Here is a 141,611-nt window from a genome sequence, read left to right on the forward strand (position 1 = left end):
AGAAAGAAAGAAAGAAAGAAAGAAAGAAAGAAAGAAAGAAAGAAAGAAAGAAAGAAAGAAAAAGAATGAATAAGATGTTTCCTTTCCATTTCACAGAGAAGCAAAACAAAACAAAAAGGAAAGAGAGTGGGAAGGGACGGAAGACGTCCTCAGCTAGAAAGGATGGCCATGCTTCAATGTTAAGAGCCTGGGTGGGCTCACAGGGCCTCCTGAGAGCTGTTCCTGGAGAGCTGGTTCAGCAAGGAGGAGCCTCGCTGGGTCTTGAGCTGGGGTGCGAGCTGGCCCCGGGGAGACCTGCCAAGAGCCCTCACTTAGGTCCAGCATTCCCTTCCCTGACCTCCTAGGCCCACAGCCCTGGGCTCCCCATTTTGACCCCTGTTCTCGTTACCCAGGGCCCAGGGAGGAACCGTCTGCTGAGGTTGGGAGAGGGACCCAACCACAGCCTGCAGAGAGGCTGTCGGAAAACCACTCCCCTCCTGAGTTCAGGCCGCCTTCCTGGCAGAGGGGGTATGGGAACATACTGGTCACCAGGGGCTTTGGGTCAGTCACTGGCCCCTGTTTTCTCTCCTTGTCTGCTCTGTGCACATCTGGACCCACTTCACAGTGCCTGCCTGCTCTCAACTCCTTCTGAGGACGGCTCCCCTGACATAGCCCCTGAGCAGAGGGCACCATGTTATCCCACCAGGGACCCCTCTTTACTGGGCACAGTCTCACTGTTTTTCACAACAACCCTTGGGGTATTGTCCCGGCTTAGGTTAGAGAGGTGAACTCGCTTGCCAGAGCAAACTCAGCTGGCAAATAACAGAGCCAGGATGTGAACCCAAATGTGTCTGACCTCAAACTCCCCCTCCTTCCCTTGCTGGTTGCTCCTAGAGGTTATGAGTCCGCAGGCAGGGGGGCGAGGGCAAGGTGGGGACCCATGTGATCCGCGCGCTAGGCTCCTCACTGGCACCGACAGTCCCCAGTGTTCTCTAGGCTCATCTGGAATGCTTGGGAGGTGGTCATCTTCCCATGGGGACAGGGGGCAGTGGGCATGAACTGGGCACGACACAGAGGGCTGGGCTGCCCTGTTCCAGGGCTGCCTGGGAGCACCGAGGTTGGGGTATAGAGCCCCAGGTGGTCAGAAGACCTGAGACCCTGACCTCTCTGGTCACTTCACCAGCCTGGCCCAAGCTGTGGGCTCCAAGGAGCCCGTGGTCTGTGGGGCCTGCAGGGGGGTTCCTTAGCTAAGTCAAAGACCCTCACAGATCTAGGCCGTACTCTGTCCGTAGGGGCTTCTCAGGTCAGCTTTGGCTAGTAGAAATGCATCGCACTCCTTGCTTGTGCTTGGCTCAGGCTGAAATGAAATTACCGTGTTTCCTGCAGCACATAGGAGTTAGAATTGCAGAGATTGGCCTGGGCTGGGGAGGAACCCCTGCCAGTCATTTTGCTCACTATTTCTCAACCCTTTTAAACTCCCGCCTCCTTTGATAAATACGAGGACCTTCAGTGATAGTGATGTTTCTAAGTGGAGTCCATGCCGTGGTTGGGGGAGGCCGAGCAGTAGCCCCCTCAGAACACCAGCCAGTGTTATTTTATTTGGGAAAAGGGTCTTTGTAGATATGACTAAGTTAAGTTAGCAGGGAGATACCCTGGATTGTCTGGGTGGACGCGAAATGCCACCATGTATCCTTAGAAGAGGGAGATGTGACACACCCAGTGGGAGGGTGGTGTGACCATGGAGGAAGAGATGGGGGTGACATGGCCACAAGCCACGGAACGTGGCCGCCACCAGAATTTGGCAGAGGCAAGGAGTGGATTCTGTCCTAGAATCTCTGGAGGGAGTGAGGCTCTGCCAAAATCCTTGATTTCAGCCCTGTATTTCTGATTCCTGACGCCTGGCTTTCAGAACTCTGACAGAATAAACGTCTTTGGTTTTAAGCCCTCCAGTCCATGTGAACTTGTTATGGCAAGTAACTCATACGATGATTTCAAACAAGTGAGAGCCACAGTGAACTAGACAAATTGTAAACTTCCTGAGCCATCCTTGAGGTTTTGATGGTCCCTCAGGCTGAGAGTTTGATATTATCTAATGCACCCAATTTACAGAGAAGAAAGCTGAGGGCCAGAGAAGGGCAAGGGCTGACTCAATGTCATGAAAGTACTTAGTGGCAGAGACAGGACCAGAGCTGAAGAAACTCAACTCTCAGTCCTCTTGGGGCTCCAGGCTGCTGTCTTCTATCCTTTATTCCTGGATCTGGAGGGAAACGGGTCTAGAAAGGTCTGGTGAATCAGGAAAGTGAGATTGGGGCCAGGCTGAGTAAAGCCTTGAGCAGCACACCCCAGTGTTAGAAGCTTGTCCAAGAGGTAAGGTGCAGCTGTTCTAATATTTTTTTTACTAAAGAGTGTCTTCCAGAGACGGTGAGAGGCATCAAGTCTGGTTTATAAGGCCTTAAGGACAAGGCTGCACTTGTAAATGGTATTCTTTATAACCTGGGACGGAAATCACAGGTTGGTATTGGTCAGTCAAGAGAGGTGTCTGGTGGAGAAATACTGCAGAAGGGAAAGGCAGTGGGTGGGCCCAGCGAAACGAGTTGGGGGGCCAACTTCCTCTCAGCCATGCTGAAGACCAGCCCTTGCCATGAGCAGATGTGGCAAATATAACGAAGCCCTAGCATGTAACCACGCTGTGTGCACACATGTGCTCAGAAGTACACACGGGACTCGGGCACACACGGGACTCAGGCGCACACAAACACATGCCCGCGTGCGCGCGCGCGCGCGCGCGCGCACACACACACGTGGACGCGAGCAAGGGCTGAAGCCAAGCCTGGGCAGCCAGGGAGAGATCCTCATAATTCGTCAGTCGCCCTTTGGGTTACACTTTAAGTCCAAAAGCCAAATGGAGCGTGTTGCCACGATTTGTTCTGCTGGCATCACCGCTCTTGAACGAGCCTCAATCCCCAGCATGAGATGCAGTGTGGCGGAATCACACAGCTTCCTCTGTCTGCTGCCGAGCCTGCTGATGACATCCTCGCTCCTGGGGCCTGACCCCCTCTCCCCTGCCTTACATCACTCTGCTTGAGCCCCAGACTGAACACAACAGGCCCAAATCCCCACCAAGGCTCAATTGCTCCAGGATTTAAGAAACGATTATTTTTCTGACTATTTTTCAGGGAAGGGAGAAATTTTGAGTGTAGAGGGATGAGAGAGGGCCTGGGGTAGCATCGGACCTGGGAAACGGAGCTACTTAGGCCTGGGCCTCCTGTCATGTCGCCTCAGTCTATGTCTCAGAAAGACCACTGTCCAGGGAGCAAGAGGTGTATACCCAGGGACACCAGTCAGACAACCTGGCCCAAAATGGTACACAGCAGAAGGGGAGGACATGCCCGGACAACTGGCTAACAAGGCAACCTAGCCCTCTGGGATATGGGGACTGGCGGGCAGCTTGTAGGACACATAAGGAACCCCAGGAACCTTCTAGAACCCTGAGGAAGGACTAGCACCAGAGAAAGGAGTGATGGTTACAATGATTTTGTGTTAAGGATTTGTTGTGCTGTTGCTACCTCCCAAGAACCCAAGTAGTCTGGAGGCAGGCCCTGCTGGTGGGCTGGTGGCCAGGGCTGGTGGTCAACACCAGGGGAAGATGGGGAAGCAGTCTCTGTTAGCACATCCACTCAGAGACAGACCAGGCTCTCTCCCAGGTACAGACTTGGTGAAAGCCAGCCAGGCCAGGGGGATGCTGGGCCTCTGGGACTAGTCTTTCTCTCCTCTTTTAAAGTGTGTATAGAGACAGCTTGGGGTCAGAGCATAGGGCTTGGCTCTGGCTCCTGTTTTGGAGAGTGACACCTCCACACAGTCCAGTCTCTATTCTGCTGTGTTGACCCTGACCCCTACATTGCCCAGGCCAGACCTGGACACAGAGCATACCCAGTGAGCTCCCATCTTGGGAGAAGTAAGGGGATGCCCATCAGGGGTCCCCGAGTTCTACATGGAGACTTTACTAGAAACTCCCAAAGGTCCCTTCCCCTCCAGAGTCTGGGAGGTACTACCCTTTGAGGCCCTCCTGGTGACAAATGATAGAAATGATAGAAACCCAATTTGAGCCAATTAGGCATAAAGGGGTATTACCGAACCGTGAAATCAAACATTGGAGAAGGCCAGCGGAGCAGCAAGCCTCAGGAAGACTAGGTGTGAGACCCCCTATGCCACAAGGCCTCCTCACAGTGTCTCCTCCTGCTGGCCAAGGCCGTCAGCCTCCTATTTTCACGCCCGCCTTCTTGATAGACTGGAACCTTGCACGTGGGCTCCAGCATTCCCTCTGCCAAGAGCTCTCTGCAGGGAAGAAAGGGCCCTCTTTCTGGGGTTCTAAGTGTTCAAATCCCAGGGAAAGATGCTGGTTGGCCAGGCTTGGGTCATGGACCGGTCGTTGTGGGTAGGGACCCGAAAGACAGGGTAAAGGCCTTCTGCAATTGGCAGGTTCCCGGGGGAGCAGGGAGAGGGTTGGGCAGCAAAGGGATGGGGATCTTAGGTCAATGAGGGCATTCCCTCCTCCTCTGAGCAGGCAGGAGCAGAGTGTGGGGGAGGGGTATAGCGACATGCAGGGGCTGTCCCTCTTCCTACTGCCCTGCCACAGATTGGCTGTCAGGGCCTCTCTTTGACATTTAAGTCCCTTTACAGCTCTTCCCCCACATCCTTACCACTCCGGTTCCTCCGGCCCCAAACCCTCCTTCCACCCGCATGCAAAAACAAGCAGAGTGGCTACAGGTGTGGTCTCTGGAGCTGTCTGAGTTCAAATCCCAGCCTTGCTACATACTAGCTGTGTGACCTTGGGCAAGTTACTTGACTTCTCTGTGGCTCAGTTATTATAAGGCTGAAATGAGCTAAGCCATGCAAAATCACCTCGAACAATGCCCTCAGGAAGATGCTAGCTCTTATCCTGGTTTCTAAGGCTTGGTTTACACCGACCCCCCACCAAGGATGCCCCAAATCCTTGTCGTCTTAAAGGTCCTCTGACCATTGTGCCGCCACAGACAAGCCTCATTTCGGAATCCGTGTGGCATTCAGGCTTGGGCACCTTTGGGAATGACTCATCTCCTGGACTGGTCCAGGCTCCCTTCTTTTGATGTCTTCTGTCCCTGGGGCACCGTGGCAGGTCTAGGCACACAGGGGTGTCAGGAACTGCATGAGCATACCCCACAGCCCTCATAGGACCGGTGGGCACTGGAGAGAGGTGCTAAGAGTCACCCCAGAGCCCAGCACTGATGAAGCCATTAGAACATCGTACATATGGCCCCTTCTGCCAGCTGCCACCCTGCCAGGAGCCAGGAAGGCCCCGTACCTGTGACATCACACCCTCACCCACAAAAATAACCGGCACGTCTTAGCAGCTGGGAGCGGCCTGCTTTGTGACAGATGATGCGTGCAAGTCGCAACTGCTGGAACGGTGACGCCCCTCCTCTTTGTCCCGGGAGCAGGGGAGAGGCGCACCCGCTTGAAGAGATGTCTGAGACTACAAGAGACAGGGAGAAAGCCGTAGGCCGAGTCCAGACTTTCCAGATTTAATTCTGGAAACTATAGCCTGTCAGGGTCCTTGGGTCCAATGTGGCATCTTGCTCTGGCTCTGGCATTGGGTCTCCGCCCCTGCTCCTGCCTTCATTCCTCCTTTTCCTGAGTCTTTCTGGGCTGAGGGGATGCCCAGGGCTGGGGGTGGTGTGACCGGGGTTTAAGGAAGATAAACCTACATTAGTCAAGGACTGTCAGACCCGATTATCTCTCCACAGGGCCTGGCAGCAACATTGTTTAAGTCTCTGGGCCCCTTCAGACCAGACACAGTAGACTCCACTTCTACCATTGGGTGTCCCCAGGGCTCTGGCCACAGAAGGTATGTGGCTGTCCCACCCAGCTCTCTGAGTGATCCCAGGATCACGTGGTGTCCGCCAGTCCCTCTGGGCTCAGAGAATTGCCCAGGATGCTTGGGGGCTTCCGTGTGCCCTTCCCGCCGTGGGGTGATACAGAGTGATGACCAGCAGCCTGCGGTCCCCCAGGCTTCCCATCCCCCAGCATCTAGGAGTTTAGCAGAGGCAGCAGTGGCCTGGAGGAACACCCTGAGCAGGCCTGCACGTGCGTGTGTACGCCAAAGCTGTGCGCGTAACCACGGTTTGGGAGCCCGCCTTTGCTCAGAGGTACGTGTGTGACTGAGCCCAGAGGGGAGTGCTCAGAGGCAAACGTAGCATCACCAGTGATAGTACATGGTGGGAGGGTGTCTATGTGTGTGTGCCAAGGAGGAGGAAAGCTAGGGGGGCTTCCTGGAGGCAGAAACCGAGAAGAAGACTCCCCATATGCTTACCTGGGCTAATCCCCTTCATCCTCCTATCGTTCCTGGCAAAGAGTGGGACCAGAGAATTCCAAACACCCAGTCTATTTAACTTGGGGCCTCATTACGGAATTATTTTTTTCCATCAGAAAATTTGCTGAAGCAAAATGGTGTTTGGCTTCAGCAAACATTAAGCAGTTTGCTTTCCCAGAGCTCACACTGGCAGGAGGGCGGTGAGGAGCCCGGGGCCGTGGGAAGCCAAGTGGGGACCCTTAATTGGCTGGGAGAACCCTCTGGTGGCTGCCCAGTGAGCAGCCTCACGTCTAGAAGGGTCTCACAGCTCTCTCTGCCTCGGCCTGAGCCTGGAGAGTTCTTCCTTCACTCCATGCACCTGATGCCCAGTTGTTCTGCCTTCAGGGGTTAGTGCAGTTTGCCAGAAGCCCACTGATTCCCTTCCCCTTGTCTTGCCCCCACACCCATGTCTTGCGCTGAGTTGTCCTGATTCCTCTGAAACATGCATCTGTACCTCTCCCCCACCAACCTGGGGTCTCTTTCCAACAAGGGTTTTTGTTCGTTCTCTAAGCACAAGGTCTAAGGCATGGGAGTGACTTTTTAAAAAAAGTTAATGCATATTGGCCACCTACTATGTGCCAGGCACCTTATAAGGAGCATCTTCTTACTCTGCGAACGACCTAGGAGCTCTGTTCCCCACTTAGCATTCTCCTTTTATAAAGGCATTTGAAACCCATCCTGTCCAGGAAAGGCGGCAGGCATCGAAGCATGTCTTTCTGACATCAGAGCCCAAGGTCTTCACTGCAGTGTTATGCCGCCTCCCACAGAGGCAGAAGCTCAGGTTCCCGGGGCTTGAGGTCCCTGCTGGCGTATCACCTAGCTCTTTGAGGTCTCGGCTTCTCCCTCTCTAAAATGCAAAGGGAGGTGCTTCTAGCTTTAAAGGTCAATGACAGTAGCAGGAAAGGCAATAAATGTACCTTTGAGTTGACATCTTGTTTTCAAGATTATTCTCTCTGCTTTGTTGGTTTAATTATGGCCTTTTGCCCATGGCCTCTGGAAGCCTGGCGAAGCGAGGCAGGCACGTTTTCTCCTGGCAGTCTGGAGAGGAGACAGTGCCCGAAGCTGGGGTCTCAGACCCTGGGGTTCAGTTGCCACTCTGCCCAGGCAGTCCTTTGTTGTCTGCACTCCCAGCCCCTGGTCTGATAGGAGCCAGCTGAGCCGGATCGGAGCTGGCCTCCAGGACTATGGGCCAGAAGGCATGGACTGCAGAGAGCCCCTCTTCTCCCCTCTCGGAGGAACCTATTATTCTGAGGGTCCCTAAAGCTCAGGCTGAATCCTGCACAGATCTTCCCCAACCCCTCCAGGAGAGCCAGAATCCCAAGTCCCCAGCTGGTCAGCAGGACTGTGGGAGGTAGTGCCCAGGGCACTGGCTGCCGGAATGCCTAGCTGTGCCCACATCTCCCCTGGGCACTGCCAGACATGCCCGCCCATGCCCCCTGGGGCCCTGGACAAAGAAGCCCTGGGAGAAGGAAATCAATGGACCCCATTGTGAATGCTTCCCATAGGGTGCACATCTCTCTGCTCCCCTCCCCTCCCTCTCTTGGCTCCGCCCCCCCACCCCCAGTCTCTTTTCCTTTCCTCTCTTTCCATACAGCTGCCTCTAAGAACTCCAGAGGAGACTTCACAGCCTTGAAGCTGAGGAAGGCCCAGGGTCACAGGGTGCCGTTTGTTCTCAGTTAGAGAAAATCCTCACTGGAGACAATCAGCCCTTTTCAGGGTACCTGAGCCCAGATCTGCAGAGATCTTGACCTGCTCACTGGCCTCTAACCTCTGATTAAAGTCTCAAACAGGGGCGCCTGGGTGGCTCAGTGGATTGGGCTTCTGCCTTCGGCCTAGGTCGTGGTCTCGGGGTCCTGGGATCGAGCCCCACACTGGGCTCTCTGCTCTTGGCTAGGCAGGGAGCCTGCTTCCCCCTCTCTCTGCCTGCCCCTTTGCCTACCTGTGATCTCTCTCTGTCAAATAAATAAATAAAATCTTTTAAAATAAAGTCTCAAACATAGCTGGGAGTGTTTTGACTTGTTAAGTCACTCAGTACACACACATACACACACACACACGCACACATGCGTGTGCAAGCTCTCACACACGTGCACACCCCACATCCTGCCTGATTAGCCCAGAGACCAAGTGGAGGGCTGTTTGGATGTTCCCGAGATCAAAAGGTGGGTGCCACCATGGGTGGACGAAGGAGGCTAGCTTGTGCAAAGGAAGGGACGATGGATGGAGGCTGGGGAGGCAGGGGGAAGGGTGAACGGTTGGTGAAGAGAAAGACGAAAGCTAGTGCTGGGGGCCAGGCGGACAACGTCCCCACGCAGTGTGACGGCGTGCCAAGGTGCGTGTAGGAAACAAGAGATCGCCTGAAAATTTGTCACCAGTCCCCTTGGGCAGCTTCCATGATCCGGATGATCTCCGAAATCCTCATCAACAGGGCTGGAGGGGGCAAGGAAAGAGAAAAAGGGCATAGGAGAGCGAGGACGGGCCGAGGACAGCAGCGTGTGGGGCCAGATCGGAGATAGGCCTTACAGGTGCACCATCTCTGTTGTAACCTCTCAGCTCTGTGCTTCTGACACAGACACGGGCCCAGATAACAGGAAGAGACTGATGGGCTATGTGCCATTACAACTTTAGTCGGGCTGCTGAAATTTGAATTTCATGTCATTTTCACATGTCACAAAATATTCTTCTTTTGTTTCTGTCTCAATCTTTTAGAAATGAAAAAACCATTCTCAGATCACAGGCTGTACCCAAACCCTCAGGGGGCTGGTTTTAGGCCCATGGGCCATAGTTTGCCCTCTCTGGGGTAGAGGGGGCTTGACAGATCAGATTCCCGAGTGGGGGAGTTGCACCAGGCCAAGCTCCCCGCACCCCCGCCCCACCTCTCTAATTCAGAATCACCCAGGGGTCTTCCGATGATGACCTTCTCTTTTCACCTGCTTTTAGGGGGAGAAGACAGACTGGGGGTATGCAAGTACCCAGTCCCCGCAGAAGTTCTGTATCTCATGGCGAATCACTAACCCAGCACTTCTGATGATAATTTGACTTCCCGTGTAGCTTGCCTCCTGGGAGAGACTCCATTCTGCCAAGGCAAACATCCGCTCCACTGAGTACTATTTCTTATTATAAATTAATACATTGGCATCAGGATGTGTCTATGAATATCAGTCCCTGTGAGCTTGGTAAATGTGAGTCTGTCACGGATTGATGAATCCCCTTGTATCCAGGTTACCAAAGCACATTCCTGCTTTGGCCCCCAGGCTGGCGGCTGGGTTCTTCATACCTTCCCAAGGTAATGCCGCCAGCCCGCCAGACAGGATGCCGGCGAGGACCCTCGGTGCTATGCTCCACCAACCGCCTTTATTATAGGGTAGCTGGCTGCGTGGGTGGCTGGTTGCGGGAGGATGGGTGGACGGAGGGTGGTGAGGTGTGGGGGTAGATGGGTCGAGTGGTGGAGTGAAGAGGCGAATGATGGTTGGGACACTTGGGGGTGGGCGGACGGGTGGCGGGGTGGATGCGATCCAGATTTGCACCCACCAGAACGAGCGGTCCTGGTGGGCACAGGGCGGGACAAGACAGCCATATATGTCCTATCTGGTAAAGGGAGAGCCAAGTACTAAGCTGTGTGGGGCACCTCCCCCACCGCAGCACTGAGCACAGGGCTGGTTCCCTTTCCCCTTCCCCCTCTGCCTCTTCTCTGCACTCTCAGGACCTGGTATGCCCGACCTTGCCCTTGCCCTTCCTGTTTCCGTTGCTGATGAAGACACGATCAGTTCCCTTCTGTGGCAGCGGCTTCCTGGAGTTAGGGTCTCCTCCCACACCCTCTCCTCAGCTCCAGCCCTGGCTTCTTTGCCATAGATACAAATGTTGTTTTTTGTTTATGTTTTTGTTCTTTCAAATTTTACTTGCCAGGGTGGAGTCTGTCTCAAGAGAGATTATGGAACAATTTAGGCTTCCAAAATGGGTCCCCAGTGCACTCACTGGCTTTCTCTACTGTTCACAGCAGCCCTGCATCCATTTCTACATTTGGCCTGTTATGGGTCAGAGTCAGACTCTCCCCCACCCTCCCCATTCTGATATCCAAAGAGCCTTTCCTCCAGGAAGTCCTCCCAGATTGCTCCCAAGTGAGGCCAGTCTCCTCCAGGGTGTTTCAGCTCTGCACCTCAAGATGGAGCAGCCTATGGTTTCCGCGTGCCTGTGGGTGTGTGCGTTGGGAGGCAAGCTCTCAGGCTTCCCCAGCTCCTCTCCCCTTGGAGCGAAGCTGGGATGAGCCCCCATAGGTGCTGAGTAGCAACCAGCACAGACTAATTGCTCCATCTTAAATAAGGAGCCGTTTAATTTTCCCAGTGAAGCTTCCCTCAGTGGACGCGCAAAGGGAGCATGGCAGGCCCACGGAGGAGGGAGCCGCCAGAAAATAAACACTGAGCCTAGCTATTATTACTTTTTGTTGTTGTTAATTTGTCCCCTGCTTGGCTTCTGATAGGCTCCAAGATGACGAAATCAACCCAGGAATTGACTCCCCGCTCCCCAAAACTTGATCTGCAGCAAGGGAGAGCTCAGGCTATGGCATAAATTAGCAGAAGCTGGAGTGTAAAAATATGATTCTGTGAACAAACAAAAGCATCCAGTCATGAGACCAGCAGCGGCTGAGCTGTTCCCACTGCCGTCAGCTCTGTTTCCAAGCAATTAAAAAGCAGAGGGGAAGAGACAGCAGGGGGGCAGCAGGGAGGCGGGCAGCCGGCCAGCCCCCCTGCACAGGCCTGCTCCAACCCTTGAGAACCCCCGGAGCTGGTATCTGGTTGACCCCGTGGGCCCGAGTACTGGTCCGTCTTGCCCCAAGCTGTGCAGGACCTCGTGGTATGGTTTTTGTCTCTTGGCCTCCGTGACTTCACCTTTAAAATGAGCATCATAGCTCCTGAGGGCTTTCTTACGAATCTGTCACGAGGACCAGACAAGTTACAAGGTGAGAAAGGGTGGAAGGAAAAGTAGAGGTACCTCCAAGTGGCTGCCGGGAGGGTATGTCTGGCCTAAGGCCTCTCTTCCTAGTCACGATCTCCAACCCACATCCATTGTACAAATGTCGAAAGTGAGGCCCAGTGGGGTTGGGTCTGGGCCATGGTCACCTTCCAGAAATCACGCTATGACTGCCCCGGGCAGAGCCTAAAGCAACCATTCTCTGGTGGCTTGCAGGAAGATTCTGGCCACTTCAGATCCCAAGAAGGTCCATTATGAACAAGGGCACTGAAGACCCTGGGATGGCAAGACGTGGTCTCTGTCCCCAAAGGGGTCCCAGACTCATGGGCAACCCTCATGATAGGATGTTCCATAGTGGTAAGTGCAATGGAGAAAAATACAGCAGGACAGTCGCGGGGGGATGGGTTGGTTTTAAATCAGGTGATCTCATTTAATCCTTAAAATACTCCTCATTTGGCAGCTGAAGAAACTGAGACTCTGAAAGGTTAAAGCACTTGCCCAGGGTCAGACAGTGAAGAAGGGAGGAGTTAGGATCTGAACCAGAATGTTTTGATCGGGGAGCTCTGTTCCAAACTACCAGGCAACCATGACTCCAAATGACCCCACAGCACACAGAAAGCCATACGGACAGAGGTTCCAGCAAGGAAACTAAGTGATCAAGTTTTCTGTTTATTCTGCGCAATTGGGAAGCCTTCATGTAGGAGGTGGCAGCAGTTTCTGTGTCTGGCTGACAGGGGAGAGGTCCCTATGGCCCCCATCAGAGGCTGCACTGGGACTGGTAGAGGCTGCCTCTGTTTCCCTGCTGGCCAACCTTCCCTCTGCCTGGCAGACTGCCACGTTCTGTCAGCCAACCCCTGCCTTCTGGAGCCGACTTGGCTTGGGAGGCGAGCAGAGAGGAGAGGTTCCTTCCTGTGCCAGTCTTCGGCCCGGCCCACAGCCAGCTTCAGGCTGCGGTCCTCCTGGTTGCTGTACGCAGCAGGGGACCTCCAGCCCTGAGCTCTGGGCATCAGCTTGCTGGCCCAGCCGAAAGCCTGCCAGGCGGAAGTTTGGCCAAAAAAAATGTAGAGCAAGAGAATTGATTTTTTTTTTTTCCAGCTACAGAGTCGTAAATACAAACTAGAAGATACATATCTTCCTTCGTGGGAGACAATCAAAAATCCAGTACAAGTTTATGGAGGGAATGTGTCTTTCTTACATGGGATATTTTCCCCCAAATACTTGACAGGTGAAACCACTCCATTCCAGAGATAAGTGGTCAAGTGGAAGCGGGAGGGCAAACCCTGGGTTTTATGAGTCAGAGGCCCTAGTCAGTTGGGAAGGGGAGGCTCTGCCTTCATTTCTCGCTCCCCTGAAGGCCCAGCGCTCTCCGAGATGAGCCCAGGGCGCCGCAGCCCAGAGCAGATGCTGTGACCCCGGCACTCTGGGCAGAGTCTCGGGTCCAGACCCTGTGTGGAAACCGAGGACAGGCAGATCAGACGTGGTCCTCGGCCTCGAGAAGCCAGCCAGCCTGCAGGACCGGAGAACCTTTAGGCAACTCCGGCTGACCACAGCCAAGTGAATCAGGCGTACGTAGATGTCCTCTCTTCCCTCCTGCTGTCTTTTCTTCTCTCTCCATGCACTCGGGGCAGCCTCCTAGGCATCTGCCAGGAGCTGTGTGATAAACCTTGCCCTCAGGCTGCTGAGCAGGGCCTTGTGAGGTGCCCAGAACAGAACGCAGGTAAGCCCCTCTGGCAGAAGCCCCTTCTGGCTCAGCTGCTCTTCACAGGGAAGGTTCTAGACAAACTTAACATCCACCTTGAGCACCTGCTGCCAGTCTTCTCGCTTTTTTTCTGATGCCACCAGTGCCCATATGGCTTTTGATCCAGGAGGGCAGAGGGGTGAACACCCTGCCAGGACGGCCCCGACCAAGAGGGATTGGAGCCAGTGGGTAACTGTTTCAGCCTTCCATCCTACAGGCCAATGGTTCCAGAGGACCTGGGAAAATAGAGCCCACCCACCCCCAACTCGGCTTCTCTGCTGCTGCTCCTTCATACCACTCCCTCACCCACCCCACTCCCTCCTTAAATCCACCGCCATCACCCAAGTCCTGGTCTCTTGTTTCACTTTCAAGGGAACCCAAACTAAGAAAGTCTCTCCAGTTCCTGGTTGGCCACAGAGAGCGGGGGTTGGGGGCCGATGGACTTGGGGTCGGGCTCAGCTTTACCAGCACCACCACGGGACCTTGGACAAGCATATCCCCTCTGAGAGCCGTGCTCTCCTGACTGCAGAGTGAGGAGAACACTGCCTTGCTGAAGCAGGGGAAAGCTAAATGAGGGCTCGTGTGGAAGCAGAAGCACGATCCAGGCTGAAAACGTGAACCACTGTTTGTATGAATCTCGTCTCCCTAAACAGACTGCCGATTCCTTGAAGGCGAGGGCCTTCTTTCTTTTTTCCCCATCTCCCCACAGCACCAGCATGGAGCTCCCATTGGAAATTCCCTGGGCCACATGGGGCCGGGGCCGGGGCCCTGGGCTCCTCTCAGGCCAGCAGTGGTGAGGGGCTGGATGAGGGGAGGCTGACCCTGACCATGCCCTGGACTGTCTGGGGCCAGCCTGACCCCCTGCCTGGTGCCAGCACAAGGACAAGTGGCCTTCCCCAGCTAGGAGTGGAGCGTGGGTGGGCAGGAACCCCAAAGAAGGGGTGCTAACGGAAGGCAGCCAACCCTCCCCTCCCCAAAATTTGGGATGACACTGTTGGGGGCTTTCATCAGCCCTGAGCTCTCTTTGAGTAAAGGGAAAAAATTGGCTTCCACTCTGAGCCCAACTGCATCCGACATCTGGCAGCTCAAAGTGAAGTGACTCATGCAATCCTTAGATACAAGGAAGTGGGGGGAGGAGAGGGAGGAGGAGGAGAAGAAAATCCGTGCAAGGGAGGGAGGGCGGGCGGGCGGGTGGGCAGGCAGGCAAAGCCACCCCAGACAAAAGAGCCAGCAGCCAGAGTGGAGAAAAGAGGCCGGTCCCAGGGCCAGGTGGCTGACGATGTGTTGCCCAGCCTTTGTGCTGCTCACCCAGCCTCGGGTGTGGTGTGAGGACCTCTGGACCCAGGCACTGCTGACCACAAAAAAAAAAAAAAAAAAGACAAATTCTGATCAGGGCAGGCAGGATATAAAGTGATGCTACAGGGAGTAAGCTGCCTGTCACTGAAGGCATGCAAGAGATGCTGGATGAGCCCGGGGAGGAGTGTGTCAGAGGCTCATATGACCCTGAGATGATCCCCTAAGGGCTTGGGAGAGGACTGGCCTTGAGGTGGGTTGGGGATGGGGGAATGAAGTCATGGGGACAGAGAGGCACATAATTTCATACCTAAAGCCTGGTCATCTGACTCCAGGGGCAGAAGCTGTCTCTCTGTCCATACAGGTGACAAGGGCAGGCAGGTTGGGGGCGGAGGGGCCCTCCTGAGGCTTTTCCTATAGACCAGGCCTTGGTGGCCTTCTCTTTTGTAGGCTGATTGCTCTGGAATTGGACCCATTCCCTTGAGGAGATCAGAGCATGGCAGGGGGATGGGCAGCGGGCCCTTGGAAGGAGGGAGGGAGAAACCCCGCTTTCACACAATGCCATTAATTTCATCAGAATGGACAGGCCAAGAGCCTCTCGAGAAAGCAAGAGGTCAGCAGGTGTGGCAGACCTCTAGAGAATTCTTAGAGGAAGTAGAGCCCGGACCTAGTCCCTCCCAGATGCTTGGAAACCTCAGACAGGTTTTCCTGCCTGCCACTCCCCTGGGAGGGCCAGATACCAGCAGAGGAAAGTGAAGAGGCCAGGAGCTGCCCTCTCCTCCCAGGAGCTGCCCTCCGATCTCTGGACCTGCCATCTCCCACCTACACAGGGCAGACTGGTCCACCCCCTCTGTGAAGGCCGTTCTAGCCCAACTATTCCCAGACTCTCAGGCTCATGGGCCACAGTCAGTCCAAAGCAGAGGTCACCTTTTGGCCAATTTAGTGGCTTAAGAGCCAGCATCTCCCCTTTGCCTCAGCTGGACCAGCTCGATGAGACAGTCCACGGGCTGTAGGTCCTCAGCACCCCTCCCCCTCCAGGTCAGGAACTCTGTTCCTTCTCAGAGAAGGCCCTGCCCTTAGTCCTCACTTCCAGGCCTTCCCCCATGCAGCTCCGTTTCCTGACCACATCCTTGCCCTTCATTTCTGAGCAAAGCACGAGGTCCTCCCCACACTCTGCCTTCACTTGGCCTTCTGCAGAAGTGGAGGCCGTGCTCATGACCTGGCCCTGCTCTGCCCTGCTTGCCTCTCAGAAGGGCCCACCGGGGGCCTTGGGAGCATGGGTTCAGCAGTGAGACCCCGGGTTTATGTGCAAGCTTCCCACCCATAGTTGGATGATCGTGGGCAAGTTAAGGAATCTCCCCCACACCTCAATGTTCCCATCTGTAAAATGGAAATATGATAGTATCTACTCCCTAGCGTTCTTATGAATGGTCAATGAGCAATCTGTGTAAAATGCTAACCATAGCACTCCACATATCACAGGGGTTCCACGTTACTCGGGTTTAATGTTCAGATGTTCCTGTTGTGAGAAACCAGGCCCCTCTCTCTCCTTCTCCTCAGGCTCCTCAAACATGAGGCCTTTAGAGGGACCTGAAGGTACAGAAAGTGTATTGAGGTCACATCATGAATGTACATTCCCTTGTGTTAAGAATCTCTTGAGCCCATGGCCTCCCAGGGACAGCATGCAGGGAAGGGGCGAGGACAGGTAATGGTATGGTGTGTGGAGCCCTGGGGGGAATCTGGGGGGTGGGGCTAGACCTGAGCAGCTTTGGCCATACCGGGACTTGTTCAGTGCCAAGGAGATTGGAAGGAATGACATCAAGCGCAGGCAAACCCTGTCTTTCTCCTCAGGCTCCAAAGTTCCTGGGTCCCTTGGCTGGGTCAGGCCCTCAGGCCGCTGCCTCAGCCTTGCTGTGGACCTAGACTAGAGAAGGAGAAGTTGGGGCGCTCTAGGGAGGGGGCCTGGCCGGGGGGGCGGGGTCTGGGAACCATGCTACAGGGGAGAATTTTACTTGGAGAAGCTCTGAGGACAGGTCTTCTGGCTTTGATCTGTTTCCTTCCTCAGACACCCCCTCTCCCAGGGACCAGAACAGGATCTGTAGGCTGCGTCTGCTCAGGAGGCCTCTGTTGCATGAAGGAGGGAGTGAATGAATGAATGAGGGAGTGAATGGGAGCCAGAGTTGGGTTACCAGGCAGGATGTGCCCAAATTTGCCCTCCCCCAAATTCCCAGAAACACCCATATTCTCAGACTCTTCCCACCCGCCAAGCCCCTGCCCCACTGCAGCCAGCATCTGCCCCCTCAATCCTGCCCAGCTCCCACTCCTGTGGGCAGCCCCAGGCCTCCTCTGGCAGGCTCGCCTGTCAGCCCAGGAAGGGAAGCCAACTGGCTGACTGGCCAGCTCTCTGCTGTCATTAGCTGTCAGGTGTCAGGTAGTGGCTCCCATGGAGAGCCAGCTGCCTTCCCTGAAGAGCTTGTAAATGCAGCCCAGGAGGGACAGGGGGACACCTCCTTGCTCTGTGGCCCCCACAACAGGCTTGCGGATCTCCCCCATGTTCTGAGGTCTCCTGCAGGACGGGCTGCCAGAGCCTCAGTCCAGGCCTGGCCCCTCCCAGTCACCATTCCTGGGCAAAGAGGAAGGTAGATGGGGAAACTGAGGCTCAGAACAGACACATGCCTTCTGCCAGGCTGAATATCCAACTGCCTGATATGTGGGTGGTGTGTGTTTGGCCAGGAAGAAGGCACGAGTGTGTAGCTAAGGATATGAGTGGCACCAACAGAACCAGTAGGTCACAGGGTGGGCCCCTAAAAGTCAAGGAGCTGGAGGTGGGAGGAGAGGGAGCCCCTCCCTCCTGTAGTTGGCCGGTCCCACCATCCAGCAGGAGCCTGGAGGTAGCTCTTCACTCTCCAAAGCTATTTGTGTCAAAGGAGCTAATTGCTTCCACGCAGTGTGACTAACTACCCCCCCCAACCCCACGGGCAGGAGACTGTCCCTGTTTTAGCATCAAAAGTCCCATGTACCAGGAAACCCGTGGGTCTCAAACAAACCAGGAGAGCGGGTTATCCCACTTCCAACTTGCCCTGCCTTCAACCCCCCAAGTGAGGACAGCCTGGGCTCTGATCTCAAGGGCTTAGCGGTACCCTGGGCGGTACCCAGGGCGGGTTCCCTGGGAACCTCCCGAGGTCTGCCACCACAGGAAACTGCTTCTGTTTCTGGGCCCCGCTCCAGTAGAAGCCTCTCACAGGCCAAGCGGAGCCTGCCACACTATCCTGTCAGGACCCTCTGTGGCCATAACGAGACACTGACAAATGTCAGGTAGCCCTCCCCAGAGGGCTGAAGTGCAGGCCTCAGCGGGCAGCCCCAAGGCCTGAGGTGTAACCACCTTGCCCTAGCCTTCTGGGGTGACTAGCCAGAGCATCCCACCCAGCTCAGGCTGCCCCATGGCCCCCTCCTGTGCTGGCTCTGTGCCCAGCCCGGCAGGGGCCGGTATCTCTAACTGGGTCACCCCCACCTTTACTGTCACCCTTCTGCCCGCAAGAGCATTCCAGCCGCAATTAAGAATTTCAAGTTGCAATTAAAAATTAATTGGTAACCGTGGGTTGTTTATGTCTCTCTGACCCCTGTCACCCAGGGGCTGGAGGGGTGAGGGCATGAAGAGGGAAGGCGGAGGAGGGGAGGAGGGCTTTGCAGAGCAGTTAGCCCCAGGAGGAGGGGCCCTCTGAGCTGGTCTAAGTTGTACGGAAGCAGGTTTCTCCTGGAGGCCAAAAAGAATGAAGCAACAGTTGGCCTTGAATGCCAGAGTCCCTGAATTCTGGATTCTCGGAGAGCCCCGGGGCAGGGGCCTCTGGGGGTGGAAGACATGTGTGTAAAGGCCCCGGTGGCAGAGCCAGGCCTGGAGGTGAAGGTCAGAGGGCCCGGATCATGGTTGCTTCCTCAGGTCCCGGCTACCCCTTCCCAGAGGCACTGACAGCCAGCGGTGGGTGAAGAATTGGGATGGGGTCAGTCCATTTTCTTAGAGCCCATAGAGAGGCCCTGGGTGCAGGGTGGGAAGTAGGGAGACTCTCAGTATCCACCCTCTGGAATGGCCCACATGCTCTCCAGGCCCAGGTCCCACCAGCCAGGCCCAAGGGCAGAGATTCTCCCCGATGCTCAGAAGCAGAGAGATTGTGAACTCACACTCCTCGGTCTTCTTCCAGCACCTGGTCTGACCTTGACCTCTGTACTTTCAGGTGAGGACCTTCCTCCAGCTCAGTTCCCTGCAGTCCTAGAGGTCAAATTCCCCGTGGCACTAAGTGTTACTTAGCATCTGCCTTTGAGGGGCCTCTCTCCCCCTTTGTATTTCTTCTTCTCAAGGCTTGCTGTGCATTTGGCCTCTCCAGCTCCAGGGTTTCCTCTTCCTCCAAGAAACCATCTCTAATTCATAGAGGCCACCACCTCCTCTGAGATCCAGAGCATCTCTGGATGATGGCCTTCTGGGGACCCAGATTTTCTCTTGTCTGTATTGGTAATAAACCATCCTGTGTAAGTCATATTTCCTCTAGGACTTGGCGAGGGTGGGTCCTAGGTTCTCTTCTCCTCAGTGATGCAGAAGTTTGATCTAACAGCACTAGAAGCAAAAAGGCTGTCAATAATGCAAATTCTAGATGCCAGACCATGGGTTTGCACCCAAAGGCCCCGGAAACAGTGAACCACAGTAAAGTCTGAGGTGGTGGTGTGTGAAAAATAGTGCAAAACCACACAGAATATCCAGGTAAATATGCCTATAGAAGGGGGTACCATCTTTTGTCACATTCTCAAAGGGGTCAGTGCATTAGTTAGGATTTGCATCCAGCCGCTGGTAACAGAAACAATGGCTTCACCAATTTAGACATTAATCTCTCTCAAAAAAAGTTGGATTTAAGCAGATCAAGTGAGTATGGCAGCTTCACAATTACCAGGGATCTGGGTTCCATCTATATTTTGACCCACCATCCATAGCATACAGCATTGCTCCTCAAGGGGCCAAAATGGCTGCTTGCCCTCCAACCATCATATCCATATTCCAGGCAAGAAGCAGAAATCAGGGAAACAGGGTAAAAGAGCTATGTGTCCTCTATCTTCCTCTTAAGGAATATTCTTGAAAGTCCACCGTACAATTTCTGTTCATATATCACTGGTGACCTCTAGCTGCAAGAGAGGCTGGAAAGTCTTTTAGCTGGGTATCTTGCTACCTGGAATAAAACCGAGGTTCTATTACTGAGGGGGGAAAGGGGGAGAATGGCTACAGGAGTGCAAGAAGTGAGCCATGTCACAGCCAACAACTCTAACAAGATGAATGAGCCCCAGACCTTGAGTTTGGCTGGTCTGGGCCAAGAGGTTATCTCTTCCAGGAAGGACAGAGGCTCCCCACAGTCCCAGACCCACCCCTGAGCCACCACCTCCCTGCCCACAGAGGGTGGGAGGCCAGAAGTCACTGGAGCAGGCACTAACTGAGCTGTCTCTTAGCCGGAGTTTATGGCTATGCTGGAGGGAACTGGCAGGGGAAGGAGCGACCAGGTGAGACCTGGGCCTGAGCTGAGGAGACAGATCAGGGACCTGTTATTTTATTCTTCCATCACTGTTCCATTGTGTGTCTAAATTGCTGGCCTCCAAATAAATCCTCCAGGAGATGGTGGGCACCATGACCATCCCCCTTCCCCAGCTCTTTTCTAATGAAACACCTTTGCCTGCCTCTAGCTCCTGCCAGGAGAAGAACAGGATACTGCCCAGAGCCTACAATCCACCCTGCTGTTTTAATTAGGAAAGAGGCATCTTCCGAGGATGTCCACAGTGAGGCTGATAATTAGAAGCAAACTAACTGCCTGCTCTTTCAAAACGGATTTGGATACCTTGGAAGAGGCTGTCTTGGCCAGTGCTGTTTGGAGCCTCATTAACAAACTTGTTTGGAGCACTTGGGATGTATCAGGCGGGGGCTAGGTGATGGGGAGGAGAGGCACCCCCCTACTGGGCACACACAAGTAATTATCAGTGTGATAGGGGTTGCGAAAGAGAACGCAGGATGGAAGGGAGCCAGCCATTAACTTGATGAGTTGACCAGTGGGGGAGATGGAGGAGGAACCCTTAGCCCCTCTCCTGGGGGTCTAGGCTGGGGAGAGACAGGGCTCAGCCTCACAGGACAGTCATAGAGACACATTCATTCAGCTAATGTTTACTGGGCCCCCGCCATGTGTTAGGCTCAGTTCTAAATCTGCAGGTGCCTCCATGAACAAAGCAAAGTCCTACTCTTCCAGAGCTTATGATCTCGCTGGCAGAGATGGACAGTTAATGAGGGAGCAATTAAGTACCAGCGCTATGGAAACATAAAGCAACCTAAGCAAATAGGGAGTCATGGGGGTTAGGGAGGTGGCCGCTTTCTCCTGGCCGGTGAGGAAAGGTAGCATTCAAGAAAGCAGTTATGGATCGAGTCTGCAGCATCGTCCAGGCCCAAGGGCTGTAACAAGCAGGAGGAACAGCAAGTTCAAAGGCACAGAGGTGGGGGTGTGCCCAGCATTTGTCAAGAAGCAGCAAGGAGGCCGGTGTGGCTGGGACGGAATGAGGGGAAAGGAGCGAGCCAGGAAGGGTGGTAGGTGGGTGAGGAGAGAGAGGTCTCCGGGGGCCGTAGAGGCCATAGTGAGGGCAGTGGCGAGCAGGCTAGGGCAGGCAGGGGTGGAATCAGGGAGAGCAGCTGGGAGCATGTTACAAGGATCACAGGTGGTAGTGAATATTTTGGTCAAAACTGTCGGGTACATTTGATTTAAAAAACAAAAACAGGGGCGCCTGGGTGGCTCAGTTGGTGAAACGTCCTCCTTCAGCTTAGGTCATGATCCCAAGGTCCTGGGATCGAGCCCTGCATCGGGTTCCCTGCTCAGCATGGGGACTGCTTCTCTCTCTTCCTTTGCCCCTCCACCCCCACTTGTGTGCTCTCTCTCTTTCTCTCAAATAAATAAATGAATAAATAAGTAAAATCATATAAAAATAAATAAAATAAAAAGAAAATGAAAAACTTACAAAGTTCTAAGCATGGGAAAAAAGAATTTAACAGCTCACATAAAGGAATACGTTTCAGGGATAGTTGAATCAGGGGCTCACCTGAGTCTTTGGGAGTCCATCTGCTTTTCTCTGTGCCATCTCCCTTGTAGTGGCAAGTCGTCCTCCACAGTCCCCGGTTTACATTCCATTAGCTTAGCAATTGCAGTGGACAACCCCTCTATTTCAATGAATGTTCCAGCAAACGTCCCAGGGCAGGATCTCATTGACCTGATATGGATCACATGACCAGCACTGGGGCTCTGATTGGCTAGGCCCGGGTGATGTGTCCATTCTCAGAACCATGGGGGTGAGTGAGGTCAACCCCACCCAGACTCATACACTGAAAGAAGGGAAGTTTCAGAAAAGGAAAGGATGGTGTGGTTTCCAGAGGAAGGGGGAGCAAAAACAACAAGCGAGCTTTGCCTGGCATACACGGAACAGAGTTGGGCTGGACGCACAGCCGTTATCTGATGGCAGAAACAGAGGAAAAGAGGAAAGGAGGGAGACAGAGTCAAACCTAAAAGGACTTGTTCTGAGGGGAGATTTAAGAGGAAAAAGACCAAGAGGGAGGGCTTCCTGGAAGAGCGGGCCTGTTCAGGGGCAGAAGAGGACAGGTGCCCTTGGGCAGGGAAGGGGCACACTGAGCCATTGTCCTGGACAGGCACAGAGCCTGGTGGGTTTGCTGCAACAGGAAGACACTGAGTAAGTAGCAAGGGTGAGTCTGCACGTGCCTACCCAGTGCCTTTGGACTACATCCCACCAACTGCCTCCCTGGCCACCTTTGTCTTTGTGAAGCAGTCATCAGGCCCCATGTTAGACACGGCTGCTGTTCCAAATGGATTATTGCAAATGATTTAATCACCCACATTAGCACTCTCTGCCTCTCACGTGGAGCCCCAGAGCTTCTCCTCTCATGTCGGCCTGGCACCAGCTTCTCCGAAGGGGCTGCTGCCCAGATCCGTACAATTTACGCAGGCTCCTAGTGCATGAAGTGGTCTCCAAAGTACAGTGCCTGCCCCCTGTGGGGTGCAAAAGAAGCCATTGGCATGTGAGAAGAAAGTATTAGAGCTTCTACTTACATTTGGCTTTCTAACTGATCCTCTTAAAATTACGGTTTTGTATGTTTTATAATATACAGAGTATATTAGCACAGGAACATATGCATGTAATTTAAAAGTGAATTAATATAGCTATATATTAGAGGAGTCCTTACATTTTTTTTTACTGATAAGAGTGAGCTGTCAAAAATGTTTAGGGCTGGGGCACCTGGGTGGTTCAGTTGGTGAGACATCTGCCTTCGTCTCAGGTCATGATCTTAGGGTCCTAGGATCGAGCCCCCAAGTCTCAGGCTCTGGGCTCAGCGGGGAGCCTACTTCTTCCTCTCCCTCTGCCCCCCCACTCCATCTCATGTGTGCGCGCTCTCTCTTTCTCAAATAAATAAATAAAATCTTTTAAAAAAATTGTCTAACAGGGCTCCTGGGTGGCTCAGTGGGTTAAGCTGCTGCCTTCGGCTCAGGTCATGATCTCAGAGTCCTGGGATCGAGTCCCGCATCGGGCTCTCTGCTCAGCAGGGAGCCTGCTTCCTCCTCTCTCTCTCTGCCTGCCTCTCTGCCTACTTGTGATCTCTCTCTGTCAAATAAATAAATAAAATAAAATAAATAAAAATAAAAAATTGTCTGGGGTCTACTAGTGTGGATAGTAACAGCTTACAATAATGCAGAATCTGCCATGTTCTACATCCTGCACCCAGCGCTCATTTATTCCTGGCAACAGCCCACTTTATAGATCAGGCAACTAGAGCACAGGGAGGTTAAGTAACTTGCTGAAGGCCACTCAGCCTGGAAGGTAGAGCACCAGCTAAAATTGCTCCCCAGGAGTCTGGATTGAAATCCATGATGCCTCCCTGATAAGAGAGGGTCCTGGGACAGAAAGTGGGGGGATCCAATGTTCCTGAGTTTATCTTTTGTTTCTGGCAGGATGGCTCCTTTCTGACCACGGTCCCAAAGGAATGGCCCAGCCCCAGCCCATTCCTGCCTCTCACAGTCCTCCGTTGCCATCTGTCTCATCCTTACCACCCCCATTGCCATTCGGCGCACTTGTCTCCTTTTCCCCTCTTGGAAAATGGAGAACAGATGATCAGCTTTGTTGGACGGGGCAGGGAAGGCTGGCTGGTGATTGGAATTTTGTCCTCTTCGAAGACATCCAAATGGAGGAGAGGGGAGGAAAGAGGAAGCCAAAGGGAATCAAAGACTCCTGGAGCGTTGTACAGAGGAGCTGGGAAGTGGGGCATGGACATTCAGTGAGAGAGAAGGAAGGAAGCAGAATAGGACAGGGGAGCAAGCTCAGCAAACCGCCATCTGGAGGACTGGGGTCCTCACCTCAACACTGGGACTGAAGGGCCAGGATGGCAGGGCTGATCTGTCCTCTAGAAAGCACAGGCAGCAGCCACATAGAGTGTCAGAGACCTCTGAGAAAAGTCACGGGTTGTCAAAGGGCTGAGACTCCTGTCCCCAAACCTTTTCTACCCCACACCCTCCTACCTCTTGCTAAATCCCCGGGACCCAGGGGCTCTCTTGGCCATGAAGGAGCAGGGAAGCTGGTCCCTTTGTCCCTCTGAGCCTTCTCTGAATCAGGAGGGCAGTGCTGGGGCCAGCTATAAAGCGGCGAGCCCCAGAGTCTGCAGAAACCTGAGGACGCGTAGGTGCAGGCATGTGTGTAACAGAGGCTAATGTCTCCTGACACTCATCGTGTGTCAGCCTCAGAGCCCACCGCTTGTCATCTCATTCAGCCTTCCCAGCCCACGAGGCACAGATGTCAAACTCGCTGAAAGAGTCAGTGCAGATTGAGGGGTTCAGGACATTCCCCAGGGTGAGAATTGGCAGGTGGGGAGCAGGATCCGCAGGTAGGGAGCAGGATCTAGACTCTGCAGGCCCTTCTTAAGAATGACCTTCCACTGCTCCCAGCAGGCTGTGCCCGAGTCTCTGGAACCTTGCTTCAAGGAAAGTTCCTGGACACATGCACTTCTGACAGCAGCCCCAGGCTGAATTCTGAACATGGTCGTGCAATGAGCCCTGACCCTGGTCACAGACTCACCGCAGACCGAGTTGTGCATTAGGGCCCTAATGGGGGCTCATTCACTGTCATTTGTCAAGCAGATTGTCGACGCTGGACTCCTGGGAGCTCTGCTCGGATCATGGCCTCCTCAGTAAGGATCTGGGACCCATAGGTCATGGGAGATGCTGATGAGGGGGTGTTGGGGGTTTGGTTGGAGGCTTGGGATCCAGAAGAGGCTCTTCCAGTGGTCAAGTGGACCTTGGAAGACAGGCCCTAGCAGGCACACCATGCAGACATCCAGCTAGTAGCATGGCTGGGTTGGGTCAGAGCTGCCCAGAGTCCGAGGTTTCAGTGAGGGCAGTGGCATGTCCCTCGATGCCTCAGATCCCCTTAGAGCTCTCTGTCCTCCACTCATTGGCATCAAGGACCCAGAGCTTCTTCAAAATGCCTTCTCTATCCCTCACCATGGGTCTGGACTCCATTCCCCTCCCCTTCATTGTAGAGATCGGGCTCCATCCCCAGCTGGAGGGGATGGGGTTGTGTGACCTTGAGCAAGTGGTTTGCCTGTCTGTGTGGTTGTCTCATGGGAAATTAGAACAACAGTAGTGCTCACCTCACAGGCTTGCTGCAAGAGGTACATCTGGCAGTGCATAGAAAGCAGCTTATATGGGAGTGGCAGCTGGCAAGGATCCTGGTACAGTGCCTGGCCTTACTAGAAGGTCAATTCAGCACACTTCCAGTCCCTACCCTCCGCCTACTACCTTCTCTACACTCCACTTGGTAAGAGGTGGGGTGGGGTGTCCTTGCCTGGCCAAGGGATCTCTAAACTCCAATCCTTTATGCCCCCTGAATCCTCAGGACCCCCCGAGCCTCCACCCCACCAGTTCATTCCAACCATGTTTCCACTCTGCCTCCTCCCACCTCCCCGCCCCCTGCCTTGGCTCCCGTAGTTGTTAGTTTAATGTGCACAATACAATTAAAGCAAAATGGCTTTCCCATCAAATCCCCAACAACTCCCCCCCCCACCCCAGCATCCCTGGGCCCCATTCCCTCCTTCCCTCAGGGACCGTGGAGTTTAATTTCAGGAAATAATTCCCTGAATAACTCTCCTCTATGGAGCTTCTCACACACCCCAGAGATCCTTCGGAAGCTAAGACGGGGTTTTGTTGGACAGGAAGCCTCAGGAATCAGGGTCAGAGCCAGCGAAAGAAGGAGTCTTCTGTCAAGAAATTTCTTCTGTGTAGCTCATTGTCTTCATAAAGGTTTTCTCCAAAACAGAACCTAAGACCAGGACTTGAGAGCAGAAGAACAAGCGGGGAAAGGGGGCCAGCCCACATATGGGGTAGCCTCAAGGTCCCTGTGCCTTGACCTCTGAGAAGCACACAGGATCCAGTTACTTGCGGGCTCCTGTTCCCCATTGGCTGAGTGTTATGGGGTGTTATCTCCTTGTGCTTTTAGCATGCAATTGTTCATGGGCCAAGCAGGCTTCCCTGGCCTTGGACAAGGCCCTGAGCCAGAAGCTACACTGTCTCAGGGGTGGGCTTGAAGAAGGACACTTCCAGGACAAGCTTACCCAGAACCATGCATCGTAGCTCTGGTGGAAACCAGAAACAAGCAGAGAAGAGGTTGTGCTGGTCGTGGACAGATTCCCCGATACCGGGTGTTGCCTGTTTGCTTAGGTTTAAGCAGCTTCATTTTGTTAGAGATGCTCCAAGAATAGAGACACAGGTTTTCTCGATCAGAATCATCCCACGCAATCACTCATTCATTCTATAAACATTTCTGAAGGCATACTGAGTGCCAGGCCCTGTGCGGGCTGCTGGAGTCATGGATGCGAATCAGGCACTGATCCTTCCTGCAGAGGCTTCCCAGGCTAGGGGAGGATGTGGAACTACAGCTAAGAGGCTTAGGAAGTGGGAGCGCAAGGGAGGGAATTACCTTGGAGGAGTCAGGGAGGGCTTCCCAGTGGAGGTGGTATTTAAATTGGGCCTTGAAGGATGAGTAGGAGTTTAGCAAGCTGAGAGGTAGGCAAAGGTTGTCTAAGTCTGGGGCCTGCCCACAGCACCCCTTAAGCAGTCAGCTGATGACTTGACAAAAATCCATGTCAGCTCCTTTAAGAGCTCCTGCCTGATCCTGTCTGCTCCTCTACCCCAGTGTGGCCTGGGCTGGGAACTCAGATTCAGCCCTGGAGGAAGCCACTTGGACCCAAGCCACATCCCTGGGTCCCTCTCAGACACCTGGGTCCCGCCTATGCCTGGAACTCCCAGGACCTCCATCTCGGCCTATGTCAAACCCCACCTCCCTCACCTACCAGGCCTCCCTGGTGCCACCCTATGTCTCACCGGGTCTGTAATGCCACCAGCTCCATGAACTTAGGATGGAGCCTAGGAGCTGGAGACCTGGGGTGCACACACCTGGACTTGGATCCTCATGGCAAGGCTGCAGGGTCTGGGGCAAAATGCCACCCTCTGCGAGCCTCATTTTCACAGGTGGTGTGCTGAAGCTTACAGGAGTACCTTTGGCCCAGGAGGAGTGAGGCAGGTGTTACCATCAAGCAGATTGTTACTTGGGGCGGGGGGAGACTGGGAAGGGGCAGCTATCCAGTTCAATGGACCCTTGGGGCTGTGGACCTACTCAGCCCACCAGGCGACTTACCAGGACTGCTGGATGTGTGGCTGGAACCCAGTGCTGGGTCCTAGGAGGTCATCGTGGTAAGGACCCCAGATACCCTGTCCCTGTCAGCAGGGCCCAGTGTGGGGGTAGATTTCTTACCATGGCAAATTCTTCTCCCAAACTCTCTGTGTGAGCACAAGAACAGACCTGGGATCAGGAGGGTGCAAAGGTATTTGTATTCTAAAGAGCCCTCTCTGTACCCTCAAAGTCATTGCTATAGGAACTGAGAGGCTGGGCTGGGATCCAGAGGCCACTGAGGAGAAGGGGAAAGAGGTGCCTGTCCTCTGTCCCCAGGCCCCTTCCAGGCTGGCCTCTCTCCGCTTGACCAGAGGGCGCCACAAAATCCAGCCCAAACTATTTTTCTCTCTAGCCCCCCACAGTGAGCCTCAGTTGTGTGTACATGGGGCTGGGGGTGCTCTTTGGTTTGAAAAAGCATATTCCATATAATAAGCACTTTGATGTGTTTTTGGCCTTGACTTTGATTTCTTTGACATTTTAATCCTGTACCATTAAAGGGCGGAGTTTGAGGTCTGTATGTTTATCACAAGGGAGCCTGGAACTCTTCAAAGCTGAGAAACACCGCCCAAGGGGATTAATAATAATCACCATAATAATGGCTGACAGTTGGGAGTCTTATGCTAAGCTGCTTACTGTACATTATTTTTTTAAAACCTCATAACAACACTTCACTGTTGCAACCCCCATTTCACAGATGAGACAACTAAAGGCAGAGAAGAGGAAGGCAACTTGCCAAGGATCGTAAAACTAGTCAGTGGCAGAAGGGACCACAGAACCCAAGCAACCCCCACCCCCAACTCTCTGGAAAGGAGTAGCACTAAGAGGGCACTGGGCAGTCGGGCACCAGAAGGGGGGTGGACGCTAGGTCAGGGAACCCGTCAGGCCCCTCTCTGCTGGTCCCGCCCTAGAAGTACCCGCTGCCAGAGAGGACTGTCTGGCATCAGGGTAATGGCGCTCTCAGAGCCTGGTTGCCGGCGCTGGGGCTCAGAGCCCGTGGTTCCGGTCTCCACGCTGGGCTGAGCTTGATGACACTTCCTGGCACAGGGCAGAGGAGTGCCCCCAACTCAAGGGACAACAAGGAAGAATCTTGGGTGCCAGATCTGCCCTGGGAGGAGGTTCTCTATCTGTCTGCCGCTGCTTCTCGCTCTCCCCTGTGTTCCTGCTCAGACATTCTCGGTGCCTCCTCCTCTTCCTCCTCCCTCTGCCCTCCTCCCTGTTGGATGAGAGCCAAGAACACTTGAGTGCCGGCTGGGACCAACAGACAGTGGGACAGTGGAAAGTGGCAGGCCCTTGCCAGGCGCCCTGGGAGGCAGGGCCAGGACCCCCAGCTTCTCTGCGAAAGCTGTGCTTTGCTTCCTTCCCATCCAGGTTCCATCGAGCAAACTGGAAGCCTGCATGTCTGGCATCGTCACTTCCTCATCTGAGGGGTCCCAGGATCCCAGTGTGGTCTAGGAGATCCTGACCACTCCTTCCATATCAGAGAGGAGCTCCCGGGTGATCCCAACAGGAAGTGCTCATGGGGTCTATGCTCCCTACGAGGGCCATGGCTGCCGGGGTCCCGCAGGGTACAAAGTCTTCAACTGAGCCCAGAAAGGCTGAGTTGGGGGTGGGGGCAGGCTGGGTACTGCCGGGGAGGCTGTCTGGGGCAGGAGCAGACTTGCCAGGCTTTTCCTCTGCCAGAAAAGGTAATTAAGTCTTCCTCCCTTCCAAGGCTAAGGGCTGGGTTCATCCCAAGGTGAATCTCACATGGAAGGGTGATAATGAGTGCTCTCAGAAGCCCAGGCAGGGGGTAGGCTCCCGGCACAGTCTGTGCCCCCACCACCATTAACACATTCAGGAGGCCAGTTTGAAGGTCCCCCGTTAGTGCTCAGTGAGTTGCCAGGGAAAACCCAGCTCATCTGATGGCCAAAAGTGGGAGCTGCCTTGTCCTGGGCAAAGGGGAGGTAACAGCAGGTCCTAGGAGTGATGGGGAGCCTCTGAACGTTAAGGAGCAAAAAGTGATGGGAATCCTGTCATGGGGTGGCGGGGGGCAGTGTATGACAATGCTGGGAACCTGGTTTGGTCTTGGACCTCCAAAGCCCACATTCCTGGTAGTTCCTGGAGCCTAGCCCGTGGGTACCTCACCAGGGATGAGGCCTATGTGCCACACCTTTGGCCATGCCACTGTCTACACCACCTGACCTCCGGCAATAAGCTGCCTGACGCTCAGCATGGTACCATAGGAATCGGCCGCACCTCTCTGAGCTTGGGCTGCCCATCTGTGAAATGGAGTAAAGATTGTGCCCACCTCACAGGCTGCAGAGGGTTAAGGGACATCATGTGGGTGTCAGGACAGACCTGTTCAAGGATGCCATAGGCTTCTGCCAGCCATAGAAAGTCCAGAGGGGCTCCCTGCCTTTGAGGGTCTCTCCAATCCTGGGGATAAGCAGACTGAATGGGAAAGTGTGGGGACAACCTCCAACTTCCAAGTAGTAAGCGCCTTGCCCAGAGCAATCACTCAATTACCTTCAGTCTTCTCGATGATACGGAGTTGGGCCAGACATCGCAGAGCTCCAGACCAAGCCCCTAAGCTCCATCTCCTGGCTGTCCAATCCCAGGCCCCCTTCCTACACTCCCCGGGACTGGGGGGGGGGGGGGGGGCGTGGCTAGCACAGGACAGCTTTTCCCTCTTGCCCCAAACTGCCTCCTTGAGCCAGTGGGTCAGCCTGGCGGGCTGCAAGAGAAAATCTTTTGGGCCGCGGAAACCTGGTTTGAAATTCCACCATTAGCACTTGGCTCTGGGCCTGGAAGGACTTCTCAACCTGTCAGTCCCCTCCGGGCTCCCTTATTAGCCAGGAGCAGCTGCCTCTAGGAGCGGTTTTGTTCGATCCCTTCTAACCGGCACATCTCTGGATTGGAATGGGTTTGGAAGGCGGGGATCCCAGCAGAGTGGGGTTGGTTTTATGAAGCGGGAAAGGAAGCTGAGAACATGGAGCGCTGCCCTACCTGGGACGGGCCTCATCTCAAAAGCCATTCACGAGGGTCCTGCCTCACAGGGATCTGGGTTGAATCTGTGGCATTGCAAGTGCTCCAGGAGGAAATTCCTTAGGTGTGTGGCAACACATGTGTGCATGCACGCGTGTGCACACACACACACACACCAAGCAGGGAACCCTGCCTGGCTACTTCTGGGCAAGATCCTGTGCGCATGAGAAAAGAGACAGAGAGGGGGAGCTGAGGCTGGTCACAAAGGCGGTAGCCTCACTCAGCTATGGACTCACTTGCTCTTTCTGGAAAAAGGGGAGATGTGCTGACTTCATGTCCATGGCCCCCACATCCTCCTCCCAGGGCTGATGCAAGTACCACACAGGGGAGAGCACTGAGACCTGCAACTCCAGACTTAGAGGACCGAGCTGGGATGCTGCCCTGGGGAAGTCAGCTCACTTTAGTGGGGCTAAGTCACATGACTGGCAGGGCAGGAGACCAGGAAGGGCTGCGTCAGAGGTGTTGGAAGTCTGCCCTTCTGTTCTGAGGTGAGACAGGCCTATAGGTGCCAGAAGGGACACAGGGGAAGGAAATACAGGGTTTTTTGGTGTTTTTATTTTTTCATCCAAGCACCGTGGTTTCAAGCAGATGCTGCCACAAGGTGTCACTAAAGGCCCAGAGAGGTTGACTGACTTGCCCAAGGTCACACAGGCCTTCTGATGCCCAGTCCTGGGCACTTCTCAGCATCCCCCAAATGGATCTGCTCTCCATCTGAAGGTGGGGTGGGGAGGCCAAGAGGATCTGCCGGCTTTCGCTGCTATAATGTCAGCCCCCCTTCTGGGGGCTCAGGGCTACGAAGGGTAAGGAGTTGTCAGGTAACATCAACGGGAAGAGGAGACCCTAGTCAGGGTGGAAGGGACAGGTCTGGGCTTTCTGGTGCGGTGAGAGGCTGACACGGCTGGGAGATCAGTGACCTCCCTCATGTCACACCCCATTCGTGGGTAACAAGTGCTACCCGCACTTGTCTGCCCGCCTTCTCCCACCTCCAACAGGAACCACTTCGTCAATGGTCAGATGAAGAGGCCAGATCCCCTCTACTGGGATTTTGAGGGTAGTCTCGTATAAACGCCTTTTAGTCAAAGGCAAGACAGGGTTTATACAGGCTCGAGACCTACTGATGTCCAAGGAGCAGGACCTCCCCGCTTCTCCTCCAGCACTCCCTTCCCTCCGGGAAGGGCTCTCTTCCATCTCTTGCCCTCCTTTCTGCCTGGCCTTGGATTGAAGCTTATTCCCCACTGGGCTCCAGGGCTCAGCTGGCCACAGCTGGGGAATCATTAATGTCAGTTGAATGACTGCTTGAAGGAGGCCATTTCTGGCTTGGCTGTGCCCATGTCTGGGGGCTGAGGGCTATGTGTTCAGGTGTGAATGCCCACCTGTAGCAGACACTGCTGGCTGGTTGACCCAAGCCCCTTCATCACTGCTTTCTCCCCACACACCTTCAGTGACTGTGGTGGGGATAGCCTTGTGACCCATCTCTGGTCAAGGAGACACAAGTGAAGTACTGGGTGGGGCTTCAGGGTGCTCTTTTTAAAAGGCACAGAACTGGCATTCCTTTCCATCTTCTTTCTGCCTGGAATGTAGACAGATGTCTGGAGTTGCTGCAGCCATCTTGCTATCATGAGGCAAGAAACATGAAGACATAGGATTTCACACTAAGACGGTGGAGGAAAACCGGGGCCTGGAGCTTTCACACTAGCCACAGACTGCCTACTCCTGAACTGTTTGCTGTATGAAACAGATACACACCCGCCCCCTTTATGTGTTAGGACACTGTTTTGTAGGTTGTCTCTTATAGCCATATGCATCCTTAATTGTTATACCACACACTCCCAGTTAGAAATGCTGAGCCTAGGTGGAAAAGGATTTCCTTCCCCCGACCTTGGTATGTGCAGGGCAGGTCCGGACACCAAACTTTCAATGTGCTGTGAGTTGGGGTCCTCTTGGAGCAGCATATGCCCTGGAAATAAGGCCGAGTATTGAACATTGGTAACTTCACTAACAGACTGAGATCAGAATGCTCACTCCCCTGTGGAGGCAGGAATATTCCCTGTCATCTCTCCCTGCTCTACCAGCCTCCCAGCAGACTCTCAGTTATCCTTCAAGACTCAGTCTATGCCACCTCTTCCAAGAAATCATTGCTTCCCCCTTCCCTGCAATCCTCCAGTGTGGATTAGACCTTCCTCCTTTGTGCCCCCACTTCGAGCACAGTGTTTATAAACCCAAGGTATAATGCCACGTGTGCATGTCAGCCTCCCTCACCAGACTAGGCATTTTACCTTAATGTGCTCGTATGTGTGGTACATGTGCAGTGAATTGATTGATCATTTGCTCATTCATTTGTTGCAAGGATATTGAACTCTTTTGAAAGATCCCAGCGCTATGTGGAGCAGCTCTGCCATGTCTAGGTGTCATGGGGCCTAGAACATCCTTGCATAAAGGATCCCTGGGAACAGTCCCCAAAGGCTGGACTCAGGGACGTATACTCCCAGCCCAGGCCTAGCTCCTTTTAGCCTCATAGGACAGGGAGGGGATATAAGCATGGAGCCAACATAACAAAGTATAATCTCATTCTGGCCATTCAGCCCTGCTATTCAGGGAGAAAGAAGAGTCAAGGCCAAGTGTTGAGGCGAGTCGGATGCAGACCTCACATTGCCTAGGCTCTAGAGCTAGAGGACTAGCCATGGGGTTGTGATTATACACACAGGAGGGCTGGTGATTATAATCACCTCCTCCAGGACTCAGATTTGGAAGGTATGGGTAAAGGCATAGGCAAAGGACATCCCCTCTGACTGCACCCATCTACTCCCGACGTCTTAATGGAGAGGGAAGACCTTAAGGACCCATTGATGGGTCCCCTCCCCCCATCAGTAGGCATTTACCCCACTTCCTCCTCTCAACCAAGAAACATTTCCTCTGCACTGCCCCTGCTCCTGTTCCCTGGTTCCCTTTCTCTCTCTCTCCATAAGCATAACCTGAGTACCAGCTGGGCACTCAGCATTTCAAAACCAGAGCTGCTCGGCCATTGATGTGCAGGTCCTGTGTGCCCTGCTTTCACTGACCCTCCAAGTTGTCTTAGCCTTGGATAGCCCCTCTGGTCTGATGTGCCAACCTTTCAGAGACTTTCTTCCCTGACCCAAGTCTTTCTGGCGTTTGAGAAAAAGCTCAGGCCCCATACCCAAAGATGGAGGCTTGGCTCCCATCTTGGCTTTCCTGCTCTGACAGAGGGTAGGAGGGACATCAGGATGCCCAAATGCAATGTTGGGAGACCTAGTGTGCTCCAGGTCTGAAGTGGGTCTGCCACTCTCTTACAACACACACATAAGTAAGCTCTGTCAGTCTGCCAAGTAACTCTGCCTGGCAGGAATTCTTACTACCCTCATACAGTTACAGCTGCAAAGTTGCCAAAACTGACACAAGAAGAAATAGAAACTCTCAAAAGATTTGAATGCTAAAACTCTCAAAGGGCTTGAATGTATAATCAAAACTCTTTTCATAAAACTCCAGGCCCAGATGATTTTCCTGGTGAATTCTACCTAATATTTAAGAAAAATAAATATACCTTATTACATGAAGTCTTCCCCAAAACAGGAAAAGTTGAATTTCTTTCTAAGTCATTTTTACCAGGTCATTTTACCATGTCAATTTCCACATCTGTCAAGTGGGGACAGGTAGCACCTATCTCAGACATAGGGAGCAGAATTAGGATTAAGGGACTTACACATATAGCTCTTGGCACAATCACTGGTACCTAGCACGTGCTCAATGTATGATAATTATTTCTATAAGGCCAAGCCAAGACTGAAGCCACAGCCTATATCTTACTTGTCCCATGATGAGTCCAGAACAACATCCCTTATACAAAGAAAGGAGATCACTTCACAATGACCATGAACAGGGCCACCATTAAACTTGACCTCATTCAACCCTCACAAAAATGCTTCAAGATAGGTGTATCAATCACATTTTATAGGCAGGACAGCTGAGGCTCAGAGAATCTACGGCACTGTGTGAAGTCAAAGCCAGGCCTGTCTGAAGATAAAGCTCAAGATTCTCTAAGCCTTGCAAGTTAGGCAGGTGTCCTAACCAACCAAACCACAGCACTGGGGTGCTCTGACCTTGGGCTAAGCTGTCTATGAACTTAAGGGTACTCATCCAAAAAATGGGTGAAAGAGCTGCTCTCTTGTTTGTTTGAAAGACAGACAGAGCACATGAATTCTCCTGGCAAACTCCTTCCATGTCCAGCTAAAAAGTTCCTATGGATCAGCGCACTAGAGCCATCAGATTTACCTTCGCCAAACTAGGTCCTTCCTCTGCCCCAAGTCCCTGCTTGTCCCAGCCCTCACATGGCACCACTCATGACGGGGGAGACAAGTCACTGTCTAGGATACAATGTTTTCATTGTGCAAGTAAGACATGAATACTTTCTTCTCATGATAAAGTTAACTAGTTCAGAGATTCATTGCATCATAAGAGAACACAACCCCTCCACCCCATCTCTACTCTACTCTTCTACTCAGGGATGAGTACTGTCCCAGCAACAGGGCAGACCCTCTTCCAGATGTACTCCCAGAGCGCATTTAGGCTCAGATGCATTTCCATATGTACACGTATCGGTTCCGGGTTGGTTTCTGCATGACTGCAATCATCCTGTCTATATTGTTCAGCAACTTGCTTCCCTCACTTCACAATCCCACATGCTATTTATATCTCTTCTGCTTCCCAAAGGATTTGAGGAGGTTTATCAGAGTTCCAGAGGGTGGGGTGCAGAGCGGTGGAGGGAATGTGGGCAGGAGGGTGATGCTGACCTGGATTGATGCCCCGGCTCTGCCACTGCATCTGGGTGACCCGGGGCCATCCTTAAAGTCTCTAATTACAGTAGTTAACCCACAAGATCAGTGCGACTCTGCTATGAGCCCAACAAAGAGGGTGTTCAATTATTTCTGCTCCCCAGCCTCCCCGGCGCTGTGAGAACAAGGATCTGGAGGCCAGAGGTGGGCCAGATGGTCTTTAGAGCCTGGATTCCAGGGCCATGAGTCCTCCCTGTCCCTCCAGATGTCTCGGATGTTCTGGAGGTGGGGGAGGGGAGAAAGCCGCCTGCTTTTCTATATCTTGCGCTTGGGTGGGCGCAGAGCTGTGACACCAGCCTGGCCCTGTTTTCCCTAAGCAGGAAGAGAAGTGGACTGAGCTTAATAAATACCTGGTCATGTTCTTTGAATAATTTCATGATCCGTTCCTTCACCTCTGAAATCTATCAGAACCTTCTTCTTCCTATTTGAGAAATGAGGAAACTAAGGACAGGGAAATTCAGGGCATCTGGGTCTCTAGATATCATCTGGCCCAGCCTCCTCATTGGACACAGAGAAACAGGCCCCGGAAGGAAAAAAATAACTGCCATGTGGACAGTTCTGGAATATGATTAGCACAATAAACGTCTGTAGGCCTGGCACCAGATACGTGCGTTAATTCTCACCGAGCCCCGTGAGGTAGATACTGTGGCTTCCCATTTCATGGGACAGAAAACTCAGGACACCTTCTCAAGGGAACACCAAGAATAGGAGCCAGAGTTAGAGTCTGTGTTAGAGCACACCAGCTCCCGGGGCCGCCATTCTGAGTGGAATGCCCAGTCTGCCTCCTAGCCCACCTCCTGCAGCCTGCTTCATCCTCCTGGCATGTTCCACAGCCCGCAGCTCCTGGAGGAAGTGCTCCCAGCCCGCAGCTGGCTCTGCCCTCCCTGCTGTGGCTCTCCACCCCAGCCTGACCCGATATTGAGTTTGTCTGCTCCTCCCAGAGTGCAGTCCTCAAGGAGAAGGGTCTGATTCCCATTCATCTCTGCACTCCCATGCCCCGCACAGGTCCTGCCCCGAGTCAGCAGATGTGAATGTCTGTGCAAGGAAGAGATGGAGGGAGGACTTCAGAGCTCATGCTTTCACCCATCCCACAGGTTCTTTTGGAAGAGTCAAGGTCAGGAAAAAGGGTTTTATACCAAATATGATCCCCGCCCCCATAGCAACTGCCCCTTCCCCTACTCCCCAGTCTCCCTCTCCCAGTGGCTAGTGTTCCCCATTGCCAAGGACTGCAGGACCTCCCCACCTCTGCTGCCATACGGCCTATAGCTCTCAGCAACTGCCCTGCCAACCTCACTCCCATGAGGGCCCTCAGAAAGGGCTCCCGCACTGGGACACTTGCCTTAAACAGGTGACAAAACCTTGACCACAGATCCACAAATAGGGGGTGGGGAGGGAGAAAGGGAAGAGGGAAGGGGTTGGAGGCTGGCCTTGCCTAGACCTTCAAAGCAACTGAGAAAGTGGCATGTCTTCCATCAAGCCATCCTCTTGATGGCTGGGAGTCCTCCTGACCCTCCCTCCCTCTCCAAAGTGGGTAGGGGGCTGGGGAGACTCCCAGCAATTGTGAGCCTGAGCACTGAGCACTGTAGTCTAGTCGGGGAGGATTGCGTTTCCATGGATACCAGCCATGGGAGCTGCTGGGAGATGGGGCCATGGTGTACACAGACACAGATCCACACAGATCTGTAAGAAAAATAGCAACAGATTTGCTGAGTCATTGGCCCCACATATTTATAGTCTCTGGCAAAGGCAGGCCTGCCTATCAGAGGCTAATAATACTGCAGTGGCGTGTTAATTGCAAAGAGGGAGTCTTCAAGCATCCATTCAGACACCCGAGACCGATCCTTGAATAAAGAGTGGGGCCCTCACAGTGAAAGCCAGCGTGTGTGCGTGTTAAGGACTGTGTGTGTGTGTGTGTGTGTGTGTGTGTGTGTGTGTGTGTGCAGGTATGTGGAACTCAGCTCTGGCAAACTAAGAAAGCTCATATCACATCAACCAGTCTCAATCCACCCCATGGCAGTATTGCAAAGGAGTCTTCAATCACCTAAAGATGTCTAGGACTCAGCTCACATGAAGAGGTGGACAGGAGATGAGGCTGGTGGCCATCTCCCAAGGAAGGGGGACAGAAGGCCAGTTGCTGCCTGGAACATTCATCCCACAGCCCAAGGGGTCCACCATGGTTCTTCCAACTCTGGGTAGTAGGATAGTTAGAAGAGAGGGAGTACATCACCCCTGCCTTCTGGGAGGTGAGCCCAGCGGGCCACTTAACTCACCCGAGATCACACAGAGGCCCTAATGCAGGAAACAGTCAAGGACAATGGCTGCCCAGGAACCTGGGTGCCATCTTGAATAAGCATCAAAGGACCAGGGCGCCTGGTGGCTCCGTCTTGATTTCGGCTCAGGTCATGATCTCAGGGTCCTGAGATAGAGCCCCACATCGGGCTCTGTGCTGAGCCTGGAGCCTGCTTGAGGTTCTCTTCCTCCCTCTGCCCTTCTCCCAGCTCTCGCACTTGCTCACACTCTCTCTTTCAAAAAAAAAATTAAACAAACAAGCAAACAAACACAGAAGGGCCAAACTCCACTCCCAAGGAGAGTCTTTGCACTCTTGCTTCTGGGAGCCAGGAAACCCATCTCGCTCCTAATCAGGCAAATCAGTTGTCTCCCACAAGTCCTCAGAACTCCATGGCTCTACCCCCGAGTGCTCTCTGCCCAGGCTTAGTTACCTTCCTGCCCACCGTCTCTGACAGTCTGGGAACCCCACAGAGACTGGGGCCACATACTCCCAGCACCTGGTGAAGACGGGTGGTCGAGAAAACAAATCCCTCTAATTCCTTGAAAACAGTTCTCAGGTCCCCCTGGGTCTTCTGAACTCCCCTGGCACAGGTTCCAGGCTCTTCCCTGGCTCTGCTCCTCTCTGGACATGCCCCTTCTGACACTGCACCCCCAGTGGATGCAGAAGGCGGAGGATGGGGCCCCAGAATGGACCTTGGCATCACTGATCCCTCATTCCTACTATGGCCCCCATCAGTGCTTAGACTCAATCCACAAAGATTGCTGGTCCACATCTCCCTTTGCTTCTGCTGGAACACAGCCCCCTGGCCTCTGTCCTAGGCTCAGCCTAAGAGCACAGAACCCATACTCTCTTTCCATGGACCCACAGAGGAATAGCCGAGCAAGGCTGTACAGGGAGAAAGGGTAATGGGTTCACTGCTGGGCCTCAATTCCTCCCACTCCAATCCCCCAAACAACACAATCATTTGCCACTGAGTTCCTAGTATTCTAAGGAGAGGAGGCAGGAGGGGAGGGGGGGCAGGGGGAAGAGAAGAGAGGGACATCCTTTCAGTTCCTGTTTCTGTTCAAGAGAAGGTTGACTCAAGAGCTATTATTAATAGTAAATTAAATAGTGTGGTTATTCTGAATAGTAAAGAGCTCTCTTGTTCCAAGTTTTCACTCTCCTCTCTCTAGAGACATACCTGCTGTGGCCTGAGATGTGGCATCCAGTGATGGGCATTTGTAGGGCAAAGCTGATGTTTCATTACGCTCAGCCCAGCCCTAAGGGCTGCAAGGGTGCCTCCCCCTCCCCAGCTGTGAGGGTGGGGCAGGACAGGTTTCGGATGCCCTGGGTACCTCCCGCCCTCAGCCCGGTCTGTGCTCACCTGAGAGTGGGAACGGCTTGAGGGTGTGCCCCTCCCACCTGCTAGCTGGACTGGTCAGTTTCCTCCTCCATAAAATGGGGATAATAATAGCAAAAAGTGAATATACATAAAGGGCTTGAACTCTACAGGGCACTTAGCACAGTGCAAAGGTTTGTTAAATTAGAGAGACCACCAAGATGTTTGTAGCACCGAGGATCCGAGATCGCAGGTGCCAAGACCTTTGTGATGGAAACTGTGGATTCTTGCAAAGATCTCCTCCACAGACACAAGCCCAGGCTGAGGTGTTTGAGCAGCCTGCTGTCCTGCTTCTCTCTGGGCCTCAGTTTCCTCCCCCAACCCCCACCACGGGGGACAAGGCTGTGTGAGGGGACAATTGTGCCGGGCCCGCTTTGACCTGCGAGGTCTAACATTGGCTGACATGAACTGATCTCCTCCTGTGTGTCAGACACGGTGCTGAGCGCTTTGCTGTCAGTCAGCGCTTCATTTTGTCCTCAGCACAGCTCTGTAGGCAGGGACCATTCCACAGATAAAGAGATCGAGGCCCAGAGTTATGTGCCCAAGATCACAGAGCAAACCAGGTGCAAAGCTGGCATTTGAACCCAGGTCGGCCTGACTCCATGGCCTGACTCCAATGCCCTTTAGGCCATGTCACCTGATCTCTCATTAGATGCTTGTCCAGCAATGTGCTATGTAGCTCAGGACTGCTGGGGCGGGGGGCAAAAGAGGGGGGCAGGTGTGAGCTATCCCTACCCTGCCCCAGGCTTAGCAGCCCTCCCTTTGACATCACCTTGTTGTTACCACAGGTGAGAACTCTAACTGACCACCTGGTGGCCCAGGGAGTTGAAAATGGAGCCTCTCCAGAGGGGCTGAGGACACCCCATGGGGAAGCAGGGATGAGCCTGGGGACCCCTGTGGAGAGGAAGAGGCAGGGCTGTTACCCAGATGCAGATCAGTGGCCAGGGCCCTGCAGGGAACCCAGGGGGTGCACAGCCCAACTGAGCCCCTCTTGCCTGCTCCCTCCTGTCTATGCCCAGTCATCCAGTCCCCCATGGGCCCACTTGGCCTCCCCCTCCTTTGTCTCCAACGGCAGCAGCTTGGGAGGAGAACGAGGTCCCGTGGGGCCCTCCAGGGTGCTAAGTTGTTTACGAGGAGGAAACAAGCCTGGCTGCATTTTTAAAAGAGGCTCCAGGGAGCCTCAGTGGCCCCTGAGCCTCTCCCCACAACTGTTGGAGTGAGGACCATGAGCCCTGGGGGGCTTGGGTGGGGTGAGGCGCTCCCGCAGGGCGCCTTCATACGTATGGATACTTGACATTATTCATGAGTGTATCCAGAGTGTGTCTGACCCCGGCCTGGCAGAGCAACACTTGTCATAGGGTGAGCCCTGGGCTGGGACAGGGACACTTGCTTGGCCCCCTGGAGCTCCTGGGGACAAAGGAGAACTCCCTTCTGCCTGGAAAGCACCGAACAGGTAGTGAACACCTTGACCGTGGCACCTGGGAGGGACTCCTGACCCAGCAGGAGTCCCTTGAGCCCTCCCTCAAGAGAACAGCATGTGTAAAGGGCCCAGGGGCCCAGAAGTTGACTCAGGTTTGCCCCCTGCCAGGATTTCCACATGGTTAGAGGGGAGAAGGTGGGGAAATGGCAGGCAGCTGGGGTCATGTTGGACAAAGGCCAGTTATACGAGGCCTGGACAGTGTGCCTAGAAGCTGGGGATTTCTGCTGAAGGCAGTGGGGAACCAGTGAAGGGAGTCCTCTAAACCCACCGGTCTTTAAAAGATCACTCTGGGACCTGATGAAGTCCCAGAACCTAAGTCAGGTTCGGTGGGGTGAGGTTCGGAGCCGACGACTAAAGAAAGAATTCTTAAGACGTCGCTGGTACAAAATGGTGGTTTATTAAAGCACGGGGACAGGACCCGTGGGCAGGAAGAGCTGCTGCCCCGGGTTGTGAGGGTCGGCATGTTATATACCCCACGGTTGGGGGGAGGTGGTGAAGGGATGGGAGGTTTCAAGAGAGTTCTCACATGTCAGGGAGGGCCTACAAGGTGCCGGGGGGAGGCCTTGCCCTTATGGCCTGATCAATGTCGTCTTTAGGTCAGGCACTACATCAAGATAGTTGGGAGATTCTTGGTGGGGTGTTATGATCCTGCTATCATTTACATTCCTTTCTACTCCAGTCTCCTCCAGTTTATGGTGGGAGGGGGACATTAGGGCTTCAGGAATGGAGAGTTATTTGCCTCTGGAAATTTGTGCTATTGATAAGGTAACCTCCCTGTTTAGGTCTCTAGGACATCTGTAGAGCAAGGGAGATTCCTGTTCTGCAGGATTGCGATCCCTGCAAGTGAACTATTTATCGTTTTATGGCAGTCAGGGGTGCCTGAGGGATGCTACACATTTGGAGGGGAGCGGGTGAAGAGGGGGTGCAAGGCACCAGCTTCTGCTCTGTCCTCAGCCAGCCTCCTGCTCCCTCATCAGGACCAACTGACACTCCCTCCAGATCTCGAGAGCCCCCACTCAGATCCCCTAGATACCACAGGATCCTGTCTGAGATTACATCCTGGATTAGGGATTGGGGATGGGGGCAAAGCACATTCACAGCTGTGGGACGCAGAGCATGATGCAGAGCTGCTATTCAACCAGACTCCTCTTGGGCAACAGATCTCCTCCCCATTTCACAGATGGCTATGTTAGAAATGCAGCAGGGTGAGGATGATTACATATCAGAAAATCAGGCTGTGTAATTAATCATGTCAATTACCAGAAAGGGAAAAGTTATGTGACAGTCTTAACAAAAACCAAAAATGCATTCGATGGAACTGAACATCCATTTGGATGAAAACTCTGAGTGAAATAAAAATCAAAGAACATTGCCTCGACATAATAAAAAATACCTATCCGTGACCAACAGCCAACAACATTCTTAGCAATAAAACACCAAGGAGAGGTGTTCATATTTTTGTCAGAGTGGGAACAGAATGCCTGCTATTACCACAATTAGTTTGCCTTGTTCTGGAAGTTGTAGCTAATGCAATAGCACATTAAAAATGCAAATAAAGAGACTCTTAATCTCACAAAACAAACTGAGGGTTGCTGGGGGGGGAGAGGGGGAGGGAGAGGGTGGTGGGGTGATGGACGTTGGGGAGGGTATGTGCTTTGGTGAGTGCTGTGAATTGTGTAAGCCTGAGATTCACAGACCTGTACCCCTGGGGCTAATAATACATTATATGTTAATAAAAAAATTTAAAAATTAAGAAAAATGCAAATAAAAAGAAGCATAACGTTCAGGAAGGAGGAGAAATTGCTATCATTATTTGTTCACGATATGATTGTTTATCTGGAACACTCCGGAGAACAAACTGAAAAACTACGGAGACACTTTGAAGGAGATTGGTGAGATGGTCAGGATCGATCAACACACTAGCAAAATCCACTCAGAAAACGTAAAAGAGAAAAGAAAAAAAAAATTCCCAATATAAGGTGTTTTTTTTTTCATTCGAGTGTAAGTAACATACAGTGTTATTATACTCGTTTCAATATAGTGATTGATGATATGGAGTCAACAGTTCTATGTTACTCAGTGCTCATCAAGTCAAGTGTACTCTTAATCCCCTCCACCTGTCTCACCCCCACCACTCCCACCCAGTATGACTTCTTTAGTGATTCCCCACACCCTGAGCAAATGGAGTGAGAAAGTAGCCCAAGGCCACTCCAAGTTCAAGAACAAGCTCCAAGCACCAGAGCCCCAGTGGGAGAGGAAGGGAAGATGGGGCACAGGTTGGAGCTGGAGAGAGCAGAGAAAGGAGGAGGAAGATGTGTCATACAGTACCCAGCGCTGGCAGCTGTTGGGTCTGGGCTCGAAGCTGCCCTGTTTCGGATGACCTAGGACTTTGGGCCCTATTCCTGACAGCCCTGGGCAGACAGCAACTGGGGACAATGAGACCCAGCTACTTCCCAATGCTGCGGCAAGCCTGGACTCACGGCGGGGCAGGACCTGCCCACTGGGAGATCCAGGCTGCCCCAGATAGAGGGGTTGCGGGGGTGGGGGGGGGGGGACTGCTGTACCGATGGAAAATCTACAGTTCCCACGGGCCCCAGACTCCCTGCAAGTGAGATTCTAGCTGAAAGAGTGTTTCTGAACATTTGATGGGCTGATTACAAATTGTTCTTCAAGATTCATTAAAGCTGACTTCCCAAGAGGACCTGTCAAGGCAAAGAGACATACCCAGCCAACCTCCCAGGTCCACTCTGAGGCCAGAGGCTCACTCCCCAGCTCTCTGCCTCCAGACTCCTAGCAATGGGGCCCTGTCTTGCTTGAGGTGGCATGATTCCACTGGAGGCACCCAGCAGAGCTGCAGGTGCACAGGCCTGGGCCTCTTGCCTCTAGGACCTATTCTTAGAAAGCAAAGCTTATACATTTCTCTTCCACTTCTCATGGTGTGAGTAAGGCATGATATCCATGTATGGCTCCTCTCAGATGTGGGGTAATCTCGGGGTTTTCTATCACTCGCCCTCAGAGAAATCCCACAGCCAAAGGCATGACTGCTGGCCAACATTTCAGGATAGCAAACTCTCTTGTTTGCTTTCTCTTTCTCTCTTGGCCTCATTCACAGGCTCCATCTGCACTTAAAAAAAAGAAAAAAAAAAGAAAAAGAAAATGAAAAAAGCCCACTGTCTCCATCCCCTGAACCACTGCCCTTGTCCAGGGACCAAGAACAAGACAATCACCTCCCAGGTGAGATGTTGCTATTTACAGGGAGGTTTGGTGCAAAGCGGTGGAGCTTCCGTGGTGGAATTTTCGGCACCAGAACAACAGATAGGGGCGTTTTAGTCACTGCACTATGTAGAGATTGAATTATTCAGTGCCTGAAAGCAGCAAATTAACGAGGGGCAATGTGGTGCTTTGAACCCTTCAGGAAGCAGCAGTGGCCCCGTGGTTGGGAGGAAAGAAAGGGCAGGAGAGAGAAAACAAGTGTATATCAAGCACCTGCTAGCGGCTTTAACCGCGATGGCTCATGAAATTTACAACTGTAGAGCATGGCTGTTATTTACAGCTGGATCACTTGGACTCCACATCCGCAGCCAGTGTTCTTAGGCACTGACCCCTGAACTGCTCCTTAGAAAACCAAGCTTTAGATGGCAAGCCCCCAGTTCCTCACCAGGTGCTCCCCTCCTTCTCCTTGCAAACCCTCCCCACACACACACGTTCTGCTCTCTTTCCTACCTCTCTCAAGTCACCTCCCTGCCTTGGTGCCCAGGATTACCTCATGAATGCTTCCTACACTTGGGATCGGAACTGTCTTCCTATGGGTGCTCTGTGACCACCCAGGGCTCTCGCTGTGAGGGGCCACACTCAGCACCAGGCTCTCCAGGAAGGGAGCGGTTGAGGCAGGGGATGAGGGGAGGGGCACAGAAAGGGAAGGAGGACCCAGATTGCTTCCGCAAGCTCTGTCTTTGCACCCCACTCCACCACCACCACATCTTCCGCAATCTCATTGATTATCTACAATCTACTCCTGAAGCCCAGCATCAGGAAGAAGATTCGGGGGGGGGCGGGGGGGTTTGTTTGGCCTAATTCACCACGTCCCCCTGGCTCCTTGGTCTTGTCACCATGGAAACCTTATGAGGTCACCGGTATCATTAAAAGGGGAAGCAAAAAATGTTTCTCTCTCTCCCAAAGAGAGCACCCCGGTGGCTCCAGGGGTTTCTGTGTAGGATTGAGGAAAAGAGCAGGCAGTGTGAGGGGAGAGAATGGACCCCATCCTAGAGGTGGATGAACCACTTGATCCCCGGAATGCTGGCTGCTCAGACACAAGGCTCCTGCCTCCCTGAGATTTTTCAGGTGTCCTTGCCCAGAAAGAAAGAATCCTGCAGCTGGGCACACAGGTCAAAGCAGGCTTCATGCTATGTCTGGAGAAGCGGGAAAGGTCTCTTCCCAGGCAATGCTACTCAGCAAACGCTCCCCCGTCGGACTCAGGGTGAGTGTGGGTAGCTGCTGCGGGAGAAGAGAGGAGCCAGAACCACTGTTCTAGACATTCCTTCCCCTCCCTCCGCCACAGGTGAGTGTGGGGATTGCTGGCCAGGGCTGGCATAGGAGCAGCAGGGTTTGGGGGCCCTTCCCACCTGTGAGTTGGATCTGGTGCCAGGGACCCTTCACCCCTTTCCCCTGCATGCTGCCAGCGGACCCGGGATGCTCACTGGCACTCCGGGGGGGCTCAGTCCAATGCTGTTCCCCTTCGAGGTCAGCAGTGGGGCTGGCAACTCAGTTCTTCGGATTCTCCTCTGGGTCCTGCAGGCAACTCAGGTCTGGCCCATCTTCCTCCCAGGATCCAAAAAGTTTCTCTGCTGCCCTGCTGGGGTCCAAATTTCTCTTGTCCCTTTCAAGAGCCTCCCCAGCACCCAGCACCATGAGATTTCTCCCCATTCTTGCTCTCTAGTTCTCTTTATCCTTCAGGGAATCACTCATTCATTGTCATGTTGTCACCAAAGCATCCCCGGGGGCTCTTTCTGCAGCACATCAGGGCATAACTGAGACAAAGCTAGAACAGTAAGAGGAGGCAGGAAGACAAACTGCTGTTGGGACTGTAGATCAGCACAAACTTTCTGAAGAGCAGTTCGATGCTATGACAAAGCCTTTGGAAAGTGCATTCTCAGAAATTTTTCTTCGAAGAACCTAACCTATGGAAATAATTAGATAAATGTGCAAGCATGATGTGTTATAATAGCAAAAACTGGAAACAGCCTAAATGTATAGGTTAAAAAAGGGGAGGGGGGACCATTTTAAAAAATCACATGACTACTATGTAGCCATTAAAGCAGCAAATATAGATTTATTGATGGGCACATAAAAATGCGGAGCCTGCATTGTTAATGAACAAAAAAGCAGGTTGATATCAGCATTTGTAGAATAGTCTCCTCTTTCTAAAAAATATAAATGGGGCACCTGTTTGGGGTGCCTGTGTGGCTCAGTGGGTTAAGCCTCTGCCTTCGGCTCAGGTCATGATCCCAGGGTCCTGGGATCGAGCCCTGCGTCAGGCTCTCTGCTCAGGGGGGAGCCTGCTTCCCCCTCTCTCTCTGCCTGCCTCTCTGCCTACTTGTGATCCCTCTCTGTCAAATAAATAAATAAAATCTTAAAAAATATATATAAATGTGTTCATGAAACAAGGTGTAGATCTTTTATCTTCCCATTTGGTACCAGAAATTTTTCTTAGGAAATGGTCTTTGTTTAGGGGAAAAAAAAAAAATACCTTGGTCAACTGTTTGGTCATATGACGTTTGCAAACCACTCAGGATGAGACAAGGAGAAGAAGCCTTTTGCTCCTGAGCAGGAGGCAGAGAGAGGCGCCATGATCAGAGACGAGAGGGAGACAGGGAAGTTGGTCTGGAGGAGAGGCCGAGATGGGACGTGGAGGCCAAGAAGACTCTGCAACCATGTGGGGGTAGAGAAAGACGTTGGGATGCTGGGAACCGCCATCTGTGCTTGCACACCTATGGTATGGGCCGTTTCCCCTCATCTCCCACATCCAATATAGAGTCCAGTCTTCCAAGTGATGAGACGTTTCTGAATGAATCCAGTAAGAACAGTTTTCCATTCATTCAGAATGAAACAGCCCTAAGTGGTTGTTTCTGCTGGGGTATATTATGGGCAGTATATGTATCTCAGTTTTGTTTATTTGTCTTTTCCAACTTTCTAAAATAAAGCTTAAAGGGGAAAGGTTAGTTTCAGGCACCGCACCTGGGGAATACACCATAGAGCCAGGAACTAGATCATTTGATGATGAAGTATGGCCTGCCCTCTTCCTCCACAGAACCTGCACGTTGTGGTCATGGTCTCCACGTGCCCCAACCTGGGATCATCCATCCAGATGTTCAGCAGCTTGTAACTTCTTGAGAGAAGACCCAGTCACACAAGACTCTGTCACACAAGAGACAGGAGGGAGCTCTTGCTCCCGTGCCGAAGCTGAGGCTTATTTTCTCGGCCTAGTGTCTGCTCAGAAGACCCACATCTTCCTGTGTAGCGGACAATCGGAATGATTCCCTTTGACAGGGGAGGTCCTGCAACGCACAACAACTTCGGCATTCACAAGATAGTATCTTTTTTTAAAAAAGATTTTTAAAATTTATTTGACACACACACACAGAGCACAAGCAGGGGGAGGAGCAGTGGGAAAGGGAGAAGCAGGCTCCCCACCGATCAGGGAGCCCGAGGCGGGACTCAATCCCGGGACCCCAGGATCATGACCTGAGCCAAAGACAAAGGCTTCACCGACTGAGCCACCCAGGTGCCCCCAGAGGACAGCATCTTAAGATAACAGCACACCAGTTTTAGTAATCACGCAAAGATGCCGACCCAAGGCCCAGGGTGGTTGTGCTTCCATATGTCATCACCAGCATCCTACCTTCACCACCCTCCCCACCATCGCTTCCAGCCTGTTGTTTATACAAGCAGCGTGCCTCCATCCAGTTCTGCCGACATCTGGGGTTAGCTTGAGGAGAGCCTGCAGGGCCACAAAGAAGAGGACCTGGGGGAAGGGTTGTCTTGCCCCCATCTCCTGATAGGTCCCCAATCCGTACAAACCCTGTGCGGTTCATTCACTTGGTATTCAATGGAATAATGTAGCTGGTAATGAATTTGTTTTGCATTCAGTTGGATAACACTGTTAGTTATGAATTTATAATTTGCAGAGGGATAAGGTTTTTTTTTTTCCTTCGAGGCGTCAGAGAAGCTGTTGCTTACAAACTTGTAATTCGCCGCTGCAAATCCATCTGTAAATGACACTATTGCAAACTGAAAATCTCTCAGGCACGAGGGATACAGTCTCCGAATTAAATTGTGTGTTTGACAAGAACCTGATGCTCTGTCCTGCCTGGGCTCCGAAAGCCCGCCCTTCCCCGCCCCTCCCACGCCAGGGGTTCCGGTTCAGCCCTGCCAGCTTGTCTCCATCACTCATCACTTGGGCCCCCAGTGCTCTTACCCCCTGGCAGTCCAGCACCAGCCCCTGCTTTGGGCCCAGGGTATAGAGAACAGCTCAACCAGTGCAGGTGTCATCTGGGTCTAGGGCACAAACCCCAAAACCCCAAACCCCACTCTTCTCTCCCCCGACTCGGTCTGGGCTTTTGTTTCCCCATCCCTGGAGACTCCAATCCCCTTAGAAGTGTTGCCCGCGGATTCATCAGCCAGTGTGTGGAGAGGAAGTGAGTGTGCACCGGGGACTGAGTCCAGACTAGAGGATAAGTGTGGGAGGACTGACCCAAGGACCAAGAGGGCAATGACCCATAGGAGCTCAGCCCACGCAGACTACACAGAGCTGAACATCTTCGCCTTAGCTGCCTCGAGGCTCTTGTGTTTTGTATTTTATATCTTGTGTTTTATATTTGTCTTATTTCCTTTTGCCCTTCTCTCAATGGTTACATGCCAATTCATGATTTTATTTTTTGTTTTTCGTTTTGTTTTGATAAAAGTTTCTGTTGAAGAGTTAACTTAGGATGGAAAGGAAAAGAAGGCTCGACCCATAGTCGAGTGCTGGGGTAGGAAGGCAGCATCAGGAAAGCTCTCTAAAGGCTCATCAATAGGGAGTCAGCCATCAACGGTGTGGCCAGATACCCAGGGAGAGGGCCAGGACACAGGGACGCACACGCAGGACAGCACAGCCTCTGCCTGGCACTCCTGGCTCCGCCACTGGACAGGCAGCTCCGACAAGGTTGGCCACTGTTTGGATACAAAGAAATTGTGTGCTATGGGGTTCCATGGCAGAGGCACCCTAACCAGTCTAAAGGGGGCTAAGAGGAGACCTGCTACTCATCAGCTGTGTGACCTTAAGCAAGTTGCTGAACCACCCTGAACTTCCTCAGTTGTCTGTCAGGATTTGCTGAGCCCTTGCATTGTAGTCACCCAAAGGGATGGCCAGTCTAGCAGGGAATGCAGATGTCTTAATATCACAAACAACTAAGGGGGGAGGCCACTCTGTGAAGGGTTCTAGGAAGGCTTGCCAAGCCTAGATCTCGAGGGTGAATGGAAATTAGCTGGAAGAAGATGGGGGAAGAATGCCCATGGGGCAGAGGGGACAGCAAGTACCACAGTCTAGATGCAAGACACACGTGCATCCCAGGCACTGAAAGAAGGTCAGTGTGGCTGAGGGGCAGGGGGTCACCAATGGGAATTGAGGACAGGGAGCAGCAGGGAGAGCTGCAGTGGACAGATCCCCTGGGGTATCCTGTGAACTTGGGACGTCAGGAAAACGTGAAACACATGACCATTGTAAGCAGGGGAATGATATGTCCACCTCAGAGTTTTCTGAGATCCCTGTGGCTGCTGTGGGGCTAATGCCATGAAAGGACTGGTGAGCACGTGGTAGGGGGTGGATTTCATTGTCTGGTGGAGAGATGATGGTGTCTCAGACACAGGGGGTGGCAGCAGAGAATGGAGACGCGAAACACGCAGGAGGCAGAACGAGCAGAGGTGGATTTGATGCGGGGGGGGGTGGGGGGGGGAGAAGAAGGTATAAAGAAGACTCCCAGAGTTTCTGTGAGAAGATGGGGGTGGGGAGGGCTTGTTTCAGAAATATCCAGAGTTCAGTTTTGAATCTGAGCTCCCCAGGAGGCAGGGGATCCCACGAGTCTGGAACCTGGAGAGAATCTGGGCCGGAGATGCGGTGTGGGGACCAGGAGCCATGTAGGAAGCATCGGTAACCGTGAGACAGGTGGGGGTGAGGGTGGGGGAGGGGATGGAGAGGGAAGAGAGAGGGGTGAGCATGAATAGGACATGGAGCGGAGCCCGGAGTAACTCCCGTGTTCTGACAGTGGAACGCAGGCAGAGGAAGCTGGGAGCCAGTGGTGAATTCTCAGCCCTCAGGACTCCAGGAAGGCTCAGTGCCTGCCGAAGCCGAGGGAAGAGAGGTAGCTGACAAGAGACACGGTTAAATCCCAAATGCAGAGGGACGACAAGTCAGGTCAGGACTTGGGGTGTGGAGCACGTTGGAGGTCACTGATGACTTTATCATTTAACAGTTTGCTAGAGGATTGGTCAGGGCGGGTGCCAGATTGCCAAGGGAAGAGGAATGAATGGGAGCTGGGGAAGAAGAGGCCGGGCGTGAGGACAACTCTTAGGGTAAGTCTGGCTGTGGAGAGAGGAAAGATGAGCCAATTCGTGGAGAGGGATGTGGGATCCTACTTTTAAGACCAGAGAGTTTAGAAAGCAGGTTTAAACACTGATGGAAAGGGACCCGGCAAAGATGTGGTGGGGCGGCGGGGGTGGGGTGGGGTAAGATTTAACCAATAGGAGGGCAGAAAGTGAAGGGTAATGGACAGCCTAAGATTCTCCAGAAGGCAGGAGGGGACGATCACACAGTTTGCCCACGCTGTTGGCAGACTAATGCTGTTGGCGGGGTCTGAGGATCAGAGGTTCACGGGAGGGATGTGATGCTGGGGGAACCCCAGAGCTATGTGCCCTGCTACTTCCCTCCAGCTTTTTCCACCTTAAAGATATTTTGTTTAATCAAGATGTGAGACAAATAGGCATGTTAGAGATTCGATATTCCAAAAATACAGCTTGGGAATTGACTACAGTAGACTCCGGGGGACATCAAGAATATGGAGGTATCTGTTGGCCAGCAGCTCATTGTGAGGGTCAAACTGGTAATGACCGTGTAATGTGATTATTGCCATACTTGCAGAGGACGTGGGAGCTACAGTGGTGCAGAGGAGGGACCTTACACACGGAGAGACTATTTCAGGAAGTCCTGGCGGTTGGTCTCAAGGAAAAGGGAGAGCAGTGGAGCTTTCCAGACAAAGAAGAGAGCAGGTATAAAGCGTATAAAGGGAGTCGTGTATGAGGACCTGCATGGAGCTCCCCCGGCAGAAGGGACAGAAGCAAGAGGCTGCAGAGAGGAGGTTGGCAGAGACAGACAAGGGCAAGCTCCCGAAAAGAGGTGGATGCCAAACTAGGGAGCTGGGGTTTGCCTTGTAAGGATGGGGAGCCATGGAGGGTCATAACAGATAGATCAGAAAACTGATACCAGCAACAGTGGACTCCACTGAATAAGTCTGAAGGTTGGCAGGTCCATTAGTTGGCCATCAGCTAAGGCAGGGGCCATTGGGTCCGAGACAGGGCCTGGTCATCAGTAGAGAGAAGACACTAGTGTACACAGTGTTAAAAGGGTAGAATGAACAGGACTTAGTGCCCAAACGGATGTGGGAAACCCCGAGTCGAGGAGATCACAAGTTTCCAGCTTGCGTGGAGGCTGGAGGGTGGGGACATCCTCTGGGATGGGGATAATAAAAGGGGCTACATTGGGAGGGGAGAAGACAATGGGTCCTGACGCGGGCACTCTGAGTTCGAGGTGACTACATGACATCCTCATGGAAACGTCCAGCAGGCAGGTAGCAATACAGTCTGAAGTTTTGGAACAGTCACTTCTGGAAATAGCAAATTGGAAATCAAGAACCTTTAGGGGATGTGGAAGACTTCTCTTGGGGGAGGTGTATGGAGTGAGAAGAGAGTCCAAGTGAGAATCCCCATGGATCACCAACATCCTGGGGACCAGAAAAAGAATCCTTGAGAAGCAGTACTCAGGTAGGAAGAGAACCAGGAGAAAATTAGCTATACTGTCATATAGCAGGGGACGCACCAACATCTCAGGGTCAGGACCATAAAGTGATCACCTTGGACAGGGGAGAAAAAGTGTCTGCAGGTCATAGCAAGGACACCGTCTTGCTCGGTGAGGGTGATTTCAACAATGTAATGACAGCAGAAACCAGGTTATAAGGTTTGCAGAGTGATAAGAAGTGAGGAAGAAGAGGCAGCCACTGCAGAAAATTCTTTTGAAAACGTTGCCGGAGCTGGGAAGATGACAGGGAGCAGGAAGATGACAGAAATGTTCCAAGACATGGCATCTCCAGTAGAAGCCCCATCACTGTCCAGCTGCAGAAAAACACATCATCTCCTCCTCATTCTGGAATGGACTGTCCTGGGAAATTCAGAGACAGATGGTTTTTTACTTGGGGATTTTCTCATGGAAAGTTTGCTGGTAACATTATCCATTGATCCTACCTTTGTGTTCAGATATTTCCCTAAGCGACAAACATTGATACCAATAGGTAATATTTATGGAACACCTACTAAGCCCTGTGCCCTCAGTCTTACATGGATTGAGTCCTCAAGATATCTATCAAGAAAGTATTGACAAAGAAACTGAGGTTTGGGAAGATTTAGAGAGTCATGTGGTTAGCAGAAAAACCAGCATATGGGCCTTCCAACTCCACTGCCTCAGGGCTAGCTTCTCTGCTATCTCTCTCCTTTCTTCAAACATGTTCTCTCTGGCCCTGGTGCCACTTCCCTGGTACCAGGACCCAGTCCTTCTGGGAATTCAGCTTGCAGATTGAATCCTGGTTCCCTCCTGACCAGCTTGCCTATCTCAGTCCTACACTATTAGCCACAATGGATTGCGTGCTAAGATTGCTACCATTTTTCGAGCTCTTGTCTCCCATGTCCCTTCCTAGGGTACAGGGCTTGGTGCTATGTGTTCTTATTTCATTCCATCCTCAAGGCGACCCTTTGCAGTCTCCATTACTTTGACCATTTTGCAGATAGGGAACTTCAAGTTTAGAGAGGGCACGTAATTTGCGCAAGATCACACAGCTAGTAAATGGCAGAGTTGGGACTGAAACCCAAGTCTGCCTGATGTAATAACTTCCCAAATATCCACTCTCCCTCCTATGGCCACAGGGCAGCTGCTCCCAACCCTCAGGTTTCAGGATCTTTGACACGCCACCCTATCCAGAATTCAATCATTTAGTCAGTCATCTGTTTGTTAATATTCCCTGAGCATATTTGTCATGCTCCCATTGGTTGTATGAGATAGAAACCCAGCCAAAGAAGTTGGAGCAAGAAAGGCATTTATTGGCTCTTCGAGTTGGGTAGGATGTGGTTGCTGCTCCCAGGACTGAAAGAAAGACTTCCAGGCCATAAGAGTCAAGATTGGGTCTCAGTGCCACAAGCATGCCCTCTAAACTCCTCTCCCCTCTGTTGCCCTGATTGGCTTCTCCAATTAGTGGGAGAGCTGACTGTAAGTAACATCTACAGCCCAGTAAGGAGGCTTCCCTCCCTCCAGTGTCCACATATCAATTCCAGGGAAAGATCCAAGTTTTGCTTGGGTAGTGTGCCCACGCCTTGGGCCCGTCACTAGTGCTAGACAAAGGATGACGTTCGATGATATGTGCATTTCAGGTCACTGGCTGGCAACGCGGTAGGATAAGTCAGCACAGCAATGGACAACCCACTAGGTCTCTGTGACAATAGGGGAAGTTTCCCAAAGGAAAGGGATGCCAGAAGTGGGATGATGGAAAACAGACTAAAGAGATAAAAAGTCACTAACTGTCACATTGGTCCATGCAAGAGACAGGGGCAGACACGACACAGACACCATCTTGGGGAGGTCAGAGCCTCACAAAGCCATTAATAAGAGCTGATAGCAACTATCATCCATGGAGCATCTATCAGGTACCAGGCATTGGGCCAAATACTTCCAGATGCATTATTTTATTCCAAGCTCACAATGGCCCTGGAAAGTAGGTACTATTATCATCCTATTTTTCTGAGTCAAAGAGACATTAGAAAATAACTCCCCTCCCCCCTTTTGGCAAGGCAGCCAATATAGGGAAAAATAAAAATGTTTATGGGCTAAGGATAAGGATATCCTGGCTCAGAGAGGTTAAGGGACTTGCCCAAGGTCACACAGCTAACATATTAAATGAACATCCTGGGAAACATTTGGTTAAGGGCCAAAAGACTTCTTCTGTTTCTGTCTGCCAACCAAGGACTAGGGAAGTCTGTCTAGAGGTGAAGAGGGTGGGAATGTGAATCTAAGCAGAGATCTGAAGGGTAGGACATCTGGGCAGTAACCAGGGAGGTCAAAGGGAAGAGACAATGGGTCAGTCTCCAAGAACTAAGGAAGGCAGGCCTGAGGACCGCCCAGAACCTAGTTATTCCCTCTCACCTGTGGTAGCCCTTTGGAGATGTATAATCAGAGATATTTTCTGACAAGCCTCTTCTCCAGTCTGCTCTGATCAGCCTACCCCATCTTCAGAAGACATATAAACCAGTCCCTCTGCTTTTCCATTCTGGATGCCCTCTTGGGTGTCTACCCAGTGGATGTGGGTCCCAGACATTTGATCCACACAGGTAGCAGAAGAAATATCACCTCCCTTTTCCTAAATAACTCACTTCTATGAATGAGACCGCAAATCAAGTAAGTATTAAGCAGTCCCATCTTAGCCTCTGAAACCAAGTTCATTGTCTCCTAACAACTCCCATGTTCAAACACCTCTCCCCCATCCTGCACGTGCATAGATGGTCCCGTGGACCCAAGGATAGAAACTCCTTCAATTTCCTCAGGCTCAGCCCGTTTTTGATGTTGGCTAGCCTTAGCATCAGACCTTCTGTGAAATGGTTGGTGGGACTATAGGAATCCATTTATCTGAAGTGCCTAGAGTAGTGACATTCACGGACACAGTAAACAGAATGATGCTTGCCAAGGGCTAAGGGAGACAAAGAATGGACAGCTATCACCAGCTGGATTCAGAGTTTCAGTTTTTCAAGATGGAGAGAGTTCTGGAAATGGATGGTGTTGGTGATTGCCTGACACTGTGAATGTACTTAATACCACAGAACTGCACACTTAAAAATGGTGAAGAAGGTAAATTTTATGTGCATCTTACCACAGTCTTTAAAAAAATGATGATGGGTGTGGCCTCTGGTTTCACCACATCCCCAGGAGAATATCTCCCCCCACCCGAGGCAACTAGACCCTCACCCGTACAGCTTCTGGAGGACCGGGGGCCTCTGGAAGACCCCTGTACACACCCCTCTGAGAGAGATTGGAGAATTGATGAAGCCATCACTGGCCTCAGCATACCGCTGGCCCCAGAATTCAGTACCCTCCATGGGCCAGGCTCAAAACCACCATTTAGCCCCATCTCTCTTGATCCTTCCTCCGCCTCTAGTTCCAGATCTCTACCTCCCCATCAACTGAATTTTTGATAGTGTCAGTTAGACTTACTTCTATTCCTCACCAACATTCAGCACCCAATGCTCCATGATAAGGCTCCTGCCACCTTCCTTCTCCTTCCTCCCCCAAAAGCCCATCACTTGTGGCCTCCTAAGTCCCAAGGCCAGCGGGCTCCTTGCATTCCATCTTTCCCAGCAGCTCTGCGCAGCCTTTGACATGGCGGAGCATGCCTTCCTTCAAACCCTGTCCTCCTAGGCCCGCAAGACGCCCCGTTCTCTTGGCTCTTCTCCTACCTCCCTGACTATTTCTGCTCCATCTCACTCATGGACTCTTTTCCAAAATTCCAGCCTCGACTTCCCGCTTTGGGTGCTAGTCTACACAATCATCCTGCTTAATCTCATCCTCCCGAAAGACAATTCAATTTAAAACACAACACAACACCCCTCTCAAGGCCAGCCATAGAACCGTATAATCAGTTGTCCTCAGGGTACCTCCCCTGTCCCAAACTGGACCCCTCATCTTCACCCCAGACCCCAGACCCATGGTTCTCCAGCAAAACTGTGCGCACAGCCATGCGCCCAGCCTCCCAAGCTATAAGCCATAAGCTCAAAGAGGCATCCTGGACTCTCCCACTCTCTCAAAGTTCAGCCCTAAATCCTGTCCTATTTTCCTAAATTTTTTCTTAAAGCTTCCCCTCCTCTCTGTCTCTGCTCCCACTCCAGCCTCCCCCTCTCTCAGCCGGATTCTTACAACAGCCTCCTAACTGGTCTCCTCCCTGTGGCCTAGCCCTCAGCTCCACAAGGCCACAGGGGAATCTCCTGAGAAGGCAAGCAAGTCCAAGTTCCCCTCTGACATCATCCCACCCCTCTTGCCTCAGGAGAAAATCCTAGCACCTAACTGTGGCCTCCAAGCCCCTCGGGGATCTGGTCTCCCTCTAATCCACTTTCCACAGAGCTGTCAAATAGCGGAGAGTTTTAAAATGCACAGTTGTTTTTTTTTTTTTTTAAAGATTTTATTTATTTGATAGAGAGAGAGAGATCACAAGCAGACAGAGAGATGAGCAGAGAGCCCCATGCGGGGCTCGATCCCAGGACCATGAGACCCTGGGACCCTGGGACCCTGGGACCATGACCTGAGCCAAAGGCAGAGGCCCAACCCACTGAGCCACCCAGGCTCCCCTAAAACGCATAGTTTTAAAGCGCACAGTTGGTTCCGACTCCCTCTCCTCTCACTTCTGCCTCTGAGCCGCTGCTCTAACCCTTCCCCCCCATCCCCCCAGGAGTGCTCATCCCCACCTCCCCCACACTGACAGTCACCTGGGTAACTCCTACTTCTCCTTCCAGAAGCAGCTCAGGGGTTGCCTCCTGGGAGAGCCTGCCAGTCCCTGACCTGGGTTGCTCCTAGCCCTCCCCAATCCCTTAGCGTTTCTTAAAGAACTTGCCTTTGTCCTGCAGTTTACCGCCCCAACTTCTCCAGGAGCTATGAGCTTCCTGAAATGCTGTCTTTCCTATCTAGGACCCCAGAGTCTAGTCTGTCTGGTACACAGAAGGTGCTGAATAAATGTTGAGTAAATGGACGAGTAACTGAAGAAATGATCTGTGTCTAACGCACACCTGTCACCAGAGCCTCCAACTCCCAGCTCTACCTACCTTAGAGCTTGGCACACAGTAGGTGCTCAGTAAAGATTGTCTGTATTCTATTTTCTGAATTAATCTGCTTCAAAGTAAGGTCTGGGGGAGGTTGGGTATGATGAAGGGAAATGGGGAAGGTCTGGGCAAAGAAAACTTCGCCAGAAGAGAGGTTTGGGGTGCACCGCAGTGGGGGAAGGGGCGATAGGGGTGCCTGGAAAGGCGGGAAGAACTAAGTGCCCAGACCGCTGCCCCTCCGCGCCCGGAGGTCAGACGGAGTCCCCGCACGGCTAGTGCGCCTCCAGCCCCGCAGACGTAGGACCCTTGCGGTCCCCCCGCAGCCAAACCCCCCGGTTCGCGCGCTGGGCGCTCGGCGCTGGGCGGCGTGTGTGTCGCTTTAAAAGCTCCCTCCCGGCGCGCAGGGCCGGCCCCTTCTCTGACAGCGCCGAGCGAGCCGAGCCGAGCGAGCCGGGCGGCCTTTGAGGGAGCCAGCGCCCGCCCGGGCGGCCAGTCCGGCGGGGGGCGGCGGGGCGGGCCGGGGGCGGCCGGGGCGCGGGCGGCTCGGCGGCGCGGCGCTCCGGGAGCGGGCCCAGGCCCGCGGAGCCCCGGCGGGGCAGGGCAGGGCGAGGCAGCGGAGGGAGGCCCAGCTCCGACCCCGCGCTGCTCTGCCCCACCGGCAGCGACCCGGCGCCGGGTGGCTGGCGAGGCGGCGAGCGGAGCGGGAGCGGGCCAGGGGGGCGGCGGGAGCGGAGCGGAGGCTGCGAGCCCGGTGAGCCCGGGCCCGGCCCGGGCCCGCCGCGCGCGCCCCCTCCCCTCCCTTCCCTGCGCCTCGCCTCCACCTCCTCTCGCTCTCCTCGCCTCCTCTGCTCCGCCCGGCGCCGCTCCCGCCCGCGCCCGGGCCGCGGAACCCAGCCCCGCCGGGCCCCCTGCCTCGCGCGCTCTCGGCCCGGCCCCGCGAGGACCCCGTCCCCGCGGCCGCCGCCGCCCCTCCCCCCGGGTCCGGCGGCTTCCGGACCTTTCCGACCGCAGACTGAGCGGTGGTAGCCTTCTCGCCCCCGGCGGACAGTGGGGCCGGGCTGAGCGGACTATCGCGGCCGCTCCGGACGCCGCGGGTGCCGGAGTGCGGACCTTCTGGGTCCGGGTTGAGCGCGCCCCGGGCGCCCAGCGGTACCCGCTCACTCTCGGCAGGGCAGGCAGACCCCGGCGGAGCCCGGAGCCGGCCGATCTGGACTGGACAGAGCAAATCCCGGACTGTGCCGAGCCTGGGGGATCCCGGGCGTGGGCTGAGGGGATCCCGGCGCCCTCCGATCCCTCCGACTTTGGCTCACACGCTGGGACCGGCCCGGCGTCGCCTCGGTCGCCCGGCTCCCGGGTCACCTGTGGCCTCGGAGCCCCGAGCCCCCCCGGACCCTCTCTGGTTCCCGACCCGGAGCCCCGCGGGGGTTGGGGGAGATTTTTCCGGCCCCCTTCCTTGGAGCGCGGAGGCCCCGCCCCCTCCCACCGTCCAGATGTCTCCCAAGGCGGCTCTGAGGACCTCCCTGTGGCCGGGGGCCGAAGGGTCCAGAGAAAGAAGCCCGCCCTAGGGAGCCTTGGGGGCCCCCCAACGTCCTCTTGGGGCTTGGCCCCCGACGCTGCTGGGAAGGAAGGCTGGTGCCCCCACCCTTGGTGAGTCCGGGAGCAGAGCGGGGGTTCAGAGGGAAGGCGGGGCTGAGGAAGGGAGGGTCCGCTGGGAGTGAGGGCACCCTGGGGGCACTGGGAGGGAGGACGAAGGACTGGAGAGGCCCTCTCGTGAACCAGCGGGACAAGGCCTGGCTGGGGGTTGGAGGCAAGGGGGACTGGGGAAGCTAGGGCAGGGTGCCCCGTAGCAGGCTGAGGACTTCTGCCTTTAGAGCAGGGACTCCTTCATTTCCTTCTAGAGGAAGAAGGGCTATGCTGTAGATAATCTGCCTCCATCACCCCTCCCCACAAAGGAAAAAAAATCCCCAGCGACGAAGGGTGCAGGCTGGCGAGAGGAGGGAGGCAGCGGCAATGCCGGCTGGTGGTGCAGCCTGGGAGGGCTGACGCCAGGCTTGCTCTCTCTGCAGGGGGCTGCCCTTCTCCATCCAGCTCCCTTTTCAGAGCTGCCCACATCTGGAGCCCCCACCACAACCACATCTGGAAGACCCCAGCCACCGTCCCTCTGCAGGTGTCAGTTGCACCCGGAGACCTCTGCCTTTGCAACCTCCTAGGAGTTGTGAGGGATTCCTGCTGCCTTCCCCCATCCCAAGGGCATCTCTTACCCTTAGTCCCTGCAGAGTCATCCCCCTGCCTCGGTGTCCAGGCTCAGCCAGAGATCAGCTCAGCCCAGGCACAGGCACTCCAAGTCCTGGCGGGCCACTCCTGAGGCCCAAGGCCCCTCCCCCTGTCCTCCTGTGTCCTCACCTTGACCCCCTCCGTCAGACTCTGTCTTCCTCTGGGTGTCCCATTCCCCACCCAGAGGCAGAGGAGGCGGGGTGGCAGGGGGCAGGGGCTGGGTGAAGGCCACCCAGGGCCAGGGTGGGCTGGGGGGCCGTTAAGATGTGGAGCTCTGCCTGGCCGAGGGGGGCTCCGTGGTGGCAGACGCAGCGTGTGCCCGGCTGGGGGGAATATGGGCAGGCCTGCAGCAACGTGGTAAAGGATGAACATTCGGGGCGCCCCGGACCTCGGGCAGCCCAGTGACGACCCCAGCAGTGGTGGCCAGCGGGAGCGGATCCGACAGCGCATGAAGATGGTCATCGGGCAGCTTGAGGGCATCCTGCAGGAACTCAAGGAGGTGGCCAAGGAGCTAAGGGAGGTGAGTGAGGGGCCAGACAGCCCCCCAGACCAGTTTTCCTGGGCCTGGCCCAAAAAACACACATATGTGTTTCCATTTGTGTGTGTGTGTACTCAAAGCTGCATGCACACGTGTCACTCTGCTGGGTACTTCCTTTTCCTTGTTCTCCTTTCCCCCAAATCTGCTTTGCTCGGGACCTCAGCATACTCCAGGACTAGCGGGGCCCTGAGGTAGCAGAGCCAGTTTGGGCAACATGTCATGGGCCCAGGGTTCTGTGGTTAGCACTCGGGGCTGCCAAGGTGATAAATATAGACTAAATCCCACCGTAGCCTCTTAGTGGGAGACACTCTCCTGGGGCCCAAGCTGGCTTCTGATCCCACCATCTGCCTCCCAGACTCCGACCTGCTCAGAAACGGTTCTGGAAGAGTGTTGATGGCCCTACTGAGAAGGCCTAGCTCAGAGCATTCTCGAGAAGTCACACTCAGGCTACTCAGAACCCTTGATCCAGGAAAAATTGAAGCAGCTATATGCTCCCTGCCCTGAGATGGGAATGCCTCCAAGCGGCTGCTAGTGGGTACCAGGGTTCCTGTGTACTTTGGTTGGGGGCTGGGGGCTGGGGGCAGGAATCTCATCTAAACGTGTGCATCCCTGTCCAGAGTTCTGAATGTTTCTGCCAAGGCTGAAAAGTCACTGAGAGATCCTGAGATGTTTGTCCCTCTCTGTCTCTCTAAGTGGAGCCCGGTTTAATTACTGCTTCCCACATTGCTGGGGTAATGAGGTACACATGTCCTCAGCCCTGCCCCCTGGGCTGTGTTCAAGCCCAAAATGCATGACCAGCGTTCTGAGCCACTGGCCTGAATTTGCCCACTGGGTGCCATTATGCCAGCCAGGTGGGCTTTAGGCAAATTTCACCTCCCTATAACCAGGGCCCCTGCAGAGATAGCAGAAAGAGTGATTTAACGGGAGTTATGGGTTCCTGCTTTCCCCAGCCAGCTGTGCGGGAGGATGGGGGCTCTAGGAGGATTGAGAAGAAGGGGTGATGGTAGGTGCCAACTGCAGCCTGACCTGAGAGCCAAGGAGCAGGAGATGTTTGAAGGGAGCTGTATCCAGAGCAGAGGGGTTGTGGAGAGGCTGGGACATGACCTGATGTGGGGCAGGGCAGGGCAGCCCCTCAGCCCAGAATCAGCCTTGTGGTGAAAGCCAGATGCCCCCAAGCGACCCGTCCTCTCCCAACCTCACTGGTCCAAAGAACAAAACCCCTCTTTGTCACTCCCTAGCCCATCTTTTTCTAGACCCTCTTTGGGTCCATCAGGGCCATGGGAACCATCCAGAGTCTCGGTCTTGGGCAAGGGTATGGATGGGACTTATGCCAGGAAAGAGCCCACCCAGAAAAGAGCCAGGACTGACTCTAAGCCTGGAAATATGACAGCACAGAACCTACTCTCAATTGAGCATCTTCCCCGATCCGCCTCCCCTGTCCCCCCAAACATGGTCCTCCAGGTCATCCATAGGTCATCCATGCCAGCCCTGTCCATTTTCTGTTTGAAGAAACTGAGGCCCAGAGAGGGCTAGGGCCTTATCCAAGCTCACACAGCCTGCCAGGGACAGAACTAACTGGAACTCAGGTTCCTGTTGCCTCTTCTGAGGCTAGAGCAGGTGGGCCAGCCAGCGACCTTTTTGCATCTTGACTGGGTCTTCTAGAGATGCTATCTTATGCTCATGCCGTGATGCCCTGAGGGGGGCGCCCTTCTGGGGACAAGGCAGGGACACCAGAAGTACTAGGATTTATTTGCAGATTTTTAGATGTTCCCTCTCTCTCTTCTCAGCACATACACTCACCCACCCCCACGTCTCTAACAGCAGAGCCTCAGGTCCACAGGCTGTGCAGCCCAAAGGCCTGAGCCAGGACAGAGAGAGATGCATTCCCTCCCCCTTTATACCCTGGAGGCCATGTGCCTCCACCCAAGACTTTGGCAGGTTGCTACGGCAACCAGCATCTACCCCGTATGCCACTGCCTGCCCGCTGCCAATGGCACCCAGCTGGGAGGGGGGCAGGCCTCAGAACTCCCCCATCCCCCAGGCAGGGTCTGGACATGGGGTGATGGGCCAAAGGGAGTGTTGAGGAAGGCAGGTGAGGCTCCGGGAGGCCCAGGCAGAAGAGGAGACACCCTAGCTGACTTCCCGTGCGATGGGATTTGTCAGGAATGGAGCTACTCAATGGGGATGCCATGACTTGGTTTGGTGTATGGGGTTATAGCCCTGATCTTGGTTCTTGACCCTCCAAGGGGGCTTCTAAGGCAGGATCTACCTGGCTCTTCTCAGTCCCTTTGGGTCTACCCATGCCCATCCGGGGCATGGATAGACCCAAGGTCCAGAGGGTAGAGGCAGGTGCTTGTTTGTTCATTATACCTCCTTCCCCAGACACGACCAGCTCAAGGCTCACTGAGCTGAGGACAGCAAAACACTTAGATATAAAGGCAAGATTCGCATGCAAGACTGCGGGGGGAGACCACAGGATGCTTGATTGAAGGAGCAAGTCCATTCTCTTCGTCCTGCTGCTCCACTTCCCTTAGCCCCAGACACCACTGATCAGGGCAAACTCTCCTTGTCCCCTGGAGCATACAGCCTGAAATTCACAGAAAGACGACAGACACTAAAGCACTTCCTCCCCCAGACCCTGAGCCTCTGTCTCCTCATCTCTGAAATGGGGATGCCAATCTTCCCCATCTCAGGATGCTCTTACAGGGATTTCTCTGGGGCTTGGTATGTGGTAAGTGGGGCTAACACAGCCCTAAAGGTTTTTGAGTTCCCTCTCCCAAAGCTCCCCCGCCCTCCCAGACCCTTGCTCCAGCTCTCACCGGGCTCCCCCATGTGATAAGAAGCGAGGTCCGTCCCATGGGTGGGTAAAGTTCCTTAATGGACTAAGAGAGGTGAGGAATGTGAAAGTGCTTTGAAAGCTGAAACTGCCGCAGAGGGATGTGACAGTCGATCATTAATTAGCCCTCATTCTCCTAGGTTCCCCAATACTCCAGGATGCCAGGCCAATCCCAGCAGGCTCTCAAAGCTACACAAAATTCCATGCATCTTAACTCAGATGCAGTGCAGTCCAGAGGCTAAGAGCACAGGCTCTTAGAGCCAGAGGTCTCTGGTTCAAATCCAAGATCCTCTCCCTTCCTAGCTGTGTGGACTTGGTCAAGTTACTTCACCTTTCTGGGCTTCTGTTCTCTGGCAAATGAGGATACTGAATGTTATACCTCCACGACCAGCCCCAGGCTATTGTAAGAATTAAATGTACTACCGTGCATAAAGTACTTAGCACAGAGATGGACACAAAACTAGCTCCACATCTTTTCGATATTATTAATGAGACATTCTGGCATTCGCTGGCTCCTTACTCCATGTGTGGCCTTGTTCTTTTGAAGTCCTATGAGCTTCTTAGTCATTATTGGAGTGGTCCAAGCCAGGCCCCTGGCCTTCTGGCTGGTACCCTTCAGCCTTTCCTGCGATAGACAGTGCCACCCTCTTCCAGCATGGAAAGGGGTGCAGAGTGACAGCGATGGGGGAACGGGGTCTCCAATGAGATGCCTTTGGAAGAGAGACCCAAAGCGTACAAGACAAATAGATATCCAGAAGAGCCTTCCGGGCAGTAGGTGCAGCTCATACAAAGGTCCTGAGGAGGAAGTATGGAAGTATACTTGGCATGTTCGAGATCAGCAAAAAGGAAGCCAGAACAGCTGGAGTGGGGTGAACCAGGAGGAGAAAAGCAGGAAAAAAGAAAGGTCAAAGAGAGAGCAAGGAGTCCAATTACACAGAACCTTGTAGACCATGGTATTCAGATATACCCTCCGTGAGAACACCACATGCTCTCCAGCAACCTCCTACTTGTGGTTCTGGTTGGGCATCTGCCTCCCCACTGCTCTCCTGGTTCCCCACCAGCTGCGGGGCCCCGAAAGTCAGGGTCAAATACCCTCATCCTTGCCCTCCAGAAGCTGAGTTCCTCCCCTTCCTCCTGCCCAAGATGTCACTCAGCATAGGAGCTCATAAATGAACCTCAGGTTCACTGTGGGGGGACATAACTTGGCATGCCTGCCCACCTAGGGTGGCCATGGAGGATCCCACACACACACACCTGGTTTTCACAGGGAACAGGCCTGCTAGCAGTTGTGCAGTCCCCTGGGCAAGGGGCTGCCTCTGGGGCGGCATGGAGAGCCAGGGGCTGTGCAGGCACGAGATGGTTGTGGCCCGGCCAGGAAGCAGCAGGGCAGGAGAGGCTGGGGACCACGGAGCTGTGCCAAAGTGGGTCAGCTCTATCACCCGCAGCTCAGCAAGAATTGTGCGGAGTTTTTCTTCTTATTTATTTATTTATTTTTTCCCTCACCTTCCTTTCCTCCCTTTTCCCTTTGCATTCTCTTCCTTTGGACAGATTCACGAAGCTCTCTGGCCAATTAGGCCAAATTGCAGGATGAGAGTCATAAATCACAGTCAGCTCTCTCCCCCCTCCCCAGCTCCACAGCCCCTCCCCCCGCAAGACAATAAATAACATAATCACAAAATTAAAAAATAATCAGTGGTCATAAATAATGCAGATCTCCAGTTATGTAACCAGCTGCCTGGGGAGCTGGGAGGGAGGGGAGGAGGTAGCAGTTTGCCGAGGGAGGTGAAGGGGCCAGAGGTGAGGGAGATACCTGTGCTGGGAGTCCTGAGTCCTCAGCCCTGACTCTGGGGCCTTAGGGAACACAGATGTGCTTTCCTTGGCATGGAGGCTCAGCCAGGGCTGGAGGGAGGGCTGGGCAGGCGAGAGAGAACTGTGGAACTCCCTCTCAGAAGAGCAGCCCCCAGCAATGTTTTTGTTTGTTTTTGTTTTTGTTTTTGTTTTTTGCCCCCAGCAATTTTTTTAAGGCCTCTGTCTCACCTCATCCGCTCATCAATGGCTGTATTTGCCAACAGTGTGCCAATCTCTGTGCCAACTGGGGTTGCCATGGTGGGCAAAACATTCCCAGTCCCACCCCTCGGAGGGCTTACTGTCTCGGGGGTGGGGGGACATCCATCATATAATATACATGCGCATTAAAGTATAGCAGTGATAAATATCAGAAAATATTTTTAGGAAAGGCACAGGGTGCCTTGAGAGCCTGTCATAGGGAACCTGTCCTCAACGGAGCGTCAGAGAAGACTTCCTTCTGGAAGTGAGATGGATGAGTAGCGAAGGAGGGAGCATCCCAGGTGAGGCCCAGAGGCAGAAGCGGGCTCAGGGGAGTGTGTAGAGCTGGTGAGGAGGCAAGCCTGGCAGACTGGTAGCACCTGCTGGAGGACAAAGACCCTCCAGGCCAGAGTTGGTGGGGGTTTGCGTTCGAGAGGCTCAGGAGTCTGGGTAGCAGGGAAGTGCTGGAAGTGGAGGGGTGATATGGTCCCCTTGTCTGATTACTGAGTGCCTTAAATGTAGCAGGAGTGGGGCAGGAAGCTGCCACCAGACAGGGACAGTCGTTCAGATGAGCTAGCTGAGGCAGTGAACAGGACAGCAGTTGGGGATGCCCTCGGGGTGGGGCAGGTTTGTCATGGCTCTCAGCCCTACCCTTCCCCTCCAGATCAGGCAAGTCTTGTTCTTAAGGTGCCAGGACTCCTGACTTGTGGGCTCCGTTCTGCTCCTCCAGTGCCTGGGGCTTACCTTAGTGTCCCCATCAGCAAGCACAGTGAGGGGCTGAAGTCAGCAGTGTTTCCAGTCCCTTTGGCTTTGAAGCTCCATGATTCTCTGATTTTTATGTTGTCATTTCTCTCTCCATTCTCTCTTCTCCCCCTCTCGGTCCTTCTGTATATATAATTATTTCCCTGCACTCCAAGACAATCCCAAATTATGTGCAGGCAAAATGATTATTAAATCTCAGAGAGAAATCACAGATTTCGAGGCATCCGGAGCAGACAGGCAGGTAAGGTGGGGATTGCCCGCCCTCCTCCATCCCCACGGACCCCATGAAGTGAGGTAGAGGGGCCCTGCCTACCGTCTGGGTACACTGGGCACATGACTCCTCTTTCTGATCCTCACTTATGTCATTCAGCAAGTAGCTGTGCCTGTCCCTCAGGCTCGGGGCCAGATTTGCCTTTGAGCTTCATTACCTCTTGGCCATAAGACCCTCTTCTGCTTCCCTCTGCTCTGTCTGGAGACAGACCTACTTGAGGGAACATAGGTACCCCCCATGTGCTAGGATTTGAAATGCCCAACACGTCCCATTATTCTGCCACAGGCACTGGAAACTCCCATCCGCTCTTGGGCCTGGTGCAGGCGCCTGGTCCCGTAGGAGCACCCACGGGCACACGGTGGGTACTGATCTAGTCTGTGTTGTTCTACCTGCTTCCCGTGCGTCATGTCATTAAATCTTCCCAACGGCCCTATCAAATAGATACAACTCAAATTCCCCTTCATGAAGACACTTAGCACAGGGACGCTGGGTAACTTGGCTAAGGTCACACAGCCTGTCAGGGTGAGGCCAGGGTTGGACCCTAAGTCTGACTCCACAGCCTGGCTTCTTAAGTGCTGGTGGTGCCAATTCTGTGTTTTAAGCCACACCCATAACTAGTGAGGCCCCGTCACCCTGGTGAGGAGAGGAGTTTCATCCCACTTTCAGGGAGGACACGGAGACTGGAGAGGGAAAATCACGTGCTTCAAGTTCCTTAGCTGAGACGTGGCCTCCTTGTCATGACTGCTAGTCCCCCTCTGTCCCATCCCTCCATACCCTGGGGATGGAACCAGAGAAGGGTGTTCTGATGGAGAAGGGGAAGGGGCTGAATGGGAAGGCTGCCTGAGCAGGTGGCCAGCAGGAACTTCTTGGGTGGGAAGGAGAGTGTCCAGGCCTGACAGCTTTAGAGATACTGCCCCTTTAGAGATCCCTGGCCTGTGTGGTCTTCCTCACAGGGCATTAGGAGCTCCAATTCTGGGCCCAGCCTGGCCTCAGCCAACCCTGTGTGGTCATAGCCTGTCACTCAACCAGATTCCTATTAGCTGTGTCCCCACCCTGTACAACAGCAGACTCAGGCTCAACTTGGTCAGGGTCTCATTTGAGGGTATGGCTGTCCCAGAGACACAGGGCCTCCCCTCTGGCTGGCAGCACTCTGAGGTTCTGTGTCTTTGCCATCCCAGGCCCCAGGCCAGTGGTTCTCAAAGTATGCCCCTGGATTAGCCCCTGAAAGTTTGGGTATGTGCCTTCCCAAGTCCCCCTCCCCCACCCCAGGACCTACTGAATCAGAAACTCTAGGGGGTAGGCTGGAGCACACTCCAGTGTGCGAGCCGAGCCCCCTGCTCTGGGCCAGGGCTCCCAACCCTCAAGTGGGGCTCGGGCTGAGCAAGGGCTTCTAAGGGATGTGAGCTTCTCTGAGGGAGAGGGAGTCACTTGGGGGTGGGGGGCATAAGACAGGGTGGCCAGATTGGAGAGTGGGACCCTGTCCCCATTGCCCAAGCCCAGAAATCACAGCAGCACCTCATAGTGGTGTGCAACTTTGCAGGGGAGCAGCAGGAGGGGCTGGAAACTATAGCACCCCCCCCCATCCCCTGCAGTTACTTGTGCCTGTGGTGTATCTTCTAGAAGCTCAGGAGAGGATGATCTCATGGGTGGAAGTCTGACACTTAGTAGGTGCTCAGAGATGGGAGACGATGACACTGTTCTAATCAGTGCCCCAGGGAGACTTTTCACAGCCCTCCTCATTGCTAAACATGAAGCCCTGGTGAGGATGGCAGGGCTGGGGTCATCACACTTGAATGGTTGAGGTCCAGAGAGGTTATGTGACTTACCCAAAGACACACAGAACAATGTCCAAGTTAAATCTGAAATCCAAATGTCCTAACTCCCCCAGTCTGCAGGTTTCAGCCAAGTGTCCCTGCCACCCTGGGGGCCTGGAGCTATGAGGAGTGAATATCCCTAGGCATGGACACCCCAAAACAGCTTCTCAAGTCATCCCTATAAACACAGAGTTCTAAAATGTCAGAGATGGAAGGGACCTTAGAAATAAACCATTCACCCAACCTCCCCATTTGCAGATTGAGAAACTGAGCCTCAGAGGGAAAATGACGGACCAGGTCACCATCAGAAACCGCTCCCCCGCCCCAACTTCTGACCAAGGAAACTTCCTGCTGCCCCCAAACACCTCAGTCCATGATTTTTGGCTTTGTTTTCATCTTGCACATTGGGGGACTCTCTACCCCACCCTCACCGACCACCTAGCACACCCCTGGGCAGCAGTCATCCTCATAAACATCCGTTAGACTAGGGACTTCCTTAGTTCGTTCAGTAACAGACTGCTCTGACCCTGGGAAAAAGCCCCAGGGAGGTGCTTGGGACGGATCCTGGGCTCAGTGACTCACTGTGTATGTCCTGTCCTTGGGTCATTTGGGTCTCTTGGTCTCTCTACTTGGCTGTTATTGTTTGGCTGTTTTCAGTTTTGGTCGGAATCATTTCTCCTCCTCTTACACGGTCCTCTTCTGACATCTCTGATGGGGTCTCCCTTTTCCTCTCACTGTCTTCATCCCAGTTTCTGTGCTGCAGGGCCTAGGCGAGGGGACGTCCTGAGGCAGGCCACCTGGATAGAGGCAGGGTGTCCCTGCACATGGGGTGAGTTGGGTGCCCTGAGCTTGGCAGCCAAGCTGCCCCCTAAGTGCTTGTCACAAGCGGCTCTGGGCCTGAGAGGGGGGTTTCCTTACTGCTTACCAAATGATGCTTGTGTTATTCCTTCCCCAACAGTCAGGGTTGATCTCCACTCATCAGGGCACAGGGTGGGGACGGAGGGAGGAGGCTCTGGGGTTTGTGGGGGTGCGGTGGAGGAGACCCACGAGGACAGTCATTGACCAGCAGCACAAGCTGGTCCAGGAGGGTTTGGAAAACGGGGGCAGAGTCTTCCTCATGGTCACTCCATATCATTTCTTTTCCAAAGGTGTGTGGTCTGCTCATCTCTTCACTGAGTGGCCTTGCTGGAGGGTCAGCCCTGTGTAAACAGCTGCCTCTCCATCTAAGGAAAATGGAGCTCTGAGCACCAGGGCTGTGCCTAGAGCAGCAGCTGGCTTTGGGGGAGAGGGGTGTGAGGGTGCAGGGCTGGAAGGAGGGGCTGAGGAGTAGGAAATGGCCCAAACCTGCTCACCCTTGTCCAACATGGGCCCTCAACAGGTGGACAAACCTGTGACCATCCTCTGGGGTCATCAGCCAGGCATCTAGCAGGGTGGGACGGGGACATGCTTGCACCCATATGATGCTAGGCCCCCTCACCCCTCTTTCCTTCCCCGGCCAGGTGGTGAGCCAGATCGATAAGCTAACCTCAGACTTTGACTTTGAACTGGAGCCAGACGACTGGACCACGGCCACTGTGAGCAGCACCTCCAGCAGCGACAAGGCGGGCGTGGGCGGCCCCTTCGATCTGGGGCACCTGGACTTCATGACGGCAGACATCCTTTCAGACAGCTGGGAGTTCTGCTCCTTCCTGGACGCATCCACGCCCTCGGACTCCGTGGACGGCCCTGAGCTGACCCGGCCCGGGGCTGGCCCTGACTACCGGCTCATGAATGGCGGCACGCCCATCCCCAATGGGCCTCGGGTGGAGACCCCGGACTCCTCCAGCGAGGAGGCCTTCGGTGCTGGTCCTGTGAAGGGCCAGCTGCCCCAGCGCACCCCGGGCACGCGCGAGAGGGTACGGTTCAGCGACAAAGTGCTCTACCACGCTCTGTGCTGTGATGACGAGGAAGAGGACAGCGAGGAGGTGGTGGCGGAGGAGGAGGTGGGCCTGTCCCCAGAGCCGCCACGTCCAGAGGCCCATGTAGGCCCCCTCAAGCCCTCCCCTGCTCCCTATAAGCCAAGGCGCTCTCCATTGACTGGCCGCCGCCCAAGCTCCACCTTGGCCCCCGAGCAGACTCGAAGGGTCACAAGGAACAGCAGCACCCAAACGGTGTCAGACAAGAGCACTCAGACGTTACTGCCCTACACGGCTGCCAAACAGAAAGCCAAGGGGAAAAACTAGGGGCTGGGGAGGGGCCTGGGGGGCGGTGGGTACATAGAGCTATAAATATATATATATATATACATATATATATATTTAAACAAATGCAGTCATAATAAAATTTTAAAATGCTAAGTATCTAGCCCCAAAGGCCCCAGAGCTTTCTCGGAGCTCATCTTAGACACAGAGGTGCCCCCTCACCATCTAGGTCCCAGAAGGGGTGGCCAGAAGCCCCTTCCCTTCCTTCTCATCACAGGGCTCCTGGAAGGGGTGTTCAAAAGTATGTAAATTAGGTGGGATTCCTCTCTCAGGTTCCTGAGCATACTGGCTCTGGCTGCTCGCTCTGGCCCTGGAGCTGGCCCTGTCCTGGAGGGGATTTATCTGTAGGTGGCAAGCTCACAAGGAGCAGAGTCCAAGGTCAGGGTTAACTCTTGGTCTGACAGGCAGGACTGAGTGCCTAGCGGGTCCCTGGGTCACCCCAGCCAGACCCAAGATCATTTACATCCACCTCCCCCCATGTTTTCTGCTCCAGGGCAGACTTTTGCCTCCCCTTTCCAAAGGCAAACTTACCTGGAGATCCATAACCCTACCCCACCCCCTTCCATCTCAGGGTTACTGAGGACACAGAGCAGGAGCATGGGCAGGCTTCCATGCTGGGGAGCGGGCTTCCCCAGACCCTGGAAGATCAGGCTAGGTTAGGCGGAGGCTTGTTTGGGGAGACTCGACCACCCCCAATCCTTCTAGCCCCCATCCTCAGCTTTGTCCTCTAGGGACAGAAGACTCAGGGCAGAGCCCCAGCCAGTGCCTAGTGTGGCCTGAGTAGGCCCAGTGTAGACCCGAGGCCCATGTGAAAAAGCAGGCAGCAGCCACGGGGCGCGGGAGCGGGGGGAGCTGTGAATGAGGGCTCATGGCAGGCACCTGAACTTCTCCAAGGAGGCAGACCCAGAGAGGAATCCAAAGGCCTTACGAGGCCCCTGCTTCTTCACACAAGGACCTGAACCCACTTTAACAGGTCTCGAGGGCCACCAGCAGAGACAACATGGGAACCCACAGGTAAAAAGGCTTCATCTGGGGCGCGGCCTCCACAGGGACAGCACCTGCCTATCCTTGAGCCAATAATCACAATCCCTGCTCACCGTTTTTGGGCAGGTCTCTGCCACTGCTATACTGAGTGTGTTTTAGAACGTTATCTCATTTGATCTTCCCAATAACCTGATAAGAGAGGAACTCTTACTGTCCCCAGTTTTCAGATGGAAAGACCAAGGTTCAGAGATGTTAAGTAACTGCCCTGAAGTCACAGAGCCTGTGCCACCCTGCCTCCCTTGAGTGTGTGGTTTCCAGGCTGACCCTGGCTTTGCTCTCTTGCAGCTTTGTGACCTGGAGCAAGTCCATTTGCCACTCTGAGCCTATCTACCTGGTCTAGAAAATGGGGCTGCTAGTCTTCACCTACCTCACTGGCTGCCGTGGGCCTTTGACAAGATAAGAAATGGGATTGGACATGCACTGTGATCAATGTGACTCCCAGCCTGGTTTCCAGTGTTTTCCAGGGAGGGGAGCATCAAGGGGTATGGGGAAAGAAACCATACACACCCCCAACTGGGAGCTGTCCCTGGGCCACTGCTTTGCCTTGCCCGCCCCCTCCCCCCAAGGCAGCTTGAGGCCGGGACAGCCGCAGCTCCATCCACTAACCCTCCCTCGGAGCAGGGAAGTGGTGGTCAAGGCACAGCAAGGATGTCATTCCTCGGGGGGCCTCCCTGCTGCCCATTTCAATTAAGGTAGAGTTACAGCCCACCAGGACCCATTGGGAGGGGTCTCTGCTGAGACTGCCCCTGCCTGAGCCCAGCAGAGGGGAGACAGAAAGATGGTGCAGACCAGTCTGGAACAGAGGCTGAGGGTGCTATTGGCATGACACAGGCCGGGCCAAGGATGTGTGGACTGCAGCGTGGGGATCTCCCTTCAGGCCTGGGCTGAGGTCAGGAGTCAGAGCCCTGAAGAGCTAGCCACGGTGCAGCCTCTGGGGCAGAAATCCATGGGTGGGCTGGGGTGGGTGGTCGTGCTAATTGCCGGGGCCAGCCTGAGAGTTCAGGGTCTGAGCCCCTCTGTCAGTCCAAGGCCACTCTTGGGCGGTTCAGTGATAGGACGTGGCTCAGAGGATGGATGCTAGGGGCTCCCCTGAAGAAGGAGCCAGCTGGGGCCTGCCCTATCTGACCATGGGGATGGGGCAGTCCCTTCCCGGGTCTGGACTCACCTAGCTCTGAGGGAAGACATCCATTTCTACCTTCCAACTTGTTTTTCCTCTCTCATGGCCAGATTGTTTCTGGTCTTAACAACAGTCAGGGTAGAGAAACTACAGAATGGTCCCCATTTCACTGAGGAAGAAATGGAGGCCCAGAGCCAGAGATCTCCGAGAGAGAGCCCTGGACAAGGCATTGGCCTCTCCCAGAAGCCCACCCCCCACCCCACCGCTACATACACAGCCATCCACTCTAGCTCTGGGCGTCCATGTGGGCATGGCTGACATCTGTCAGCTGTTCCCTGTCCCGCCGCCTGGCTACTTGCCTCAAATGGACCAAAAGTGCAAGGGGGCCCTGGAAGAGGAAAATGGGTAGAGGTTCTGGAAGGCCAAAGAAGTCATTGATTCCTCTTATAATTATGCTATACCCGCATGGGCTTCCCTTAGAGTGGCGTGGGCTCCTTGTGGCTTGCTTGTGACTTGAAACGCAAAATGTGGCCACCCAGGGAAAGAATTGTGGCCGTCAGAGCTGTGGAGCTGTGGAAGACATGAGCCACAAGCTCCCTGTCCTTCAGACAGAAACAGCTGTCCCCGAGATCCTCCTCCAGACCTGCCTGCTCCTCCATGGGCAAGTCCCTCTCCCTCTACGAACCTCTGGCAGTTTCTGGCTCTCCTCACCCAGTATGTCTATCAGATCTCCCTATTTCTGGGAAATCTTATTTTACTGACCACCGACTGTGTGCTCATGCTTGTGGCAGAGGGGGAGGGAGGCGAGCTTGTGAGCAGGAGGAGTCCTAACCGTCATAAATAGCTCACATTCACTGAGCATGTACTATGTGCCTGGCCAGTGTTCTAAGCATAAGCCTTATCTCATTTATTCCCCACAGCAAACATGAGATAAGCAATTTGATGCATGCCTATTTTCCAGATGAGAGCCATGAAACTCTGAGAAGTTAAATAACTTGCCTGAGGGCACAGGGTGAGTGATGGCACCAGGCTTTGACCCCAAAGTCAGTGACTTGTCATTCCAACATCTGCGGCAGCCAAAATCCATGGTCGGGGACCTCTGGGGGTGAGGGAGGGGGCTGGAGGTCTGAGAGACAGGTGGCCTGGTGAGGACAGGGAGGTGTTGAGAGTGTGAATGACGTTCAGTCTTTAGAGAGCTTGGCAATTAGTGACATCAATGCCATGGCCCTTGACACAGAGCTTGGCACCGAATGGATCATGAATGAGCCCCATTTGCAGAGGGGGCATTCATCGTGGGTTCGTTCAATCCAATTTTATTGTAGACCTCATTTGTGTAGATCTTATTTGTGTCCGGTCTCACGCTGCTTATGCACACACATACACACAAGCCCCCGTGGGGATCTGGTCTGGTGTGGCTGGGGGCTGGGAAAAGGCAAAAGGGAAGGGTGTGAGGCCTCAGGATGAAGGAGTCAGGGGTGACGTTGTGTCCAGACTCTGGTCCCTGGGAGAGGAGCCAGGAGCATGAAGCTGCAGAAAAGCTAGGTGAGGAGACCACTCTGAATGAGGTGGACATGGTGGCAGTGCCCCCAGTGTCTGAGAATAAAGAGGTACCACTCTCTCCATTTTACAGGCAATGGACAGGTGATCCAGTCTCTACATGCGGTCTGATGGGACCAAGAGGCAGAAAGGACAGAAAACCATTTAGAGATCTCAGCACCATCCACCACCCCCCGCCCCCACCACCAGAGGCAAAGTGAGGCTGTACTGACAGAAGAGGGAAAGGGTAGGAAGGAAGCTGGGAAAGTGAGGCAGGCCTAGCCTTCCGCCTTCATCTCCTGAGTCCCCTTCCTCTGCGCCAACCCCTCTATCTCCCACTGTCCAGCTGTGACTTATATAAGAAAACTGACAGTTATTGACTACCTAGGATGAACTACCAGTAAATGACAGGTTTAGTAATGCCCAGCACGTCGTAAGTTGCTCCATAATTATTTATTGAACCCTTGGATGAAATACAATCTTCACTTCATAGATGACAGTGCAAATGAAGACACCAGGAATTTGTTCAAAGTCGCACAGTCAGAAATTGAGGGGGCTGGGAACTTGACATTGCTAGTATTATTTACTCTATATGTTTATGGAGTACCTCCTCTTTGTAATTGTGTTAGACACCATGTGTCAATGATCTCACCTACTCTACAACACCCGTCCAGGTAACTGAGACCATTACCATTTTACAGATGAGAAAACTGAGACACAGACAGGTAGAGTATCCTGCCCCAAATAACCAGCTTCTAAGTACAGAAACAGGATCTGGATCGAGACTCCCACACGTTCCCCATCCAAAGTAAGCTTTCCCCTTCTCCCGTCTCCAGCAGAGCCTGGAAGCCAAGGGCTTCAGCCATATCGATGCCCACCCTTTTCTGATCCGGGCTGAACTGGCATTTGTTAGGAGTTACAGGGTGTGGGAAAGACTTCTGGGAGGAGGACGGACTTGGAATGGAATGCATTTGCCACGGAGTAGAATTTGGGCACCTGGAAGAGGGCGCCAAGGGTATTTGGGGCCGGCAGAGCCTTGCATAGATGGCTGGGACACGGCCGTCCGGCAGAGAGTAGAGAGACCATGCTACAGCAAAGGGTTGGCACCATTTGGGAAAGATGGGAGCACCAGCAGCAAGGGACTTAAGAGTCTCACCACCCTCCTCAGAGCTGCTGCATGCCCCTGACTGCGGGGGAAGGAATCTAGCTTTCCTGTCTAGTCCGGGACTGGGAGAATAGATTAAGAGAGCTCAGTCAAGCATTAGCCAGGAGAAGCGCTCGTGACAGGGACCAACTGTAATGAATGGATAAGAATAGCACGTGATTAGCACATTGCTAAGTAAAACAGCACATTGCTAAAGCCCTCCAAAGTCATTATATCTTAACAGGTTAAGCAGTGTTCCAGCAACGCATTCTCACAGAACCTTCCTTTCCCATCAGGGTGGGGGTTGGGACGTGGGGGCCACATTGCCCCCTTCCAGGCGGATTAGCCAGAGACCCTGATGAGACCTGACTCTGCCCACGTGCCGGGCCCGAAAGCCAGCTGCGCGGAGGAGCACACCACTGTCAACACCCACCTCTCCCACTTCACCTGGCCCCAGCCGTGCCAGCCGAGGAGACCGAGGTGGGTGACCTCAGGCCAATGCTGTCCACACCCAGGCACCATGGCTGATCAGATCTGACTCCCTGCCAGGAACATTCAAGCTCACACACCTGCCTGAGGCTCTCAGTTCCCTGTGCAGGCTGCTCCCTCTCTCTCCTATCCCTGCTGGAACATGCAGAGGGCAGGAGCTTCTCGCTGCAGGCAACCACACAGGGCCCCAGACCCTGCAGGGTGTACTCCCTGCCACCTGCCACGTTACAAATCCCAGTCTCCAGGACCAACTCACCAGCCGTTTGCTCTACCCCACCCATCCTCCACCCTCAAGAAGGCAACACAGGGCGGAGGTCACTATAGGTCACAGCCTGCAGAGGAACAGTGGAAAAAGGCCGGGGAACCCTGACTTCTGTGGAGGTTCTCTAGGGTCAGTGGTAGGGCCTTCCTAGGAGACTTGTAGGGAGGCAGCCAAGCCATATACTGATTATGGGAAGGATTCCAAAGGAGGTCGGGATGCTAAGTCCGCTTTGGAGAGATGGGGAAGAGAAGTTCACTGGCAAGCCAGGAGTACAGGGGGCAGGAGAGAACACTGGCACCATCTCTCCCATTTGGCCCCACCACTGACCATTCCCTCCAGGGACAATGTTGCAAGGAGGTAAATCTCACCCAGGGTGAGAGTGGAGAGTTAAATCCATAAAACTAACAAACAAGAAAGGATGATTCCCTGGAATGACGAGCCCAGCGTTTGGCCTGTGTGGAGTGTAGCCTGTGATCCCAGAGGCATGGGGGGGGCGGGGGGGGGGCAGGGGGTTTCTGGGAAAGGAGCCAGGAACGTGAAGCCAGAGATCAGCCTGGTGAGGAGATGGCTCTAGGACAGGGCCCAGGGGTGCTCAGCCTAACACTCCTTTCATGGGTGGCACACTGCAGTGTCCCTGGTACCTGAATGAGGGGCTGCACCTCTCAGGATTGGCTTCACCCCAGATCTTGCGTAGACAAGAGGAGGGGATCTTTCAGGGTGGTCACCAGACAGGGAATACAGTCTTGCACATTCAGTGGATGGGTTTTCCTTGGGTTCCTGCCTCCTCAAAGGAAAACCCAGTTCAGGCCCGCCCTCTGGCTTCTTCACAGGAGAAGAGTTCCTCCCACTCTGGCTGGAGGCTGGGCGCAGGTCAGGGAAGCTGCAGGAGGACCTCCTGCCCTGAAGGGGACGCTCTAAGAACTTCTCTAGCCCAGAGGCGCCCCCCTCGAGCCCCACCCACACTACTCACTCTCCAATTCCCCTGGGTATTTCTCTGCCTCTCCTGCAGAGGTTGGAAATTGGTGGCCTGAACACTTGCTTTGCTCCCCACACAGAATTTGAAGAGGATTTTACATAAAAATACAGATTTCAGGTTTCCGGGGGAGGGAGGGGAATCCCCTCACTTTTGCTCTAAGAAAATTGTCTTAAAAAAAATATATCTGACATTACTGGGCGAGTATCACACCCTCCCCCCCAGTGGGGCGGGCACTCCCCAGTCCCCACACTCCGCCCCTCCCACGAACTCCCCTGGAGGCTCTCAGTCATCTACAGTAACTCCTTTGGGTATGCAAGTCTGATTCCTCTGTGGCTCCCCCCTGCCCTCAGCTCACCTTTTGTCAGGCCCCTTCCAGAACATACCTTAGATCCACCCTCACTACTGCACTGGCCTGTGTTTTCCGCATGCAATTGTCTGCTCCTCCGGACTGCAAGCCCCTTGAGGGCAGGAATAATTCGCCCGCTCCGGGGAGCTGGCACAGGTTCTCAGTGAATACGCACTGAATGGATAGGTCTCTCGCCCTTGCTCAGGCCCTCAATAGCCCTCCTTTGCCCACATGGTTCAAACCTCTTTCCAGATCCAGAGTGGGGGCCAAGGCACCTAAAATCTTTCCAAGAGGAGGGGGCGTCATGCCTGGCCTTGGGTGGGGGGTGGGGGACAAAGGGACAAGAAGGGCACTTTGCCCGACATTCCTGCTCTTTGAGGTGTCCAGCCTCTGCTGGAGATGCTAAGGCACTCTCCCAGTTTTGTTTTGATTTGTTTGTTTTCTAATTCAGAGCATCATTACAGGGCTGAAGGATGATTTCCTACTTCTTAATAAAGGAATCTTCAAATCAAATACGGCTTGTGTTTATTCCACCAATCCACTAGTTCTGGAAGGAGCCTCCTCCAACTTCCAGCCTCCTGCCTCCCCCAGCCACAGTGTTGCCTGTGCCCTGCCCAAGGGTACCGGTGAAACCTGGGCTGGGCTGGCCCTGCTCACCTGGTCTCCTCAGACCTCTTCTCATTAAAAGGCCTCCTTGCTGTGGCTGGGGGAGGGCGGAGGGGCTGAACCTTCTCTGAGAGGCCCCACAGAGCACAGCGAGCTCCCGGTTGTCACTCTGCTCTCCCCACCCCCCACCCCCTCTGGTTATCAGGGACCTCCCAGTTTGTAATGAGAGCTCCCTTCATTATAGAAAAAGCAGCTTAATGTTCTAGAAACTCACTCTCCTCTCTTCCCCTGCCTCTTCCTGTCCCTGTTTCTCCTCAATTCATCAGGTGCAAAGCAAGCTTTGTCTAGTCATCCTTCACCAGGAAGATGACACTTCTCTGCTTTTTAAAGATGTGAGCTCTGGGCCACGGACACAGCAGTAGGGAACGGCTGTACTGAGTGAACCGTTCTTTCATGAGAGCGCCCCAGTGATCAGGGGCATTCCTGGGATAATTGGAGGAGATAAGGACTCAGCTGCTGGACAGGCTCAGTGTACATTCAGAATTAGGGCTCAGGAAGAGGTCAGGGATAGGACTCAGTCTAGTCTAAAGGTAGGGTTCAGTGTGTGACAGGATCGGGGTTCAGTGTGTGACCAGGATCAGGGTTCAGTGTGTGACCAGGGTCAGAACTCCATGTGTGACGAGGGTTGGGCTTCCTTATGTGATTAGAATCAGGACTCTGTGTTTGACCAGGGTCGGGACTCCATGTGTGATTAGGGTTGGGGCTCTGTGTGGGACCAGGGTCGGAGCTCCATGTGTGACTAGGGTTGGAACTCTTGTAGGACCAGGATTAGGGCTCCATGTATGACCAAGATCGGGGCTCAGTGTGTGATCAGGATCGAGACTCCATGTGTGACCAGAACCGGGGCTCAGCATATTCTCTGAGTCAGCTCCCAAATCTCTAGTGTGAACCATTCTTTACATACAAAATGCGAAACAACTTATCACCTTCCTGCTTTATAAGCTCTTGAGAAAGGAAGAAGGAAGAGGAAGAGGAAACTTCAGTGGCTCCTGGTGGCCTTTAAGATTACACAGCAGGACATTGAGTCCCTCCATGGGCTGGCCCCTGCTGGCTCTCCCTGCCTCTCCCACCTACCATCCTTCATGGAGGGCAGACGAGTGGTGTGCCGTCCTTCCAGTACCCAATTCCACTGTGCCTCTGTGTTCTTTGGGGCCATTTCCCCTCGTGGACTGACCCTGCTTCTCCTCTGTCCTGTGCAGTTGCTAAAATTCGGGCTCTAAAGTAGAGCACAGCTGGGTTCAGAGCCTGCCCCTTAGCGCATGCTTGTTGTGGGGCTTTGGGCAAAGAGCTTATCTTTGTCAGATTATGGGGGACAATTCAATGACACCCATGCATGGGCCAGGGGGAGGCTTTCAGAGTGCACCCACAAACAGGTGTTGAGGAATATTACTCATTGTCATCATTCATTATTCCCCACTGGCTGGCATGTTTGCGAAACACCCAGCATCCCGTTCCTACCCCCTCCTAGTGGCCTTGCTGGACGTCTGTGGCTGGAAAGCTAAAAATGACACTTTTGGGCCCCCTTGCAGCTGAGGCTCTGTGTGTGAGCTAGGTTCCAGCAATTAGAGGCACTTTGGCAAGACTCGAAAGGCAGATTAGGAGACTGTATATGGCTGCTCTGGGCTGTTTTCGGCCAGCAGCCCAGTTGTGCAAATGCAATAGCATTTGAGCATCAAGTCTTCGGACTCAGGAGTGTGGGAAGGCAGGAGCACGTTCCTTGATCCCTGGACCCGGCTACGGCAGCATTGAAACCACCGGTTCCAAGGATTCTGCCCCCACACCCCGCATTCTTCTGTTGCTATAACTGATTACCACAGTTCAGAGGCTTAACATAACAAATTTATTCTCTTACAGCTATGGAGGTCAGGATCCAAAATCAATCTCACTGGGTCAAAATCAATGTCGGGAGGCCTGTGTTCCTTCTGGAGCCATGGACAAGAACCCATTTCTAGGCTGTTTGCATTCCTTGGCCGCTGGCCCCTTCCTCCATCTTCAAGCCAGCTTCTGTTTCTGACCTCCCATTCCTCTTCTGACTTTGCTTCCTGCCTCCCTCTTATGTAAGGGCCCTTGTGATTATACTGGCCCACCTGGATAATCCAGGATATCTCTCCATCTCAAGATTCTTCACTTAATAACAACTACAATGTGTCCCTTTGCCATGCAAAATAACACTCACAGGTACCAGGAATCCGATGGGAGATTTAGCCCCCCACAGTGCCTTTCCGATTGTCACCATGTGCCTGCTGGTCAGTTCTGCGGTATTCTTTTTTTTTTTTTTTTTCTTTTTAAGGTTTTATTTATTTATTTAACAGAGAGAGTGAGAGAGCACAAGCAGGGGAACAGTGGGGAGAAAGAGAGGTAGAAGCAGACTCCCTGCCAAGCAGGGAGCCCAATGCAGGGCTTGATCCCAGGACCCTGGGATCATGACCTGTGCCGAAGGCAGACGGCTAACCATCTGAGCCACTCGGGACCCCCAGCTCTGCGGTGTTCTTGCAGTCATTCCTGGAGACCCAGCCTCAAGCCTGCTCCTTCACCCCTTCCAGTGATTTTGTAAATACCTGGTACCCTGTATTCAACCTCTTTCTGCCTAAAATACAGGCACTTCTGTTTCCTGCACCCAACCATGACTCAAATACCACGTAAACTCCAAGACTCAGTTCACACAGTCACCCTCTCTGGGAAGCCTTCTGTTATTCCTCTGGGGCCCACAGCTCCTCCTACTGCAAGCTTGTATAAATGTTATCTCCCCTAGTGGATCATGACCTCTCCATCCTATCCCGGGATCTAACAGAAAGGAAGGCCGCGTAAAGAAACCAACCAGAGGCCACTGGCTGAGAGCAGCTTCCTGAATGGCAGCCTTGGAGATGCAGGCAGAGGCAGGCATGGCGTGGGAGCACGGGGATCAGCCAGGGTGGGGCTGGGCTTCCCCGGGGGCAACCAGCAACTCAAGGAGAAGAGCCAGGGATGGGAACACAGTCTCGACCTCACAAGCGCCCTGGGCTCAGAGGAGCAACAGACAGTATTTTCAGCTACAGAAGCAAGTCAGCAGGTAGACACACGTGAAACAGTACATTTGTCAACTCTAGGCCTGCTGCCCGGGCTGGGACTTTGGGGCTCTGAATCCAGAAATGCAGAAACAATGATGTGTGATAGGAGTAGCAGGCCTTGAGGGCAGGGAGGTCAGATCTAGAAGATCACTCGTGAGCAGAGGCTCAGGCTTCCTTTCCTGGGGGCAGAGGAGACAACAGGCCAGATGACGTCCCAGGTCCCCCGCAGGCCCGGACTCTACCTTCCCTGGCACAGGACCAGCAGTCCAGCCCCAGATCCCAGAAGGTTATGCCCCTGCCTGGGTGTAAATGGGGCCAGCAATGGTCCTTGAAGGTGGCAGGTGCAGACAACAAATCAAAGGGAAGTCAGTGCATGGCCACAGATAAGGTAAGTAGGAAGATAAGCCACCAGAGGAAGAACAGCCTGGCAGAAGGCCACCTCCGCTGGCAGGCAAGAACTCAAGAGCTCCAGTTGGAAAAGCCAAAGTCTCTGCACTGCCTGGGGCAGCTGGGAGTTGTGACCTGGGGCAGCACCTTTCCCCCTACCCTGCCCCGCCCTCCTCGGTCTCCTCAGTCTGTATAGCGGGAACTATAGCCTCCGTGTGGAAAGACTCTGTCAATGAGGAAAACCAGAAAGAGCTCCGCCAAGCAGGGGTTCAGAAAGGGCAGAGACATGGGAGATACAGGCCCTGGGCCATGGCAGGAAAGAGGCTCCGGCCGGGCAGAAAGGCCTGGAAGGCCTGAGGTGTCCCTAATGAGGTCCCAACAGACGGAGCCAGGCGTGAGTGAGCTGAAGGAACCGGGCCTCCCCCATCCCCACACTCAGCACACTTCAAATTAATAATTAAAATGCTTCCTGTCAGATTCCAGCCTGACACGTAATTAGAGCAGCTCCAGGCTTTAGGCGATGGTGATGAAAACAGTTCTTGTTAGAAAGAGACTTTTCTGGGCGTGAACAGGGTGACGATAGAACCCTTCTCTCCACATTTCTCTGCCAGGGCCTCCCCTCCATTCCAGATAGATAAGGACAGAGGTTTTCCTTTTAGTTTGGGGAAGGGGAGGGGCATAGGGAGGGGCATCTATGTCCTATCTGTACTGGGGGAGGTTGGACAGGGTGACATCCTAGCTGACATGAGAAGGCAGCATAAGGCTTTGCTCAAGAAAGGAGGGTAGCTGGGGGCCCCTTGGAGTTTCTAAGGCCAGACAGAAATATCTGGAGGCCAGGTGCTGAATCCCATCTCAAACATGTCCAAACAAGGCGCTGATATCTTATCTCCGCCTCCCCCCAACCCCCGGGGCTGCTGGGGAGTTGTTGAGTTCAGCCACCAACTGTTTGGGACCCAAGGCACCCCTGACCCCATCCTGCCAACCCACGGCATCCACCACTTCCTTCTAGAGCACAGCCCTTCCCCATTCCTATCAACAAAGTTGGGCACAGATCCAGGAGTGCTAGCTGTCAGCTTCCGGACTTTTCAGACACCCCAGGAGCACAGCCCAGGGGTGCTGTCCAGGTCCCAAAGAAACTGAGGTTTCAGGCTTCTCCCTTGTCAGTTCTCCCAAGAGCCTCTGCCGGTCTGCTCCTTCCCTTAACCCATTCCTCCATACTTCACATTCCGGTCCCTGAGCCCTGTCAAACTGTCACAGCTCCACATCTGCCATGAGGTCAGGCCCCCCAAGAGAGGGAAGGGATCCCCACTGCTTAGCTCGTTAAAGGAGAGCCCTTTACCCTGATGGGTCTCCCCTCCAGAACTTGGGTATTGCCAAAGCTACCTATTAGAAGAAAGTCATTTTAAAACAACATTGTGTTTCTTCACTGAAGTTGCCTTCATAAATATTTTAAAGGTGTTTATTAAGAAAACTACAGGAGTGGAAGTGAGGCTGCTGAGGTTGGGAGGAGAAATGCCCTCAAAATCTCGGCTTCTGCTGCCATCACCACCAATGGAACACATTCTCCTTTGGAGGGGCGGGGTTGTGGGGGCTGCAAAGAGAACTGCGTTCTGTTGGGCAGCCCTACCCCTTGCAGGAGGTGGCTGCTCAGATAACCATGTCCCTAGGCTCAGATCAAACCCCATAGGGCTATATAATCGAGTCCTGTGGACACAGCCCTGAGCTGGGGACAGGGGCCTCTTGGGTTTTCCTCTGAGATCTGCTCCCAGTTGCTGGCCAATTGCTCCCCTCCTCTGAGCTCAACAGTACAGTGGAGAAGAGGCTGAGGCTCCCGTCCTGGGCAGGCTGATGTACGCAGATTGTGGATGCTGTCCTTTGCTCTCCTACCTCATCTCCTTCTCCCTCCACCCCTCCACCCCACCCCCACCAGCAGGGGCCAAGTCAGACCAAGAGAAGCAGAGCCCGAGCAGGTGCACAGGGTCAGACTACCCCCAGGAGCGGCTTGGCTTGCCTCGCCCTGCTCCAGTAGGCAGGGAGAGGCATGGGGCCTGGGGAGGGGGTAAGAATGGTATATGCCTACTGCCCCATCGTCCTGCTGGCAGTGGTGGGCAGGAATGGGGCGCCATGGCTGCCTCTGATGCAGCTCCTCTCCCTGGGAAAGAGCTTCTTTCTCTCCCCCAAGCCAACACCAACAAGCCAATTACACCCCGAGAAAGCAGGATCGATCTGCAGGCCAAGGGATTACATTGATCTACAATGCTGGTACCCAGGGGGCTGTGGCCGCTTCTCTCTTATACCTGGAGCTCCTTCAACTGCCATCTTCAGCTGAGCAGTGAGAGTCCTCCCCGATCCCATCCCCCACCCTGTCGGTCTGTCCCCTCTCCTTTGTCTGTACTGAGCCCAGCGCCCTCTGCTCAGACTTATCTTCCCACGCTGCATGAGTGCAAGTGAGGTGGCCCCATGAAGCCTCGGTCCTGTGGGTGACGTCTGCGTCTCAGCCAACCTGCGAAGGAGGGTGCTACTCTTGGCCCCATTTTACAGACACAGCCTGCGAGGACACAGACCACTTCCTCCCCAGCTCCCCAGGGGCTAGCCGGTAGTGTTTTCTTACCCCAGACCTGAGGGGTGGGCAAAGGGAGCTTAGGGAACCTTCTCTGGTAAATAACAGAGAGAGAGAGAGAGAGAGAGAGAGAGAGAGAGAATGACTTGCAATTACCATATCAATTGTTTCTGGGTAAATAGGTACTTCTAAGAGATTTTTAAAATAGATTATTTCTTTAAATAGGTTAAGCACCCTTTGGCAGCCTCATTTACATTACTCATTCGCTAGGAAGTTCTTTTTTCAGGGATAGTGCAGAAGCAAACTTCAGGCTCAGTCCCTGCCCTTCAGAGACAGGGTTCACGTGGTCTGGGTGTCTCCCTGCCGCCCACAGGGTCTACTCTGTGCCCAGGGCTGGGCAGACCTGCGGGGCTGAGAAGGAAGTGAACTCCCAGAGAACAGTGGAGGAGCTCGTGCCTTCCCCTGGCAGTGAAGCACCAAGGAGCAGGCAGAGGTGTGGGGGGAGGCACGGCGGAAGGGACAGAGGGCAGATCCGGTGGGAGTCAGGGGGAGCTTGAGCGAAGCTTATAAATAGGACGGAATGTGGTGCGTGCAACTTCTGCCACCCTGCCAGTCATCTCTGTCCCCTTCTCCCTTGTCACGCATCCTCCAGACAGGGCAAAATGCTCTCCTCTCTCAGCACTGCAGGGCCCATCTACAAATGCCCTAGGTCTGGAATCCCTGGCTGCCAGCATTCTCTGGTTGCGCTGACCCAGATCCTCCCAGCTGCAGTGGGCAGGCGGACACCCAGAAGGGCAGGGTGGATAGAGACGCAGAGGAAATCAGCACCCCAGCCATGTCACCCAGGCCCTTAGCATGGTCACCCGCGGAGGCTGAGCTGCATCCACAGCCTGGTCCCCTTCGGGTTCCTGGAAGGTTCTCTGAAGGTGCCATCAGTAAGCACATGGACTTCAAAGCAATTATGAAAGCTCTAGGAAGAAAAAAATAGTACGTTCATTCATTAGCAACAAATGACACTACATTATCTTAGCAAAGAAGGCAAAATGTCAGGTCAGCGACTGGCAGAGATGCTTCTCTGGTTGCCTTCCTCCAACACCCCAAGACTGGGGGGTCACATTCTTCAAGAAACATTTTAGAGAGGATACTGAGACATGAGAGCAAGAAGGGGGTAGAACAGGGTACCGACAACAGCAACGCCCCCCTTGCCCCCGGACCCAAAAGCCTGATGGCCCAGGCAATTATGGGACTAGATAGAGAAACTCAGGAAGGACTCAAGTCCAGAGACCCCACAAGATGACGGCGAGGGGCAGTGGATAGGAAGAAGGCTACATTCCCTCCAGTCACTGGCTCCTCTGCAGTACAGTAGAGGCTCGGGATACCCTGGGGCAGAAGGAAGTCTGAGACATGAAGGGAAGGAAGCAGGAGGAGCACGAGGCTGCTTCTTTGCGCTTGGCTCATGCATGCACACTGACGGCTGCAGGGAGCAGGACAGATGGTCTTTGTCTCTGTGCAGAACACAGTGCTGGGGGGGGGGCGGGTAGGGAGGGAGCCAGAACCAGCCACGTGGCTGTGCACATCTGGATGCCTGGGAGTGAGGGAGAAAGGGAGGCAGTGGGAGGAGGTGGGGAGGAGCCCCATTTCCTACACTGAGCTGAAGGGTCTGAGCCATCATCCATGACACCCCAACGTTCCTCAATCCCCCAGAGCTGGGTGCCTGGTCTGACTGAGGGCAAGAATTCGGGGTTCCTGCTCTTCCCTGGGCCCCACAAAACAGGGCTCCCCCTTCTTCATGCACATAGGATCACAGATTCCCTCAACCTTTTTTTGCACCTGTATTTTTAGCACTCCCTTTAATGAGAAAATAAATACCCTTCGGTCTGATTCAGTGATCACTGAGAACAGCTGGCTTGTCTCTGGTGCCTGGTCTCAAAGGTCTCTGCTCAGGATTGTCCCTCTGAGCCTTATTTTGCATTAATTTATAAGCCAGGCTAGAGCCTCTGGGTCACACACATCAAATATTTTGCATCAGAACTTCTAGGGATAGAGCCCAAGTGATGAAGTTCCAGAACCTAAGTCAGGTTCGGTGGGGTGAGGTTCGGAGCTGACGACTAAAGAAAGAATTCTTAAGACATCTTTGGTGCAAAATGGTGGTTTATTAAAGCACGGGGACAGGACCCGTGGGCAGGAAGAGCTGCTGCCCCGGGTTGTGAGGAGTGGCTGGTTATATACACAGGAGTTGGGTAGGTGAGGACAAAAGGGTTGTTCAGAAGGGCTATTGGGATAAAGAAGACTGTCAGGATATGGAAGGCCTGGTTACTATCAAGCCAAGGCCACTTTCCCTCTAATGAGGCACTAACATAAAAACAATTGGGAGTCTCCTGGTGGAATGTTACATTCCTGCTATCAAACGTCCCTGTTAGTGAGATTGAGGTCTTAAAAGAAATTTAACTTTATTTACTTTTCCTTCTACCTCCATCTCCTTCGGTTTTTTTATGGAGGGGAGGGTGACGTTAGGGCTTGAGGGACTGAGTTATGTATCTTTGGAAATTGGGCTATTGATAAGACAACTTCTTTGTAGTAAATCTCAAGGACATTTATAAACCAAGAGAGACTCCTGCCTTGCAGGACTATGATCTCTGCAAGTTAACTATTTGTTCTTCTTTTAGGGCAGTCAGGGGTGCCTGTGGAATGTCACACATATTACCAAGGGGAGTGGGTGGAGAGGGGGTGCAAGGTGCCAGCCCCTGCTCCATCCTCAGCCAGCCTCCTGTTCCCTCATCACAAGCACCAACATTTTAAAAAGTCTCCTAAGTGATTCTAATGTGCAGCCAGGATTAAGAACTATTGGACTAATGGTATCTGGAGTTGTATCACTAGGAGCAAAGTGCTCAGGATCAAGGAGATAAGAGAACGATCTATTATGAGCTGAAACATTATCAGGCCAGGGCCTCCATCTAAAAGGATGGTGATGAAACATGTCCAGAGGAGGCCAATGGGGGTGGGGAAATCATATTCACTGAGGGAGGTTGAAGAGAGGTTGAAGGATGTGTCTGCTGTTCAGACACTGGGGAAAGGCTGGGAGCAAAGGTCAGAACCCCTCTGTCTCTGAGGGCTTGGATGGATCTGCCCCATGAGATCCTGGGTGTCCTCTGTTCTAACAAGCACCACCTCCTTAGGGGTGAAATCATCACCACTACGGACAGAGGCACGGGACTACCAGAAGGCAGAGACTGAAGGGAGTTGGGGGAAGTTGGAAGGGGAGGTGAACCATGAGAGACTATGGACTCTGAAAAACAATCTGAGGGGTTTGAAGTGGCGGGGGGATGGGAGGTTGGGGTACCAGATTGTGGGTATTATAGAGGGCACAGATTGCATGGAGCACTGGGTGTGGTGAAAAAATAATGAATACTGTTATGCTGAAAATTTAAAAAAAAAAAAAAAAAAAAAGAAGGCAGAGACTGAAGGGATAGTGGCCCAGAGCAGCTGGGAGAGGAGATGACTGCAGGCCCCACCTGCTCCTGAGTAGGGCCGCACCCCTGAGTCCCTTTAAGCCCAGCTGTGTGCTGGAATTCCCAGCACCCTTCCTGCCCTATCTAGGATCCCCGCTGCTAGAGGCCCTAAGTGTTCTTTGCTTGCTCATTCTTGCTGCCACGGAGACTGACTAAACAGGCTGTCCAAAACAGCTGGCAACTCCACCAACTTTTTTTTTTTTTTAAGATTTTATTTATTTATTTGATAGATGGAGATCACAAGTAGGCAGAGAAGCAGGTAGAGAGAGTGGAGGAAGCAGGCTCCTTGCCGAGCAGAGAGCCAGATACGGGGCTCAATCCCAGGACCCTGGGATCATGGCCTGAGCCGAAGGCAAAGGCTTTGACCCACTGAGCCACCCAGGTGCCCCATGTCTCCACCAACTTTTAACATATACATGTGACCCTGAGATCCCACTTCTGGGGCTCCATACCATACAAACTCGAGCACAAATCTGCCTTATCTGTATCCAAATTCTAGGAACTGGCAAAGTATATTCTAGGACAACAGTTCTGCGAGATACTATGTAGACATTTGAAAAGAATGACCGGATGGGGCATCTAGGTGGCTCAGTCAGTTAGGCAGCTGCGTTCAGCTCAGGTCATGATCCCAGGGTCCTGGGATCTAGTCCCACATCAGGCTCCCTGCTCTGTGGGGGAAGCCTGCTTCTCCCTCTCCCTCTGCCTGGCACTTCCCCTGCTTGTGCTTTCTCTCTCTCTGAAATAAATAAAATCTTAAAAAAGAAAAAAAAGAGGAATGAGGGATGTCTTTGAAAGAAGCTAGACACAAAATAGTATGTACTGTAGGGTTCCGTTTATATGAAATTGAAGAACAATTGAGTGGCTCGGTCGGTTAAGTCCAGGTCATGATCCCAGAGTCCCTGGATCAATTCCCACATCGGGCTCCCCACTCAGTGGGGAGTCTGCTTCTCCCTTTGATCTTCCCTGATCTCGTGCTCTCACTCTCTCTCAAACAAATAAAGAAAATCTCTTTAAAAAAAGAAAGAAAAAAACAATATATATGGTTTCAGTTTTATAAAAGTGTTAGCCTAGGGAAAAGTCTAGAAGGATAGCAAACCTTTAACAGTGCTTCCCTCTGCATGCAGGGACTGCAAGTGAAGACAACCTCCCTGTACATTTCTGTGTTAAAGAACAAAATTCTACCGAGTAAATCTGAAGATCTAATTGGCTTTATTAAACAATTCAGGCCACCAAGCTAGGAGAGGGAAGCTCCCAGAAGTTGTACAAAAGGGAAGGTTCTTATAGGAGGGTGGGGCAAGAAAGATTTTGGCAAAAGAATTGTTCTAGGCAAGGCCACTTTCCCTGGCAGAGAAAAGCAACAGGAAAAGCCAGGGATCTTATCATGCAGATGACCTCATCTTCCTTTGGCAGACAGAGAAGGCTCACATGGAAGATTCATTGGCAACCCTACAGAAAATCCCTACTAAGACGATATTTTGGGGGGAGGTCAAAAGTGCAATTAGATGACACATTAAGCCCCAGTGTAGGGACTTGGCCTAAGCGATGCCATTTTGGGCCCCTGGTGCTTTGTTTGTATTTGTTAGTTTAACATAATATTGTTTGCATTTGCAATGTTCACACACATTACTGCACGCCTTCCTCAGCTCCTGCTTCTCTGCGAGAGCCCTGCACTTGGAGGTCCAGGATTTTGCTACTTGGGGCAAACCTTGGCTTCACATTTCAGTTTAAGACTTGGGCTTTGTAGAAGGACCTTTGGTACTGGTCAGCTCAGAAGCTGTGAGAGTCACTCTGCTCACTGGCCCACACAGTCAGCAACTGCCCCCTGGGACGGGCAAGTTCAGATGCCTCCCCCCTGAACGGACCTGGGGAAAGCACAGACCCTGCTCTTGCACGAGCAGAGGCACGCTGCTCTGTTAAAGGACAATCAGGATGGCTCAGGACCCCCAGCCCTGCTGTCTTCACCTCCCACCCAGGCCCCTCCCTCTGAGCGATCAGATCCACTAATTGGTCTTCACAGCCCTGCTTACAAGTGCTCCTGGAGGTGAATTCTGGTCACACCTCGAGCCAGGCAAATGAACCCTTGCTCTGTCCCCTCTTTAATATGGATATGACACCTGCAGGCTACAGCTTGTCGCACTGTGAGAATTATTTCTCCATTAAAATGCAGAAGTTGGAGCTTTGCCCAGGAAAGGCAGCTAAAAATACTGCTCTCTGGGGCATTTATGACAGGGGACTTAGTGGTTACCTTCCTCACCCCTCAGTCCCCAGGAAAGCCCCCCCACCGGCTGGGTCCCTCCTGCGAACATTTGATCCAGGCTTATCCTGGCCCCGTCAGAAAGAAAAAACACTGGTTCCCATGCCTCTTCTACAGATAGGCAAACTGAGGTCACTGTGCTCCATCTACAAAGTCACCTAGGGAGTAAGAGTGCAGCCCCAGCAGCAGGGAAGAAAAATAAGCCCCCACATGCACCCCGGCCTTTATGGTTTGCCTGTCTCTCTACCCACTGTCTTGTCCAACCTTCAGAGAGATCTATGAAACATGAACCACTGCCGTCCCCACCTGGCAGGTAGAGCTTAGCCCAGTGGCGTGAGCAACGAGCTCGAGGGTACAAGGGGGAGTACGGGGCACAGGCAGAGCCCTGGTACAAGTCTTTTGATTCTAAAATCCACCCAGAGCACCCGTGGTGGGACTTCAAGCAGGGTGACCAGTTTCACTGCGAGGGCCACGGGCTTTCATAATAGGCGCTCTGGTTTGTAAAGATTGCTGTGCACATTTCAGGGGAGGACTCGGCGCCCTACTTAATGGGTAAGGAAATCAGGGGTCAGAGATATGAAGGACTCAGTCACAAGTTAGTAGTGCAGCTGGGAACCAAAGCCAAGTGTCCTGACCTCCAGCACAGGCCCCTCCTGCTGCCCCAGCGCCTTGTCACCCAGGGGCAAATGGGCACAGTGTGTTCTCCAGGCTTCCACACCCCTGAACCCAGCCCCCCTGGAAACCTGCTTATGCCACATTCCCCCCTTCTTCTCAGTCTTTGGAGGTGGAGGATGGTGAAAACCTCAGGTCTGTTTCTTATGTAAGAAAAGTAAGGTCCAGAGAAACTAGATGCCCTGCTCAGGGTCACAGAGTAAAATGAGGTTCCGGCCCTGGACCTCTGATTCACGTCCAGTGCCCATTCCAACGGGTCAGTCACCAACAGCATGCAGAGAGAGCTCCTTCCTGGCATCAGCTTCCTACTAGGGTTCAGCTTCCCCATCTACAAAACGGGGTGCTAGAAGTGGCCCTAAACAAGCCCAGGATCTGAGCCTCCCAAGATAAAGAAATTAGGTGGTGCTTCCGGGAAAGGGAGGATCCAAGCCTTTCTAGACTGCCAACTTCACTGTCCCAGGAGGAAGACTGTGGCCAGGGAGGGGCTGCATGGTCACAGAGGCCCAGCCACTGAAGGACGATGAAAGGGTGGAGACACAGGCCTGGCCCACTCTGGCCTCAAATGTCCAGGAGAGGATGCTTCCTGCCAAGTCCTGCTGCCCAACCTTCTTCCACACACTTCTCGGAGAAAAAGCTTTCTACAAAGCCATTTATTTTTCCCAAACTGCACCCCCAGTTAACAAAATTCCTCAAAGTCCCACATTTAAATTAGACATGTCACCTCTTCCATTCCCGGAGGAAGGAAGAAATGTCAGCGGGAGGACATCAGAAGCATTCTGGAGGCTGGGGGCCGGTGAGAGACAAGCCAGGAGGTATCCTCCCGGCTCCAGAATAGCACCATGGTGGGAGGGGGTGGTGAGGGGCTGCATCCCTGTGCCCTCCTGGCCCTGCCCCATCCCCAGGCTTCCCCTACACTTCTGCTCTCACAGGGTACCGTGGCCGCCTGCCCCCCTGCTCCCACCTGGAAAGACTTCGGAAACCATTAGATTCTCCGACTGTAGCAAGAGGCTCTGCCCTGTCTCCAGGTTGCTATCCCTACCCCCTGCTCTGGGGAGGGAATGAGGATGCGGTGGGCATGAGGTATCCAGCAGGCTGTGGGCACAGAAGAGGGTACTGTAGGGAGCAGGGCAGGAGCCTGCTCGAGAGCCACAGACTGTAGCAGGCAGGTATCTGTCTCCTCACAGGTCTCTAGTTGAAGGACAAGCTCCTTAAAGGAGGGGCCTATCTTCTCACACCATGTCCCAGGTGCCCAAGGCAGTGCTGACACCCTACGGATGCTTGATGAACATGACTAGAATGGGTGAACAAAAGGAGAGGAGGGCAAAGCAGGGGGCTAGGGGCTGGCCCCCAGGGGGCCCACACAGACATCCAGACACCCAGTGTGACCAGCACGTGCTTTCCGTGGGGAGGCAGTTCCCAGGGCACAGCCCAGGGCACCACGGGAGAGACTGGGCCAAGGGAGGTCCCTACCTGTCCTGGCACGTGTTCCAGCACATGCACCTGTGTGCCTCTGCGGGCCTGGGGGAAGGGCCCTGAATTCACTTAGTGAGGGAGGGAAAAGGCTGGGGCCAGAGGAAGGGGAGGTGGGAGACGCCTGTGGACTCGAGGAGATGCTGAAGCTGCAGTGTCCCTGTCTGAGGAGATGGGCTTAAAGGAGCCCAGGGTGGGGGAGGGTGGAAGAAAAGGCTGAGAAATGAAAACTAGTGTATCAGGGCCACTGAAGAAAGAAGGCCAGGGGTGACTGTGTATCTTGTCTTTGGAGAAATAAGGCAGAAGAGGATCAGTCTGAATATTGAGTCCTTTGGAGAAAAAGAGGCAGCCAGCCTCGGTCCGTGCAGCATATCCATGGAGAAATAAGGCGGTGGGGTGGTGTCCGTAAGAAACCAGACAGCAGAATGGTTTATGTATCGTGTCACCGGAGAAATAAGGCAGCAGGATGACTTGGGAATCACATCCATCGGAGAACGAAGGCTGCGGGGAGGTCACTCTGTCCTTCAGAGAATGAGCAGACCTGCTGGAGTGGGAGCCGTCTGTTGAGGGCAGGACCCCTGGCCCGCATGGTCAGGCTATTTCTTGTCCATCATCTGCATTTCATGATGGAAAGAAAACATGAGGGAAAAAAACATTAAAGCAAGAGTTCTACTCTTGGGCGCGCTCCAGAACCCCAGGCGCATGCTCACACACTTCCGGGCGCGGAGGGCGTGTGGGAGGGGCCACCGCAGTCTGACTAGCAGCCGCCCCTCACCCTTCTGTGCTCATCACGGCCCTGGAGGCCCAGACGGACCACAACACAGGAGCTGGGCATCAGACAGACCATGGGGCCCCCAAGGGAGGCTGCCTAGTCCCCGCCAGCCTCTCTCTCCAGCCCCAGGGCTGCCCGCCCCCCCACCTTTTCCAACCACTTTCACTGGCACACTTGTCCCCTCCACTCTCCCCCTCCTTTCTATCCCCTTCGGTCTTTCCTGGCTTGGCTGCCTCCCCTGCACTAGCAAGAAATCCTGTCCAGCTCCCCTTTCCACGCTGCTGAGTGCCTCTGGGTTTTGTCTCCACATGGGGGCACCAGTGGACTGGCCCCGCGCCACTCCCTGACCTGGCAGGGGCTCGGAGTGTGTGTGATTCTGCCGCTCCCTCTCCCATTCTTTGGGCTCTGTCTGTTCCAGGATAAGCAGTACCACCCCTCCCGCGCCCGCCCCGCCCCAGCCTCCGGGTGCAGCCTCTGTGCACACAGTGTGACCAGAGACTGGGGGGTCAGCCTGACCCGCTGGGAGCAAGACGGGGAAGCCCACTGCACCCTGCACCCAGGCCATTCTCCTGCAGCTCTCTTCTAGAACCAAGCTGACATTTTCATCTCCATCTGCTCAATCCTTCTATGCCTCATTCAGTTCAGAACAACAAGGAGGCAGATAACTTATCTCCATCCCTCCAAACCCCAACATTGACCTCTTACTGCTATGGAACATTCTACAGCATTTAAAACGACTTGCTTTACCGAGCCCTTCCGCATTTGTCACCCTGCCTAGACCTCACCAGTGGTGTGCATTCCACTCATGAAGAAACCTCCCCGAAGGTCAGAGGCAGAGACTAGACCCAAGGTCTCCCCTTCTGACCCTGGGGCCTCTTTCTTCTGCACAATGCTGCCTTCCCAAAGCCCCCTTTACAGACTGTTGTGAAAGTCTGAGTCCACGATCCTCCCTTATCACGTATTTTGTGCAGGTTTCTGAGGGCCCCATTGCACCCCAGCCCCCCCACTTTCCTGTCCTGGCCTCTGAATGTTTCCTGAAGACAGAGGCTGTGTCCTTCCCTTCTCCTCTAAATGCAGGGATGAGCATCCAGGAATTTAGTTAAAGTTTTCTTTCCTGAAAGGGACACCCAGGCCACCTGAAAACGTTTCCATAACCTTTAGCAACCAACTTTGATTTTCTAGGTGGAAGCCACTCACATCAAGTGGCAAATCTGCTGCAAGGAATATTTTGTTCAAAATACACACACACACACATTTCCACACAAACACGCATACATAGATGTCACTGTTGGTTACTTTCAGTAAGGAAGAATCTCACACTTACTTCCAAGCAACCACTTGCTACTGTAACCACCGATGTTGCGGAATACAAGTAATAATGATTGTTAACATTCACTAACTGCCTACTACATATCAGGAACGTGGCTCCCCAGCCGAAAGCCATAGTCCCTGGCCTCCCTGGAGCTCAGGGTCATGTGACTAGATCCAGACCAATGGACCGAAACTGGAGTAACAGGAGCTATTTCTAGTCAAGCCCTAGAAAAAAATAGTGCCTCCTTCTCCTCCCTCCCCCTTGCTTCCAGAGAGGGCATGGGAGCTGGAGCAGCCAGCCTGGACCCAGGGATGGAAGTTCTGAGTGGAAGAGGGCAGAAACCAATAAATGGAACCTAGTGCCAGGACGTCAGTGGCCTTAAGGTCACCTACGCTTAGACTATTCCAGAAGAGAGAAAAATAATCCCCGTCCTTGTGAAGCCTCTGTCACATCTGCACCCACTTAGAGCAGCTGGGACCGTGGTTACTCTGCCTTCTGCCATTCTGTCAGGGGGGAGTCCCGGCTGCTCTTCTGGGAGGGAGTCTCAGGTCACCAGTGAGCCTGCGATGGTGACCCCCACCGCCAACCATCTTCTCCCACCTCCCGCACACAGATGGGCCAACCCACAGACACAATCTCAGGCACCACATGTCTTTACCTTCTTTGCTTTCAGAGTGTTTCAGAGGCCGCAGGGCTGCAAAAAAGGAAGGAACACACAGTGAGGGGGGACCGTGGCCAATGGCGGGGTCAGGAGTCCGGCAGAGGGATGGGAGCTGAGAAGGAAGTGAGGCTACATGGACTGGGAGAAGTTGGGAGGATGAGGGCAACCTCCCAGCCCCAGGCAAGGGGCCCTAGGCTGCTGTCCCAAGGCCCAGCTCCACTCTGTATCCTGCCACTCCTTTCTCTAGGCCTCAGTTTTCCACATCTGTACAATGGGAACAGCTACCCTGCCCTCCAGTGAGCTAGAGATGCGGAAGTACACCGAGTCTGTTCTGCAAATAAGGGTGACGGGAGAAGCTACAGGAGGCTGCAGCCGTTCCTAGGTCATGAGGTCATGAGGAACCGAGACTGAGAAAATCTCTAGGCCATGCTCCACTCCCTACCCCCTCCCTCTGACAACTACATCTGCCTCTGAGCAAGGAAAATGAGGCCTGATCCCAGGGCTGTCGCCACACCAAAGGCAGAGAGTTAATTGGCATCATTTACAGCAGTCCCCAGGTGTCAGTCTCCCGCTCTTCCTTCACGGGGGTGGGGAGGGGACCGATGTCAACTGACACCGTCCCAAATGGCTCCTCGGGAAGCTGGCCCAGGAGCCCCAGGAGGGAGGGCGGTGAAGCCTCCAGTAGCCACGAAACACAGGCGCCACAGCACTTACCCCAATCTGGGCTCTAAGTTGATGTCTTCAAAGCACCATGCCCTGTGAAAACCACCCCTGTGTCCAGTCACTCAAAAGAGCCTCCGGTGTCATCAAGGCAGGGTCAAGAGAACATTTTACAGAAGGACACTGAAGCCCAGAGCAGCAAAGCACTGTGACCAAAGTCACATAACCTCTAACCAGAATGGAACTGTCTTAAATTGTGTGCCTACTAACAAGGCTCCAAGCTACCAAGCATGGACCAGGCACCAGGCCTGGTGCGAGGCCCTTTATATACATGATCTCATTTAAATAAGCCCATACAATCTATGAAGTAGGCAGTTATTAGGAGGAAGCCAAGACTCAAAGATGAAGAAACTGAGGTCCAGAGAAGCAAAGTGACTTGCTCCAGGCCGCTCAGCCCACAAGCGGCTGCTGGAACTTAAACCCAGGCCACCCTGTCCCCTGAGCCCTCCTTCCCCTAGAAGGCCACCAGACCCCACAGTGCAGGGTCTCTCAGAGTGGAGCTGGCCCAGTTAGGAAGGTCAGGTGGGCAGGAGAGACAAAACAACACCTGGGAGAGAGCCAGGGGAGACCCACGTCCAGGCCTCACACTGAGGTAAAGACCAGACTTACCAGGGCAGGAGGCCACAGACCACAGAACACACTGCATCCAAACCCCAAGCAAACGTGGTTCCTCGGGATCCTAGAGTTCTCTCCCCATCCCTGCGTCCTTCCCGCAGCCCATAAGGCCCACTCGAAGCTCGGGCTTACCGGTCTTGGATCCTTCTCCATCCCCATCCTGGTCCTCAGCACCTGGAAGACAAGGACTCCATAATGAGGCTTTCTCAGCCCCCAGTCATCCCTGCACATCTCCACCTGGGAGTATGGGAGGCAGGAAAGTGGGCGGAGTAGGCCTGGCTTGTGGTCCAGATGTTGGACACAGGGTGGGAGCCTGAGACCAGCACAGAGCAGAAGCCACCGCTCCCCCATCCGAGCACCATCTCCTCCCCGTCACCCCTCCTCCCAGCCACACCCATTGCTCCCCCATCCACCCACTTACCAAGCCCCCCTAGCACCAGCCTCCAACACCAGCGGCACCCACCTAACCAGTGCTCCTGTCCTTCTACCAGCCCCCTCTGCCACCCACTGCACGAGCCGCCACCCGTCTGTCCCTTCTCCTCTACATACGTACCCTCCTTCCCGACACCCAGCCAGCTCCCACTTCTGACCATCTACTTCCATGTTCACCAGGAAAGCCTTCGTGTACCCACCTAACCACCCACCGGCATCAACTCCCGACTCACCAGCGTGTGTTCACCACCCACCACTCCCCAGAGCTGACACGCTTCCCGGACCAAGCTCAAACTGCCCGTCTACCAATGTCAGCTCACCACCTGCCAATCACCAAAGTCAACTCTGATCTCAGCCCAGCTAATGGCAGCCGCTTTCAACTCTGCCCACTGGGAGGCACACACACCCTCACACAGGGCCACACATACCATACGGCATTCACACGCGTGCCACTAAATGTCCACGCTCTACACCCACGCATCCACGCACAGACACGCTTGCGCGACTTCCACCCTCACCATCACACCGCAGGCCTCCACATACACCTCTCACCTCCGTCCTGCTGCTACCCACGCTCAGCCTGCCATAGCCGCACCCCGATAGGCATGTTTACATGCACGAGACACATTCAGCCTCGGGGTCACACACACAATGAGGCCCCATTTGCACACTCACGTTCATTTGGTCACCAGAAAGCGACCCACATGCTGATGCCACAGACACACCACCACACGCAAAGACACATGTGTGTGCACGCACCCTCTCTCCCTCACCTGCATTCTCCTCCTCACAGCTCTGCTTGATCTTTCTCCAGCACACGAAGGCCAGGGCCACCAGCAGTGCAACGAGACAGACAGAGAGCCCCACGGTCACCCACAGGGCCTCAGGAGGGAAGGTCATGGGCTGCCCTGGGAGGGAAAGTGGGGAGAAGAGGAAGAGATGGTCATGCCTGGCCCCTGTGGCCCTGAGGACTGCACACCCCTGGCCAAGAGGTGTGAATAGGTAGCTCCCACCTTCACTAGGCTCCAGCGTTATGAAGAGAGCTCACTGATGTTCCCATGCCCCTCCCCTCCCCCCACCAAGACACATCCAAGCCTTGACCCAGCTGTAGCTGGTGTGGACATGCCTCAACTTGGCAAGGGTGAAAAGTCTACAGTTGATGATGCTCTAGAACCTTCTATGGTTCCCCACTGACATTTGAATAATGCTTCCATCCTCTCAAGGACCTCTATTATGTGGCTGCTCCTTCCGCTTCCCCAGCCTTTCCTTCTGCATCCACCTTAGGAACCTCTGCTCCAGCCAAGCTGGTGAACTAACCACTCTCTGCGGGGACAGCTGGTGCCTTCCAGCCCCCACGCCAGTGCTGTCAAGTTCCCCTACTTTAAAAAATGTCCCCAAAAGCTCACCTACTTTAAGGTTCACCTCTTCAGAAGGCCCTCCCTGACTCTTGCAGCCCTGCCTGATGATATCCCCCATCTCAGAGATCGGGAGTCAGCAAATTATGGTCTGCGAGCCAGGTCTGTCCTGTGGTCTGTTTTTGTACAGCTTGTTGGCTAATAATAGTTTTCATATTTGTAAAGGGTTACCAAAAAAGAAACAGGAGGAGCAGAAGGGGAAGGAAAAGCAGCAGCAGCAACAGAGATTGTATGTGGCCCACAAAGCCTAAAATATTTACTATCCAGCCCTTTACAGAAAATGCTTGGGGAGCCCTACATGTAGATGGGGGTGGGAACTGAGGGCGCCATGGTGAGGGTTCTGGGTTTACCCCAGAGGGGGAGACTTGCCAGGGGAATGTTTCCGTGAAACGCTGAGGGCCCTTCTGTTAGCTCTCTCAACGGCAGAGGGAGGGGCTCGAGGCACCCGCACCTGGGTCTGGGCCAGCCACTGTTCTGAGCTTGCCAGCCAGCAGCCCAGTCCCTGGGCCCATGCCGAGTCCTGGGCAGAAAGCTTGGGGACCTCAGAGCTAACAAAAGACAGCACTGCTCTCCTCTGCTGTCTGCAGACCAGGAGTGCCCAGGCCAGCAGCAGCAGCCAGCTGGGTCTGCAGAAGGCATGGTCAGGGCCGACAGCACTGCCAGGAGAACCTTCGGCAGCAGAAGCCCTGCCAGGGTCATGGGCATTTGCAGCAGACGTTCCCTCCAGCCGGTATAATTGGCAGAGCTGCTGCTCAGGATGTTGCAAACAAAGAGACCCATCACCCAGGGGAGCGGGAGAGGACAGCAGCTGAGACGAGGGGCCAGGAAGGCCCATCCATAAAGCCCAGGAAAGAAACACCTGGGGATCCCGGGCACGGCCCTTGCAGCAAAGGAGGGAGCAGAGCCACCAAAATACTCAGGAGGAGGGAGGATGTCTGTCTGTGTTCACTCCTTGACTGGTGTTAGCACCTGAACACTAGCCAAACTGGCCCTGGAGTAAAGAGCAGGGCTCGGGCCAGGGTGTTGAGGCTCCACTCCCAGGGAATGCTCCATAAAGCCCCTTCCACGCACACAACATGCTCTATGTCACGAACCTCTCCAGCAGGTGTGGGAGAGCCCAGGCTGGAGGACTGACATTCTGAATCCTAGAATGTTTTACCAGGCATAAAGCTGCCTGAAGCAAAATACAGGCCAAGGGCTCCAAAGTAGGCCAGACCTGCTCTTATGAAAACAGGAGGCTGGGTGGTGGGGAGGAGAGAAAATTAGGCTGAGAGGCTAAAGGTTGGATTCTGGTCCTGGGTCATTGGCTCACCACTGGGTGCTGGAGCCAAGGGCCACACACCCCTGTGCACCTTCTAAACATGCAAACTATTGCATTTACTGTTTATCCAATTTTCAAAGAGGTCCCTGGCCCCCGAAATAAAGCCACTGTTCTAGTCTGCAGACTTGGGAAAGTTCTCTCTTCTCTCTGGGCTTTGGTTTCCTCATCTCTGAAAGTACTTTAAATGTTAGCTACTGAAGTTTAAAATAAAAGTGTTTTTCTCTTAGATGAGGTAAGCGTTCTCCTTACCATTCCATTGACACCCATAAGCCCTTTCTGTACAGCGTGGCAAATACCCAATTCAACCCCAGGGGCAAATGATCACAAAGTCCACCTGCCCTTCGAGGCTCTCTCAACTCCCACCTGTCCCTGGAGACTTCTCCCGACTGCTCCAGCCCACTCTGGCCCCTGCCTCCTTTCGCAGAAATCTTCCCTTTCTCTGTCAATGTCACTCTACCTGGTGTTTCTTATTCTCTCAGGAAACCCACCAGGGGGTGGAAATCACAGGAAGGGAGGACAGGACAACCAGACAGACAGAACCTGCTGTCCTGATTCCAGAGGCTATGGGGAGGCCGGTGGGAAAGCTGAGTTGCCTGAGGGACTGAGGAGCCAACCTCATGTCCCAACACGGATGGAGACTGCCTCCCTTGGCCTGAGTGTGGGCCTGAGCCCTCTTCACGCCCCCAGGCACAAGGAGCATCACTGAGGTGAGCAATGCAGGAAGGGAAGGTGTTTGGGCTGGGACCCCAAATCAGACCCCAAGCAGATAGGGGGAATGGCCAAATGGGCGACATCAATCTGGTGTTTGGCCACACGGGGGCAGCAGAGATTGCCTGGGTTGAGAGCTCCGCTCTAGAAGTGCGGACACCCTGGGGTCCGGTCGGGACCACCTGGAAATCCCTAGCTGTCTCTCACGGCCTCAGATCAGACGGTGCCATGGCTCCAGGAACACGTTCCCGTCCCCCGAAGCAGCTGCAGTAGGAAAGCCCTCCCTCACCATGCCGCGTCTGCTCTAGGACTCCCTAGAGCACCTCCAAATTCTCGCAGCCACTCCCCTTTCTGCCTGCGGAGCACAAAGACCCTCTAAAGCGCTTGTAGGGGGCGCCTGGGTGGCTCAGTGGGTTGAGCGGCTGCCTTCGGCTCGGGTCATGGTCCCGGAGTCCTGGGATCGAGTCCCGCATCCGGCTCTCTGCTCGGCAGGGAGCCTGCTTCCCCCCCCCCCCCCCCTGCCTGCCTCTCTGCCTACTTGTGATCTCTCTCTGTCAAATAAATAAATAAATAAAATCTTTAAAAAAATAATAAAATAAAGCGCCTGTAGGAGGGCCAATATTATACATGACTTTCACCAGCTCCTTAAACCAAGTCCCTCAAGGACTTCTCGGTGGAGGCTTCTGACCACCCCGATCCACCTAAATTCTAACTCAGGGTCTAGATAAAAGGCAGCAGCTCCCTCCGTCTCCCCGGCTGCTCACCTGCCTCCTGCCTACCTGTGATGGTGACTGAGCCGTGCGCATCCTGCCGCAGCACAGGGTTGCGCACCAGGCAGCTGTACGTGCCGTTCGCGCCCAGCACCACCCTCAGAACGCTGCGCACGTCGAACAAGCCCTGCTCATTGGCCATCTGCGACGTGGTCACGTTGCCCGTCAAGGGTGCGCCCTGCCCGTCCTGCCACAGCACCTCGGCCTCCGGATAGCCCCGGTAGCTGGAGCACGTGATGGTCACCGTGTCCCCGGGCCGCAGGTCCTTGCTGGGCTCCAGGGTCATGCTGGGCTTTGAGTAGGGAGCTGGAGTGGGGCAGGCGGTAGAGCACAGAGGTCGAGGTCAGTAAGGCAAGGAAGGGGCGGGGGCAGGGGGGCGTCGCAGTGGAGGAAAGGACACCTGCAGGGCTAGGGGTCAGCAGCGGGGCTTGAGTTGCGGGGTCAGTGGGGGCGCGGTGGGTGGGGGACCGCGGGAGGTGAGTGACGCAGCCCGCGAGGGCGCCCCCTGCCGGCGCTCACCCGCCACCTGCAGGCTGACTGCTGCGCTGCCGAAGTCCCTGATGCTCACAAAGCAGGTGAAGCTGCCCTCGTCCGCCACGCGCACGCGCTGCAGCCTCAGCGACGCGTTGCCCTGGGCCAGCAGGTCCGGGAAGAGTGCAGTGCGGTTGGCGTAGGCGCTGCCCTGGTCGCGGCCCTCGGCGAAGCTGTGCACCAGCTGTTTGGTGTCTGTCAGCTGCCAGATGAGGTTGAGCTGCGCCAGGCTGAAGCCGGGTTCGGGCGAGAAGGAGCAGCGCAGGGTGGCATCGGCACCCACCAGGGCCACCACGGGGTCCTCGGGGACCTGGACCTCCACGGCACCTGGGGGTGAGGTTAGATAAGACGGTGAAGGGGGTTGGGACGCTCTGGGCTACCAGCCCACAGCCTCTCAGATTTCCTCCTTCATTAACCCCCAGTTCCTGTCCCATCGTCCCGCTTTCTCTCCAGACCCAAAAGCAGATAGGGTCTCCGGATTCCCAGATGTAGAGTCCCCCTAATCTTAGGACAAGAATCACTGAGGTTGACCGTTGACCTTGGCCTGACAATGCCTGTTCTTGGCGGCGGGGTGGGGGGGGGGGAAGGGAGAGGCCGGGGACAGCATCCAGCCCTAGCAAAACCCCCCTCCTACATGATGGATCCTTCTCCTATCCTAACTCTCTTTCCAGAGGTTTCCGGAGCCCTGGAATCAGTAGCCCCGGAGAGTGAGGAAGGTCCGTGATGGCTGTCCTCGGCCCCTACCAGCAAGGTAAGGCTCCCAGCCTACTCGCCCTGTTTGCCTTTCCCGTCGCCCTTGCTGGGAATTTCACCCATCTGGGAAACGGAAGGTAGGGAGCTAGATTAAAATCCTGCAGCCCCTGCTGATAGGACAAGCCTCTCCCTCCCTCATGGGGACATTCAGACACAAAACAAACCTATGGGGCTTCTGTGGGGCGTGATGGTGACCGAGCCGTGCGCGTCCTGCCGCAGAACAGGGTTGCGCACCAGGCAGCTGTACGTGCCGTTCGCGCCCAGCACCACCCTCAGGACGCTGCGCACGTCTAACAAGCCCTGCTCGTTGGCCATCTGCGACGTAGTCACGTTGCCCGTCAAGGGTGTGCCCTGCCCGTCCTGCCACAGCACCTCGGCCTCCGGATAGCCCCGGTAGCTGGAGCACGTGATGGTCACCGTGTCCCCGGGCCGCAGGTCCTTGCTGGGCTCCAGGGTCATGCTGGGCTTTGAGTAGGGAGCTGGAGTGGGGCAGGCGGTAGAGCACAGAGGTCGAGGTCAGTAAGGCAAGGAAGGGGCGGGGGCAGGGGGGCGTCGCAGTGGAGGAAAGGACACCTGCAGGGCTAGGGGTCAGCAGCGGGGCTTGAGTTGCGGGGTCAGTGGGGGCGCGGTGGGTGAGGAGGTGAGTGACAGGAGGTGAGCGACGCAGCACGCGAGGGCGCCCCCTGCCAGCGCTCACCCGCCACCTGCAGGCTGACTGCTGCGCTGCCGAAGTCCCTGATGCTCACAAAGCAGGTGAAGCTGCCCTCGTCCGCCACGCGCACGCGCTGCAGCCTCAGCGACGCGTTGCCCTGGGCCAGCAGGTCCGGGAAGAGTGCAGTGCGGTTGGCGTAGGCGCTGCCCTGGTCGCGGCCCTCGGCGAAGCTGTGCACCAGCTGTTTGGTGTCTGTCAGCTGCCAGATGAGGTTGAGCTGCGCCAGGCTGAAGCCGGGTTCGGGCGAGAAGGAGCAGCGCAGGGTGGCATCGGCGCCCACCAGGGCCACCACGGGGTCCTCGGGGACCTGGACCTCCAAAGCACCTGGGGGCGGTGGGGTAGGGTAGTGAGAAGGGGTGGGGCCTGGGACCCTCCCTAGTCCTCCTCCGGCTCTGGGTTAAGTGCAGGCCAGTCCACTCATCCTTTAAGGCCCGAGACGCAAAGCAAAGTTTATTACCTGTGGTCCTCATTCAGTCAACAAGGCTACAGCAAGCACCTACTATTGTCGAGCTTAAGAGGAATGCAACAGAGAAGACGACCAAGGCCACACCCTTTCAGAGCTTACCTTTTAAAGGGAGGTAGGGACAAACTAAGACACAAATTCTCATTAGCATGGGATTAGGGATATGAGAGACATAAATAAGCCAAAGGATTGGAGGTGGTCGCTTTTCAAATATCTGACTGTGGCATTTTCACATAAGTATGTTGTCTTTATTAATTAGAAAGGGGAGTCTAAAAAGGTATATATCAAATGTTAATAGTGGTTTCCTCTGAATGAGAAAGGATCACAAGGGCTTTCTCTTTTTTATTTTCCTAAACAAACATGATTTGCTTTTATATCCGAAGGAAGGAAGGCCCACACCTTTCAGCAGGGCAGTGAGGCTCATTCTTACTAAGAGGATATTAAGTTGAAATTTAAGGGAATGAGAAGGAGCCTGACATGCAAAAAAGCCAGTGTAAGAATATTCCAGGCAGAAGAAATAGCAGGTGGGAAGGCCCTGAGGCAAGATTCAGCTCCTTTAGTGAGATTACCAGGTAGCTGTCCACTGTGGCCTGAGAGTCTGGATGGGAGGGCTTTGCAAGACCAGTAAAGAATGTAGTTTGTGGGGCGCCTGGGTGGCTCAGTGGGTTAAAGCTGCTGCCTTCAGCTCAGGTCATGATTCCAGGGTCCTGGGATCGAGCCCCACATCAGGCTCTCTGCTCAGCAGGGAGCCTGCTTCTTCCTCTCTCTCTGCCTACTTGTGATCTCTGCCTGTCAAATAAATAAATAAAATCTTAAAAAAAAAAAAAGAATGTAGTTTGCTACATGCAATGGGAAGTCACTGCAGGTTGAGGGGGTGGTAATCAGGCATAATCTGCCTAACAGTGCTTACAGCTCACTCTGACTGTTTGGTTTAAGAACTACTTCAGTTCGGTTTGTAAGAAGTTGGCTTAGCTCCAGAGGTGGCAGTGGTGTTGGGGCACACGGGACAGAGTCAGGTTTGTTGGCGAGGGCCTGCTGATGAATGGAAGGTGAGGGAAATACAGGAGCAGGAATCCTGGAAGCCTACTGTCAACTCATCCCTAGAGCCAGATTCCCCTGTTCGTCCTCTGCCCTTGATCCTGTGGATTGGCAAGCCTCCTCACCCAGCCACCTCTGCCTCCCTTCTAGCGCTTCTTTCAGAGCCCTGGGAAGTTAGTGAGAGGGGGCGGGTTCCCTGAGCCTTTTCTTTGGGGAGACATGCTCCCTATTCTGGCACTGCCATTCTTGGGTAAGTGGGTGCTCTGGGCACTAGCAAAGCAAGAACACTCAAAAAACGTAAAAACCAAACAGTCTTGATACAACGCTGGCTGGATATAGCACCCATTAAAGGCTTCTTGCATTTAGAAAAATAGTATTTTTACTGCGAATTACAGGGAAAGGCTATCATGATCTTCCCTGTGTGTAGAGGTTTCTAAAGGTCTTATGCTGGTCCTGGATCTCTCGCTGCAACCACATATCCCAGGCCGCTCTCCAACTGGTGTCCCTTATAGGGGGCATTTAGGAATGTAACCTAAGGAATCACCCAAAGCCCTTCAGAGAAATCAGAGCAGCCACAACCAGAGTTGCTCCTCCTTATGACCAGCAGGTGGCACCAGACACTCAGCTTTGTCTTCCCCTACAGCAGACGAAGGCAGTCCTGCCCTCTGCCAGGGGCTGGTAAGGATTTAAAATAGGATGAGGACGTTGTTATTAAAAATAATGTCATTATTGAATGCTGACTCTGTGCCAAGAGCTGTGTGGGAAGAGTTACATCATTTATCCAACATGGTTACTGAGCAGCTACTATGTGACTGGAACCAGTCCTAGCACTGAAGACAGACCCTGCTCTTTGAGCAGAGCGGACAAGAAGCAGATGAATGCACAACATGTCAGGCAGAGGTAAAGGCCAGGAAGCAGCATGACAAAGTAAGGTCGAGGGTAGGGAGAGGTGGTGTGCTATGTTACACAAGGTAGCCAAAAAAACTTTGCTGAGGAGGTGACATCAGAGCAAAGACCTGAATGAAATAAAGGATCAAGTCATGCCTATGTGTGGGCACAGAAAGTTCCAGGCAGAGGGAACAGTACATGCAAAGGCCCTCAGGAGAGAGCACGCACACTGTGTGTTCAAGATACACATTATCACAGTAAGTGCTCACATGCCCAAATTACAGTAGAGGAAATGGGTTAAGAAATGCAGAGTAAGTTGCCTGTGGAATCCCGGTGGAAATGAGTGGACAGGCAACAGGGGACAGTGGGAGGACGTTGGCCAAAACCCTCCCCATCCCTGCTAGACAAAAGGGCTTGGCAGGAGCCCTGCTGGGAATGGGTGCACCCCCCCCTCCAGCCCCCACACTGCTCCCCTCACCTGTGATGCAGACCCACAGCGCTGCCAGGGCCGTGGCCAAGGGCACACGCACGCCCACACCCGCGCTGGCCCAGCAACACAGCATCTTCCCAAGAGGCAGCTGACAGCTGGGCTCTCCGTGGTGGAAGGCTGCCCCTGCCTGTGAGGAAGAGGAAGTGAGGCCTTTGTCTCCAAGGGTCTTCCCCAGGCCTGCCTTCGCTTCATCCCCACCCCCTAACCAGCTCAGGGAAGTCTGCAACCGCCCAGCGGCAGGTCCTCCCTTCCACACTCTACAAGGCTCCCCACCGAGGGCTTTTTTTTTTAGACATGCTGGCAGGAGGGAACTGAGTCACTGGGAAGGCTAGACCAGGGCACACGGGGCAGGGGACAGCTGGACCCACCCCTTCAGAACTGAGATGTTGGTACAAAATACAAGGAAGATGAGGCAAGGTGGCAGGTAGAGGCAAGGCTGGCCGGCCCAGGGCAAGAATGTGCGCAGATCAGTTTGGCTCAGTTTGACTCCAGACGACAGCTGGTGGGGAGAGTAAAGGCTGAGGCGGGAGCCAGACGGAAAGACAAGCTGAAAGGTCTGAAGTTTATCCTAAAGGTAACTGGGAGCCTCTGACAGTTCTGGAGCAGGAGAAAGGATATGGTCGGAGCTGTGCTCCATAAAGATGACTGTTAGCATCTGCAGGATACAGGAGAGGAGATAAAGCAGGTCTGGGTGAGAACAACAGCACTGGAGGGCGTAGGGAGAGAGGAAGGGGGCAGTCAGGCCAGAGGAGGTTTTGAGCCTCATGAGAGGGATGGATAGTCACTGAGACAGAACATGGAGGTGGTCGGTGTTGCACGTGTGAAGTTAGCAGTGTTTGTGCAGAAACCTCCTGGAGAGAGTACTAGGAGGCAGCTGGTGTCAGAGGATGGGGCCCGAGAAAAGAGCACACTTGCTAATCGGACACTCAGAGGCCAGGTCTGGGGCGAACACCAGAGGCTGGAGTGAGGGCTGAGTGAGAGATAGGTCTGTGGCCGCAGACGAGACCTCCCTGGGCCCAGCCCTGCTCCTGATCCTGGCTACCCCCTCACAGTGTCTGACCTGGGGGGCTGAACCCACCTTCACCCCATCCCACAGCTGCTGTCTGATTGTTCCCATGTCCCAGGGAAGCCACATAAGCAGTGTGGACTTGGGCTATCCAGCACTGTTCAACAAGAACAAGGTCGAGGGTGCTTGGATCCTTAGTGGGTTAAAGCCTCTGCCTTTGGCTCAGGTCATGATCCCAGGATCCTGGGATAGAGCCCCACATCGGGCTCTCTGCTCAGCAGGGAACCTGCTTCCTCCTCTCTCTCTGCCTACCTCTCTGCCTACTTGTGATCTCTGACAAATAAATAAATAAATAAAATCTTAAAAAAAAAAAAAAAAAAAAACACACACAGTCAAGTTCACGTTTTCACAACCACCCAGGGAGACAGCCAGATCCACTCAGTCCCATTTTGCAAGAGAAAAAAATAAAGCCCCTGTAAGCGAGGTGCCTTTGGTAATGTGATATAATCTGCTAGTTAGCAAGCTGCCAAGGCTTCGGGTTCCAACCTCCTGCCGCGGCTTTCTGCCCTCCCCGGAGCAGACCATCATTTTGGTCTCGGGCACCAGGCCTCAAGCCTTCCAGTCCCAGGCAAGCACACTCCGGGCCCCGCCCCGCCCCACCCCACCCCACCCTGCCCCACCCCCAGCAGCTGGGCTGAGGGAGTCCCTCAGCCAAACCAGGTGCATCCTGCACACACACACACACACACACACACCCCACTCCAGCTGTCCACAGTGGGGAAGCCCTGAATAGCCACTTCCTTCCCAGACACTTCCGGTCCAAACCCAGAGGCCTCAAAGCCTTGCCGCCTGCTGAGTCAGCAGGCTTGCTGCTCCATTCATAAAGGCACCCTTGGCGGGCACCACATCCTGCCTACAAGGGCAACCACTGGCCACAGGAAAAGCTAGCAGGCTGCAGCTTCTGTGCTGCGCCCCCATCTCTACCCCCATCCCCACCCCCAAAGAGGCACTAGGACCTAAGGATTAAGAAGCGTCCAGATTCTAAGACTCCTTTTCTCTCTTTCAGCCCCAGAAGAAAACCAAGGCCTGTCTGTTCTTCCCAAGCCACCTCCCTCCTTCACCCTCCCACTGCTGCTCATGCCTGCCACTCCCACCCCGACCCTCCTGTGACCTTCCTCACTGGCCCTGCTGTCTGAACTCTGCCCCTACAAACCCCTCTCTCAACAACGTCTGCTCTCAGGACCTAAGATAGGAATCTGCTCACAACCTTACCTGTGCTCAAGAACCTTTCATGGCTCCCCATTCACTACAGAAGTAAAGCCACTTTCCTCTGCCTGGCACTTCTCATAAGACTTCTCTTATGAGATCTCCATATGTCAAGCTTCTACTCACCAGGGTCTTTGGGGAATGCCTGCCACTTCCATGAGTGTGGGGGAGCAACTCCCTCCTGACCAGACCTAGCAGGGCTCCCCAAAGGCCAAGCTGTCCCTCACTCCAGAGGGAGAACGAGAGGCTTTCCAGGAGTGGGCGTTAGGCTTCCCCATTTTGGTTACTTTCCTAGACTCTGAACCCAGCAAAGTTCCCACTGTCATGGCTCACGCTAGGGAAAAACCTGACAGCCTAGAGCCAGGAAGACCTGAGCATTCCAAGAAGTTCCTACCCCAACAGCTGGGGCCCCAGGGACTGAGAGAGGGATGGAGAAATACCTCTTGGAGACAAGGTGCTGCTCAGGGAATGGGAGCATGACCTGGGAACAGAAAGCCCGTCACTGCTCTTTGGGACAGACAGGCTGCCCCCCCTGGAGACACACTGATCTCAGGCTGCATTGTCACCACCCTGCCCACCTCCTCTACAAAGGGGAATTTTCATCCCCTGGCGGGACCTGCCCCGGAGCCAGTATGTACCACCCCTCCCAGTGAGTCACCAGCCAGCCCTCCCTCTTCCTCTTCCTTCATCCCCATCTCAGCCAAATGTGGGAACTCCAAGGAGTCCTGCCAGGAAAGAACACACAGCGCCTTGGCTTTCCCTGGGAAGCAGGACTGAGGAGCCCAGGCCACCCTTGGCCTGAAGGTGCAGGAAGTTCATTCAACCCCTGCAGAAGTGCATCCATAGAGAAGCCCCCAAGAGAGGACCCAGTATGCGCCCCCATTAAGCCCAAACCAAGAAACAAAGGCCGAGACTGGGCTCTTCGTATAGAGCTCTCGGATCAAGAGGAATTCCTTGCTCCCACCATGACCACCCCATATCTCTTAACCTCCGCCTCCTCCCAATCCCTGCAGGGTCCATTTGTACAATGCTTCCCACCAAGAGGGCAAGAAGGAGCAAAGCACATGCCAGTGTTGATCTCCGCTAACCAGTGTAGCACAGAGGCAGAGCTGTTGCAAACAGCAGATAAGCACCTGGATCAAGCTATGCCTGAAGCGAGTACACACCGAAACAGCCCAGATACATGAGCCGATCTTTTTTTTCCTCCTCCTAGTTTGGGCTAAGTGTCTATTATCTGCGATCAAAAGACTACTTGAATATACATTCGTTCGTGTACTGAGAAGTGCATTTAACTGTTCACTGAGTACCTGGTAGGCAGGCCCTGGGGCCCGAGAGATGACGAAGCTGTGTGTCTGTCCTCAAGGAGCCTGCAATTGAAGAGAGAAGTGCATGTGAATCACTGCACTTCAGTTCAGGACATTATTAAGGTACAGTGAGGGCTACTTGCCGCTACCTGAGACATAATATAACCCTAAAGGTGAGTCCAGAAAAAATAGTGAGCAGCTCCCCAGGTAAACAGGCCGGACAGAGTGGCTTCTCCCCAGCCCCAAGACACCTGTTCTCCTGGCACTGCTGGGTGCCTCTCAACCAGATCCCTTTGAAATAGTAGAAAATGAGCCCAAAGTTCAGGATTCTTGTCCCAGCTCTGTCACTGCTGTGCAATTTGTAACAGGTAACTTCCCCTCTCTAAACTCTGTGTTCCTATGTATAAAAGAAATGCTTGGCTGGATCCTAGCAGAACTACATTAGTACGTTAAACCTTCATGTACTATATCCTTGAGGTCGAGCCAATTAGCTGCCAGGCAGGTCACACTGAAATGTACAAAACGACTGTGGCAGAAACCACTCATTTCCCCCCTCATATCTATTCTCCTCTTCTGTAGAGTTTTTACTTAGGCACATGGCCACTCAGCTGAAGACTACAGATCCCAGCCTGCCTTGCAGGGAAGAGGTGTGTCCTGTGACCATCTTCTGGCTAATAGAATGTGAGAGGAACTGATGTGTACAACGTCTGGGTCAGACCCTTAAAGAGAGCAGCATACCCTGTCTTGTCTCCTCCCCCTTCCCACCAGCTGGAACACAGCCGTGGTGACCATCTGAGACCATGCTGCCAAAGGCAACACTCTGGGGACTTCAGAATGGCAAGACACGAGGCCCTCGGAGAGGCTGCAGGATCAGCCCAGGACGGACCCACACCGTCACATGGGTGAGAATAAGCATCTACTCTAGCGTCACTGTTATTTTGGGTCTTTCTGACAGCATCTGAAGTGACTAATTTAGGGAGCCATCCCTCCCCTCCTTTCCCTCTTTCTCTCTCCTGCTCTTCCCACCCCATAAAAATTACCACTGCTCAGAGCGATGAAAGGAAACAACATCTAAAATAGATGTTTCAAAATACGACCTGGACACTATCTCCTCTGAGTCACATGGTGATCCCTGGGCCCGGCTCAGCAGATATTTCAAGGGTAGGAGCGACCTGGCTTGGGGATTGTTCTGTCTGTAAGGGAGGGAGGGGCTGAGACAGACAAGGGGGTCTTGAAGGCTTGAACAATTGGGCACATGGGGGCACACATCATATAATGGGGACACCTGGAAATGAAGCACGTGTAGAAGGAAGAACAATTTCTACTGGGCTTGAGCTACACAGAGCATCCACGCCAAATGCCACATGGACTGCTGGACACATGGAGTCAGAGATCAGAACAGGACAGGAGCTACCCACGCATTGGGAGTGATGGGAGCCCAAGTTGGGATCATTGAGGGAGATTATGGAAAGAAGAGAGATCCTCCAACCAATTCTGGAGAATCTGCAGAGGTTAATGGTCACATATCAGAACTGGGTGCCTCTCTTGGGCCACCCTCACAACCCATTTGACCCCACCAGTGCTGGGTACCACGGGCCTCCTGAAGAAATCCATTGGCTTTGGGGCAGCGTCACTGGCATAAAGCTCTGCTTTATCCTGAAACCAAACCTGTCTCGTGTTCCGCCCACCAGTCCTCCTTCAACCTTATATTACAAGTCCACCCCCTCCCTGCACGTTTTAGATCTTCTCCCTTGACGAGGCCACCCTGAGCAGCCGTGCCACATTGTTCATCAAAATAACCGAAATCACAGACGATTAAATCTGTGGTCAGTGACTGGGAACCATTCACTTTCATCGCCACAGACCCTCGTCTCTGCTGTCCTCTTCTGATGGAGCTGGGGAGGGGGTGGGGCTCTCTGGGATACTTCATTTGTGCCACTATTTATTACATTTCATCCAGTTAAACCTGGTCCATCACCCCAACTGCCACAAACTTTTCTTTTAAATTGCAAAATCCATGGAGTGTGAGGTTGACCCTTTCAACCATTTTCAGTGTACAATTCAGTGGGGGGAAGTACAGTCACAGTGTTGTGTGACCATGCCATGATCTTCTGCAGTACTGTTGTGACAGTTCCTGGCCCCTGGAAGGTGCTTGATAATTTTGTGATGGAAGGAAAAGAAAGAAAAATGAACGTTACCCAAAAAAGGTTACCCTCTTTTCCCTGCTTTGTTTCTTGTGGCATTGAGGTCCTCAGGAAGAGGACAGGAATAAGGAGACCCCACAGCACTAGGTTTTGCCTCTGGATCAATGCCCACCCACTGTTCAGGGCCTTGGGATTAGGAATCTCCCCCTTCGTGCTGCCACCCAACTGCGCATCACAGGACTTATCCCCACTTCTGGTGGAGGGCCGGTCAAATGGAGAGGAACCAGGAAAAAAAAAAAAAAAAAGGCTCCTCTGAAGAAAATAGACTCTTCTTCAAGTGCTCCACTAATAACTGGTTCCAGGATTTTGTCAGGGGTTAAGGACACAATCCCCAATCTGTCGCTCCCCAAATTTGCCATTTTCCCTGTAAAACCGGTTATTTGCCCATCTCAAGTCTTCCAGCATTCATCTAGCCACTCATACGCCAAACATGATGAAGTATTATGGGCATGGAGGGTCAAGCAGTTCCCTGGAGGAGTGAGCCCCCACAGCATCCTCTGAGAAGAGAGGGACTCTGGGGAGTGGCTTTCGGGAGATGGGGCACAGGTGGTGGTCAGGGGTTGCCTAAGGATGGATTCTGTACATAGTGGGAAACCGTGGAGGGCTACGGCCCCCACCCTTACCATGTACCCCGGTTTTCCTGAAATACCCCAAACAGCTTCCAGACATCTTATCTCCAAGTTCACTCTGCACCAGGACAATCAAAGGGGCCAGAAGACAAAGCCATGGAATCCACCAGATCATCACCTCCCTACCTGGCCTGAACTTCAGTTCCTTCTTAACAGCCTCTGCAACTTCTTTCTTTGAGAAGGAAACACAACAGATGCTAAGCGGACCCTCTCTGTCTTCAGCAGTCAGTCTTGAGGCTCTTAGCAACTTTCTTCCACGACCTTTGTTCTAGAGCGCCTCTCTCCTTCTATACCGATTCCTTCTAATAACAGGGCTCCCCGGTTCTGCAGGGAACCCAGTCCCTGTGATGCTGGTGTGACTGACCCCTACCCTTGGGCCTCAGCAAGTGACTGGACCTGACTCACTGGAGAACCCTCAGTGACTGGCTCCAGAATGGGCCGATGAGCCAAACCACACCCAGCCGGGCTTCCCAGGGCTGTTCTGTTGGCATGAGTGGAAAAGACTCTTTCTGTAAAGGTCCGGATAGTAAATATTTTAGACTTTCCAGGCCATCTGATATCTGTCACAGCTACTCAACCCTGCCATTGTAGCAGGGAAGCAGTCATAGACAATGCATAAATGAATGAGCAGAGCCGTGTTCCAACACAACTTTATTTATGGACACTCGGATTTGAATTGCATGTAATTTTCATGAATCACATGATTTTTTTTTTCAACCATGACAAATGTAAAAACCATTCTTAGCTGTGGGCTATACAAAAAACAAGCAGCAGAAGGTTTGGCCCATGGGCTGTAGTTCATAGGAACTGGTTTAGGGACACACCAGCTCCACTCTCAAAGACACCCAGCTAGCAGCAAAAATGGGAACCAGTTGGGAACTGGTACATTAATGACGGCGCCTCTGCGTACTGGAGTAGTGCACAGCTTTTTAAAAGAATGTATACTGATACAGAAATAAGTCCATGACATGTGTCACGTCAGTCAAGCATACTGTCAACTGTATGACCTCATTTCTGTATTAACATATGGCCCCATGGCTGCAGGTCTGGTCCCCTACCTCTCTCTCCATCTCAGCATCACCTGTATTTCAGCGCCCAGCCTTCCTCCTCCACCACCGAACCCCTCGGGGTTGGCTCCTAGACCTTCTCCTCAAGTCTCTCTATTATTTTCCCCTAGATGATTTCACCCACTCCTATGGCTTTAAATATCGTCTATATGCTGGCAACTCCTAGATTTTCTTCCCCAAGCCCACACCTCTCATCTGAGCTCCAACTGTCCCCTAAACATCTCTTCGCTGGTGACTCACAGGCATCTCCCTCTTCAAACTCTGGATCTCCCCTCCAACCTGTTCCTCTTCAGCTCTTCCCGCTCAGGAAAGGCACTACTCTCCACCCTCTGCTCAAGCCAGAAACCCGAGTTTCTCTTGCCTCTACAGTCCGTCACCAAGAACAACCATTCCTGACCCCAAACTACATCGACAGCCAAGCCCCAAAACCAGCCTGTTGCCTGCTTTAGTTCAGCACACCCATTAAGAAAGGGTTTACTTTTCTAAACGGTTGGAAATCAAAAGAGTATTTCATGAGACACAGGAATTGCACGAAAGTCAAATCCCAGTGTCCGTAAATAAAGTTTGGTTGGAATGTAGCCACATTTCATTTACGTATTGTCTGCAGCTGCTTCTGCAGATGACAGCGGAACCGTGCACTTGTAATCCGTGCAAAACCTGAAATATTTACTTCTGGCCCTTTGCAGAAAAAGTTTGCCGGTGCCTGATACGGCTTCACCCTCTGTTTGTCTCCACCTGTGCTGCTCTCACTGCTTTGCCAAGTCCTTGTCGTCTCTTGCCTGGCTGACTACAAAAGCTTCTTCACTGGTCTCTTGCCAAGTCCTTGTCGTCTCTTGCCTGGCTGACTACAAAAGCTTCTTCACTGGTCTCTTGACTTTCCCTCTGTCTCCTCACCCAGTTCTATACCCCAGTCTTGACTCCACACAGCAACCAGAATAACTGCTATAAAAACATAAACTGCATCAGGCCATCACTTCCAAGATGTCATCAGCTCCTCCAGGGCCCACAGAGCCCTACCTGCTCTGGCCTTGCTCACCTCCCCAGCCTCACCTCCTCCCATTTGTCCTTCCCCCACACTCGCCTCTTCTGAGTCCTACAACAGTGGATCCTCTTCTCCTGGGTTTTTGCAAACACAGTTCCTTCCTCCCGGATGACATGCGTAACACCACTTTATCCCGAGAGCCACCTTGGCAGAAAAGTCAGGAAGCGATCGGCCACCCTAGGGGAGTCCCTGTTACTCATTGCACAGTTTCCTTTTCCTCGTGTCATACTGGACCCTCCCTGACAAGGAACAGTGTCTGCTCCATTGACTATTGTACCCTTGATTCCAGCGAAGACCCCACACATGGTGAATGAATGAAAGTGACCATGTGTTTAGAGAGAGATGGATGTTTGTATATGGGAAAGGGGTCTGGAAGTGTGACAGTGAACCCAACCCTGGAACGTGGGAACAAGGGCAAGCATCTACTCCTACTTCTTAGTTGATATATTTCTGTGACTTTCACCATGAGTGTCTAATTCTTTCATTAATACGTAAAGGAAAACAGCAACTTGGGAGATTTTTAAAGATTTCAGACCAGGCTCCATCACTCACTTCCTAGGCTCCCTTGGCTCCCATTGCCTCTCTGGGTCTTTGTCTCCTCAACTCTCTAAGGTCCCACCACCATCCTGTGCTCTATGATCACATGCTGGGCTGTTGTCCTCACAAGAGCCTTCATGGGAAAAGTGAGCCCTGGTGTTTAAGGAGATGACTTTGGTGTAGAAGACACAGTTTCAAATCTAGACTCTGCTACTTCCTAGTCATGGGACTTTGGACAAACATCCTCTCTGACCCTCAGTTTGCTCATTTATAAAATAAGGACTTCAAATTACTCTCTTAGGGAGATTACAGGACAGCTGGAAATAGCCCCCTGTGGACCTTGCTTTTTAGGCCTTTTGTGTTGTTAAATGGAATCATTAAGCCACCTTGCCAGCCCCAGGGTACAGCTTGGGCTCTGGAGCAGGCAGCCCTGGGTTCAAATTCTGCCTCAAAAGTTTTTTTAGACACATGACCAAATATAAATGATTTAACCTCTTTGAGACTTGATTCCTCATTTCTAAAGCAGGAGTAACAACCCCTATTCCACAAGGGCTGCTATAAGAATAAGACCATATGCAGAAAGGACTTAGGAAAGCACCTAGCACCCACAAGCAGCAGTAACAAATTATTCCTGCTGTTATTATTGCCATAGTCATGCGGACAAGGCCACCTGGGCACCCCCGCCCCCAGCCAAGAGCTCCTCTGTCAGGCTATATACATCTAGGTCCCCCCACCCCCAGTGCACATTCCAGTATCTCCCCCGGGAAGCCCCGGTTCCGGGGAGCCCATGTTGACTTTAGGGTGACCTGGGAGCCCTGCTTTTCAGAGGTACTATCTTTTCCTACTCCAGGGCTCCCAATAAAAAATGCTTCTCATTCCCCACTCCTAGCAGGTTTCCCTCTGATACTCTCCAAATGCCTCAGGAAGGCCAAATGCCCAAAGGAATTAGGGGTGTAGAGGAGGCATCCATTCTCTGGACCACAAAGAGAATGACAGAGTGGGGGCAGCTGGCTGGGAGCACAACTCAGACCTGGAGGGTTGAGAAGGGCCTCCGGAGGCACAAGGGTGCAGAAGGAAAAAGGGTGCTTCTGGAAAAGCAAGCGCTCCCACCGATGCTCGGACTGGGATACCCAGGTCAGGCCTGCCCTCTCCCCAGCTCTCCAAACGAGATCTCTCCCTGTTCTGGGGACGGACAGCAGCCCAGGTCCAGCATGTGCCAGCTGTGTGTCTTTGGGCACGTGACTTCCTTCCCCTTTCCGGGCTCTGGCTTCCCCATCTCTACCACGGACCTAATGACGCTCGACTTTGGAGAACTGACATGATTAAACGAGGTGATGCTTGTGAAGCATCCAGCACAACCCCACCTCCAACCTGGAACCTTCGTGTTCCTAGCTGGAACCTCATACTGCAGGGGTGGCAAAACTGGGCTGTGGCAGCCGGGGTTGCAGAAAAACACATGAGGCCTTGGTCCAGACGTTTGATGTATCTGAGACCAAAGGAAATTTCTCACGGATCACATCAATCAGTTCCCACCCTCCTACTTCCCACAGGCCCAGGCTATGCCTTCCCCTGCAGCTACTGCCCAACCCTGCCCCCCAATGCCGCCACCCGGCACTCCTACCCTGGGGTCTGGAAAGAGGACAGCAATGAGAAGCGGCCACCCACTCAGAGGATAAGCTCATGGGCAGTGACATCATTCCGCCTGCCCTTCCTCCTCCTCTGACCCCATGACTCAAGTCCACAGCCTCAGGCCCATGTGGTCATAATCTTAGAGGCTGTTTGTATTTGGACCATTTTTCTTCACACTCAAACCCCACATGTCCAACCAAGAACCAGCCAGCAGCAGGCCAGAGACGTGTTCTACAACACTTTCCAGAAGTGTCCTTAGATGCGGTGGAATCCCAACTCACAGGTCTACAGCCATCCTGCCAATCTGACCCCAAGCAGTACTGCTTAGCTCATGGTCAAGGCCAAATCCTGCTCCAAAGAATCAAGATTTATGGCTCCAGACAAGACAGGGCTACAGATTAAGGACTGAGGAGTTCCCCCAGGAAGGCTCAGAAGTCATCCTCACAAGAGGAAGGACACCACCTCCTCAGAAGAGACGATGCTTCTATAAATGTCCTTTCCACAAATGTTCAAGCACCCCGCCCCCCCGTCAGGCATCTGAGCATCTCAGACATGCAGCTGGTCTGCTTTCATCAGGTGACTGGTCAGAGCTGCAGAGGGCCAGGGACAGGAAGGAACGCCAGCTCCACAAATCCCAGCACCCCTTCCCATCTCAGCCTTGCATTAACACACGCTTCTCCCCTCTTACAAGCTGGATGGTCTGATTTCTTGCAGCCCACGAGTCTGGAGTAAATTGGAAAGCTCACTGAAGGCAAGCAGGAGAAACCATCAGCGATGTCATTGAAGAGAGGAAAAAAACCTCCACACAACAGTCAAGTGATCAGTAAAAGTGTGGCTGAAGCCACTTAGTGCAAAGCTCACTTCCACAAGAGTCCCCTCTGACATTCACACCACTGACCCGAAATCACGAAGAAAAATTTCAGTGACGTCAGGAGTGTCCTGATGTACGTAATACGGCAGAGAAAGATTTCCGTGCTTGATAGTTAAAATAAGTGTTAGTGCTAAGGCTCAGGAACTCTAGATATCAGGGAATGTACTCACCCCAAATATTCCCATTCCCAATGAGCTGGAACTATGAGCCATGGCTCACACCCTGCAGCCCCAGAGCCCTCCACCCCGCCCCACCACTCAGATGGGCCCAACCCATCAGACAAGTTTCAGCTTCAATTTCAAGTTTAGACTTCAATTTTTCCCAGCTTCCAAAAGCGTCCCACCTATGTACAGGCCCTCAAACTGCAGGGAAGGCTGCACAGCATCAGATTTCCTAGGCATTTCTGAGCGGCCAGAGGGAATGAGAGGAGACTGGACTAAATGCAGACCTCTCTTAAAGACAGAATAGCTTCATTACTTTCTAATACAGAGGCCAACAGCTAAAGACATGCATGTAAGAAAAGGACCTGGGCCTTAACTGAATGATGAAATTGACTCATTTACAACTACCCACATCCAGTTTGAAGGCAAATTGTTTTTCTCAATTAGATCAAGCAAACCCTTCCCCTCTTCCCCCATCGCTCCTGCACTACCATTTGCCTAAGGTTTTCCCCCAGTGATAGATCCATCCATTTCTGAGTCATCTGTCACGCATTTCTCATTAGGGCAGGTCTGGCTTAGAAATAAATCCCCTTTTCTGGCAGTTTGCTGCCTTAGGCCACCAAACCTGCCAACTCCCTGGTTAAACAGCATTCTGAGGGCCTTGGGACACTGAGGTTCAACCCCCCCCCCCAGTGTGTCCCCCATCCTGGGTCCCCACCTTTGGGACACCAAGTTTCCTACCTCCTCTCTGTCCTATCTCCCCCGCCATCTCTTGGAGAATTTCAGAGCCCAAATTGCCCCATCCTGCTCCCTCGTGTTCGCGCCTCACCCCCAACACCTATTCACCCCTTCCCCCAGGTCAGCTTTCCCTACCTGTTCTTTTCAGAATCTGTCCCCCTCCCGCCCGCTGCTGCCCCCGTAAGTCCTCCCTTTAGGCCCAAGAAGAGTGGGCCCCCTTGCCCAACCTTCCTCCGCAGCTCTCCCTCCTCGGAGCTGGGACTCAGGGTGTTTTCCTCTGCAGGGCCCTCTGGAGGGCCCGGAAGACCCTGCTTCCCCGCTAACCCCAGCTGGCTTCTTTGAGCTTTCCAGAATCACCAACACAGTGACAGATCTGCCCCCACGCCCCTGCACGCCCAGGGCCCGGGGAATCACAAGCACCCACCAGCCTCCTCCAGGACCTCCCGGGCGAGGGCAGGTCCCACTGTGCCCCAGCCTCCTCGGCGACAAGCTTAGGGCGGGGTTGGATTGTGGCGGCCCCCGCTGCCTGGGGACCCAGAGCCCAGCTGCGCCGCGGACCCGGGGAGTGGGCCGGGCGCGGGCGCCCTGAGAGGGAGGGCACAGCACGCGGTCCGGCTGCCAGGCACCGCTCGGCCGCAGACAAAGGCCGCCCCCACCCTCGCGGGCCCGCGCCACGCAAGCACTCACCGCGCCGCGGCCGGCTCTCGGGACGCGGGGACGCGGCGGAGCGCTGTCTAGCCGCCGCCGCCGCGAGGCCGGGCCCGAGTGGGGGTCGGGGACGGCCCGGAGAGGCCGAGGGGAGGGGCGGGGCGGGCTGGAGGAAGCCGCGGGCCCGGAAAGGCAGCCCGGGTGCGCCCCAGAGGCGGGATTGGCCCCGCGGCGGCTGTCCCGGGCAGAGGCCTGAGCCCGCCCGCTGGGCAGGGCATCGGCCCGGACCCCGCCCCTGACCCCAGACCAGATTCTGGACTCGGGCCAGGGGGCGCTGGTCTGCCCGTGCCCCTCCCCCTCCCCGTTCCCACACTCTCAAGATCCGACGTTTATATTCTGCGAGAGGGGACAGACAGGTGACTGCCCGCTGACCACCCCACCCTCCAGGCGGCTGGCGGCAGAGCCGGATCTCCAATCCCGGATCCCTCGAGCCGACCCCAGTACTGTGTTCTCCCTCCGCCCGGGGCTGGTACCGCGGCCTGGAAAGGGTTAAGTGGACTGCGAGGAATTAAGAGCTGCAGGGAGCTCTCTATAAATACAGTGTCGTGGGCGCCTAAGCCAACCGCAGGGTAATTTCCACTGAGCTGGTTTTCCTCTTTTCCTCCCACCCACAGCCACCCGACCAGCCCTGCCCCCAACCCCGGGCCAGGCTCCAACAGGGGGAGCAGCTCTGATCCCCGTGTCTGGGCTCCGTCCTTAGAGACCCCAGCTCCAGCGTGGGAGGAGATTGGGGGCGGGGCGGGGGGGGTGGCGTTAGGCGCTTACCTTTGCACATCCCGTCCCTGCATCTGCTCTCTGACCTGTTCTTCATCAGTTACAGACAGGAACAGCTCAAGTGTAGCAAGGTTTCTGGGGGCCAGGATCTAGACTCGGAGCTTTCCCTGCTGGGACCCCTTTAGAGGCTCACTACAGTCCCACCAGATAGATAATATTAGCTCCGTTTTACAGGTGAGAAACCTGAGGATGGATAGAAGGATTCGAACCCCGTGCTTTTGCCAGGCTCACCACCAAGTGGCAACAGAGAAGGAGGAGGGGGCTCAGGAAATAGAATGAATGCATGCGCATCTCTGGAAGGTGTAACCACTCGTAAGTTCTCTAGTATTTTATCTCATTTAATATTCACAACTCAGTGACTGGAATGCCATGATTATCCTCATTTGACAAATTAAAAAAATTGAGACATAGATTAATAAATTACTAAAGGATAAAAGTAGTAATTGGAGGAACAAGATTTGCCCCCTTGAATTTAAGTGCCGAATGCAAATTTAATTCTGTGCCTGCTTTTGTGTATGTGTGTGTGTGTGTGTGGCACATGGGTACGGACGTGTGTGTGAGCAACTCTGTATTTGAATCTATGTGCACATGTGTTTCTGAATTTAAGTTTGATAGCGGCTATGTCTATGTAACTGCTTCTAGGGATGGGAGCAGAGAACAGGGGTTCAAGGCACAACCATCTGGCTTGGAGGTCATGAGCTTCTCCACCAATGCATACTGCTCCCCCTGCCCTATCAGGTCCTGTTCCAGGCTGGGCCTGACTTCATAGATCGCAGGATGAGCAGCCCCCACCAGGCCCCACAACCTGGGGAGAAATATCTGAGGAAGAGGTGTCCTTAGGCTGAGAGAGCCGGGATCCCTCCAGCAGGACCCTGGAGGTGGCATAGAACTAATCTAGAAGAATGGAGTCTCCTTTCCTCCACCAAGAGTCAATCCTGTACCTTGTGCCCTGCAGTGGTGACACAGGTCGTATCCCAGAGGACTTAGAGTGTGGAAGCAGACGCTTGACTCAGCCATGATGGACAAGGAAGGAATAGCACAGGACAGTTTATATGGGTGTGTGTGGGGAGAGATATTTTTTCATAATTGCTTAAGAGAACAGGTCAGGAGGAAAGAAAGTGAGTATTGCCTCACATTTCTGGAAGCAGTGGCTTGAGAGGGTGCTGATCCCCCCGAAAGGATAAACAGCTAGGGCAGGGAATAGATAGAGTGTCTGATATGGGCTCAGCTGAGACTCAAACACCTGCCTTGAACACAAACAGCTGGAGTGACCCTCCCTAATATACAGGAATCTCCACATAGCAGAGGGTGTTTTTCTAGGCCTAGTCAAAAAATACATCATTTCCCAGGCTCCCTTGCAGCTAGAAGTGATCACGTGATCCACTGTGGCCAATGAGATGGAAGTGAAACTCTCAGGTTGGGGCTTTGAAAAAAACTTGTTAAAGGAATGGGCTTATGCAAAGGAAGACAGCATGGTGGTTCCTCAAAAAATTAAAAATAGAATCACTATGGGATCCAACAGTCCCACTTCTGAGAATAAACCCAAGAGACTGAAAGCACAGTCTCAAAGAGATGTTTGTATGCCCACGTCCATAGCAGCTTTGTTCGCAATGACCGAAAAGTAGAAAAAACCCAAGTGGCCATCCGTAGATGAATGGATAAATAAAATGTAATACATATAATGGGAAATTATTCAGCCTTAAAAAGTAAGGAAATTCTGACACATGGTATGCCATGGATGAATCTCAAGGACATGATGCTAAGTGAACTAAGCCAGTCCCAAAAAGACAAGTACTGTATGATTCCATTTACAGAAGGTCCCCAGAGCAGTCAAATTCCTAGCGACAGAGAGGAGAAGTGTGGTTGCCAGGACCTGGAGGAGGAGGGGATGGGGTGGGGGTTGCTGTTAAGTAGATATGGAGTTTGTTTCATGAGATGGGAAGAGTTCTGGAGATGGGTTACACAACAGTCTGAATGTACGGAACGCTACTGAACTGTGCCCTTAGAAATGGCTAAGATGGTAAATTCTATCGTGTCTATATTTTATCACAATTAAACATTTTTTAGAGTAACAATAAGGAGCGGGCCTAGCTGGCATGTGCCTTCGCCTTTTGCTCTTCTTTTCCTTTGTGCCAGAAGTGCAGACATACAACAGGTTGTACAGCAGTCATCCTGCAGCTCTGGGGACAAAAGCTAAGGGTCGCTGAGGAGAAAGTCAGAAGCAGTCTGGTTCCAAAGGCATCATGCAGCTGCCTCCAGGACCCAAGATTGCTTCCAGCCCTTGGCCTCACCCCCAGAGCTGCCATTGCTCATTCAGGATTGATGAGAGATTGAACAGTGACCCTTGAGAGTCTCATCCTCCCCAGGCTCGCTGTAATATCAGACGCGATAGCATCAGACCATCATTCCAGCAAAGGGAGGCCATGTGCTGACCCTCCTATTACTTTTCCTGGAACAGAATCTCTGAGATGCCGATAAAATTCAAAGACATCTTTCTTTAGCCTCCTTAACATACAAAAGGACAAGTATTTTCCTCATCTATTTGAATACCCTTAAATCAAGCAAACTGAATTCCTTAACCTAGCTTTAAGGTGAGTGCGGGGGTGTGAGGTTGGGCTCCTTAGAGCAGCTAAGCAGCCCATCTTTCAGAAAGCAGCTCCAAGACGTTGGCAGGCCTCACCTAAGAACAATACCCAGAACTCTTCACTTCCCTAAGAAAGAAAAATCAAGTATTGGCTGTGCTGGGGGCCAAAGGCCCCTTTGTGGCATTTTTTCCAAGTTCCCTGTGACACCAGAATCTTGACCTTGGCCTCCCCTTACACAGGCTGCACTTTACCTCCAAACTTGTTTGCACTTTCAGGTCTGAAACTACAGTTTCAGTCCTGGATGTTTTCGCAAAGGCCACCACCCCACCCAGCCCCACCCACTCAATTAGAGTGCAGAAGGCTGCCATTTGGGGCCGGCCAGCCAGCCCAGACTGTCTAAGGCAACCAAGTTTCCCTGAAATAACCGGATCCAGTGTAGGGTTGAATATAGAGCATAGTGACCAGGGCATGTTCCTGCTTTCTGCTTTCTTATTCCTGACACTTGAGTGTTAGACTTCAGGTGTCTAGATCCAAATACTTCCAGCTGGAAGCTTCTGGCAGGCAAAAGAGCAGGAGCAGCCTGGAAAAAAGAGCAGAACTGATCCGACAAGAACATCTTAACACCCCCACCCCATCCAACACATACACTGAAAAAATAACAAAACGTCTTCTAATAAGAAGACAAGCCTTCTAACAAGGCTTGTATGGCCAGCTGTCCCCATCTGGCCCACTGTCCCCTCTTCTTCCCTGGCCACCCTCTCCAGCGTCTGTCGTCCCCTGTCCCGGGTGGTAGCTTGCACCCTCCTCCTGCTGCTCTCCTCTTCCTTCTCCAGCCCACGCTTCCAGCGCTCGGGATACCAGGAAGCCATCTTGGAATCTGTCCTTCTGCTGGAGGGGTAGGGTGGTTCTCCAAACCGGAGGGCCGGGATGGAGTTAAGAAAGAAAACAACAAAAGTAAAAGAGCACTGTGGTGCCAGGAGACGTTTTTCCTTCATACTGGGAGTTGGTTTGGTTTTTCTGGGCTTTTTTTTTTTTTTTTTTTCTGATGACTTCTAGTCACGTGCTAATAACCCAGTTACCAGCACTTGCACAACCCCGAGAATGAGGGCCTCCTTCAGTATTGCATCACAGAGGCCTCATTTATGTCCCCTTGCCCTGGTCCTGCTCCTAGGTTTGGCCTATGACAGGCTCAGAGAAAAGAGCACAGAACAGAACAAGTTAAGGGTTCCAGAGAGAGGGATAAGACCAAGAGCCCCAGGCTTGGAGAACAAAGGGGCCAGGAGAAGCCAGCAGAGGAGACCTTCCTAGGGAAGACAGTGGATAAACCATTTGAAATCCAGAAATCCTAGTCTCAATCCAGGTGCTAAATCTCAAATCCTAGTATTGCTTTTTGAGTTACGGGGACACGTGATGGTCATGTGGTTTTAGCTGGGCTTGAGGTACGTGCTTGGACATCTTCAGGACATCCGACCATGGTTCCAGCCCTGGCGCTGGCACAAGGAAAAGCTAAGCTGTCCCAGTAGTGAGAATGGTTTATTATTCACCTGCCAGGTTTTTTTTTTGTTTTGTTTTGTTTTTTTCTTGAGAGAGCAAGAGAGAAAGCATGCAAGCAGGAGGTGGGGGGCAGAGGGAATGGGAGAGAGAGAGTCTTATTTTTTTTTTTTTAAGATTCTATTTATTTATTTGAGAACAAATGAGCATATGAGTGGAGGGAGGGGCAGAGGGACAAGCGGATTCCTGGCTCAGTGGGAACCCTGATGCCAGGCTGCACCCCAGGACCTGAGATCACAACCTGAGCAGAAGGCAGACGCTTAACCAACTGACTGACCCACCCAGGCGCCCCAAGGGAGAGAGGATCTTAAGCAGGCTCCAGGCCCTGTGTAGAGCCTAAAACACACCTCGATCTCATGACACTGAGATCATGACCTGAGCCGAAACCAAGATTCAGACACTTAACCAACTCAAGCACCCCGCCAAATCCTCATTTCCGAGGCGGGATGACTGAAGGCCAATCCCAGGCCCTTTCTCTTGCTGGCTTCCCTCAGCCCACTCTACCTCTCATGTGGAGACATGCGGGGTATGATGGAAGTTGTCCCTCCCGGACCATGCCTTGTGTGTGGATCGGTGACCCCTCAGGTCACTGACCCTGGAGAGAAACCCAGTCTGAGGTAGGCAGGCTATACGAGCTCCAGCGTCCGGTCAGCCCTCTGATCGTTTCCCTCCCACCCTGCTTCTGTCACCAGAAGTGGGCTCTCTCCCCACTGGCTCCATCCCCAAGGACACGCACTCTGTCCGACGTGGGGATTATTTCTTATTGGCATAACTGTTTTTTCCACTTTTGTGGTTAGCAGTTGCTAATGAATACAATCTTGCAATTGTTTTCTTAAAACAGGATTTTCAGCACAATAACATATTTGGCATCTCTTCTTCTTTCCTCGTTTCCCATGATGAGATCATCGCAAATACAACTTCTAAAGAAATCTCTACAACCAGGCTTTCCGAGGAAACCCGACACCCCCACAGACAAACCCGTGATGGGCCTTGGGTTTCCAACCAGGGCCTTGAGCAGCGTCAGACTTTATCCACTCAGGGAGGCATGGCCACCTCTGAGGAATGATCCCAGCCACCCCTGGGGTGTTTCCACTCACCCTAGAAATCCCCTGTTCCATTCTGTTGGAGTCGGTATTGCTGTCAAAATGTCCTCCCACTTCATCAATCTTCACACCCTCCACATGTCTGTAAATATTCACACAGCTCAGTTCCCTCCCCTCAGGGACAGGGAGTCGACCAGATGTTGGCCTCTCAAACTGGACAAATCGGCTTACTTCCCGTCTCTTTCAAGAAACACGGGCCAACTTCAACTGTGGTTGGTTTTGACATGTGCTGCCCAGTGTTCTCTGCTAGTCCCAAGTAATTTCAAGAGTTCCTCAGGGCAGACCCCCAGCTTGATCTCCTCAGGTTCCTCAGCCAGGTTCCCCTCCCCCACCCCTATACCTCCTAATATTGTAGCTGGCAGAAATTTTGAACTCTGGAGTGAATGCCTCAACCCAGACCAGAGGGAGTGAGGTGTAGACGGGACAGTGGGCTGGAAACTAGGACATCAGGGCTCTCCCCCCAGCCCTGCCAAGGATGGCGCATGGGAGGAGGAGAATGGTTTAGCTGTTCTGGAAAAGGAGCTGCCTCCTTTACTTCTGAAAGAGTCCTGCCCTATGTCTCCAAGGACCTACTGAGTCAGCGACTGTTTCTTCCAGAGAGCACCTGAAGGATTTCCCCCTGGGGCCCTGAAGGAGGCAGAACTAATGAAGCAGGCTAGCACAGGCTAAGTTGGGAAGGAACTAACAGATTGCCTCCAACCTCCCGACCCTTTTGCAAGTTGTCCCTACTGTGGTTGACAGATGCACTTGCTACCCTGAGCCCCCTCCTGGTGATGTGTCAAAATGCAGCTGGAGAGGGCCTCGGTCCTCACTCCAACCTGGCTCTCCAAGGGTGATGCCCTTTAATGCCAGTCTCAGGGTTGGAGGAGGAAGTGGGAGGGCAGGGAAGGAGAAAGCATTGTGGGCTGGGGCTGTGGAGGTTTAGGAAGGGTGCCCAGAGGAGATGAGCTTCTAGATGACCTCGAAGAATGGGAAAAATTTTATAAGTGAATAGCATCAGAGTCCTGCCTGGGTCTGGCACTTGTCTAAGACATTCCAGGAGTTGGGAAGACTCTGATCTGATTATCCCGGTGGAGCCCCTCGTGGGTCTGTGGTGGTGGCAGAAGAGCAGAGCTGTAAGGGGAGAAAGAGCAAGTGGCCCACGTGCTCTGCCTGCCCCTGATGCTGTGGGTGAGATGGGGTGCTCCTATGGAGGCCGCCCCCCTCTTGCATACTCTCCTCTCCTTGAGGACATCACCAGTCACTTTCTTTCTCTTGTGTCATGAATCCTTTCACTCTCTCCTGATACCTTCTGCTTCTTTCTTGAAACACTTTCAACTTCTAGAACGTTCCCCTCTTTTTCTTTTCTTCTCCCTTCACTGGTTGCTCCTTCTAATCTCCCCGGCTGGTCCTTCTCTTGTGGCCAACCCCTTCATATTGGGGAACAACAGGACTGAGTATTCAGAACTCTTTTCTTCTGGCTCAGTGCCCACTCCCTTGGTCATCTCATCCTCCAATGGCTTTAAATATTATCTGTGTGTTGACAACTCTCAAATTTAAATCTCCAGCTTGGAATGTGTCCCTGAATTCTGTATATCTGACTACCTACTCAGCATCTCCACTTGTCTCCAATCGAACTTATAACTTCCACCCCCCATTATGGAAATAAAACCAGAAAAAAAAAAAAACCCTTTTCTCCTACAGCCTTTTCATCTCAGGTAATGACAACTCTATTCTTCAATTGCTGGGGCCAAAAACCTGGCAGTCATCCTTGACTTTCCTCTTTCTTGCAAACCCTACATTGGCAATCCTACTATAACTACTTTCAAAATATATTCAGAACCAGATGACCTCGTCCCACCAAAGATGGTCCAAGCCATCTTTGTCACATTCCCGTATTTCAATAGCATCCTAGTCTGTCTCTTTGCTTCCTTTTCCGTCTATAGTTTATTGTCTACACAACAGCTAGAGTGATCCTTTTACATATAAGCAAACTTTCAGATTTCTTTCCAAACTTTCAAACTTTCCAGATTTCTCCAAGGTAAAAACGAGTCCTTAAATTGGCTTACAAAGCCCTGTATGACCTGGACCCTTGCTATTTCTATGATCTCATCTGCCACTCTTCTCCTTCCTTCCTCTTCGTGCTCCCTTCCTTGTTCTTTAAGTACACCAGGCCCATTTACTTCAGGACCTCTGCATGTGCTATTCCCCTTGACTAGGACACTCTTCCTCAAGGTGTCCATACAGCTCATTCTCTTACTTTTTTTAGGTCTCTGTTCAGATGTTACCTTATTGTGGAAGGCTTCCCTGACCAACCTATATAAAGTGATACTCACCTAGTGTCCATCCCCAGTCATCTCCAATTCCTTCATTCTGCTTCATTCCCCGCCCCCCCTTAGAATTTATTAACCTTCTGACTATATTACTTGCTTATGTGTTTATTTTCTGTATCCCTCCATAGAATATAATTTCCATAAGAGTCAAGGCTTTGTTTTTGTTCAGGATGTATTCCACCTAGAATTCTGCCTGGCACATTGTAGGTGTTCAACTATAGTTCGTTGAATAAGTTGTTCCATCCAGGTAAATGGAAGGACCAGTAGTTCAAGAACACAAGGATGAAAAAAGGTTGCAATGCTTTCTTCAAGATATGAGAGACCTTGGGGCGCCTGGGTGGCTCACTGGGTTAAAGCCTCTGCCCTCCGCTCAGGTCATGATCTCAGGGTCCTGGGATCGAGCTCCACATCGGGCTCTCTGCTCAGTGGGGAGCCTGTTTCCCCCTCTCTCTGCCTGCCTCTCTGCCTACTTATGATCTCTCTCTTTCTGTCAAATAAATAAATAAAATCTTAAAAAAAAAAAAAAGATATGCGAGACCTGAACTTATGTGCTTATGGGAAGGTACCAAGAGAGGAAGAAGACAAATTGCATGGGAGAGAAGGGGTATGATATATTCTACATAAAGATCTCTAAGAAAGCAGAAAGGGACAGGATTCAAAGCCTGGGCAGCCACTCCTTCCTTGGGCTGAAAGGAAGGACCCTGGAAGAATGAGGATGAGAGATGGGAAATCCATGATGGCACTCAGCTTTCTCCCATGGAACCTTTGCTGAGTGCTTGAGGGGCACAGGAAGGTGGGGGCAGATGAGGAGGATGCAGAATAACAGTGAGATTTCCCCCACAGACTCACAGTGCTTAGGAGACAAAAGTCCTGCTAGAGGAAGGGGGGTTTTGTCATATATATAGCTCTCTTAGTTATTTGCAAAATGTTGGTGCTGTGTTGATTGAGAGGCTAAGGAGCTCATTTCAAGCCTCTGAAAGGCATAAATGAATTTCCCAGGGTGTCTCATGGCCAAGGAGGTAGGGACTAGCAAAACTACAACCCCACCCCAATGCAGTTCATTTTCTAATCATATTGTTATGATGGATCCCTTATCTTATTGCCCAATAAAGAAAGATATTTTCCCCTACCTGGGGAAAATATCATCATCTTCAGTCTCAGTTCATGTATATACAGTCTCTGGCTTACAATAAATAATTATAAGGCATGTGAAAGGGCATGAAAATGTGATCACACATTCTCAGGAGAAAAAAATCAATATTAGAAGAAGACCCACAGATGCCCCAGATTTTGTGGTTAGCAGATAAGACATGGTATTTTATTTTGCAGACAAGACACTTCAATAACTATTACAAATATGTCAAAGAGAAAAATGTGAAGTATGACAAAATTGTTAAAGAGAAAACTTCAACAGAGAATCGTAACCTATAAAAATATCAAACAAACCTTCTGGAACTACAAAATGCAGTATCTGTAATTAAAAACTCACTGGATGGATTTAAGAGCAACAAACAGCATTAGTGAATTCAAATATCAATATAAATGATCCAAACTGAAGGCCACAGAGAAAAAAGAATGGACAGAGCACAAGAGACATGTTAGGACACAATCAAAGCTTAAATGTATGTGCAACTGGAGTCTCAGAGGAGAGGAGAGAGAGAATAAAACAGAAGTAAAATTGGAAAAGAAAAACCAAAAACTTTCCAAAACTGATCAGAGATATCAATGTAAAGATTCAAGATGTTTGTTGAAACCCAAGCAAAATAAATACAAAGGAAGCTCCATCTAAGTACTTAATAGTCAAATAGCTGAAAACCAAAGCTAAGTAGCAAACCTTAAAAGTAACCAGAGAGGGCGCCTGGGTGGCTCAGTGGGTTAAAGCCTCTGCCTGCAGCTCAGGTCGTGATCTCAGGGTCCTGGGATCGAGTCCCGCATCGGGCTCTCTGCTCAGCAGAGCACAGAGACTGCTTCCTCCTCCTCTCTCTCTCTGCCTGCCTCTCTGCCTACTTGTGATCTCTGCCTGTCAAATAAATAAATAAAATCTTAAAAAAAAAAAAAAAGTAACCAGAGAATGAAAACACATTACTTTCAAAGCAGCAACAGTAAGATTTGATGATTTTGTACCCAAACTATAAAACCAAAAGGAAATGGAACAACTTTAAGGTGCTGAAGAAAACCTGCAAACATACAATTCTATCTCCAACAAAAATATCCTTCAAAATATGAAAGCAAAACAATGACATTTTCAGACCAAAAAAGAAGAAAAAAAAAAAAAGAAAGAAAGAAAACCCCCAAACTGTAGCCAACATGATGTGCTGTTGGTGGAAAGATGGTCAAATCAATGGAATCAGACACAGAGTCCAGAAATAGACTCACAGATATACAGTCAGATGACTTTTGATAAAAAGGTCAAAATAACTCATCAGGGAAAGAAAAATGTCCCCTAGAATGGTGCTAGAAAAACTGGGTATCCATATGGGAACTAAAAGACCTCAACCCCTACATTATTCTGTATGCAAAAACCTAGATTTGAGATGGATCATAAACAGGAACATAAGGGCTACAATAATAAAGCTACTGAAAGCTGTAGGAGAATATCTTTGTGACTACTGAAAAAGCAAAGATTTCCTATGAGGCTCCAGAAAGTATAAACCATAAAAGAAAAGACTGATAAATGGGACCTTATCAAAATGTAGAACTTCTGTTCATCAGAAAACACCATTGAGAAAACAAATAGGCAAGCTACAGATTGAGAGTAAATATTTACAACACACATATCTGATGAAGGGCTTGTATCCACAACATATAAAGAACTCTTGCAACTCAATGATAAAAATACAAACAACACAGTTATTTTCAATGGGCAAAAACCAGACATTTCACAAAGGAAGGTATACCAAGGACCACTAGCTTTATGACAAAAGTGTTTGAAATCATTAGTCATTGGAGAAATGCTAATTAAAACAACAATTAAGTGCCAGTCCAGTAAAAGGATAGCAAGGAAATACATCCCTGATATAACGGCTAAAATGAAAAATATTTACAACACTGTATGTTTTATTTTTTAAAGATTTTTAATTTCTTTATTTAACAAAGAGAGAGATCACAAGTAGGCAGAGAGGCAGCAGAGAGAGAGGGGGAAGCAGGCTCCCTGCTGAGCAGAGAGCCCAATGTGGGGCTTGATCCCAGGACCCTGAGATCATGACCTGAGCCGAAGGCAGAGGCTTAACCCACTGAGCCATCCAGGCATCCCTACAACACTTTATAATATGAAGTGTTGTAGAAGATATAGAGGAACTAGAACTCTCATATAGTGCTGGTAGAAGCATACGATTAAACTGCCACCGTGGGAACCTGGTGGTTTCTTAAAAGTTAAACATACATATATTTTATGACCAAACAATTCCATTCCTAGATGAATAAAAACATATGTCCACAAAAATCCTTGTATGGGGCACCTGGATGGCTGTCACCTAGCCTAATTTAATCTATCCTAACTGATACAAGAAAGGGGTCCCAACATAACAGTATAATCTAAAATATATGGCAATGGCTTAGGAGCTGGTCACCAGGGAGCAAGGAAACTCTGAGCAGATGTTGGAGGGATAGCATTTTCTGTTATGTAGTGGAAAATATTGAATAAAACTGTCATCTGCAATAACCCGGAAGGCATGTCTTATACCTAATAAACTTTTAACCCTAGAGGAAAGGAAGATAATAGTGAGCATGAATTTCTTATTTGAAATAAATTTCTTATTTGAAGGTAGCATTAAGTAACTGGCATATTTCCAAGCAGGAATGGAAAGGGATTGAGAGGGACCAGAAAACAGAGGTCTTGCACAGTTGGAAGTGACAGCTGTTTCTCAACCCTCACAAGTAAAAGGAAAAATGAGGAGGGCTTGGAAGGACAATGCTCCTTAAAATCTCAGACTTTTTTTTTTTTTTTTAAGATTTTATTTATTTCTTTGGCAGAGACAGATCACAAGTAGGCAGAGAGGCAGGCAGAGAGAGGGGAAGAAGCAGGTTCCCTGCCGAGCAGAGAGCCTGATGCGATGCAGAGCAAGATCCCAGGACCCTGAGATCATGACCTGAGGCTTTAACCCACTGAGCCACCCAGGTGCCCCAAATCTCAGACTTTTGACAAGGATCACATCAAGTTTATGTCTGTTTCATCCATTGATGAAAACCTTTGCATGGTTAAAGATGGCTCAAGCGAGGGTTCAACTAAAGGTGAAGTATCAGTAATCCCTTTTAATTCGACAAAATGGCCCTAAGAGACTAAGTGTGCAGCTCTTCCACAACAGCCGGATAAACCTGACACCTTACCTGCAATTTGCAAAAAAGAAAGGGTGGGGAAGAGGGTTAGCAAGAAATCTAGGAAATCCAAGAAATACACCTGGAAAATAGCAGATGAGTCCTATCAAACAACTGTGTTGTTTGTATTTTTATCATTGAGAACTTAGGAGAATGAAATAAAAAGTAGGCTACTGAGGTTTTAGAAAGTATCCACATGGCCAAAGAAATTGTGAGCCTAAAGTTCATGACCCTGTGAGCCTTAAAATGACTCTAGAGCCCCCAGCCATCAATGCGCAGGAAATGTGCTGTTGTTTATGGCCAAAGAGGATGACGGAAAGCAAAGAATCTTCCAGAAGGTACAGCCAAGGGTTATGGAGAGCAAAGGACAGGCAGCTACTTCCAGAGCAGGCAGTCAGTGCAGAAGCAAGGAACTATACATTCTTGGGACAGGGAGTGTGGGTGACAGGATGGAATGTGAAAGGAACCAGAATATGTCACCCCAAAATATGCCACTTTAGCATAAGGATTATTTTGAGCTGAAGGCAATTGAGAAAAAGCAAATACAAGAAAATCGACCTATCTTCTCCTATTTGCCTAAAAGCAGGACATAAATTCTCAAAGGTGTCCCTCCCTCCCTCTCTGTCAGGGAAAGTGAAAGTTAATCACCAAAGGTAACTTTAGACCCTATCAGCTTGGAGTCACTATAAGAATCTGCATGCAAATTTTACTATTAAACGAACCACTAGTTGCCCATATATATATTTTTTAAAGATTTAATTTATTTATTTGACAGAGATCACAAGTAGGCAGAGCAGCAGGCAGAAAGAGAGAGAGAGGAGGAAGCAGGCTCCCTGCCAAGCAGAGAGCCCGATGCAGGGCTCCATCTCAGGACGCTGGGATCATGACACAAGCTGAAGGCAGAGGCTTCAACCTACTGAGCCACCCAGGCGCCCCAAGTTACCCATATATTTAACATTAACTATTAAACTAACCATTAGTTTCCCACATATTTACCTTCCCATATTTGCCACCCTTGGAAGCCTAAAAATGTTTTTTTTTTCTTTGTCCTGTCATTTCTCTAAAAATGCATTGTGCTTTGTTGAAGATGCTGTTTAAACCTGCATTCTAACCCATCTCTTTGCATCACTCTTCCCTAAGATTCTCCCATGCATATAGGAAATATACATATTAATAACCTTTTGTTTATTTTGCTCTTGTGAATCTGTCTTTTGTTATGGGGTCCCTCAAAGGGTAGAAAGAAAAAAATTTTCCTTCCCTTCAAATGTTTAGACAACTACCTTATGTAGGGAGGGAGTGTAGTTTTTATGAATGGAAAAAAACCAAATTGGCTGGTTTTTGACCAGAAGGACAGATAATGGTTGTCATTAGTGATGTTCATTAAATATTTTCCATTCTCCTCTTTCTGGACACATAGTAGGATTGTACTTTACCATACCCTCTGAACGTTAACTATGGCCAGGGAACTAGCTATGGCAATGAAATGTGAGTGGAAATAATATGTGTCATTTCAGGATGGAAGCTCTGGAGCCAATACACGGTTCACCATGTGTCCCAAGAAATAAACATGTCTTCTTTTAAGGCAGTAAGAGTTTTTGGTTGGTTGGTAGAGCAGCTGCATCTCATATACCCTGGCTAATAGAATAGGCCAATTGAAAGGTCAATAATAGCCTTTCAGTAGGCCAATAGAAAACCCCAAAGGTGGGTTTCTGCAAAACCCACTATTTGCAGAAGGGGAGATCCAAGGTGTTCATGTGTAAATACGAAGAGATCCTCGAGAAATACACATTCAAGCAGCAATGAAATACTACGTCGTGGGCAAACGAGCAAGCAGAGAAATAGCAAGTGCTGAAATGCACGGGCAGATAGAAATCCCTGTCAAGTGTTTGTGGGGGTGGAGAGTTGGAGGTAACCGAGATTTCCGACACAAGAGAATAAATAAATAAATGTAGTGCAGGACTAGAAAGGAACAGCAGCTGCATCCTAAAGCATTAGCTGGATATTTATAGACTATTAGAGATACATATTTGAAACACAACACCGAAGAAGACAAATCTTTTAGTACCATTCATATCCATTAAAAATGCAAACATATGTGATGCAAAAATACATTCATCCTATAATGAAGGAGTCGAGTTGGTTTATGATGTAATAAGTAATAGTAATAACTAGTAATAGTAATATTAATAAGTAATAGAAATAAGTAATAGTAATAACAACAATGATGTTAATGATGATGGAGCAGTGCTGATTACTATAAACTGAGGACTAACATGATCTAGTATGCCAGAGATCCACAAAGGCAAAGATCAATTAGTGAATGTGGGTGATGGCGTGCAGTTGATGGAGACAGCACAGCAGAGAAACTCACATCCTAAATGAACGAAAGCAGAAATCTGAAACATAGGCTAGAGATGAATTTTCTCAAAGAGCTTCAAATAGTCAGCAAGGGCAAGGAGCACAAGTGGACCGTGGAGTAACTAATTAAAGGTCTGCCCTGAAACAACGGAGCCCCCCTCTCTATAGAGAGCAGCTGGCTGCAGTGTTTGGCCCCAGGATAGAGCCATGATTTCCACTCTCTAATAAAATTGGAGAACCTGCCTGAGGGGAACTCCTAGTCAGTTCTTGAGACCAGAGAATCAAATTAGGCCCAAGATAATTCTGTACGTTCATAATATAAATGGAGGAAAAGAAGAAAAGAATAAGGGAATGCAGCCCACCCATGGTTCAAATGAAATGCTCGCCTCTAGAGTAAAGCCTTCCCTTTGTTTTAACAACTGTGGTAGCTTATCTGACTGTTCCCAGCCCAGAGCCTTCCATGAATCCTGCAGTTAAGGAGTGATCCCCGCTGTGGACATGACCTTCAGTTGTTAAGATAATAAATATGAGCTATATGTCAACCTCGTCTTACGTTCAGAAAATATAAATAGACAATTAAGAATCATTAGATATTAGGAAAGTCAATAGCACAGAAGAGAGGAACCAAGATGAACAAATAGGACATTTGACCCTGGAGGAAACAAAGCTAATTGAGGAGACAGAGAACCTAAAACAAAATTTTTAAGTGAATTAGTGTCCTTATGGTTAATCAAAAGCAAACTGCATCTCTAAGAATATATTCCCATGAAAAGGTAGCAGTAGAAGAACAAAAGAAATATTGACATTTATAAAGCTAACTGTCAAATAAGATTTAAAATTAAGTATTAGGGTCATTAATGTAACTGGGCATGACTGAAGACCAATGAATGATGAAGTCGAGGACATCTCTCAAAGACCATAAAAGACCATAAAAATAGAGATGCAGAATGTTAGAGAAAAAATACGAGATGTGGAAAGTAGATCTAGCACAATGTTGTCTAATAAAACTTTTCATGATGAGAAAAATGTTCATTCTCTGCTGTCCAATATGGTAGCCACTAGCCACAGGTGACTATTGACAAGTCAAAATGCCCCCGAAGAATCGAATTTTAAATTGTATTTAATTTTAATCAACTAAAGTTTAAATTTCAATAGTCACCTGTGGCTAATGGCTACCACATGGGACAGCACAAATCGAGAAGATCCACTGTATGCCTCTTAGGAATTCAGGAGAGACAGAATAATAAATCAGATCAATAAACAATGGAAAAACTCTTATAACTGAACCAAAAACCAAAACCCACTTCAAAAATGGGCAAAAGACTTGAATAGAACTTTCTTCAAAGAAGATAAATAAATGACTAATAAGCCCAGGAAAAGATACTAAAAATCACTAGCCATTAGGGAAATGCAAATCAAAACACAATGATGAAAGACCCTAGAGGACCCGCACCCAAGGATGCACTCACAGACCACTGGATGCAATAAGCAAGAGGATTTTATTCGGGCATGCTCGGACTCCCAGGGACACTTGACCATGAAATCCGCGAGGGATGGGTCAGTGTCTGAGAGCCCCGATCTGTTTTGGGAGTCCCTTAATATAGAATTTTACAGTCCATTACATCAGAGCCCTCACTTTTCTAGCCAGTAATTTCAAAGCATTACAGTAAGGCCTACACATAGGTAGCCAATCCTTTAAAACCAACCATACATTCTGGCCAGTCACCGTTCAGGTAGTGTACAGTAGAGGGTACGTGTTGAATTGCACGTTTCTAACCTTTATCTGTATACGTGCTGAACCGCACGTCTCCAGCTAGCGTACGTGCTGAACCGTACATCTCCGGCCTTGGTACAGGAGGCAACCCTTATCAATTTTACTTAGTAGTAGGGGAAATTCTTAACAGGGGAAGGGTATAACTTTATTTGATTACACAGCGAACGAGGGTTTAAGCAATTTTTCATTTCTTAGCAAAGCATTAGAAGCATTATTATACAGAAGCCAGAAACAGCTGGGTTAAACACAGATTTTTGCTATTCGTTATCCTGTTATGCTGCTTGCTGACTCCCTTATCTATGGTCAGCTGGCCACAGTTTCTTAGTTAGCATAAGCTGGTTATAAAAAGAATGTTAAAACTTATAGGCTATACTATAGTTCTGACCTGGGGTCCTTCAATGAGATACTACCTCACACCCATTAGGATGGCTACAGTTAAAAACAAACGAAGACATCCAGAAAATAACTAGTGTTGGTGAGGGTGTGGAGAAATTGGAACTGTGCATTCCTGATAGGAATGCAAATGGTACACCTGGTGTAGAAATGGTCTGTCAGTTTCTCGAAAAACCAAACATAAAATTACCAGAGGGTTCAGGAATTCTACTTCTGGGCACATACCCCCAAAAATTGAAAGCAAGGACTGAAATCAATACTTGTACACTATTCCTCATAGTAACAGTATTGACAAGAGCCAAAAGATAGAAATAACCCAAATGCCCATTAACAGAGGAATGGATAAACAAAATGTGGTATATATATACAGTGGAGTATTATTCAGCATTAGAAAAGAATGAAGTTCGGATGCAATGTGTATGAACCTTGAAAACATTATGCTAAATAAAATAAGCCAGACGCAAAAGGACAAATATTGAATGGTCCCACTTACATGCCGGTCCCAGAATAGGCAAATTCATAGAGGCAGAAAGTATTTTAGAGGTTACCAAGGGCTTGGGGTTAGGAAAGAATGAAAAGTTAATGTTCAATGGGCACTGTGAAAATTGGTAACTGGACACTTCACTAAAATGGAATCGGGAGGCTGGCAGTGGGAGCTCTTACGCTCTACCATTCATCATCAATTGCAAATCTAAGGAGGAGATGGACCTTGTGTCTCCATACTACTTTACTATCATGGCAGGAGGGAAAAAGACTACCCTCCTCCCCTCAGCAACAGCCTAGCCAATGAGAAGCCACAATGGTTCCCAACCCTAGTTTACTTTAGTGGGCTTTTTGTTTATGACACCTTTCCCAACTTCCCACTTTCCTCTATAAAAGAGTGTTCCTCTCCTCTGTTCTCTGGACTTGCCTATGGTTTTTGCTGTCGCTTGCTTGTCCCAGATTGCAATTCTCTGCTATTCCTGAATAAACCCATTTTTGCTGGTAAAAACGAACTGGCAGTTTTATTTTTAAGGTTAACAGTACACAGTTTATGTTCAGGATGATGAAGAATTCCAGAAATAGATGGTGGTGATGGTTGCACAACATTGCGAATGTTCTTAAATGCCACTGAATTGCAAACTTAAAAATGGTTAAAATGGCAAATTTTACATTATGTATATTTTACCACAATAGAAATGTTTTAATGGAAAAACCACACAGAAGAGTAAGAATGGGGTTAAAATGAACGACAAAGGTTGGAGGGCACAGAAGGAGGCGGAGCTCAGAGCCCTTGGGCCCTGCAGAGCCAGGTGCAGGTGGCCCTGGGGAAGCATCGCTCCCCGTGACAATGGCAGCCTCTCCTTCCAGGACAACCCCCACAACCTCAAGAAGCTCCTGAAGGGGCTGTGGCACTTCCAGGCCAACAGGGTCTGGTACAACGTGTTCCAAGAGGCGGCGGCCATCTTGCTAGATGCACAGGACAAGTGAGTGCTATAGGAAGTTTCTACTGACAGGCCAGTGTGCCTTTGGCTCCAACTGCAGATTTTCCCATATGTCAGAGACAGACCTGCAGGAGCTGAGTATCCAGGTGGAGGAGAGGCAAACCGGGGAGTGGCCACCAGATGTCCCCAAGTTCCCTGAGAGCCGTCTAGAAGACCAGTTGGAAAAGAGAGCCAAAGGTTTTGAGTCAGTCACAATAAAGAAAAGGGATCATGGCTGGGGATGCCAAGGCCTCCTCCTGCTGCACCCTATGGGGCCTCTGAAAACCATCAGATTGGCCTGGCCTGACTGAGGCCCCAAAGCTTCCCTACCATGTGCAGCCCTGGTCCAAGCTCTGCTTGAGGAAGCTCCACCCTCTCTCCCTCATAGGACATCTGGAAAAGATGGATGAGAAAACTTTCTTCTAGATGATTATAAAGGAAGCCTATGGAGGTGCCTGGGCGGCTCAGTCCCTTAAGCATAGGACTCTTGGTTTCATCTCAGGCTATGATCTTGGATTGTGAGATCAAGCCCCATGTAGGGCTCTGCACTGAGCCTGGAGCCTGCTTAGGATTCTCTCTCTCCCTCTTCCCCTGCCCCTCTCAAGCTCATATTTCCTTGTGTTCTCTCTCTCTCAAAAAAAAAAAAAAAAAAAGAAGAAGAAGAAAAAAGAAAAGATGATTATTGTAAGGGTAATAAAAATTAGTAGATATAATTTCTCATGAATAGAATTATTTTTGGGGGGCACCTGGGTGGCTCAGTGGGTTAAAGCCTCTGCCTTCGGCTCAGGTCGTGATCCCAGGGTACTGGGATCAAGCCCCACATCAGGCTCTCTGCTCAGCAGGGAGCCTGTTTCCCTTCCTTTCTCTCTGCCTGCCTCTCTGCCTACCTGTGATCTCTGTCTGTCAAATAAATAAATAAAATCTTTTTAAAAAATTATTTTTTTAAAGATTTTATTTATTTAAATAAGAGGGAGAGAGAGAGAAAACACAAGCAGGGGGAGGGACATGGGGAGAGGGAGAAGCAGACTCCCTTACTGAGCAGGGAGCCTGCTTCCCTCTCTCTCTACCTGCCTAACTCACAGGGGCCCTGGTTCCCTCTCTCTCTGCCTGCCTCTCTGCCTACTTGTGATCTCTGTCTGTCAAATAAATAAATAAAATCTTTAAAAAGAAGTTGTGTATAGTGGTTGTAAAAAAGAATCCAACAATAAAGACACACATAAAATAAAAATTACATCTCCCTATTTCTCCCCCTCTCCTTCTGAGTTAACAAATGTTATCAACTTATGTATATTATTTCATATTTTTCTTGTATTGGTACAGAAATAAATGGAATCTGTACTTAAATCATAGTCCCAGGTCACGGTGAGGTAAAAATCCTTGGACCAATGTTTGGATGAATTTAAACTATCCCAAAGTGTGGAAACACCTGGAATGTGAGCCAACCACTTTTTAAAGTTACTGTAGGCCTGAACCCAAAACCAAAGAAAGGTCCCATAGAGAAAAGAAGAACAACTATCAGAACAATTTCATTTAGGAAGACAAATGGAAAATCAAAATAAAATTCTAGCAAAGATGGTGGATTAAGCACACATATTTGTCTTCTCTCCCTCCTAAAATACCATTGAAATGATAGTAAAAGTAAAATAACCTAATATAGCAAAGAGAACAAGAGTGGGCCATCACCAAGCAGGAGCCTTTCTAAGATTTCTGGATAACAGTAAGTAGAGGGAAGCTATTGATAGATGGGACAGAGAATGAGTCCACTGTTCAGAGTAAGTTAAGAAAGGCCTGGAGCTGAGGAGGGAGTTGGTACACTCAGCAGAGCCCAAGAGTTGGCAGGGGAGGACAGACGGATACAAGAAAAGTTAGAAGTTAAGCTTCCCAAGAGGCCAGACTTGGACCACGCCCCCTGCTATCAACCCTCCTGCAGAACTCACCAGATAGGGTTAACTACAGAGAACAAAGGTTGCTACATGGGTAACAAGCTCAGAATAAGGTCTTCTCCTTTTGAGGTGTCTCTTCCGTTCCCTCTCTCCAGTTTTAAAGTTGGCTCCAAGGCTCATCTTGGAAACTCTGATCAGCTTTTCCCTTCAGAAAGACACTGAATGGGGAAACAGATCTAGACTCATACACCACACAGGAAACTCATACCAGCTACACAGAAATACCAACATGGTTTTTTCTCTCTTAAATATAGAAAAGCGAATATAGATTACCACACATACAAATAGAAGAAAAAGATCAGGATAAAAAAAAATCTGTCTTAAGAGAAATAAGGAATTCAGAGAACAGAAAACCTTTAAAAGCTACCTATTCAAAGAGATTTTTAAAAGATAATATATCCATGAAATGCAGATTGTTATGATAAAGGAACAATCACAGAATGAGAAATTGCTCTTAGAATTTTAAATATAATGGCTGAAGTCAGGAATGTAATAGAAGAATTGGCAGATAAAGAAAATATGTTAGAGCACTGAGGAAAAGCAAAAGGTATGGAAAATATGAGAGGAAAAGGTAAGAGAAAGAGAAGCGATTCAGAAAGTCAAACATTCAGAAATAGAGGAAGAACCATGAAGGGTCAGAATTTATCCCAAGGGGTGAAAAGACAGTAGTTTTCTGGTTAACAGATCCCAGCAAGTATTAAACATAATAAATGGAAAAGACTCGCTCCTGAATATACCTTTATAGATTTCAGAACACTAAAAATAAGTGCAGTTTCTAAAACTTTCAAAAAAAAAACTTTTATGAAAGTATAATTAGCATAAATGTTATATCCATTTCAAGTGCACATTATAATGATTCAATAATTCTCCATATTACTCAGTGCTCACTACGGTAAGTGTAGTCACCATCTGTCACCAAACAATATTATTACCATCTTATTGACTATATTCCCTATGCTGTGCTTTTCATCTCTGTAAGTTATTTATTTTGTAGCTGGAAGTTTATGCCTCTTAATACCCTTTTTCTACTCAACCCATCCCCTCACTCACCTCTTCTCTGGCACCAACCATTTGTTTTCTGTATTTAGGAATCTGTTTTTTTTTTTTTTTAATTTGTCCCTTCTTTTCTTTGTTCATTTGTTCTGTTTCTTAATTCCGCATATGAATGAAACCATATGGTATTTGTCTTTCTCTGACTTCTTTCCTTTTTAAAAAAATTTTTATTTAAATTCAGTTTAATTAACTTGTAATGTATTGTTAGTTTCAGAGGTTAGTTTCAGAGATTCATCGGTGGCATATATAACACCCAGTACTGGTTATATCACATGCCCTCCTGAATTCCCATCACCCAGTTACTCCACCCTCCTATCCATCTCCCCTCCAACAACCCTCATTTGTTTCCTATAGTTAAAACTCTTTTACTGTTTGTCTTCCTCTCTGTTTTCACCTTATTTTATTTTTCCTTCCCTTCCCATGTGTTCATCTGTTTTGTTTCTTAAATTCCACATATGACTGAAATCATATGGTGTTTGTCTTTCTCTGACTTATATCGCTTACCATAATACCCTCTAGTTCCATCCACATTGTTGCAGATGGTAAGACTTTGTCTTTTTTGATGGCTGGGTACTATTCCTCTGTGTGTGTGTGTGTGTGTGTGTGTGTGTGTGTGTGTGTAATCTTCTTTACCCATTCATCTGCTGATGGACATCTGGGCTCTTTCCATAATTTGGCTATAGTGAACATTGCTGCTATAAACATTGGTGTGCACGTGCCCCTTCGAATCTCTATGTTTGTATCTTTGGGGTAAATACCTAGCTGTGCATAGGTAGCTATATTTTTAATTTTTTGAGGAACCTCCATACTGTTTTCCAGAGTGGTTGCACCAGTTTGCATTCCCACCAACAGTGTAAGAGGGTGCCCCTTTCTCCACTTCCTCGCCAACATCTGTTGTTTCCCGAGTTGTTTTAGCTGTTCTGACCAGTGTGAGATGGTATCTCATTGATTTGTATTTCCCTGATGCGGAGTGTTGTTGAGCATTTTTTCATGTGTCTGTTGGCCATTTGTATGTCTTTTTTGGAGAAATGTCTGTTCACGTCTTCTGACCATTTCTTGACTAGATTTTTTTGATTTTTGGATGTTGAGTTTGATAAATTCTTTATAGACTTCAATACTAGCCCTTTATCTGATAAGACTTTTGCAAATATCTTCTCCCATTCTGTCAGTTGCCTTTTAGTTTTGTTGACTGTTCCTTTTGCTGTGCAAAAGTTTTTTGTCCTGATGAAGTCCCAATAGTTCATTTTTGCTTTTGTTGCCCTTGCCTTTGAAGACATGTCTAGCAAGAAGTTGCTGCAGCTGAGGTCAATGAGGTTGCTGCCCGTGTTCTCTTCTAGGATTTTGCACTCCACTGCTTATAATGTTTCGCAGTAGCATCCTTAAGTAAACTCCCTCCCTTCTACTGTATCCTCTTATATATTGCCCTGATTCACATCTCCACATCTCCTATCTTCCAAAAAAGTGGTTGCTTTTCTATTTGTAGAATTGCAACATTTCTTTCCTCAGATCTCTGATTGATTTTGCAGGTGTTCAGAATGATTTGATAACTCTCTAGCTGAATTCCAGGGACCAGATGGACTTAGGATCCCCTACTCTCCTGCCAACTTAACTCACCCCCTCTCTTTTGTTTAAAGATTTTACTTATAAGTAATCTCTACACCCAACATGGGGCTTGATCTCATGACCCTGAGATCATGACCTGAGCTGAAGGCAGAGGCTTTAACCCACTGAGCCACCCAGGCGCCCCAAATAAGGACTTTTTAGATATGCAAAGACTAAGAACATTAGCCTCCTATATACTTTTTATAAGGTAGAATCTTGAGGATATAATGAAGCAAAATGTAGGGGAAAACCATGGAAGAGGAAAATGTTATATTCTCAATGTATTCTCTAAAAATAACACTTAATGGCAGCTTAAATAATTTTTTTTTCACATAACAAAAAGTTTTGTGGAGGCATTTAATGGCTGGTTTAACAGCTCAGTGGTGTCATGGAGGTTCTAGGCACCTTCTTTTTCTGTTCTACCCACTCTAGCATTTGATTTTCATCCTCCCTGTCACAAGATGGCTGCAGTAACTCCAAACATTTTATCTCCATTTCCAGGGAGAAGAAGGAAGGAGCAAGTGTGAAAACTAAATCTATTCCCATTAAAAAGATTTTCCTGAGGACCCAATCATAAATCTTAATCTATATTTCATTAGCTAGTATTAAATGGATCATATGGCCCCCATAGCTCGCTGAAAAAGAACCTGAAGAGAAAGGCATGTTTCAGGCTAGCTTAGAAAACCATTTTTAGGGCATAGTGCTATTCTTATCCTGAAAGGGGGGAAAAAGGGAAGTTTCTCTTAGTAATAAAAAAAAAAAGAAGAAGAAGAAGAGGGGTGCATGGGTGGCTCAGTGGGTTAAGCCTCAGCCTTTGGCTCAGGTCATGATCCCAGGGTCCCGGGATCAAGCCCCACATCAGGCTCTTTGCTCAGCAGGGAGCCTGCTTCCCCCTCTCTGCCTCTCTGCCTACTTGTGATCTCTGTCTGTCAAATAAATAAATAAATAAATAAAATTAAAAAAAAAAAAGAAAAAGAAAAGAAAAAATATTGGGCAGGTAGCCAGCAGTGTTTACCACATAAAAAACCACGTTGACT

The 141,611-nt window shown here is 51.9% G+C and overlaps 2 protein-coding genes across 5 annotated transcripts; one reads left to right on the forward strand and one right to left on the reverse strand.

The window, feature by feature from the left end:
- The first annotated feature begins 57,625 nt into the window (after window positions 1-57,625).
- INSYN1 (inhibitory synaptic factor 1) lies at window positions 57,626-69,123 on the forward strand. 2 transcript variants are annotated; one of them, XM_059371861.1, is made up of 3 exons: window positions 57,626-57,973; window positions 58,393-59,120; window positions 68,367-69,123. In XM_059371861.1, the coding sequence occupies exons 2-3, from the start codon at window positions 58,965-58,967 to the stop codon at window positions 69,087-69,089; spliced, it is 879 nt and encodes a 292-aa protein (XP_059227844.1). In that variant the 5' UTR covers window positions 57,626-57,973; window positions 58,393-58,964; the 3' UTR covers window positions 69,090-69,123. The 2 variants fall into 2 exon arrangements, with proteins under 2 accessions (XP_059227844.1, XP_059227845.1); XM_059371862.1 differs by lacking the exon at window positions 57,626-57,973 and adding an exon at window positions 67,617-67,696 and having other exon boundaries at window positions 59,045-59,120.
- An 18,259-nt stretch (window positions 69,124-87,382) lies between these two features.
- On the reverse strand, window positions 87,383-117,395 carry CD276 (CD276 molecule). 3 transcript variants are annotated; one of them, XM_059371863.1, is made up of 11 exons: window positions 117,066-117,295; window positions 107,767-107,826; window positions 104,176-104,314; window positions 101,294-101,632; window positions 100,761-101,075; window positions 99,832-100,170; window positions 99,322-99,618; window positions 95,872-96,006; window positions 94,799-94,840; window positions 93,329-93,364; window positions 87,383-91,200 (listed from the first exon to the last, which is right to left on the reverse strand). In XM_059371863.1, exons 3-11 carry the CDS (start codon window positions 104,258-104,260, stop codon window positions 91,178-91,180), a joined length of 1,611 nt encoding a protein of 536 aa, XP_059227846.1. In that variant the 5' UTR covers window positions 104,261-104,314; window positions 107,767-107,826; window positions 117,066-117,295; the 3' UTR covers window positions 87,383-91,177. The 3 variants fall into 3 exon arrangements, with proteins under 3 accessions (XP_059227846.1, XP_059227847.1, XP_059227848.1); XM_059371864.1 differs by lacking the exons at window positions 107,767-107,826; window positions 117,066-117,295 and adding an exon at window positions 117,329-117,395; XM_059371865.1 differs by lacking the exon at window positions 107,767-107,826 and having other exon boundaries at window positions 117,066-117,315.
- Between the last annotated feature and the right edge of the window lie 24,216 nt (window positions 117,396-141,611).

Source organism: Mustela nigripes, chromosome 13 (assembly GCF_022355385.1).
Source record: "Mustela nigripes isolate SB6536 chromosome 13, MUSNIG.SB6536, whole genome shotgun sequence".
In the NCBI taxonomy this organism is placed as follows: domain Eukaryota; kingdom Metazoa; phylum Chordata; class Mammalia; order Carnivora; family Mustelidae; genus Mustela; species Mustela nigripes.

Coding starts and splice junctions, on each gene's coding strand:
- INSYN1 (XM_059371861.1), top strand. CDS start 58,965: ATGAACATTCGGGGCGCCCCGGACCTCGGGCAGCCCAGTGACGACCCC. Junction 59,121..68,366: donor TGGCCAAGGAGCTAAGGGAG/GTGAGTGAGGGG, acceptor TTCCCCGGCCAG/GTGGTGAGCCAGATCGATAA.
- CD276 (XM_059371864.1), bottom strand. CDS start 104,260: ATGCTGTGTTGCTGGGCCAGCGCGGGTGTGGGCGTGCGTGTGCCCTTG. Junction 94,841..95,871: donor CTGTGAGGAGGAGAATGCAG/GTGAGGGAGAGA, acceptor CTTGTCTTCCAG/GTGCTGAGGACCAGGATGGG. Junction 93,365..94,798: donor TGGAGAAGGATCCAAGACCG/GTAAGCCCGAGC, acceptor CCTTTTTTGCAG/CCCTGCGGCCTCTGAAACAC.